The following is a 144,179-nucleotide window of genomic DNA, read 5'->3' as shown; positions in this document are numbered from 1 at the left end:
GAGGTTAAGCATGTTAGCACAGAGGGTATGTGTGCACGCACGTCTTCTTCCTAAACCGCTTCTTCGGAACTCCCTGGGAGGCTGTTAAGCTTTCCTGATGTACTCAGGTGCTGAATCCATGGGTTTTTTTTGGTTTTTGGTTTTTTTCCCCTTTTACCTTTAGCATATTCTGGGAAATAACTAACTTTTTGCTTATTGCAAGAAGTATTAAAATGTTTACAGTTCTCACTTTCACTTCCTTCTCTTCCCCCATACATTTGCTCACAAGATGTATGAGCAGTTTAATCAGGATCATACTCATCTAGTTTATGTTACTATATTTCTAGCTTTGCATCTTTCTTTCAATTTTCTTCTTTTACGATGTCGTGCCAAAAATAAAAAAAAAAGAATAGTGTCTCTCACTTCCAATGAATCATATCGTCTTTCATCTAGCTAACTAAGACCATGAAATCCGCAGGAGAGAAAAGAGCAAGCTTCAAGCTAATCACAGTTGCACTGAGAAAACAGAAGCCAGTGGAAGCACATCGAATCTTCACAGCAGCCTCCAGCTGGCCCAGGTGCTCCTCCTTCCCCCATGGCTACAGCTCAACTGTCCACGCTCCTGAACCCTCCTCTTGGGCCCGTCTTTTCTACTCGGGGGCAACTCCCCAGGCTCTTCGTTCTCCTGTCCTTTGATTACACACAGTTTTCCCTCCTATATTTAAAAAAAAAGAAAAGAAGAATCTCTGTTGACCCTACTCCAGGTTCTACTTCATTTCTGTGCTCCCTTTACCGAAAAACACAAAAGAATGACTGATACTCTGTCTCTCCCTTCCTCCTATTTGCTCTTAAATCTGATTCAGTTGAGCTTTTGTCCTCACTGCTACACCAAAACTCCTCTTGCAAATGTCACCGATGAGCCCCCTGTTTAATTGGACTATCAGTAGCGTTTGGCACAGTTTCTCATTCCCTCCTAGAAACTATTCACTTGACTTTTGGATACCACATTCTGCTGGCTTCCCCCCTCCGCCTTATCAGTGTTCTTAGCTGGACCCTTTTCATCTTGCTGACCTCTTGCTTTGAGTGCCCAGGGCTCCAACCCTTTGTGATCTTGTCCCCTCTCAGGACTTTAAATACTGTTATGATAATCACGGCTTTTATTTTCTGTACGCTGATGTTTTGACATCTAGGGCCTCGCTGACCTTGGAGGGTCTGCTGCTCTCAGGGCTAGCCAATTCCTGGAGATAGTAAACAACTCGCCTGCCCGTGAGCTTGCCTTTCAATACAAACCAACCAATCCAGAGCTACTATCCACCTACCCTCATCATCCCAGGGCCAGGTGTATCAGACCTATAGATACAGCTCCTTTGCTCACAGCCTGCTGAAATTATTCTAACTAGCTGGTCCTACCTTACCCGGCTTACTCTGTCTTATCCATTCCTTTCCACGAAAATCATAATAAAGGTTCTTGCCTGCAGTTTCCCTGTCTCTCTGCACCTCCATCTCCGCTTGGTGCTTCCCCGTGTGGCACTGTGTGCTGTGTCTCCTGCTTCTAGAGAACTGTGAGGATAAACTACTTCTTCCTTCATGATAGTCATTTCCATGTCTGCATGTCTTACCATACCTGATTTTTTTAAAGATTTTATTTATTTGAGAGAGAGAGAAAGTGAGATAGCGAGAGAGAGAGAAAGAGAGAGCACGAGCTGGGGGAGGGGCAGAAGGAGAGGGAGAAGCCGACTCCCCGCTGAGCAGTAAGCGTGACCCAGGGGCTCAATCCCAGGACCCGGGATCATGACCTGAGCCAAAGGCAGATGCTTAACCGATTGAGCCACCCAGGTGCCCCTTACCATACCTGATTTAAATAACTCCTGGGCACCTTTAAAATATTTATAATCACACACATCACGTACTCCTTTCTCTTATCTCTTATGTCAAGTCCCACAGCAAATTCTCTTGGCTGTACCTTCAAATGCTATCCAGAACCTATCCTTCTTTTAAAACAAAACTCACTGCTGCCTACACCCATCTTCAGCTCATGAAAACATACCTAGAACATAGTCATGCTCAATAAATATGTATTGAGTGACTGCCACAGTTTATATTCTACTTATTTTATGGTCTGATTAATTGATAAATTAATGCACATCCTACATTATTACAAGTAGGATAATATAACGCTTTATTTCAATTTTCTTAGACATGAGGAAAGATTAAATTTTATTGTCCCAATGTAAGCTGAGCCCCTGAGATGAGATTGCTTCAAGTCCAATTCCGTTCTCTGTAGAAGTTTGAACCCCTTCCGAAAGTTTCCATGAATCCTCAAGGATCTTGATTCTCATGATCACCTCTGACTCCAGCTTCCATGGACACAGGCAAGTCTTGCCATCCTGTATGTACCCTCTTTGACTCTACGACATGGAAGTTGACAACAGACTCATTTTTCACTTTCACAAATTATTTTGAGTATAGCACAACTTGCTGAATAATTATGTTTCATAGAGGAGGGAATTATATTTCAGAAACATAAACGGTTTCAAATGGAACACCCAAATCATTGTTCGCTCAACACTGGGGATGTTTTAATGGCCACTTCACTCCATATGGTCCTCAGCATCGTGCACCTTTTCTCTCCCCACTTCCTTTCTCCCCTTCCTTCTAGACTGCTAGTCCACCTCCCTTTAAAATCCTTCTCATTCTTTTCAGGAACAGAAAAAAAAAATGGACCTTCTGTGTTACATGATCTTCCACCTAAGATGGTAGTTGTGGGTTTCTTTGTTTTTATTATGAATTACTTTTTATTTTAAAAAATTTCAAACATATAAAAATATAAAGACTAGGGCAATGGACATCCATAGATCTCAACATCCAGATCTAATAATTGTCAATATTTTGTCATACTCGCTTCATCTGTATTTTGCTGAACCATTTTAAAGCAATTTACAGATATTATGGCATTTGGCACCTTTCGCAGCATTTTCAAAAAATGACATTCTGCTACATAACCACAATGCATTTTCCACATCTAACCTATGAACGCTGTTCCTGAATATCATTTAATGCCCCGTTCATTTTCAAATATTTCCACTGGCTCCCAAACACTTGTGCTTTGAAATCACCATTTTATTTATTTACTTATTTGGCCAGCGAAACCTGTATTTAAAACAGCATTCCATTGTAACGAAATATTTTAATATGGTTGCTTTTTCCTAACGCTTGTCTTTGTACAAAGTGGAGACAAATACCAATAGCCAAACGCTCTTTATTAAATTACCTGTTGGAGTAAACCCATACCATTAAAGTGGGGTCTCTATTTTACACAGCTGTTTAATGGCATAAGATGTATGAACTCATTTGTTAAATTGGGATCTGTAAACAAAAACAAATGGGAAGAAGAGCAACAGAGACAATGAGTAATGGAAACAGTTTCCAGGCTGCAAAAGCCGGGGCTTTAGGAGGAATTATAGGCAGCCCTGAGGAAAGGCTTTCTGGGGTCCCTGTGGCTGTTGCCTAGCAACAAGCCCATTACACAGGGGCACACTGGAGTCCAGTTAACAGGGCTCAGGGGGGAGCACATGGGTAAGAGGACCAAATTTCTTCTTTTATACTATGTTAATAACTCAGGTCTCCGCAGTCTCTGACAGTGGTTGAGTGTCTGAAGAAATCACCCCCGTGTGATGCTTTACCCACATTAAATCCCTAAAGGAAGAAAACGACTGTAGCTTAATTTATGGTGCACATGTCATGACTTATTTGGCCATCTATCCATCTGATAAGAGTTAAATATACCATATGAAAAAGAAAATCATCCAAACTCGAATTAGTTTTGATTTACGGGATAAGGCTCTAAGACCCATCCAAATTCACTCCTAATAGCAAATGAAGTCTGTGTCACAGATTTCACTGCTATTATTATTCTTTTTTTCTTTTAAAATTGCTTTTAAGTAAATTACTGCATTTTTCAGGTTTGCCCTCTTCCTTCCCCTAGGGTGTTTATCTGACCCAAGAGGATAGCTTCTCTGTCATCTGTTTTTGTCTAAAATTTGTCAGGGGAAAAAAAATATTTGCTTCGATAGTACAGTGTTTTAATAAGGTAATTATGCTGATGATCATTAATAACAATACCATCCTTTAAAAAAAATGTTCAAAATGCTTTTCTGGTGCTGCTTCTAACATTTGTTTGAGCTACGTTATGCATTAAAACCAAAGTCAGGACAGGAATCCCAGTCTCCTGATACCTGGTCTCGCTTTCCACTGCTTACCCTGTATTTTTCACTTTCGTGTGTGTTTTAAAGTTTTTAAATTATGCAAAATACACATAAAGTTTATCATCTTAGCCATTTTTAACTGTGCAATTCAGTAGTGTTAAGTGCATCCACATCCTTGTAAAACTAATCTCTAGAACTTTTTTCACCTTCCCAAACTGAAACTCTATACCCATTAAATAACAGCTCCCAATTCCCCTTTGCCTTTGGCCCTTGGCATAGAGACTTTCTGTCTCTATGAATTTGACTTCCCTAGGTACCTCATATAAGTGGAATTATAAAGTATTTGTCTTTTTGTGACTGGCTTATTTCACTTGGTATAATGTCCTCCAGGTTCATTCATGTTGTAGCACATGTTAGAATTTCCTTCCTTTTTAAAGCTGAATAATATTCCATCTTATGTATAGACCATATCTTGTTTATCCATTCACCAGCCAATGGACACGTGGGTCACCTCCACTTTTTCAGTATTGTGAATAATACTATGAACATTGGTATATACAAAAATATCTCTTCAAAAGTGCTTTCAATGATTTGGGGTATATACTCAGAACTGGAATCTTTGGATCATGTGAATAGTCTATGTTTAATTTTTTGAAGAACTGCCAGGACTGTTTTCCATCATGACTATACCGTTTTACATTCCCATCTGCGGTGCATAAGCATTTCAGTTTCTCCACATTCTCCCCAAAACTTGTATTTTCTGCCTTTTTAAAATAGTAGTCATCCTAATGTGTGTGAGGGGGCATCTCATTGTGGTTTGGGTTTGCATTTCCCTAATTGCTAGTAATGTCAAGCATCTTTTCACATACTTATTGACCATTTGTGTATCTTCTTTGGAGAAATGTCTGTTCAAGTTCCTTGTCCATTTTTTAAATCAAGTTGTCTGGGTTTTTGCTGTTGCTGTTGGTTGTAGGAGTTCTTTATATATTCTGTATCTTAGTCTCTTCTCAGATGTACGATTTGCAAATATTTCCTCCCTTTCTATGGGTTGCCTTTTCACTCTGTTGATTATTTCCTTTGATGCATGAAGTTTTTAATTTAGATATAGTTCAAAGTATTACATTTTACTTTTGTTGACTGTGCTTTTGGTGTCATATCCAAGAAATCATTGTGAAATCCAATATTATGAAGATTTTCTCCTACATTTTCTTCTAAGAGTTTTATAATCTTAGCTCTCAAATTAAGTCTTTGGTCCATTTTGAGTTAATTTATGTACATGATATAAGGTAAGGGATCAACTTCATTCTTTTACATGTGACTATCCATCTTTCCCAATAATAGTTCTTGAAAAGACTGTCCTTTCCTCACTGAATGATGCCTTCCTCAAAAATCATTTGACCATATAGGAAAAGGTTTATTTTTGGGCTATTTTTTCCACTGGACTGTCTGTCTCTAGGCCAGTACCACACTGTTTTGATCACTGTGGCTTTGTAGTAAGTTTTAAAATCAGAAAATGTGAGGCCCCCAACTTCGTTCTTTTTCAAAATTGTTTTGTCTATTCAGAGTCCCTTAAAATTCACATGAGTTTTAGGATGGATTTTTTAATTTCTGAAAAAAAATCATTGGGGTTTTGATAGGGATTGCATTTTTTTTTCAAGTGTTTGGAGGTTGCAGAAACTCATTTGTCTAGTAGTATGCTCTGAAATCTCAAAGTTCTGCAGATGATAAAAGTAAGACTTAGAACCTATTTAAAGGCAATGGCTATCTTGGCCATATTTTCATTTTTTTGGAAAATAATTCTTGATGTTCAGGAGACTCTAACCTTCCATAATAACAGCAAACTCTTATATAAGGCTTACTTATTCTCTAGGCACTGTTCTAAATGCTTTACATGCATTAAATAATTTGATCCTCACACAACAGTCCTGTGGGATAGATACCACTGTTAACTTCATTTATAGAAGATGAAACCAAGGCACCAAGAGTTTAAATACTTTGCTCAAAATCGTAGAGCTAGGAAAGGACAGAGGTGGGAACCCAGGCAACCTAACTCCCAAGTCTTCACTCTTAGCAACTACACCATCCTGTGATTTCACATTGTTCGTTTGTTCGTTCATTCATTCATTCATTTCATCCAACACACCTGGTCATGAGGCCCTAGAAAGTCAGTGGTGAGCAAGGTAAACACTGTCCCTGCCCTCACAGGCTTGTTCTTATGACTGATGCACGTAGTAGCTAAATGCTAATGGCTGCTGATGTCCTACATCACCCTGGTTATACCAAGTTATCATAAACCTCCAGGTAAGTCACTGCCAAATTGTCAAGGACTAGGCTTTTCATTAGAGAGATAGGTCTCAGTACTCATTCATTGATTCACTCATTTATTGGGTACACTTATTATTTGCCAAATGCTGGTTCAAACTGTGTTGAGGGAAAAGGGATGTACAAGAATGCACTCAGGTGCTAAGGACTGGCTTTTATCAAAAAGGCACTCAGGGTGTTTAGGGAGCATAGAGAATACTCCAGCTGGTGGGTTAAGGAGGAAGGCTGCTGTCAGGAAAGGCCCCTCATCCTCCTCTGCTTGTCCGTGTGCAGAGGAATATCCATACAATTGGTGTATCACTTTTCCTTTTTCCATAGGATCCATAGAATAACGCACAGGAACACTTTTACTCAAAGTCCCTCTCAGGTGTGGCTCTCCCCTTCACGGACCACTCAGCTGCTAAATCTTCTAAATCCTTTGTACTGCCCATCCCACATAACTTGGGATCACCATTCACAAGCATGACTAACCAAAGAGCCACGTGACTCTAAATTTCATTTAATCAGTTGTTGTAATATAGAAATTAGAAGTCGTGAAAGACCACCTCAGGCTGTGGCAGGGCTGTCAGCGCCCTCCCCATATCTACTGCCCTCACAACTTTGTGGGGTGGGGTTTCCAGCAGCCAGCACCTACATTTCTTTGCCTGAAGGCATTCAGTGGCCTCCAGAGTGAACTTCGTACACCTAGAGAAAGAGCCAAAGTGCCATGGGATCCATAATATCCTGAGAGCAGCTCCTATATCCTATTGGATTCAGGGGACATCCAGAAGTGCATTTTTTACACCGGTTCCTGCATTCCCTCAGCAAAATGGAGTCCAAGGCACCCACGGTGGGGACTACTTTGCCCTTTGTCAGCCACCTTTCCTTTCTGTCTTGCTTACTGTCCTATAGGTGCTTCCTGGGTACTATCCCAAAGAAGCTTATTGGACTTGAATCTTTGTCTTGGAGATTATTTCTAGGGTGCCCAAACTAAAGGCACATGAGAATTCCTCTCATAGAGGCTTGACAGGGTCTTTGTACTGTTCCCATTGGGCCCTTCACATCCACATGTGCATCACAAACACAGCTGTTCTGTGAAAGATCTTTGTGCAGAAAGCATCATGTCCTTCCTAGAGCAGTGACCAAGAATCTCAAACATGTGTAGATATGCCTTTCAGAAGCCTTCATTCTCAATTACTCCCACCACTACTTGGCCTTCCCATTTATTTGTTACTTCATTTCAGTCCAGATGCATTGTTTTCAGAGTCCGGTGTGTGTTGGTCATGAAGGAGCCCAGCAGATTTGCTTTTAGTGCTTCTGATCCTCAGGTTGTAACAGCTTGGGGCAGGGGGGCAGGGATTTTATCACAGTTGAAATCTCTCCTTGAAGTTACTTTCCCCGACGTGCCAGCAATCGGCAGATGCATTTCTCCTATATGTCTCCATATCTTCTACGATGGGGAAAAATTCTGCTGGGTTTAGAGAGACACCATAACATTCCAGCACACTGGCTATATATATATTAGCCAGAACATCATCAGTCTGGAGAAGAGCTGAGATGTACTGTGCTAGTAAATCAAGAAAGAATGCAAATATCTGCAGATAGGAATGATTGAAAGGTGGCAGGGGGAGGTAAAGTTTACAGAGAGTAAGAGGGAAATTGACAAAGGTGGGGGGCAGGGAAGGAGAGAGACAAGCAAGGAATAGGAACAACAACAAAATCCAAACATGTTTTTTTGTCTGCTTTGCGGCTCTGCATTTGACCTCCGTGCTTGGAAAACAAAGAGAAAGAGGAAAAAACATTGATGATCCAACAGCCTCCAACGCTGCAGTGGACAGCACCCCAAGGCTCCTTCCGGGGCTTCTGAATCGTTCTTACAGAACTTCAAGTGTTCCGATAATTGCTGCCCTAACAGCTTTGCTCTGATTTTTGTTTCTCATCACATTCCACACACACTGACAGTGTCAAAATCAGAGTCTGTTTTAGACTCTGGGCTTCTTAAGTGGCTGCTTGGAGTTTTCTTAGAAAATGGGAGGTGGACAAGACCAGCATTGGGGCTCTATCTTACAATTGCATTATTTTACATATTTTGCTACCCTTTCTTTCTTTCCTTTTTTCCCCCAGGGCTGGAAAATGACAGAATGAGTTTTATCTCCCTACCTTTTGAATACTATTTAACCAAAAAGTGAATAGCAGCAAAGCAAAAATGCTTTCCTGTTTTCAAATTGGCATGCATCCTACCATCCAGGGAAGTCAATTTCATCAGCCTGATGGGAAAACACCGCGTCCTTTTTAAATGGAATCGTCCTCTCGGAAACCAAAGTTCCACAGAAGCAAATCACCAGCTGTGCTGGGGCTGGTGCCGGATTAAAGATGAGGATCGCATCTTGTGTTTCTGCCACCCCCCTCATCATTTCTAAGCCACAGACACACAGAAGCCGCCTGATCTGCTTCTCCTCTGAGTCTCTTCAGGGGTGGGAGACTAATGGCCAGGAACACAAAGAACACACAGCCCCCGCACATCTGGAAAAGGAGCATCCAGCCCAGGGCCTAGAACAAACTCTGCTCTGCGGAAATCACCCCAAGAGATTCAGTGTCCACAAGGAGCAGATGGGAGCCCTGCCTCTCCGAGATCTGGCTCCGAAGGCCCCTCCCCTCACAGCGGGAGCAACAGCAGGGGGCGAGCCCCCCTGGCTCCCTCTGAAGCAGGGAAGGCAGGAAAGGCCGGTTGACTTTGCTTCTGTTCCAGTCTGAGGTTTTGGCTCCAAGTCACTCAGAAGGGAGGGAAGCCGCCTCCGTGGTGGGGGGGACATGGTTCTATTCGTATCTCTACTGCTGGTGCGGCTGCTTTTGTCACTCACAGGCACGCCCGTCCCCATCTGTGAAATGGGGCGGGGGTGCTGACCTCGGATGATGATCCAGGTTTAACTGATATATGCAGAGCTTTGAAATCTAGAACAAAAGGTGTACTGGGAACATAAAACATGTTCTTATTTCTCCCCCACTGCTGCTGGCACTCTGTTCTTCCTCACCATAGACTCCTCCAGGATTTTGTTCAGAAACTGTTGCTGCTCCGCAGACAATGCCTTCCCCACCGAGTCTCTGGCTTCCCATGTCCTGCGATGGGTGGCCATCCTTATGGCTTGGGGACAGCGCGTGAGTGGATCTGATGTTTTGGCTCATGACTTAAATGAAAACTTTAAAACACATGCAACAACAGTGATTTCCCATAAACACGGGAAAACTTGCTGCTTTCAAATGAATGCAAAAGACCTCTTTCATTTTCTGTTTGAACTCAATGTTTGTGCGCTGGTCCTTTCACCTTTCCGCGAGGAACCCACAGCCCCAGGGGCAGGAGGCCGTGTGCTGGGAACTCAGTGGTGCTGGGAGTTTAGGAGGATGGAAGGTTGCTAGTTATTCAGGATCCCAGAGCTCCAGGACTGACGGAAGGAAGGGAGTCTCTTTACTGTTACCTCTCATACATTGCCTCCATAAATATCTTTCTATTATTATTTCTGCTGTTTTTAGATTTAGTTTATGGATGTGGTTAATGCTGTATCTGAATGTGAAGGGAATTACTACCCTTGTTAAGATTCTGACCACTTGGGGAGAATTGCTTAGGCTTCTCTTCCCTCTGCAATGAACACATCTGGTGGATGGCAAGGGACTTATTTTTCCCTTGGACTCCCGGAGCGTGCTTGGTCGGAGTGAGCTTTAAGCACCAAAGAGAGCATTCCCTCAAACATTTAACACACTTTAATGCTGGCTGAGGAAGCTAATCATCCCAGTCTGCAGTTATGGGGGAAAGTATGGGGAGCCCTACTGGAGCTGATTCATCCTGTAAAAACAAGGAAAGAGCGGCTAAGACAAAATTGAGAGGGATCCTGCCCTGTGTGGGTCCCCTACTGCCAGAACATGTCAGCACGGAGTGCTAGCAGTGTCCCTGTCCTGTCCCCGAGAGGCAGTTCTCTGCTTCAAATGGTGACGAGTTGTAGGGTTAACAGCTATACTCATGGTGGGGCTCTCCATCAGCCAGGTGTGGGGATGAGAAACTAGATCCCCGAGAGAGGCTGGTCCATCCTCTGGACCCTGGGAGTCCCTTTGAAGAGTGGTTTGGAGGGAAGAGGTACTCACCCAGCAATCCCAGTGGCCTTGATAACATTTCACTGAGCCACGAGCACAGAGCCAAGACGCATGTGCATGTGTGTGTGTGTGCATGTGTGTGAGATTTCTCAGCAGAACCCTTTCCTGCACTTCAGAGCCATATATCCGATGGCTCATCTGTACTTGGATGTCCATAAGCACCTATAGCAAAACATCCTTGAAACCCATCCCATATCGTTTCCCTGCAAGCCTGTTCTTTCTTTTCCTTATTTGAGAAAGCCATCTGCTCATCTGCCTGCTGCCCAAACCAGAAAGCTGCTATTTGCCTTAGCCTTTCAGCCCCCAGTCCATATCCATTAAATCGCCAAGTCACTGTGGTTCTGACTTATAAACATCCTGTCTGATCACTCTCTGGTTCTCCATTCGACTGCCACCACCATGTCATAGGCTCCATCCTTTGCTAACCCGGATCGCTCCGTCTTGTGTCTCACATCCATTCTCCCAGAGCAATAGAGTGACATTGGATCTCTACCACTTTCAAACAAGGGTCAGGCTGTGGATGTGACTTAGAAGACCCTTGGTGGTCTGATCACTCTCATTAACGCGTGGAGCTCCAAACACCTAGCTGTACTGAATCACTCGCAGTTCCTCAAACCACCCTTGTCCCTTATTGGGCATCGGCAAATACTAATTTTCCTGCCTAGGACCATCTTCCCCGCTCTACACCTAATTCGAATTCACCCTTCAATTTGTAGCTTAGATGCCACTTCTTTCGAGAAGCTCTTTCTGCTCAAAGATTGTGCAGAATACCTTTCCAGGATATGGCTGGTACAATGCTTACACAGCATTCCCGAACCAGAGGCAAAATCAATCAAAGGGTTATAGATAGACAGAGGGACCTCCTACAATGAGAACTTTCCCTATAGGCCTCGCACAGCTGACCGCCCCCACCCCCATTCTGAAAGGACCTGAGAAGCCATTGTTCACAAGCTAGCACCTCCCATCTCACACCACATAACAGCAAAGTCATCTTGTGCTGTGCTCTACTGGCCTATTGACCCGCGAATCCCCGTATGAGGTGATGAGCTTCTGGAGAGAAGCGGACACTACATTTTGTCCAATTTTTCATTCTCAGCATAGAGTACGGTTTCAAGCACCTAGCAGCATTTAGATATTTGTTCTATAAAAACACGCAAGAATCTTTTTGAACCCAGTTCCATCATTTTCAACTGTATTATGCTTTCCTTTCCTCCCTTTTTCCTATTTTACTTGAAACTCTATATTTTGCCACTCAAGCCAGTACATCTACATAGACCCACAGCTTTATACCCTCTGCAAACCTTGGTTCATCTTACTCAAATAAAAAACAGAAAAGAGGAGCTAGGGCAGCAGCAGCAATGGTGATAGGCACCACTTAGGATGCACCTGCTGTATGCCAGGTGCTGTCCTAAGCTTACATTTGCTATTTCACTTATTTCTCGCCACACTTCTATGGAGGAGGTACTGTTAATGTCCGCATTCCAAAGATAAGGTAACCAAGGTATAGGAGAGGGAAGTTTCTTCAATATTATAAAGTGGCAGAGCCAGCATGCAACCCCGGGGAAGACTGACTCTAAAGTCCAGCCTTTGAATCAATATGCTAGAGTTGAAATGGAGTTAAAATATGATACTGTGAATGCTTTCTCCTGGGAATTTTCTCCAGTGTGAATGAAATAGTTCCACCGGATTTATATTGTTATAATGCGTAGGAGGGGGCGCCTGGGTGGCTCAGTCATTAAGCGTCTGCCTTCGGCTCAGGTCATGATCCCAGGGTCCTGGGATCGAGCCCCGCATCGGGCTCCCTGCTCCGCGGGAAGCCTGCTTCTCCCTCTCCCACTCTCCCTGCTTGTGTTCCCTCTCTCGCTGTGTCTCTCTCTGTCAAATAAATAAATAAAATCTTTAAAAAAAAAAAAATAATAATGCGTAGGAGGGACTGGATTTCAGGGATCCCTTCCTTTCAGGGAAATGATCACTTTCCTCTGAGGATCAGGAATGAAAAGGCCAGTTGTGTCTTCCCAAGAAAGGCTTCCTGGGTCCTCTCAGGATTGGGGGTCAGCTGTGGCAGAAGGGTTTTTAAGAGAAGTCCTCCCTTTTGTAGGAGGCCCCTCCCTGTTTTTAGTCAAAACCCCTTTTAATGGACTTTACCACTATTCAGGGGTGCTGTGCATTGTGAGCATTGACTATGGAGTGTGAAGATTAGAAGTGAGAACTTTACTTCTGTTTACCACCAAACGTGTTGGCCGAGAAAGTCATTGGCTCGAAATGTTATGCGTAAGTTGGGGCCTGAGATGGCGGCACCCAGAGGAAAACTGCCTGAAATCCTCAGGGACCAGAGCTGCAGAGAGGGTGGGTGCAGTGACCCCAGGGGAAGCTGGAGAAGACATAACAGAGGGTCCCATTGCCGACATTGCAGCTAGACCCATCTGAGTATAGAAAGGCTTTGAGAGGATGGTGTCACTCCATGCATGGCTTCCCCCAAGGCGTGGACTGCTCCTACTCCCTGCCCACCTTGTTAAGAGCCAAAAGCCTTGCTCAGAGATGTCCTGCCTCCTCCGACAATTCCTTCCTTCGCTAATGCCAAGCCTCCTAGTCAAAAATCTGCTGCTTCTCTCTCTTACTCCTCTTCCTGCCTTTCTTCCATTCTCAGAGACTAAGGTGTGAGATAAGGGAGAAGCAATAAGGCTTCTAAAGAAGCCACCGTCTTCTGCCTGCCCTCAAGGTTCAGACTATCTGCTCCCAAGGTAGCCACTCTGACTGTGGTGAAAGAGAGATTAAAAGCCTTGATTAGAGCTTCAGAATTTTAACCAGTGGGCCAGGCTCAAATAGAAATATGAGGCTGATCTCTGGTGCTTTAATGCCAAAGTACTGGACCAACATTTGTACCAGGGCAAGATGGCTTCCAGATGAGGCATCTGGCATTTGAGCTCACAGGAGCATATGTGTTTACTATGTCTAGATAAGTCAACACTTTCACAGAGCCCCTACCTTGAGCCCAGAACTGGACCGAGTCAACTCTGAGTGTCTGGTGGCAGCCATGCATGTATTTGCTTTTAGCCTCGTGACAGCACAACAGCAGAATGGAAGAGAAGGCAGTCGTGTTGAGAAGAGGGAGTTCTGAAGATTTCTCCCAGTGTGTACACTCTTCCAGCTCACTGGGAAAGTTGCTTCCTTCACTTCCTTCACATTCATTGTGAGTCTTACTTCCGCCCCTGCCATAGATTCGCCAGGTGAGGCTAGCAGAACAATGCAAATGGGCAACATGGAAACCTAGAAAGGAGAGGTCAAAAGTAGGCAGCCCCTGGACATATGGCTGGCAGAGATTTACTCATTATTTTTTTAAGTGGCAACACACATAGTGCTTATTGTTGCCTGGTCCCTGATCAACATTAAATATACACCCATGTTTGTCCATAACAGCCCTATGAGGTCTTATTATTAGCCCCATTTGATGGATATAGAAATGGAACCACAGAGAGGTTAAGTAAGCTATCCAAGGTTATGCCAATGTGGATTTTATTCGGCTAACAACATGGGCCAAATTCACTTGCCAACATTTATAAATTTGGAAATTTCCACCAAAATCCAGATTTGTGGGGTTTCTTTAAAAACTGGAAGATCTGATAACCCTGGGCCCTATGGTAAGCAAAACCAAGCTGTAAAATGGAAACATTTATTAGTGAGCGTGCGAAAAACCCCATATCTGTTTTTGCAAATTCGGCAAACTTCTCACTCTTCTCTCAGCAAGCACTCTGAGACAAAAATGACACAGTGTTCTAACAGCAGATTCAACTCTCCTTCTAGTAAGATTAGGCAAGATTATAATTCAGTCAATTATGAGCCAAAGAATCAAATGGAGCTGCAGCCCGAAGGTATTTCTCCCGAATTGCTGGGCTACTGGGCTTGTAAGATTCTCAAATCCCATTCATGCAAGGATGGAAGAGCATGCATGAAATTTACTCATTACATCTATAAGAAATTATTTCTAATGATCAGGGTAACTATATAACTTCCTGTCTAAACTAGGACTCTTACAAGTGTGAAAGTGGTCGTCTATTTCTCAGTTTATTGCAACTTGTCTTCAAATCCATCCTTCACTGCCTGCTCTGCTATAATATAGGTGAACCTTGTGAATGTTTCTCCTTAGCCAGCTGGAACGTGGTGCTGCTTTGTCAATATGGAACCCAGGAGGGACGCTGGGGGAGGAAGGTGCACTCCTCTCCAGGACTTTTCCCATGGAGTTTCTCCAGAAGCCGAGGCTGGTGGCACATGGCGGCCAGCAATGCCCAGTGGCCAGCAACTTCCCCCAAGCAGCCCCGCGAGCAGCTTTGCAGCTGAGTGCCACCAGGGAGTTACCTCTTTGTGCATAACTTCCCTAAGTGCTGAGGCAAAGCACCTCCTCATGGACAGCTTCCCCCAGCACTTTAGAAGGCAGATTTTCAGCAAGTTCCCCTGATGTGGCACTACAGTGATTGATTTCTCAGACATCCAGGAAACCATAGGCACATCCACTCCTCCAAGGAGGCCTAGAAACGAAGCCTGGGAGGAGAGGGGCTGTCTCTCACCTGGGTGCTCTATTCCAGGCTTAGGGGCAGGGCTGCATCTTAGATCTGCAATTTTGTATTTCTTTGGAATTTTCCTTAACTTGCATCAATTTCCCATTGTTCCGGTCTCCTGTGACTAGTTGTTTATATTAAGCTTTCCCTGTACAAATTACTGTGTGCTTGCTGTTCTGATGGGACCCTGACTGATAAACAGTTGGAACGTAGAATGTCTCAGGAGATGGACTTGCAAGGATGGGATTTGGGGATTGGTTCGGTGGCACCCTTTGGTTTGAGCACACTGCTGAGCTCATTAGCAATGGGAGATGGGATGCTAGTAAGCCATGGTACAACGCCTTCACAATTAGTCAAGCTATTACCTGTGGTGGATTATGATGAAGTGCCAATTAAGCATGTGCCTTGGGAGCCCAAGTGGCTGCTACACTTGACCTTTATGGTAATAGTGATGCCTGTAAGGTCTATGGTGTGGGATGGATGGATCCTTCGGAGTGCACTTGAGCACAGAAAGAAAGAAAATGACAAGCTCAGGGCCTTTGGCTCTCAGCTCAAGTCATGGTCCATGAGACAGGAGCTTCTATGAGAGCCCTGTAAGAATCTTATTTCTCGTTGTCATAGGGCTCACGTTGCTAAAAATCGAACACAAAATTTAATTGCATTGGCTGCTGAATTACAACAGTTATATTCACAGTCTCATCAAGTTTCTCATGTGAAAGCCAGAGCATTGAATGAGGGAAACATACACTCCCGAAACTGAGAATGGGAACATCTGGTGGGAAAGATCATCACATGAAACTGGCATCCAAGTCTTACCAGTACAAGTGGGGCTTGCTCTACAGGTTCCAGGGACACTAGACTTGTTTGCTTAAAAACCCTGTGATAACCTCACCCCAGTGGGGCAGATGCCCTGAAAAGTGATGCCTGTTCTCCTCAAGACCCTCCATAACTACTGCATGGTGCCGCTGGGCCCAAAACAAGGCTCCATCTCAGCATCCTGCAGGGGTACAGGCACCCATGATGCCCAGGGAGAAATAGGTTACATGCCAAGAGGATTGCAAGACTTTTCTAACAGGCGAACAAGTGTGGGGCTGCATTCCAAGTGTGGTAGTCTAGACAGGGAGGAATATACTAGCAGAAAGAAATAAGGGTTCTTTGCTATCGGTGCATTGACTGGTTTTTGGATTTCATGTGTCCGCTCCTGCCTTTGGAGGCGGCCGTAACAATGGACTTATTTGGTTAACTGAACTTGGGACTCAACAGCGGCCTACATTTCATGAAGCTGAGAGGCCAGAGGATCCCTGGCATAAGGTAGAGGAGGGAATCCAAGGATTTAGGGAACTGGATTTATCACGTCTGACCCACACAGGGGCCGACCCTCACAACTGTACCACAAGAAGGTGGGGAAGACAATCCCTTCACTGAGGCTTTGAGAAGTATAAGGGGGTGCCTGCACCTGCCGAAAGCTCTGGGGTTGCTCTCTTTTGCAGGACAGGTACGACCCTAGGGGATTTGGTCATGCAAATGGGCTCCCTGATTTCAGCGGTGCCCATAGGATCCTGAAGTGGCAGAGACCCAGATGGGCACATGCACTGTGTACGATTATGCCTGAACATCAGGTGTAAAGCAGTGACACCAGGAGGTAGAGTCACCCTGCTTAGGATTATTAATGAACCATGTAGTGCAGATTCAGATAACATGCCTGGAATGTAGACCTTTGATTAGGGTCTTTCAAATGGTAACTAACCACCCCTGGAGTATGAATTTCTAAATGTTAACTAACTGCACCTAAGGCATAGATTAAAATTAAATTGTATACACGTATGTATCACACAGAATGTGCTGAAGTATTCTGGAGTAAATTATAGGCAATATAATCAACACTCTTTCCCACATGATAATCATCAGCCTCAGCTGAGTGCTGGCCACTCTGGTAGGTGGGACATGTGGCTCTGCTTTTCCACAGTCCCTGCCACTCCCTAGAAGCTCCTCACAACAGTTACCTTTGCCATTTGCCATCATGTTTGCTCTGTCACTTCTCCTCTTAGATGTGGTAAAAGGAAAGTGGAATATTTATTGTACCACCTCTCTATCAAAAGAAGGAAAATGAAAACTAAAGCTGTATTTCAAGAAAAGTAGGCAAGAGTACAGTTATTATTTGTACAAAATATGTCAATGCAATTGATGTGCAGAGCAAAGTGAATTCATTCGGCAAGAATACAATTGAAGACACTGCGGTGGATGGTTTTTCCAAAGATGGCCACTGTGGCATCGTCTCCCTGGATGTTCTTCTGTAACGTGACCAGTCGGGGTTTACAGATGACAAAACCCAGGTGGAATGTCTTGCTGTGAGGCCACCCAGATTATCTACAGCCCAATTTGGCCCCAGACTCAGTTTTTCTGATCCCAGTACAATGCTCACAGAAAAGTAAAAGCAAGCCAAAAACAGGGGGTCCTAGAAGGTAGTTGTCTTTGTAGAGTGGTGCCTGGTTGGTGAATACGAGCTTGGAGAGAATTGGACATAAAGACAAGACGTTCAGATGCAAGAATACAGGGAATAAGAAACAAAGATATTTGCATCTGAGTTGATCTTAGTGATTTGCTTGACCCACAAAATGTGGAAGTAACATTCTGGGACTTTGAGTCCGGTCAACCCATGGAAATAGGAGAGATAATAATAAAAGATTGCTTTAAGTCTTTAAACCTGGGTGTGGTTTGTTATGCAGCAGTTGATAACCAAAATAGACTCCTTATGAAATAAGTTTATTTTCTACTTATTGTTCTATTTCTGCCTGGGACCGGATAGGCATGGGAGTTTGAGACCTCCCACTTCAGAGTTTTGTCATTGTCCAACGCTGATTTCACCTACCTATCTTAACTAGCATTATCCATCATGAATATTCATGATGCATAAACACATATTCAGCTGGCTTCTGTTGAGCAAATGTTTTTTCTTAGGGGAAGAAGAATAATCTCCTAATCATTCTCCACCTCACAGATAGGTTCCTGGGCCCTTCAGGTGCCCCTTCAGACAGGTACGCAATTTATATAGGAATAGTTAATCCATTTTTTACTTGAACAACTGGATTGGCTTCACATGTCCAACAGGCTTTTACAAAGAGTTTAAATGAAGTTGTTTCACCGTGTAGGTGGGATGGAACCGAGGCCTGTCCCTCAGGCGATAATCTCAAGTGACCCACTGTGAACCAGGATGCCATCCTCCTCCCAGCCCTCCCCCCGCTCTGACCTCTCTTGACTTTGTTGCTTACTCTCGGCGCTCTTGCATTTGACCTTCTTGTCTCCATCTCCAATGGACCCTTTCCAATCTGACAGGCAATTAGTCTCTATTCCCCTCCCTTCAACAAGTCGCCCACGCGGACCAGGCACCACCCTGGAAACAGCTTCCAAGAGCCCCTGTTCCTCAACTGTTCTGTGAGCACCGTGCTGTGAGTCCGATCTGGGCCCGGGACCAGGTTGTACCTGGATAAGCGTGGTGGCCTCGGACCCAGGCATTTCCCCTCCATCTCCTCATTGAAACGAAGGACTGCTGTCATTCCTGGACAGCTTCTAGTGCCATGTTCTTCCTCCCACATTTGTCTTCCTCCCACATTTGTCTTCCTCATCCCCCATTCTGGCCGGGCTCCCAGGCGCTGTGTTCCTCTCTCACACGCCTGCAGGCCACGTGAGCCCTTCCTAGACCAGCTGTTTTGCGGCTCTATTGGGATGAGGCTCGGCCACAAGTGTATTTTATCCCTCTCTTCTGAATATATTATTTTGCACTTTGACCTTAACTGTTTCAGAAACCCCACCGAATGACTGCAAAGATGAAACCCAGGCTGGTTGTAATTTTGGTATATCAGGAAAAGCAATTGCTTGCTTCATCTATCACTTAGCTCAGTTCCACACTAATCAGATCAGGATCACATAATAACATTTCTCATAAGGCGACAAAATAGTTGAGTTCAAATAACGCCTTTACCAAGCCTTGAATCTATTGTTCCAAACAATTAAACAGTATTCCTATCAGAGAAGGCCATCTTTTTCCTGCCCAGGGCCAGTGGGCCCTACTTTGGGAGAGACACACACAGACAGGAAGCCACTCCTCTTCCTTTTCCTCCACCTGGCCTCGCAGCCAGGACCTGGCTCCGGAAAAGGCCTCGGGGGCCCCAGCTGCTCAGTTGGTCCCGGGGGGCAGCCTGGAGCTGCGGTGTCGCTTGAGGTCTCGCTGCTGCACAGAATCCGGTCACTGAGAGGGGGCCCTCCCACCCGGGCGATTATCTCCTTCTTTTTCCTGAGACCCAGCCCTGCCAGCACAGCTCCCCAATGCTATCAGCATTCTGCTTCTTCCCCTGCAGATAGGCTTGGGAACAACTTCTGAATATAAAGCCTTTAAACAATGAACAGCGTTTGAGATAGAATTAGGGCTAAGTCCTGAGCAAACAGCTGGATGAAATATGTCTTTATCTGTGACTGTCTCTAATTTAAACAACCCATAAGATGTTTGTTCTAAATGCTGGCCATATCTGGCTCTGCCTGTCTTTCTGAATCCCTCCCCCCTACACACACACACACACACACACACACACACACACACACCAGCTGCTGGGAGAAAATGACATCCTTTCCTGCAAGTCGCAAGTCGATGACTTTTCCCTGATGTCAGGAGGCATTCCCCCTTGCATCGGCGCTGGGTCGGTTTTCTGGGGGCCGTTGCTACCAGGTATTTCCGGGGTGGCGTGGTGTGGGGGGTATGCTGCTTCACCCCAATTGTGAGAATCTGCGGCTTAGCTGCCTGTCTTTCCAGGCCTCTCCGATCTCAGTCCAGTTTTAATTGAATCCTTTGCAGAGCTGGCTGGGGAACAAACGACATGGAGAAAGTGGTCCGTGGGATATTTACATGTCACTAATGGGGCGGATGAGGGGCCAGGTGGAAAACCCTAGGAGGGGAAAGAGAGAGGAGGGCGTCCCAATGCACAGACAAGGGCTGGGAGCACAGCCCGGGGCAGGTGCCAACTTGGCCCTTGGGTGTCTGTCTGGAGTGAGCAGGAGGACCCCTGAGGAGGAGGACTGCTCTCTGAGGGCGTGAGATCCCATGGGCACCCCCTCCCCTGCTGACCTCACCTCTCCCTCCACACTGGGAGAGTCTCGGTGCGCTTTGCTGACCTTCCTGCTTCCTTGTGTCCTCGCATGAGGGGAGAAGGTGAGCCTGCATCTGTGTGTCCCTGTCATCCTCACAGCCTCGCTGAAGACTCCTGGATCAATGTATCACCACAAAGATGTTCTTGCAGGCCTTGTGCCCCTCCCTCCCTGGCCTCCACGGAAGCCACCCTGACACCTGCCCGAAGACTCCGCAGCAGGGACAAAATGAGAACGTGCCCATGAGCCCTGCACAGCCAGGGACAATACGATGGCCTCACAGGCCTCTGTTTCCACTGGAAGCAAGTGGACTTGTCTCCAAATCCCGTCTTCTTTAGGACTGGTGTGAAGAGTCCCACGGCCTCCTGGCAGCAGGGTGTCTGAGGCTTGCAAACTTCTCTGGGGGTGCTTCCCAGAGAGATAAAAGGACCCAGCTTTGCTCCAGCTTCCTCCCCACCCCTCCCCCAGATTCAGAACTATTTCAGGGACATGGAGTTTGACCGGTGGCCCAGAAGAAGTGCATAAATATAAGGGACCTAAGATGTCGGTGTTGGAAATACGCCTAGTGCCCTTTCATGCCGTTGACGTATGGGCTTTCCTGCCTGCCCGTCATGGTAATTCAGCTAAACTGGATGAGCAAGCCGCACAGGGCGGCTGTTTTGTAGGAAGAGGTGCTTGGCTCTATACAGACGGCTGTAATTATCAAGCTCCTGATCACAATATCATGGTGCGGCACGAATATTCAAGTTCCATTCAGAGAGCACCCTGAAAATCATCACATTGCTAATTATAAATGTGACTGCCAAGACCCCAGCTTCCTTCTATTCTTCTTACATCCTGCAGATGGCCAAACTTAGGAACTAATCACCAGATTCCCCTGGAATAGCAGCTGGTGGCTTGATAAGGCAGGGTTTGGGCTTTGGGCTTTGGCAGAATCTGTGAGAGACAGAGTCTCTATCACAGCATGGGTTCTGTCTCTCAATGGTCAGGACACCGTGAAAGCACATCCCTGTGCCTCAGCATGGAGCCCCACCCTGGAGCACTCCAGGTAGATAAACATGCCACCCTTCCTGACCCCTGGGCATCACTAGCTCTGCTGTGGTGTTATACCAAAGGACCTGGCCTCCTTCGAATATGTCTCCCCAGAGTTGGGAGGGTGGCAGAAAAGGTGTATCATTTTGCCAGGCAAGAGGCCAAATTATATATAGGTATGTAGACTTGGTCTAGAATAGTCTTTGTTAAAAGTAGAGCTTGGGATCACCTTTCAAGAAATAGAGCGATTGGCAACAGCTTAACCTCTCCCCTCCTCACTAGGTGTGGGGCATTGTCATTGTGCCTTCTGGCCTTGGGGCTCATAGGTATTAATGGTTCTGTTTCTTCATTATTATTTTTAATATGGCTGTAAATCTGGCTGGCTGTATGTGTCCAGTAGAGAATCAAAATGAGAAAACATATTATATTATTGGTCCAGGTGTCTGGGAGCAGTGGAAGGGATCAGGGGACTTGGAATCAAATATGTGCATTAGAGGCCATCAGCCCCTCCCTTGCTGTGTGACCTTGGGCAGGTCACTTCATCACTCTGGGCTCCCGCTCTTTCTTCCTGCAAAATGAAGAATGTACTAGGAGCTTTTTCAGTCATTGATATTTAATATTAAATCATTTAGGAGCTATTGGTTGTCCACTTGAGCCAGGCAACGTGCTGGTTGTTGAAGACAAAACAGCATTAAGCCATTGCCTGCAGTCTCTCCCTGCACATTGGGGTACAAGCCAGGCCACGAGTAAACATCCCGCAGTGTGGCAGATGAGGAGATTCCCACCAGCTCCCTGCTCTGGGGAGAATTTGCTGCCCAGTGGCAGACAGCCCCACATCCAAGGTCATGACCTTCCCGTGACTCAGCAAGGCCTGGGGATAAAGGCCCAAGGCAGGTCGACTCTGGGCCTTGTTTGCTGCAGAGCCCGCTGGCTGGGCTGAGGCTTTGTGGGGGCTGAATTTCACTGGACTTCTTGTCCCCAGTCCTGCTCTGCCCTTCCTTTCACAGATCCCTATCCAAAATCCACATCTTGTCCTCCAAACTCCATCTTAGCGTGTACATCCCGGAGACCCGACCGCAGTGCAGCAGCTGGAGAGGTTGTGTGGGGTCCTGGGGGCAGCTATGCAAGACGCAAGTTGGACCCTATTCTTTCTTCACTGTGGCCATGGACGGGGAAGGGCTGCATCTGAGCATTTCCAGTCTTAGTTGGGGTGCAAAGAGTTTGTTGGGTGATGTAAGGAGCTGGAGTAAGAAGTGGAGAGACAAAGGAAAGCCACACGGTGGCCACTGATGAGCTGCTTAACCCTGTGGGTAATGACTCGGTCTCCCAGGGATCCACTAGGGAACATACAGAATATGCTACAGAATTCTCCTTCTATTTCCTTCTTTCTACTCCCCGGCTCCCAAACTTGTTAGGTAAAGGCTGCTTCCCCCTTCCACCACCCTCCCCCCATTTCTGGGCTGCCTTGTTCTTTGGAGAAAGACCTGAGAATGGAGAAGTGGAAAGACACAGTGGGCAGTTGAAATGGCCCCACCAACAGCATCAAAAAGACCATCACCCACAGCAGCGGTTGAAAGGAGCGGGGGCTGAGCAGGGTGCCGTGTGGTCCGGTGGTCACCACGGCCTGTTAGCGCCTGCCCCGTCCTTGGGTTGCTGTCATTCCTGGCTGGGGGGCTAGCCTAATCTCCCCCAGGGGACCCGCAGACCAAAGACTGAGGCCAGGCTGGGCTGTGGAGAGGCTGCTCGGACACAGCGTGGGGAGGACAGTCGTGCCTGGTCCTGCCTGGCCTGACAGCCTGGCGCATGGTCCCAGGAGCACGGGCCGTGGCTCCGTGTTCAGGCTTGCGAGCCAAACCATGTGGCTTGGGTCCTCGCTTTGCCACTCAGGAGCTAACATACCATTTCCCTGCCTGTGGGATGTGGATAATCAGAGTGTCCACCGTAGAGGGTGGTTGTGAGGCTCGCATGACATCATGCTGGAAGGCACCTTGCCACCGGCCCCCCGCACGGAGACTGAGGTCGGTACTTGTTAACAGTCAGTGTGATGAGATCTTTCGCAGAGTGTCTTTTTTGCCGTGGAAGTCTGAACACTGCTCACTCAGCCGAGCACAGCTGTGGGTTGTGGCTCCATTGTCCTTGTAACAACCCCCAGCAAGGCCAGCAATGCAGACGTAAGAAGCAGCCTTAGAAGTATTTCCTTCTCTTCTAGTGTGTGAAAGGGCGAAAGGAGCATTGTTGTCGGAAAGAATAGACTGTGCCCTCCACACCTCGAGCTTCTCGGGCAAGGTCCATGGCTGACGTGGGGCCTCTCTGAGCTCACTTACATCTATAATTGCTTCAGGATAACTGTTTTAATGCTTGCCCCCAAATCACCCTTTATGCTCCATGAAACAAACTGCTTTAAAGTCATCTTTCAGCAGCTTTGTTTTGTGTTTACTAAATTACTTATTCTACAATAAACCCCATGAGAGGCATGCTTCATTATTCTTGAGTTGTGCCCTTGCAGACGTGTAATAATCGTGGATTCAGACCCTTCTGGATTGTTTCGAGGTTTCATTCGTCCTTTAATTCCCTCCCTCCCGCCACATCTTGTGTCACCCTCGTCACTGGCTCTCCCCCAGCCTGCAGCCCAGCCTGAGCTCCTGGGCTCAGTTTGTGGGAGGAAACCCTCCCTGGGCTTGGCAGCTTTCATCAGCTCTCTGAGGGATATAAAATAGGGACCACAGAAGCAAATAGTAGCACAAGGCAGTTACCACTGACTCTGACCTCAGGCTACAGTTCAAGGACAGATTGTGTCACCTGGGAAGGAACTTCATTGGTGTTAATAACACCCGTCCCATCATGTGAAGCACTTAATGCACTGTTGGATGAATACTGACCTAAAGACAAGTCCTGTTGAATCTGGTATATTGGAACTAACAACGGTTGTGAATGTGGACACATGTGGGTGAAATCCCCTATGGAGCATATCTAGCATGTCTTAGGTTCGAATTTCAAAACCCTAATTAAAGCTTTCAAATTTTCCTTCCTAACAAGTGTGCTCTCCCCAAGGGTATTTAAGGATAAATCTAGAACCTGATCAAATGCCTTTTAAAATACTGTCTAATATTATTATAATTGTTCATGACTGTGTCCAGGCACAACAAAGGGGAGAGAAAGAGAATGTGTGTATTGAATGGGAGTTGAGGGGGTGCTAGAGAGGCAAGGGCCCACAGCTTCTCTGCTGGCTGTGGCTCAGTTTGGATCATGGAAAGAACTTCCCTCAGGAGAAAGAACACTCTGGACAGTCCTCTGAGCACAGAATAGATGAACAGGAGTGCTCCTCAAAACCAAAGCAAAACAGGTAAGCAAACACCAAATTTGGAAGTACTAGTTGGTGAATATGCTCCATTTTGGAGGGGCTTGCTCAGAGTTGATATCCACTCTATCGAGTTCATTCATCATCGAGTAAAAGCCAGATGTTTGGAATATTGGTACTCTGTCAGGCCCTCAGCCTGTGATGGCAGCTGCATGCTCCCCATTTAATCATGGAGCCTCCCAGCCTACCTTCTCCACACTCAGGGTCCAGTGCCTTGACCCAGTTCTTACTTGGTGCATTATTTAGGGTAGGCGAGGTATACTGTGTAGGGCAGGTGCTTTTCAAGGACAACGATTTTCCCAGTTTCTCCTTAAATGATGACCCAGGGATTGGGTTCCTGTCACTGTCCACTCCATCCTGATGGGACTCGCACATGTGAGTAAGAGAAGGAAGCAAGGAAGATCATTCATGGGAAGCTTTTTGACTAGCTGAGAAGGCAAGGATACCATTCTGCCCACATTCCATCAGCCAGAACTTGGTCACACACTCCCAACCCCACTGCGAGTCAGGCCAGGAAATGCCAGGACTCAATGCCTGAGTGCGAGGACAAGGGCACGGTACTGGTGAGCGCCCAGCCAGCCTCTGACACCCTGGACATGACTTCAGGCCATCCCTCCCCCGAAGAGTTAGCTAATGCTCCACTCTGCCATGATCTCAGGTCGTTCGCAAGCATGAATTTATGTTCAGAAGAGGTAAGTGAAGTGTTCAAGTTCACAGAATTAATTTAAAAGGTAGAACTTCCTCGTTTTTCAACACTCAATTGTACCAGTCAGGACACACAAGTAATGTGACGGTAACAACTTTCAAGTCTTAGTGGCTTGGGACAAAGGGTCTATTTCTCACTCCGGATCCCGTGGGGATCTGGAAAACGAGCCAGGGCATCACCCTTCTTACAGTGGTTCTCATTTCAGCCTATTTTGATCTTTTACTTCCTTCTTCTCATCATCAGCATTCCTTCACAATGATGGCTGCGCAGGAAGAAAATGTGGGAAATTGCACACTGAATCCTGCGTGCCTGCACTCGTGAGTGTCCCACACCACTTCTCCCATTCTGTGTGGCCATAGCTCATTCAAGGAGGCAGGAAGTGGGATCTTCCCAAATGTCCAGGAAGGAAGGAGAACAGAAAACCTCAGTGAGCACTAATAGCCTTGTCCATCCCTATAGGTCCTGAGGAAAGAGACTCAGGAAAGCTCACTGGGCCCGAGTTCAAATGGTCACTCATGCTGCTCTTATTTCTATCATTATTTCTTCAGAATGTAGAAACTTGAGTGTCTTGGGCCCTAAGATACCTGGTGCTTTTGATCCACCCAGTATCTTCTTTCTATTCTAGGCCCTCTTTATTCTGTTCTATTCTAGACCCTCTTTATTTCAACCTCTAGTGGCTCTGGTGGGATTGTCTGTCATGCGTCCTTGCATTCGCAAGGTAGGGTAGGTTTCTTCTTCAGTCAGGGGTAGGTTTCAGTTTCTTTAGGATTATGGCCTGAAAGGAAAGGGCTTGAGCTGACAAGAGCCACTTTCTCAATTCCTCTCTGTGGCAGGGAAGAATGAGGACCACAGGCAACGGGAAACAAAACTAAGTTAGACAGATTCACACACACGCATACACAGACGCACACACACAGTCAGTGTGGAGGGCGTGCTCTGATGACATAGTTGGGACCCTGGATCCAACCACATCTGATACCACAGACCCAGTAGAGCTCCAGCCCATAGTGGTTTCCCTTGGGCTGGTTTGAGGTAAATTTTCTTCACTTACAAACCAACCAACAAACAAACCCTCTTAATGTGCTCAGATATATAAAACTTTTCAAATAGTCTTCTGGAGAACTTAATCTCTGGCACCTGGCAGGAGGAGCAAGCAGGTGTACTGGTGTAACTATGAGAGAGAAGCTGAGCATTGATCCAGACGAAGAGAGACATGAAGGAAATGGACACATGTCTGGATTTTTGGCTAAGAGCTGGGATAGGATTAGGAGCAGGAGGACCAGACGCCATGGTTCTCCAGAAAGGCTGAAGCCATTTAGGGAGAGGAGGCTGATGGGGTTCACTCTGAAGTCTCAAGTCTGAGCAGTGATATACACCTTCAGAAACTTGGCATTGGAACAATGATTTTCTATGTCATCTCTGGCATGAAGCATAACATAGGATATTTCTAACAAAACCGAGTCTAAACAGCACATTATCCTTCCTTCAGATTTTACTATAATCTTTCTAGTTAAAGTTTAAGAAACAAAAGAGGTCCTTTCTGAAGATAGGTGTTAGGATGCAAGCATACTCAGCTTCCAGACCCTCTGGATGCTTGGGTGGAGAGGTAGTCGGGTCTTACCTGTATGTGAACAGAACTCCGAAGAGAACAAGCCAGGGAGAAAGGAAATGAGAAAATGAACGGATCTTTAGTATTTATTCTGCTTTAGGTGCCTGCTTTGTGCATATGTAATATTTTTTATCCTGTAAGATCCCGAAAGGAAGTCTACTTTTTAAATGAGGAAATGCAGTCTGAGAGAGGGTAAGTAACTTACTACTGTCCTAGAGCTAGCATGCTGCAAAGTGTGATAGGAGCAGGCTCTCTCTGATTCCAACACCCTTGCACTTTTCAGGGAACAATGATTCCCCCGGCAAAGACCCCACCACCACCGCTCCGACCCCTGCTCTTGCTTGCAGAAGCCCAAAGTTCTGTGGCAGAAACTAAAACATGAAATAAAGCCTTTCATTTGTGATAAAAAGTAAAGCTCCTTTAGATTTTGAATGAGAGAAAGAGTCCAAAAATCAGAAAGTCTTGTGTTCCCAGTGAGAGACTTCATACATTTCATAACTTTGTGTCTGGTGGGAGCAAGTCAGGAGATCAAGGGCCAGATGCCAGTGTTGTTGGAGTAGGAGTAAAGTATGAATCAGCCTGGGAACTGGCAGGTAAACACGCAGCTGTATACAAACCAGGGAACAGTGATAAGACTTTGGGCTTCCAGAAAAAACAGTTTCCATTTCACTTCTACCTCTGTGATAGAGAATGAGGAGGACATAATAGCAGATAAAGCAAAAGGGTAATATAATAGCACAAAACCCACAGGCACAGAACAATATTTTGAAAACCTAACATGGGAGAAGGTGTTTCCTCTCTTGAAATGCTCTGGAATCATCGGGGTGGAAATGGGTGGTGGGCACTGAACATCTACTGGCTTTATAAAGGAAAATTAATGTGGGAGATAAGTTTCAAGGACAGCAAGTTGAGCGGGAAGTCAGGTACAATGGAATACTATACAACAGTGAAAATAATGAACTGGAGCTACAAGTAGCCACATGGATAAATCTCAAAAACATAATGTTGTATATAAAGGTTACACATTGTATTATATTGTTTACATAAACCTAAAAAAATAAGCAAACCAGTTAGTTCTATATACTGTTTAAAGTTACGTGCATAAGTATAGTCAAGCATGGGATCAATAAATACCAAATCCAGGATTGCAGTTAACTCTGGGTGGGAGGAGGGGACAGGATATTTGGGATGAAGAACAAGACATGGAATTCCCACTGTGTTTGTGATATTCATTGCTTAAGCTGAACAGGGACAAATTGATATTTGCTGAATTGGTCTCTGCATGTTTTTGGTGTGTGGAATATTCCCTAACAAATAAGACAAAGGTGGATGACAAGGATTAATTTAGCATAGGAAAGTATAGGGCAAGGGGTCCATGGGCTGGGGAAGGACTCTAAGATTCCCTTAGAGTGATCTGTCTAAAGTGTGGGGTCCTGCTGTATTATATATTTGGCTAATAGTTACAGTGTAAATATCACATTTGGAACTTGTTTTTGCTGATGAATCAAACACTTCACATGTCTTAACCTCTCACTTGATGCAAATATAATGCCAGTCACACAGTAGAAAAATCTCTTGTGGCTAATTCATTATGGGAAACTGATCTGTTTTCTTTTCTAGTCTTTTTATCTTGGCCAAATTATAAATATTTTAAATACAAAAGAGGAGGAAGAACAATGCCATATGCAGTCCTTTGGGGGAGATAGCTAATTCAACAATAGAAGACAGCGTTCAGGATGAACAGAGTATTGCGTTCAGTTGTAGCCAGGTTCCATCCTTGCAAACTGACAAAAGTAGAAACTTGTGTTATTATAACATAAGAAAACAAAACTCCTTTTATTTATATCTATGATTTTATGTATGTCTATATCATATCTATGATATAATTTATATCTATTGATTAAAATATCTTAATAGTCTTTACGATACAAAGAGCTTTTATAAATCCAAAAGAAGACAAATACCCCCCAAAAAGGACAAGGAATATAAGAGAATTTACAAAAAGAAACAGATGACCAAAGACATCTTAAAATGTTAAATTTCATTAGAGATATGCAATGTAAAAACATTGAGGCTTCATTTCCATTTTCCACCCATTAAATTGCAGAAGACTATAAAAATTGAAAAGACCACTTTTTTTATCATGAGGTTCAGTGGCAAGCTGTAGTATATTGTTTTCCATGGGACAAACACAGGTTCCATATGGAGAGGGAAAAAGGTCTGAATTGTCTTTGCAGTATGACATGAAGTGTACTGAAAAATCCTATAAAATTTCTTCAAATTAGCTCAACATAGACAATTAAATTTCTTCTCCTGCTCAATCTTTAGATAAGATGCTCAAGGGTTTTATTAAAATACAGCTTATTATCTGGGTGTGGCAAGCCCCTAGCTATTACCAACTATTTGATCCATGCTAAAATTAATTTATCAGATTAGCTGCTAATGAGCCACCAACAAACTCTTTTTCTTTTAAATGTTTATAGTTTTGAGCAGAAAATATAGCTGCAATACCAGACCACCTGATATATATACAACAAACAATGGCAAACATGTAATGTATGTATATATTTATATATACACACACACACATTTATATAGTACAACATTGTAGAAATTATTAATTTTAGGTCCCTCCCAATAGTAAATACTCCTTTAATCTTAGGAATGAAATGAAACTTATGATAAAGTTAATTTGGCACATTCAGTGAGATACATGGTTATTTTTGTACCATGTAGTAATTAGTTACAAGTGGTGGGAAGTCCATAAAAAAAAAACAAAAAAAAAATGAAACAAAAATTTAATCTTCTTCTTTCTTACCTTATTAGTTTCAAATATCTATAATCAGTATCAAATTAACATTTTTAAAGCAATTAATGAAAGAATATTTGACCTTCCTGCATATACATAATGTCATTGATTCTTATTAAGAAACAAAAGTTTTCAATGAGACCTCCTAACTCTACCAATTCCCCAGCTTTTGACAAAGGCCTGGAAGCAGGTATTCAACATTACCAGGTGTCTTAGTATGGAGGAGCTTGATGCAAAAGTAATCTTGGCTTACAACATTATGGATTGCAGACTCAGGGGTGGGAAGAAAGATCTAATTAAGGGTTGGTGGCAGAGAGGAAGAGAAGGACCACAGGGAGAAAAGAGGCTGAATCCTACAAAATAATGTATTTTGAAAGATATGAAAGATGGGAATGGACAAATCAGGAAAGGGAAGAAGATGGATCCCTAGAAATATCTTCCCGTTAATACTGACTCCGCACTGAAAGCCATCCTAGAAAACCTACAACATGTTTATATGGAAGTCTGAGCTTAGATGTCACTTGGTACCAGGGCAAGCCAAAGCCTGGTCCTGTTGCCCCTTCAATGCTCCTATTCCTATCATCTCCTCATGGGCCAGCTTTCCTTTAGTTTCAGGCAAAGCCAGATGTTGAGGATTAAATATTTAAATAAATGGAAGAATATACACTCTATGAGAATGATGCAGAATTAAACTCCAATTCACTCATGTAACATGTCTCGTTGGAGGGGAGGACAGGATCTAGATTAGCAGGGTAGGTGGTCAAGAGGACAGAGCAAGTTCCCGCAGAATCACCCACATTCCACTTCAAACACAAAGCTATAATAAATAAAATAATTTTAAGTGCACATCTGCTTCCTTTTGTAAAGACTCAATAAAAACAAAGAACTCAGTACTCAAGAAACAGAATAATCATCTACTGAACCAGAAATAAAGTGGGAACACAGAATAATTAGCAGGGACCAAGTCTCAGGCCTGTTGGAAACCAGGAGCAGAGATAGGCAGAGGTAACCAGGAGTTCTCCTCCAAAGAGAGAAAGGGGTTCCCCATGCACAAACAGGCAAGAATGCTCTGGGGCTCCCTGCAGAAATGAGTTATAGCTACTAACTAGAACTGTGGTAGAAACTAGCTTCTTGCTTGGGTGGAAGAAAATAAACATAAACAGCTCTGCAATATGAAACTGGTGGCAAAGGGATTAGGTTTGCATGTATGGGCTCAAGCTCTCAGCCTAAGTCTTGATTCTAATGAAGGACTGGGCAGTGCTGGGAAGTGGCAACCTCAAGGTTGGCCATGAGGAGATGGGATGGAAGAGAAGAACTCACACTCAATGTTTCAAAACAGATGAGGAAAATGAAAGTCATAAAAGATAGCCAAAAAACTCAACAACTGGAGAATTCATTCCTGAAGAAATGAAAATAATAGAGAAATCTGAGAGAATTTAAAATTAGTATGGTAGTATCTTCAAAGAGGATATAAAAAGGAGAAAATTTTATTTTAAAAAATACCAAAGCTGGTAGATATTAATCCTTAATAAGTGAATATGAAAAAGCACCAATTAGGAGCCAGGAAGTGAAACACACAGTAATTGAAATGAAAAAGAAAAACCTGGGGTGCCTGGGTGGTTCAGTTGGGTGAGTGGCTGACTCTTGGTTTTGGCTCAGGTCATGATATCAGGGTTGTGAGATGAAGCCCCAAGTTGGGCTCCATGCTCAGTAGGGAGTCTGTTTGAGATTCTCTCCCTCTCCCCCTACCCCTCTCCCTGCTCATGCGCACTCTCTCTCTCTTTCTCTCTCTCTCAAAAAAAGAAAAGAAAAACTCAACAGGCTATCAAATCTTTATAAGACACAGCCAAAGAGAAGATGTAATACAATGAATTAAATATTGAGTAATCCACCCAGAAAACAACACAAAGACATTAAGAGATGAAAGGAAAATGAAAAACACTGAGACTTGTGAGCAAAAGAGGCCCCCCATGCACTGATCAGTAATTCCAGAAGTAGGGGAGAAAGGAGTGGTGAGGGGCAATCCTCAGAGCTAATGCCTGAGAATTCTCTGAATAAAGAAGTATACAAGTCTTCTGGATAAAAAGAACACAGAGTACTACATAAGGAAACAGATAATCAAAATATAACTGCAGATCATCAAGAAAAAGGGAAATTATTAAAAGATACCAGAGAGGGGGAGAAAACCAAAACCCACAAAGGGATAACAGCTAGATTGAGAGCATACTTTTTCCATCAGAAATAGTAGGGACCAGAAGACAATGGAGTAACATCATCCACAGGCTGAAGGAAGACACGGTCAACCCAGAATTCCACACACAACTAAATTATCACTCAAGAACAAAGGCAAAATAATTCCTAAGCTACAGACAAAGGATGTGCATCTTCAAAAAGGTAAATAAATCTAGAAGGAAGCTGTGAGAGGCACACAGCATTGGTCACTAATAGTGCAACAAAGACCAAACTCTCATATTGACAATGCCAATATCCCAAGAAAATGCTCGACAGGTGACATGGCCCACTGGGATGATATTAAACATCAGAGATGTGGTAAATGAAAGTAAAACCAATTCACAGTTAAGCAAACTTCATTACTGTGTGAGGAAGGAAGGGGGGGCAGGAAGGGGTGAAGACAAGGAAAACAGGGGACAGAGAGGGAGGAGTTCATCCTGCTAGATTTCTCAGAAAGCAGAGAAATGAGATGGGGCTCCTGAAGAGATGTGATTGGAAATGTGGGCAGAAGGGAGGTGAGTTCTGTCACCTTTACCTCCTTCCCTGGGGTATGTGGGGTGTGGGGGCCAGGGGACCCACGGAGAGTTTCTAAACATGTGGGAATCCATGCTGTCTGAGGCCTGAGAGATTTAGTCTAAGAAATATTGCCGTGCTGTGAAATTAATTGCTTTCAGGAAAGAAAGCCTCTGGTGATTTTACCGTGTTTGACGAGGAGAGAAGGGGAGCAAGAGGAGGGCTCCATAGGAAGGGCAGCCTGGGGCATAGGTGGGACCCACACCTCCAGGGGACCCAGGCTGGGAGTGGAGCAGAGATTTCCCAGAGCAAGAGGATGGCGCTGAAGTCAAGGCTCCTGTTCAGAATCAAGCCAGCCTGCATTCGAGGGCACCCTTCAGGCTAGGTGAGAAGTGCAAATGCAGCTCTCTGCCCCAACCCCACCTCTGTTAGGAGCTCTAGAAGCCAAGGGAGGCAGCTGCTGTGCTTTGAATGGGGCTTTGGGGCGATACATGCTAAAGAGGATTTTTAACAACTTTGCTCAAATGTTATGAATGAAATCCCTTCTTGGTCCTCTTTGAAAATTAATTAAGGTGTTAAAATTGCTTTTAACTGCTTCTTTGGCTGTGTGACCAGAGTTTCTTTGGAATGCAGTGCTGCACTGAGAACGTGAAGATCCCACTTTATTCAGGTTATGCACATAAAACATAACTCTTCCTCCGGTGGAGAAATAAAACAGCTGATCTTCCTGCCTCTCAGTTTTGGCCTGCCCAGGCGCCTCGGCTAAAAGCTACCATCCTAGGACCCTTGGGCTTGGAGGGCCAGATGCGGGCCAACCCTGACCAGAGAGCTTTCTCAGTGCCTCACAATGTCCCATATTCTAGACTTTCTCCTCAGCAGAGCCTGCACCCAGCATTTTCTCTGTGGGGATCACATTCCTCAGTGGCCGAGAGTGCAGCATGAGGGAGAGTTAGATCGGAGGGCTGTCTTTACCTGTCACACGGTAATAAAAGTCAGTCCCCACAAGAGGAAGGCTTGAGGCTACATTTCTAATGCACAGAATCATGCCTAAATATTTGTTAAGTGAAACCACATGGATGGGGGATATGCCTTGACATCCCAGCTTTAGCATAGGCTCTTGTATAAATACCTCCCAGAACATGCATCATAGAAACGAAACAAAAGTTGGGGTTGACAACTTAAATATTGCATAGGGTTCAAACAAGCCAGGAAAAAAATGGTTTTGAGAAATAGGTTCCTGAGTATATATATATATATATTTTTCCCTGACTGCATTTTAGGTGGAGGAGAAAAGGAATCCATGCTGTTTCTTGTCTGAGAGATTTAGTCTAAGAAATATTGTTGTGCTGTGAAATTAATTCCTATCAGAAAAGAAAGCCTCCAGTGATTTAAAATTATATTGCATATATCTATGTAGTATATTACATACAGTACATTAAAAAAGTTAAAGTAAATTAAAAGCCCTAAAACAATCCACGTATTATTTCAAGATCCCAGTGGCATATTAATTATGCCTTCTGCTCTATTCATTTTGTCTCTTTTGTAAATAGAGGTAGTCTCAGAATTAAACCACTTGATTAATAAGGGCCTTTGCATAGAAACAGCCATTAATTCTCTGTTCCCTGACATTGTTACAGGGCTGTGGCCACCACAGGTCCTGGCTACTGCTCACCCTACCAACACCCCAGAGCTGTTGCTTGAGGAGCCCCCAAGGCTGCCTTCCAATTTCCACTTCTCCTCTTTTATGCCTTAAGCCGCCCTAGCCCTCAGGTCTTTGGAATACCCTGAGTAGCATTCCAACTGTGTTGATTCCAGCTGTGATGAATTAGGCTTTCGAGGCTAGCCTGCGAATCTGCCTACCACTAAGAACATGTGGATCAATTGTGAGTCCGTACAGCATAAGTATTAAGACTATTAGGAGTCAAGAGGAGTCAAGACCACCTGTGTTAGTCTCCAGGCTCTGACATTTGTTAAGGGTGGAAACTTGAACCATTCAACTTCTCTTTGCCTCAGCTTTCTCATCAGTAAAATGAGAACAATAATTGTAACCAACCTTATAGGTACTATTATGGGCTGAATTTTGTCCCCTCAAAATTCATATGTGGAAGTCCTAACTCCCAGTACCTCAGAATGTGACTATATTTGGACATAGGGCCTTTAATGGGGTAGCTGATCCTATGACCCAGCAATTGCACTTCTGGGTATTTACCCCAAAGACATAGATGTAGTGAAAAGAAGGGCCATATGCACCCCAATGTTCATAGCAGCAATGTCTGCAATAGCCAAACTGTGGGAAGAGCCGAGATGCCCTTCAACAGATGAATGGATAAAGAAGATGTGGTCCATATATACAATGGAATCTTACTCAGCCATCAGAAAGGATGAATACCCAACTTTTACATCAACATGGATGGGACTGGAGGAGATTATGCTAAGTGAAATAAGTCAAGCAGAGAAAGTCAATTATCATATGGTTTCACTTATTTGTGGAACATAAGGAATAGCATGGAGGACATTAGGAGAAGGAAGGGAAAAATGGGGGGGGGGTGCGGAATTGGAGGGAGAGATGAACCATGAGAGACTATGGACTCTGAGAGATAAACAGAGTTTTTTTGGGGGGGGGGATTGGTTAGCCCGGTGATGGGTATTAAGGAGGGCACGTACTGCATGGAGCACGGGGTGATATACTAAAACAATGGATCGTGGATCACCACATCAAAAACTAATGATGTATTGTATGGTGACTAACATAACATAATAAAATTTAAAAAATAATAATAAATAAATAATGGGGTAGCTGAGTAAAACGAGGTCTTATGGGTGGACCTAATTCCAAAGGACGGGTGTCCTTATAAGAAGAGGAAATTAGGATAGAGACACACACAGAGGGAAGTCCATGTGAAGACACAGGGAACAGACGGCCATCTGCAAGCCAAGGAGAGAAGCCTCAGAAGACATGGACCCTGCCGACACCTTAATCTTGGACTTCTAGCCTCAGAAAGGTGCAAAAATGAATGTCTGTTGTGTAAGCCGCCAGGCATGTGGTACTTTGTTATGCAGCCCTAGCAAATGAAGGCAGGTACTTTAGAAGATTCTGTGAGACAACACATGAGTCAAATGCTTAGAAAGGTGCCTACAATAGTAGACATGTGATAAATGTCAGCTCTCATTATTACATAGGCAAATATGTCACTAATTCTAAATAACTTTGTAAAGAATTAAGATTTAGATCACAACCTGTTCATACTGTAGGTACATTATATTAGAATTACCTTGAAAATTGTCTTCTTTATGTTAAACATTCATCTGTTCATTCATTCTTAAAGTAAACATTATCACTGCTCACTTTGAGCCAGGAACTACGTTTGGTGCTAGGAGTACGAGATGGGTAGGACACAGTTTGTAAGCCTTCCTTGAAGAGCTTGTGATATGTAGAAAGGGTCCAACATGGCGCTTGGCACCATTAGAATGACACAGTGCTGGCTGGAGCCCCGTAGGTTTGCACATAGCAATAAAGGAGGACAATTGTGTGTCTGCAAGACAGGCAAAAGAGGGGCTCTCTGGACCTGTGGAAAAGTAGCCCAGCTGTTATAACGATGTGGGCTTTCTGGGGAAACTGCAGTCACCAGGTGCCAACCCACAACATCCAGAGAAAGATGGCTCTGTCTGAGTAAAACTTGCAGGCTGGGCTGAAGGTTAAAGGTTGCACACAAGGGCCAGCTCCGCTGGCGCAGTCCTAGACAGGGCACCAGCATCTGGCAGGTGTGTAATCTAGTGGGGGGAAAGATGCTGATGCCAACCCCTCTACCCTGCCACACTCTCTGGCAGAGAAAGACTGGAATAGTCACTTAGGTGGTCCTTAGGGAGGCTGCTTACGTAGCCAGGTCAGATTTCTTTAAAATTATAATGTCATTAGTGAGTTTCATAATGTCTTTATTTTCTCAAACCACCTGATTCAGGTATAACTCATATATAATAAAGTGCACATATTTAAAGTGTAATATTTGATGTTTTGACATATGTATCCATCAGTGAAACAGGTGCCATGATAAAGATAGTGAACATATCCCTCATCTCCAAAAGTCTCCCTGGGCCTCAGTGAGCCTGCCTCCCCCACCACCACCTGCATGAAACCACTGACCTGCTTTCTGTCACTATAAATTAGTTGGCATTTCCTATAATTTTATATGAATAGAATCAAACAGTATGTGCTTTTTCATCTGTTTCTTTTGATTCAACATAATTATTTTGAGATTCGCCCATGTTGTTAGTGTATATCACTAGTTCCTTCCTTTTTTGTTGCTGAGTAGTATTCCTTTGTAGGAATATGCGGCAGTTTTCACCTGTTGATGGACACATGGGGTCGTTCCCTGGATTGGGCTTTTGCGAATAAAGCTATGATGAACATTTGTGTACAGCTCTTTGGATGGATATATGCTCTCTTTTCTCTTGGGTAAATACCTAGGCATGGAATGGCTAGATCTTTATGCCAGGTGTATAGATACATTTTTAAGAAACTGAAACTGTTTTCCAAAGTGCAGAGTGCTTGTATCATTTTACATTCTTACCAACAGTGAATGAGATTTCTAGTTTCTCCATATCCTCCTCCGTATGTCCAATCTCTTCTCATTTTTGTCATTAAATAGTCATACAGTGGCATATCCTTGTAGTCCTCATTTGCATTGCTCTAATGACTAATGATAAAATGTTCCCTCAGATCTTTTGCTAATTTTTTTATGGGTTGTTGGTTTTCTTCTTAGTGCTTGGAGGGTTTCTTATATATTCTGGATTCAAGTCTTTTATCAGACATATGCTTTGCAAATATTTCCTCTCTGTCTGTGGCTTTTCATTCTCTAAATCGTGTCATTTGAAGAGCAGACTTCAACTGTAATGAAGTCTAATTAGTCAATTTGTTCTTTTATGGCTCATGCTTTAGGTGTCATACCTGGGAAATATTTGCCTTACTCAAGTTTATAGTTTTACCCCCTCTCTTCTAGAATTTCTATAGCTTTAGGTTTTACATTTAGATATGTAATCTATTTTGAATTAATGTCAATTAGGTCCAGTTGATTCATGATTGTATTCAAGTCTTTTATTTTCTTACTGATTTTTTATTTAATTGTTCTATCAATTACTGAAAGAGGGACACTGAAATCTTTGACTATAATCATGGATTTGTTTATCCTTCCCTGTACATCTATCAGTTGTGCTTTGTGTACTTTGAAGCTCTATTATTAGGTGCATATTGAAGACTATAGGTCTTATTGATGAATTGATCCCTTTATCATTATGAAATGACCTTCTTTATTCCTGGTAATATTCTCTGTTCTGAAATCTACTTAGTCTGAAATTAATATAGGTATTACGACTTTCTTTTGATTAATGTTAGCATGGAATATATTTTTTCTTTCATTTAATTTTAATCCATGTCTTTGTATTTAATTTGTGTTCTTTGTAAGCAGAAAATATAGTTGTGCCTTGGTTTTTAATCCAATCTGGCATTTCTGGCCTTTTAATTGAGGCATTTAGACCATTAATGTTTACTGTGAATATGGATGGTCTATATCCATCATCTTGCTGTTTATTTTCTATTTGTCTCTCCTTTCTTCTATTTGTCTTTTCTTTTTTTCCCTTTTTCTTCCTCTTATGCCTTCTTTTGGGTTAAACTATGTAAAAATAAAACTATTTTTAGTATTCTATTTTATCTTCTTTGTTGACTTATTAGCCCTAACTCCTTGTTTTGTTACTTTAGGGCTTATAGTATATATCATTAACCTATCCTAGTTGACCTTGAGGTGACATTGCACTACTTCACATTTTGTCTTAGCCCATTTGGGTTTCTACAACAGAATTCCATATAGACTGGGGAGAGGGTGAGGCTGAAGCAACAAACGTTTGTTTCTCACAATTCTGGAGCCTGGGAAGTCCACAATCAAGATGCCGGCATAGTCAGTGTCTAGTGAAGACACTCTTCCTGATTTGCAAATGGCCTTCTTCTTGCTGTGTTCCCGCATGGTGGAAAGGAAGGCGAGAGAGAACAAGCTTGCCTGTCTGTTCTTATATGACCACAAATCTCATTAAAGAGGACAAACCCACAGGGCCTAATTATTTCCCAAAGGCCCTATTTCCTAATATCATCACACTGGGGCTTAGGGTTTCAACATATGAATTTCAGGGAGACACAAATGTTCAGTGCATAATACATGTATTATAAGAGCCATAAAGAGTATATTCCATTTATCCCTGCCTGCCTTTGTGCTATTGTTGTCATATATTTTACTTTTACATGTTACAAAACCCACAATACATTGTTATTATGTTTGCTTAAACAATTATCTTTTAGGGCGCCTGGGTGGCTCAGTCGTTAAGCGTCTGCCTTCGGCTCAGGTCATGGTCTCAGGGTCCTGGGATCGAGCTCCGCATCCGGCTCCCTGCTCAGCAGGAAGCCTGCTTCTCCCTTTCTCGCTCCCCCTGCTTGTGTTCCCTCTCTCACTGTGTCTCTCTCTGTCAAATAAATAAATGAAATCTTAAAAAAAAAAAAAAAGATTATAAAAAAAAAAAAAACAATTATCTTTTAAACATATTTAAATAATAAGAAAAAATGACCACATATTTCATCATTAGTTACCATTTCTGGTGCTCCTCATTCCTTTGAGTAGATCCAGATTTCCATCTGGCATTATTTTCCTTCTGTCTGAAGGACTTCCTTAATTCTTATAGTCTGGGTCCCCTAGGGTAATGAATATTTTCAGCTTTTGTGTATCTAAAAATTTCTTTATTTTGCCTTCATTTTTGAAAGATATTTTCACTACATATAGAATTTAAGTTGACTTTTTTCTTTAAAGACGTTTCTCCACTGTCTCCTCTCTTACACTGTCACTGACAAGAAATCTGCTGTCATCCTTAAATATGCACCTCTGTACACACCTCCTATCTCTCCTGCTGACTTTTAAATTTTCCTTGTCACTGGTTTTGAGCAATTCTAGTTTGATTTGCCTTGATGTAGTTTTATTCATTTTACTGTGTTTGGAGTTCATTGAACTTCTTAGGACTCTAAATTTATCACGTTTATCAAGTTTGGGAAATTGTTAGCCATTATTTCTTTAAATACTTTTCCCCCTTATCCCCTTTGGTGACTCTAATGCTGTGTATATTAAGGTGCCTGAAGTTGTCTCACAGCTCACTAATGTTCTTTTCAATTTTTAAAAAATACTTGTTTCTGTGTTTGTGTGGATAGGTTCTATTGCTATGTCTTCAAGGTCATTAATCTTTTCTCCTATAGTAGCTAAACTGCCATTAATTCCATTCAATGTGCTTTCATCACAGACAGTTTAGTTTTCATCTCCAGAAGTTGGACTCAGGCATTTTTTTAAGTAAACTCTACCCCCAATGTGGGGCTGGAATTCACCACAAGAGATCAAGAGTCACATGCTCCACTGACTGAGCCAGCCAGGTACCCTGGGTTCGGTCTTTTTTTTTCTTCTTCTAATCTTGTAGATATCTACTTAACTTTTCAACATATGAAATACATTTATAGTCACTGATTGCCCTTGTCTGCTAATTCTCGCATTTGCATCACTTCTCAGTCAGTTTTGATTGAGCAATTATTCTCTTCATTATGAATCATCTTTTCCTGCTTTTTTGCACTGCAATTTCTTTATTGGATGACAGAAATTGTCAATTTTGCCCTTTTCGGTACTACATAGTTTTGCATTCCTATAAGTATTTTCATGAGCTTTGATCTGGGATGTAATTAAGTTACTTGGAAACAGTTTCTTACTTTCAGTCTTGCATTTAAGATTTGTTATGTGGGACAAGAGCAAGGTCAATTATCATCCACTACTGAGGCAATAGTCTTCTGAAGGCTTCACCCAGTGTTCTGTGAATAATGAGGTTTTCCAGTCTGACTGGTGGGAATAGACACTATTCCGAGCTCTGAGTGTCAAATTCTATTCCTTCTTATCCTTTAAGATGAGAAAAGATGGCTCTTTCCCCATCCTTGTTTTCTTCACCTACACCCTGATGAATACTCCGATGAATATTCAAGGAGAACCTTCTGCAGATCTCTGGAGTTTTCTCTCCATGCAGCTGTCTACTCTCTGTCTGTCCTACAAACTCTAGCCATCTCCTTCTTCTAAATTCTCAACTTATCTCCTCAACTTGGTAAATCTGCTCCTCCCGGACTCTCTCCTTTCTGTGCTTGCCTTGGAAACTCTCTCAAGGAGGTGAACTCAGATGGTTGCAGGGCTCACATCATTTGCTTCCCATCTCTCAGCAATCACATCCTTCATGACTGATGTCCAGTGTCTTCAAAGCCAGTGCAGCATATATTTCATTCACAAACAAGTGTGATGTCTAGTTCCAGAAGTTATACTTCATCATTTCCATAATACCCTGCTGGTGAGAAAGTTACCGTCTCCAACATGTGTGTGCATGTGTGAAGTGGGGGAGAGGAGAGACCACAGGGCATGAATGATCCTGAAGTCAAGGATCACTAGAGGCTGGTCACGACCCACAAGAAGTGAGTGAATACACTAACTTGGGGAGTAGGAAAATTAGACTGGATGGACAGGATAGATGATAGCACTTCAGAAAAAGTTTTGACAGAAATAATTCCTTCCTACTTTGTATTCTATAAACACCTCTATCTCAATTGAGCTTTCACCACACTGTTTCACTATTATTTAAGTGCTAGTCTCTTCTACTAATCTGAAAATTTCTTTAAAGCAGAAACTATATCTTATTCATCTTGGGTCCCCCAAGCTCTTTGTATCATGCCTGGGTTGTAGCAGGAGCTCAAGCATGGTCTCTTGAGTGGAATCAAACTGATTGGGCTGGAACAATAAATTTGCCAATGTCTAGGGTGCCTATGTGGCTCAGCCGGTTAAGTGTCTGTGCTCGGCTCAGGTCATGATGTCAAGCCCCGCGTCGGGCTCCCCGCTCAGTGGGGAGTCTGCCTCTCCCTCCCCCTCTGCCCCTCCCCCTGCTTGTGTTCTCTTTCTGTCAAATAAATAAATAAATAAAACCTTTAAAAAAATAAATTTACCAATATCTATTACATGGCTCTAAATGTTAGGTATGCTAAGCTGGAAAGTGTGGCATATTGAAAATGATGCTTTAGGAACGCTGATTAGAACAGAGGGGTTATAGACAGAGGTCAAGAAGTTCTATTCCAAGGTTAATGTGGCAATTCAGGCATAAAATGGTAAGACTTGAAATAGATGGAAGTGAGAAGTAGCAATAAAGTAGAAGACTTGAATCCCAGGGCCATATGAAGAAAATAAACGATAGGACTTACTGACAATTGGGTTTGAAGGGAAGAAAGAGCTAAGATGAGTCTAGGGTTTCAAGCAAGGACATGCAAAAATTGTGATGTCACCAACAAATTAAGAAAGCACTCAGACTGGATGCATCACTTCTCTTCCAAAATTATTCTTCTTCCTTTATTCCCTAAGACACCTAAACTAGAAGTTTTAGAATTGTTCTTGACTTTTCCCTCTTCCTTACCTATGAATCAAGACACAGCTTGGCTTCTCCAGGAAACAGACTCAGATGGAGGTTAGTGTGTAGGATGCTTATTAGGGTGTGCTCCTGGGATAAGCCTTGTGGAAGGGAGGTGCAGCAGGAGTAGACAGAAGGAGAACCTTGAATCATTCCACAGGAAGCAGTGGAGCTAGACCAGCCCTCAGAGTGGCCCCAAATTGGACCAAGTGGGCCATGCCTTTATGCCCTCACTGCACGCAGTCATTGGACTACACCAGGATGGGAAGCAGCCTCAGATGAGAAGCTCCATGCAAGCCCCGCCATCCCCAAAGGATTAGCAGTTGAAGACCATCTGCTCATAGCATTCCTAATAACTGAGGTAAAAGGGCCTTCATTTGGGTGGCACAACACAGTGTCCATCCACGTCACTACCGCTCCCGAGTCTCCATCCTCAGCCTCACGAGTTAGTTATTTGAAGTTCTCATTACCTTTTTTTTTAAGATTTTATTTATTTATTTGACAAAGAGAGAGCACAAGTAGGTGGAGCAGCAGGCGGGGTGGGGGGGGGAGGGGGAGAAGCAGACTCATCCCTGAGCAAAGCCTGATGTAGGGCTTGATCCCAGGACCCTGGGATCATGACCTGAGCTGAAGGCAGATGCTTAACTGACTGAGCCACCCAGGTGCCTCTGAAGTTCTCATTACTTTTTTTCCTGAATTGCTACAGCCAGGTCCTAGTTTCTCTTTTTCCTTACTATCTTCAACTCTCTCCAGTCCATTTCCACACTGCTGCTATGATGATCTTTCTAAACACAGACATAAATCAAGCCAACCTTCATCATAAAACCATTCAAGGGCTTCTCATCACTTGTGGGATCCAGTGTGGATCTCCACCCAAGCTGTACTTTGGTCCCAAAAAACTCCTCAGAGTTGGTGCTGGGCTTTAAATGGCTTCAGATTCTTTCTCTGCCAGATGCCTTCCCTCTCTGACCTGATTTTCTTTGGTTAGCTAACTCCTCCTAACCTGTTCTTCCAAACTCATCCCCTCTGTGGAAACTCCATGACTCTGCTAGCCTAGGTTAAGTGACATTTCAATATGTTAGTACAATGCCCACTATTTGCCTCTTTGTAGCATTTATTGCACAATGCTCCAAATGTCTGTTACCAGAGACTCATCCCATTGAGAGCACACACAGTTCTCTCTTTTTAACCCAGCACCTAGCACATGACCCCCTCCCATGAGAGGGGGCTCTTAAACGTTTGGACAGTAAATTAATCAAATAAAAGTTTAAAAAATACACTTACTCAATTTTATTCTCCTGGTTACCAAGCATCCTTCTTTGGACATCTGGAACAGAGTTTTTCAAAGGCAGGAATCAGTCTATCAAATGAGGCTTATTTTATGGGTCAGCTCCAAATTTCCAGTAAAAAAAAAAAAAATTGCCATCTATGAAGTTTAGTCAAGGAGCTACTCTGGCTCATCACTAAAGATCTTCTCTGTAGATGCTGATGGAGGTACTGCAGGGAGGGGACTGCTGACTGATCTGAGCCCCCTCTCCAACTTTCCCTGGGCCCTCTCCTTCCCATTTCCATGGAGAAAACCCAGGAGCAGAAGTAGGAGAGGAGTGTATGTTCCTCTCCCTCCCCAGGAAGCTTCCAAGCTATATGGATGTCTTCTGCCATTGGTTTCTGTGTTCCAGACTTCTAAGCTAGATGAGAAGACAGGATGCCATGTGAAGAATCCCTCCTGTTCCCCACCCCAGGCCAGTGTGGCCCAGACTCCACCCTCTCACTTTTCCTTCCCTGAGGTAAAGGAGAATCCAGGCTCGGGGATTTGGTCCAAGATGGTGGAAGAGGAGGAGACCTAAATTTCATCTTGTCCCAGAAATTCAGCTAGCTAGTTATCAAACCATTCTGAACACCTACGACCTCAAGAGGAGATGGAAGAAAAGAATAGCTGCAACTCCACAAATAGAAAAGCGACCACTTTCTGGAAGGTAGGACGTGTGGAGAAGTGAATCCGAGGTGATATTCGGGAAGATAGACGGCCGGGGGGCGGGAGGGGGGAAGCCTCAATTGGCTGCTACCAGCAAGTGATAGAGCCACAGAGCACAAAATCAGAACTTTTAGAAGTCTGCTCTGCTGAGGGACGTCGCTCCAGTGGCTAAGCGGGGGGTGGAACACTTGCGGGGACAGTGTGGTCTCGGGACCCTTGGGGTCACAGGAAGACTGGGGGTGCCTGAGTGCGGCAGAGCTCCCAGGTATCGGAGCGGGAAAGCCGGCTGCAGAGATGGAGCCGAGGCGCGGGCTCTCAGCTTGGGGTTGCCATAAACCGTGATCCGCAGCACAGTCGGGCCACTGCTCCTCCAGCAGGGACCCAACAAGCGGCAGATCCGGGGAGACTCACCTTCCTCCCCCGGAAGGAGCGGCGGGGAGCTCACCGCAGGGATCTGCTGGGTTTGGAGACTCCACACGGGGTCAGGTGCCAGAGATAGAAACGCTGGGTCACAGGCCGGGTGAGCACGGAGTGCGGCCAGAGACTGGGGAGACGGGAGTGACTGAAGGCTTTTCTCTGGGGTTGCACTGAGGAGTGGGGCCCCGAGTTCTTGGCTCCTCCGGGGCGGAGATTGGGAGGCCGCCATTTTCACTCTTGGCCTCCAAAGCTGTATGGAAAGCTTGCAGGGAACAAAAGCTCTGGAGAGCAAACCCGAGCAGATAACTTAGCCCCGACCGGCAAGGGCGGGGCAATTCCGCCTCCCACAAAGACAGTTGAAAACCATGGCAACAGGCCCCTCCCCCAGAAGATCAGGAGAACAGCCAGCCAAGACCAAGTTTACAGATCAATGAGAAGGGCAGAACTCCAGCACTAGGAGAATACAGCACATAGAATTCATGGCTTTTTTCCCCATGATTCTTTAGTCTTTCAAAGTTAATTTTTTTAATTTTCTTTTTTTTCTAGTTTTTCTTTTTGAATTTTTCTTCTTTCCTTATTCAACCAACTTATCAATTCCTTTTTTAAAATCTTTTTTAATTTTCATTTTTACAGTCATATTCTACCCCTTTAATGTATTTAACCTTATTTGTGTGTGTGTGTATAAATATATATATATAAATTTTTTTATAAATATATATATATATATAAATTTTTCTTTCTTTAAAGTTTTGGGATGCAGTTTCTTGTAACACACCAAAATATACCCTAAATCTAGTGTATGGCTTTGTTCTATTCCCCGCCTGATCATATCCTCTCCTTTTTTTTTTTTTTAATTTTTTTTCTTTCTTTTTTCAACCAACTTCTTATCAATTCCTTTTTATTTATTTATTTTTTAAAGATTTTATTTATTTATTTGACAGAGAGAGACACAGCAAGAGAGGGAACACAAGCAGGGGGAGTAGGAGAGGGAGAAGCAGGCATCCTGAGGAGCAGGGAGCCCAATGTGGGGCTCCATCCCAGGACTCTGGGATCATGACCTGAGCCGAAGGCAGACCCTTAACCGACTGAGCCACCCAGGCGCCCCTTATTAATTCCTCTTTAAAAATATTTTTTAATTTTCATTGTTACAGTCATATTCCATCCTTCATTGTAATTACCCTTATATTTGTATATATATATATAAGTTTTTCGTTCTTTAAAATTTGGGAAGCAGTTTCTTCTAATAGACCAAAATACACCCAAAATCTAGTGTGTGGCTCTGTTCTATTCACCAGCCTAATCGTATTCTTTTTTTTTTTTTCTGCACCCGCTCCCCCTCCCCCCCAGATTTGGGTCTCTTCTGATTTGTTTAGTGTATATTTTTCTGGGGTCGTTGTTACCCTTTTAGTATTTTGTTCTCTTGTTCATCTATTCTTCTCTGGACAAAATGACAAAATGGAAAAACTCACCTCAGAAAAAAAGAACAAGAGGCAGTATCAACTGCCAGGGACCTAATCAATAGGGACATTAGTAAGATGTCAGAACTAGAGTTCAGAATGACGATTATAAAGATACTAGCTGGGCTTGATGAAAGCATGGAAGATACTAGAGAATCCCTTTCTGGAGAAATAAAAGAACTAAAATCTAACCAAGTCAAAATTAAAAAGGCTATTAATGAGGTGCAATCAAAAATGGAGGCTCTAACTGCTCGGATAAATGAGCCAGAAGAGAGAATTAGTGATACAGTAGACCAAATGATGGAGAATAAAGAAGCTGAGAAAAAGAGATAAACAATTACTGCATCACAAGGGCAGGATTCGAGAGATAAGTGATACCATAAGACAAAACAACAGTAGAATAATTGGGATCCCAGAAGAAGAAGAAAGAAAGAGAGGGGCAGAAGGTATATTGGAGCAAATTATAGCACAGAACTTCCCTAATTTGGGGAAAGAAACAGGCATCAAAATCCAGGAGGCAGAGAGAACCCCCCTCAAAATCAATAAAAATAGGTCAACACCCCGACATCTAATAGTAAACCTTACAAGTCTCAGAGACAAAGAGAAAATCCTGAAAGCAACTCAGGACAAGAGGTCTGTAACCTATAATGGTAGAACCATTAGACTGACAGCAGACCTAGCCACAGAGACCTGGCAGGCCAGAAAGGTCTAGTATGATATATTCAGAGCACTTAATGAGAAAAATATGCAGCCAAGAATTCTATATCCAGCTAGGCTGTCATTGGAAATAGAAGGAGAGATAAAAAGCTTCCAGGACAAACAAAAACTAAAGGAATTTGCAAACACGAAACCAGCCCTACAAGAAATATTGAAAGGGGTCCTCTAAGCAAAGAGAGAGCCTAAAAGCAACATAGACCAGAAAGGAACACAGACAATACACAGCAACAGTCACCTTACAGGCAATACAAGGGCACTAAATTCCTATCTTTCAATAGTTACCCTGAATGTAAATGGGCTAAGTGCCCCAATCAAAAGACACAGGGTATCAGATTGGATAAAAAAACAAGACCCATCGATATGCTGTCTGCAAGAGACTCATTTTAGACCCAAAGACACCTCCAGATTGAAAGTGAGGGGGTGAAAACCATTTACCATGCTAATGGACACCAAAAGAAAGCTGGGGTGGCAATCCTTATATCAGACAAATTAGATTTTAAACCAAATACTATAATAAGAGATGAGGAAGGACACTATATCCTACTTAAAGGGTCTACCCAACAAGAAGATCTAACAATTATTTATGCCCCTAACATGGGAGCAGCCAATTATATAAGCCAATTAATAACAAAATCAAAGAAACATTGATACAATAATAGTAGGGGACTTTAACACCCCCCTCACTGAAATGGACAGATCATCTAAGAAAAGATCAACAAGGAAATAGGGCTTTAAATGATACACTGGACCAGATTGACTTCATAGATATATTTAGAACATTCCATACCAAAGAATGTGTTTTATTCTCTAGTGCACATGGGACATTCTCCAGAATAGATCACATCCTGGGTCACAAATCAGGTCTCAACTGGTACCAAAATATTTTCAGACCACAGTGCTTTGAAACTCAAACTCAATCACAAGAGGAAAGTTGGAAAGAATGTGAATACATGGAGGCTAAAGAGCATCCTACTAAAGAACGAATGGGTCAACCAGGAAATTAAAGAAGAATTAAAAAATTCATGGAAACAAATGAAAATGAAAACACAACTATTCAAAATCTTTGGGATGCAGTAAAGCGGTCCTAAGAGGAAAGTATATAGCAATACAAGCCTTTCTCAAGAAACAAGAAAGGTCTCAAGTACACAACCTAACCCTACACCTAAAGGAGCTGGAGAAAGAACAGCAAATAAAACCTAAACCCAGAAGGAGAAGAGATATAATAAAGATCAGAGCAGAAATCAATGAAATAGAAACCAAAAGAACAGTAGAACAGATCAATGAAACTAGGAGCTTGTTCTTTGAAAGAATTAACAAGATTGATAAACCCCTGGCCAGACTTATCAAAAAGAAAAGAGAAAGGACCCAAATGAACAAAATCATGAATGAAAGAGGAGAGATCACAACCAACACCAAAGAAATACAAACAATTATAAGAACATATTATGAGCAACTATATGCCAACAAATTAGACACTCTGGAAGAAATGGATGCATTCCTAGAGACATACGAACTACCAAAACTGAACCAGGAAGAAATAGACAACCTGAACAGACCCATAACCACTAAGGAAATTGAAGCAGTAATCAAAAATCTCCCAAGAAACAAGAGCCCAGGGCCAGATGGCTTCCCAGGGGAATTCTTCCAAACATTTAAAGAAGAATTAATACCTATTCTTCTGAAACTGTTCCAAAAAATAGAAATGGAAGGAAAACTTCCAAACTCATTTTATGAGGCCACCATTACCTTGATCCCCAAACCAAACAAAGACCCCATCAAAAAGGAGAATTACAGGCCAATATCCCTGATGAACATAGATGCAAAAATTCTCACGAAAATACTAGCCAATAGGATCCAACAGTACATTAAAAGGATTATTCACCACAACCAAGTGGGGATTTATTCCTGGGCTGCAACGTTGGTTCAACATCTGCAAATCAATTAATGTGATACAATACATTAATAAAAGAAAGAACAAGAACCATATGATCCTCTCAATAGATGCAGAAAAAGCATTTGACAAAGTACAGCATCCTTTCTTGATTAAAACTCTTCACACTGTAGGGATAGAGGGTACATACCTCAATATCATAAAAGCCATCTATGAAAAATCCACAGTGAATATCATTCTCAATGGGCAAAAACTGAGAGCTTTCCCCCTAAGGTCAGGAGCACAGCAGGGATGTCCACTATCACCACTGCTAATCAACATAGTAGTAGAAGTCCTAGCCACAGCAATCAGACAACAAAAAGAAAAGACATCCGAATCAACACAGTAGTCAAACGCTCACTCTTTGCAGATGATATGATACTTTATGTGGAAAACCCAAAAGACTCCACCCCAAAACTGCTAGAACTCACACAGGAATTCAGTAAAGTGGCAGGATATAAAATGAATGCACAGATATCAGTTGTATTTCTATACATCAACAACAAGACAGACGAAAGAGAAATTAAGGAGTCAATCCCATTTACAATTGCACCCAAAACCATAAGATACCTAGGAATAAATCTAACCAAAGAGGCAAAGAATCTGTACTCAGAAAACTACAGAATACTCATGAAAGAAATTGAGGAAGACACAAAGAAATGGAAAAACGTTCCACGGTCATGGAATGGAAGAACAAATATTATTAAAATGTCTATGTTACCTAGAGCAATCTACACAGTTAATGCAATCCCTATCAAAATACCATCAACTTTTTCAAAGAAATGGAACAAATAATCCTAAAATTTGTATGGAACCAGAAAAGACCCTGAATAGCCAGAGGAATGTTCAAAAAGAAACACAAAGCTGGTGGTATCACAGTTCCGGACTTCAAGCTCTATTACAAAGCTGTCATCATCAAGACAGTATGGTACTGGCACAAAAACAGACACATAGATCAATGGAACAGAATAGAGAGCCCAGAAATGGACCCTCAACTCTATGGTCAACTAATCTTCGGCAAAGCAGGAAAGAATGTCCAGTGGAAAAAAGACAGTCTCTTCAACAAATGGTGTTGGCAAAATCGGCAGCCACATGCAGAGGAATGAAACTGGACCATTTCCTTACAGCACACACAAAAATAGACTCAAAATGGATGAAAGACCTAAATGTGAGACAGGAATCCATCAAAATCCTTGAGGAGAACACAGGCAGCAACCTCTTCAAACTCAGCCGCAGCAACTTCTTCCTAGACACATCACCAAAGGCAAGGGAAGCAAGGCAAAAATGAACTGTTGGGGGACTTCATCAAGATAAAAAGCTTTTGCACAGCAAAGGAAACAGTCAACAAAACCAAAAGACAACCGACAGAATGGGAGAAGATATTTGCAAATGACATATCAGATAAAGGGCTAGTATCCAAAATCTATAAAGAACTTATCAAACTCAACACCCAAAGAACAAAGAATCCAATCAAGAAATGGGCAGAAGACATGAACAGACATTTTTCCAAAGAAGACATCCAAATGGCCAACAGACACATGAAAAAGTGCTCAACATCACTTGGCATCAGGGTAATACAAATCAAAACCTCAATGAGATACCACCTTATACCAGTCAGAATGGCTATAATTAACAAGTCAGGACATGACAGATGTTGACAAGGATGCAGAGAAAGGGAACCCTCCTACACTCTTGGTGGGAATGCAAGCTGGTGCATCCACACTGGAGAACAGTATGGAAGTTCCCCAAAAAGTTGAAAATAGAGCTACCCTACGACCCAGCAATTGCATTACTGGGTATCTACCCCAGAGATACAAATGTAGTGATCTGAAGGGTCACGTGCACCCCAATGTTTATAGCAGCAATGTCCATAATAGCCAAACTATGGAAAGAGCCTAGATGTCCATCAACTGTTGAATGGATAAAGAAGATGTGGTATATAGATATAATGGAATATTATGCAGCCATCAAAAAATGAAATCTTGCCATTTGCAACTATATGGTTGGAACTAGAGGGTATTATGCTAAGCGAAATAAGTCAATCAGAGAAAGATAATTACCATATGATCTCACTGATCTGTGGAATTTGAGAAACAAGGCAGAGGATCATGGGGGAAGAGAGGAAAAAATGAAACAGGATGAAACCAGAGAGGGAGACAAACTGTAAGAGACTCTTAATCTCAGGAAGCAAACTGAGGTTTGCTGGAGCGGAGGTGGGTGGGAGGGATGGTGTGGCTGTGTGATGGACATTGGGGAGGGTATGTGCTATCATGAACTCTGTGAATTGTGTAAAACTGATGAATCACAGACCTGTACCCCTGAAATAAATAATACGTTATATGTTAATAAAAAAAAGAGAGAGAATCCATGTTCCTCCAGGCCACTCTCATCATTCGCATTCAGTGCCCACCTCAGCTACATGACACTGAGCTCTAGCTGAGACTGACACCATCGAATGGAGAGAATCCTGCTCTGGTGGAACCTTCTGGTTTTCCTGAGACCTATGTGTTGGTGCTTAGAGACATTTGTATGGATGACAATGATCTTTTGATAAATTCTCACACCTTGTTGATTACTTCTCAAAGGACCCTTAAACAGAACTCCATTTTGCTTCAGACACTATTGGCTTTTTGGACATCATGAAAACATCTGGGAAACTTTAATTTATTTTACAAGGCCATCCCTGTCCTGGGAGGTTTTCATGTTGAATTCTATTAACAGCTTCTGTCTTTTGTTAAGATGCATATATTAACAATTAAAAGCCATTTAAAATAATTGATTCAATTCACTAAAGCCAACAAATTAATTAACTGATGCATAATTAATCAGAGCGGCAAGGCGTTCCTTCTTAAGGGACCAGATAGGAAAACCATGATTTGTATGTTCATGAACAGAGTAGATACAGTCAACTGTGCTCTTGAACCAGATCCTGATATGACCAGGGTCATCATTTAAGAGCTGAAGGCTGTTCAGCCCACAGAAGATGCACGTGGCTTCCACTGTTCTGCTCAACATGAAGTGATAGTCTATACTTGGGCTGGGTCTTATGATAGACACAGCACGATTAGACATCAGATCGGGGCATGGTAGAGGGTGGTTCTTGGGAAGCATCTTGGTCCATTGCTCACCACATACCAATATAGTCATCTACAGTGTGAGGAAGGTGTCTGTCTGCAAACTGTTTCTGGTCCATGAGGAGATGAGTCCAGAAATTGAGAGTAAGCATTTAGAAACATTCATAGGAATTTCAAAGAGTAACTTTATGTCCGCTCAATCTAATATTTTAAATTTGGAGCTTATATTTTTACGTCCTTTTTCATTTAATTGTTCTAGTAATTCATTTTTATTATATTTAAAATAAGTATCAGTATGCAATAGATTATAAATTGTAAAAAGCAAAACCAAACCTAACTGTGGTCCTTTCCACATGTATTTCCAGAAGCACTGCCTTGGATCATTCCAGAAATTCTTAAGCCCAAATCTTGCCAAATACTGTCTGGCCTGAACATGTTTTCAGGGAGATAAGATGAGCTCTAATATCCCTTTGCAACTGAGTTGGAAAACAGGATTTGAGTGCCTTGCGTTTGTCTCTAGAGGTACCCCTGTGCTCTGCAGAGTCAGTGCTATCTGGAGAGCAAGGTGAACAAAGACGTATCAAAGCCATGTATGCTGTAATAATATAGCTGCACTGACACTTACTTTAAGCATGTGCCTATTGAGAGGGTCATGAGTTAACTGTGAAAAATAATATTGTACAATCACCAGCCACAGCTGGGCATTAGCATATACCACAATGAATTAATGGCCCCAACTCCCATAACAAAAGTGGCAGGGACGGCAGACCTCTATCTCTGCATTACTTTTAGCTAGTAAACAACAAAAAAGAAACCTAAGAGGCATCCTCTGGGATAGTGGGATGTTGATGAACAGGTTAGATAGAAGGGAGGAAGAGAGGTAGTTAACCTTATGCAGACTTTACTAATAAAAATAGAGCAAGTACCACCACTTACTTGAAATGCAATGGAGACTGGCTGAACCTGACTCAGTTGTCCTTGGGTTGTAGAAATTAGAACACCTTCTAGCAAGTACACCTGAAGCCTTTTTTGTGCTAACGTGGCTATAAAAGCTTTTGTAGTTTCTTGGATGGGATTCCAGGTGGGCCTGTCTTGGCGATTTATAGGTTACTGTATATATGCACATGTAGACCACGTGGGATGATTCTTCACAAATGCATGCATCACTTTCCATTCCTTGAACCCCTACCACGTACAGGAGCCCTGACTTGGGAATGAAGAGGCCTTGAGGTTCAGTTTTTATGCATGAGTGGTCTTTGAATTATGATCTCAAGATTTTGAAAAGTGAAATTGCTATTCTGAAAAAGTTGCTTATTGCAAAACAGCTACCATTACCTTATTAGAATAAAAGAGAAAATTCCTCACCTGAGATTGTACATGAGATCCATTTAATCATATAAATGGGGACAAATCTAATGTATCAAACCAGGAATAGTATACTTCCAAAAACTAATGAGCCACTGAGTTATGAGTTACCTGATACTTTCGGCATCACCCAAATAGCTGTGGACAATATCAGTAGTAGAGAAAATCAGATAGATCTGGGTTAAAATCCTAACTTCTCTACTTTCTAGCTATATAATCTTGGACACTTTACTTGACCTCTCTGAGCTTTGGGTTCCAGACCCACAGAATGGAGATATTAGCACCTACCCTGAAAGGCTAATTCCTATAGAACACTTCTTAGACACTAGTCCCTGTGCTAAGTATTTACACATATTTTTTCACTTACTCTCACAGCAAATATTTAAAGTTACAGACTATGATAACTTGATACCCGAGTACAAACACTCAACCACTATAGACTTAGAGACAAGGTATGTAACAGACTGAGGAGAGTGCCTGGCACATATTAGGTACTTAAGAGATGGACTCATTAGCCTATTATGATTGCTGCCACTGCTTGGGGAGACAAAAGCAACATGGGGAGTGAAAATGAACACTTGCTTTTGCTCTGCATTCTCCACTGTGCTGAAAGGATCCAAGCTGCCCTACTCTAGAAGGGCTGAGAGGCGGCCCAGGCTCCAGGTTTCTCGGGCCCCAGCCCTAGCCCTGAGTGCACAGTAAGGAAAGTGGGTCAACCTTCAGGGCAAGCCTTAGGCAGAGAATAATTTTAGGGATAAGTGGAGGGCTCCATGACCTCCCAAATATCTCCCCTAAGTCCTGAACATTGCCTAGAACTCATTTCAGGGGACTTACGCCAGGCATTCCACTGGGATAACAAGAAAGCTCAACTATGCATAATTCCCAGGAGAGGCTACACAAAAGTGTGAATAAATTTCAGGCAAACAGTATAAAACGATATTAGGTCTTAATAGCTGTGACAGAAGAGACTTTCAAATGTAGAAAAACAGTGGTCACCTGGAATAGGTTAGAAGAAGATGTTGAGAGAAAAGCAAGGCTGGCAACAAAGTGAGGAGTGTCTCAGTTTTACAACTGGGTCTTCCTGCTTATATTCAGCTATGTGCAGAGATGACACAGTATAAGCAAAAGGAAGAGGCTTCTGGAAGAAGTGTGCCTGCACCTCAGTGAGGGGACCGTGCTTGCCACAGGCCTGGGTGTGCATGGTCAGCAACTTCCCCTCCACCCCATCCTCTTCAGCTCCTCACTGCAAATGGTGTCATGGTTATTAAAATTAGGTTACCTGGGTTCATATCCCAACTCCTCTCTTAGCAGCTTCCTGACTTTGGGTATTTAATCTCTTCCAACAGGGAGCTCTCAGAGGTGTGTGAGGATGAAGTGAGCCACTGAGCTAAAGCACTCTGCTCTGTGCCCAGCCTAGGGCAAACAACACCCCGACTCATGTCTGTGACCCCAAGGAAGTGACCCGCCAGCCAGTTGGGCAGGTGCCAGGCGGCCCCCGTCTTCTCAGACCAGCTGTGCTATTGGCAGCTCTGCATGGGAGACAGGTATTCATTGACAGAGGTGACACAGTTTACAAATGTTCTCTTTCTGCTTCACATTGATACAAAGCAGTGACTCATCCCTTTTACCTGAATCCTGCTTTGAAAGATACAAACCATCTAGGGCAGGAGATAGGGGTTCCAACTGTCACACATTCTCTGTGACCCTGGGGGCCTAACCTCCCCTCTTGGTGCCATCCGGTTTTCCTCTGAGGGAAAAGGGAGGGGCTAGATGAGAAAACCTTTCAGAGCTTCAGCAGTAATTCCCTGGATGTGGTCGGGGCTGCCAAGCAAAGCCGTATTATAGTTCCTGAGCCTCAGTTTGCCTAGCTGCAAATCAAACTGTCACTGCCTCAGGACAATTTACTTTATATAAATATCAATGAGCTTCATATTCCCTTTCTAGTTTTCTCAAAGCATTTCACATGCCATGCTCCCTTAGCCCCACCCTCCCAAGGTAAAAAAGGGATGAGACCTTTAACTAGTTTTTCTGGGCACTGCAGTCCGCTGGAACTATCCGATGACAAAACCAGTAAGGAAATTCAGTACATATACTTTTAGATGCAGGCAATAAAAAATATTCAAAAAGGCCCATGGAAGTATCACTAAGTCAGCAACTATCTGTTGAGCATCTACCAAGTGTGAAGTTCCTTGGATAAACTGAACTCACATCCTTGTTCTGAAGGAATTTACAATATATGATGGGGAGATAAATGCATGAAGAATCTAAATAAACATAATTCAGGTTTGGAAGGGAGGGGTGCCTGGGTGGCTCAGTCGGTGAAGCGTCTGCCTTCGGCTCAGGTCATGATCCCAGAGTCCTGGGATCGAGTCCCCACATCGGGCTCCTTGCTCAGAGGGGAGCCTACTTCTCCCTCTCCCTCTGCCCGCCACTCCCCCTGCTTTGCTCTCTCTCTCTCTGACAAATAAATAAATAAAAATCTTAAAAAAAATAGTTTGGAAGGGTTAAGTGCCACAAAAAGAGGTATAAATTAAGTATCCTGTGAGTTCCAAGAAGAGAAAGTGGATAGGAAATCAGGTACCTTTACATGCTAAATGCTTGTAGGAACGCTTTGTGGAGGAGTTAGGGGAGATGAGTTCTGAGAGTGGGTAGGACATGGATCCAGGAAGGGGAGGGAGAGGAACATTCCAGAGCAAAGGCATGGAGGGGGAAGGGGAAGTTCAGGATGGGTCTGTGGACAGTGGTGGTGCCATTTGATTGGCCTGGTTCTGAGCAATGAGGTTTTAAGTGTGGGCTGAGATCTCAGAAAGCCTTGAAGTCTAAGCGAAATAACCTGTACCCTGTTCTTGAAGATATTAGAAAACATTGAAAGTTTTGCAGCAGGGAAAGATACATAGGATAAATTGGAAGGGGATAGGCAGGGGAGAGGGAGCCCTCTGAGGAGAATAGTGTACTTATCCAAATTAGAGAGTGAGGTCATCTGCATTAGGCCCTAATAGTGAAGGGGAGAGAAGAGGTTTAAAGACAGAAGAACCACACAACTCTCCAGTTTCCCAGGGACTGCTGTGGCTTAAGCCTGTTGCTCTGGTGTAATAACAACTCTCTTCACAATGTACCAGTTTAGACAATAAATGGTGTGATTACCCTTGTTAAAGGTTATGTTGAGTGCCTAGAAGGGTAGACAGAGAAGAACAAAAAGATTTTGGAAAAAAATGAGTCTGGTTGTGGACATAAGTTTAAGGTAGTGTTAGGGCTTCTAAGTGGAAAAGATAGCAGTAATGATAATGGCCAACATGTCTTGAGTGCTTACTTCACACCAAGTATTAGCTCATGTATTCTTCACAATAAACCTATGAGGTAGGCAGTATTATTATCCTCATTTTATCTAGTGGAACTGGGCAGAGGGAATCATATGATTCAGTAAACAGCTGAAAATTCAGGCCTTGACCTCAAGAGAGAATTCAGAATATACAAAAGCATCTGGGAATTATCCACCAAGAAGAGGTGGTGGACACCAAGAGGTTCAGATGGGTTGCCAAAATAGAGAGTGAAGCAGGATCAGGAACAAAAGTGGAAATAGCAAGAGGAAGAGGAGATCGGGAAAACCAAAAGAGAGCATTCAGTTAGAGAAGTAGAGAAACCAAAATGACGGCATCATGAAAACTAGGGCAAGAGAAAAGAATGACCAGCTTAGGAGTGCAGAATGCTTTCAGGGGGACTGGCAAAGAATGTGGGATTGGCCACCTCTGACCCAACAGTATGCACATAAATTTCCCCATTGTCAAAAATATTTCACTTATACCACACTGTTTTGCAACTACATAAGGACAGATGCCAAACTCCTCCTGATGTCTGGGAGGTGAGGAGACTGCTTCCTAGCCTCATGCTCTTGGGGGTGGGAGGTCCATTTGGAGGCCACTGTGGGCTCTGGAAGGTGGGATGGCTGAAACAAGGCGTGAGAAAGACCATGTGTGCTCACGAGTCATTTCCACCTGGAGCTATGATGAAACCAGCCTTTTTAAAAGAAAAGTGTTCAGACAAGTCCCTCAGAATCTAAGCGTTATGAAGAAGTAAATGAGAAAGAGCTGTAAGATTTATCTACCTTTGGCTATTGAAAGCAACTCTCTAACCTCCAAGGATAGACCTTCACCAATCCGTAAGCCTAACTAGGCCTGACTGTCACTGAACTGGACAGACAAGATATTTGTTGTGCGTGACAGGCGGGGTTGAAGTGAATTCTTCATGTGTCTCTTATATTGTGTGCCTACTGGTATTTTGAGCATTTGTTTTGTGTACTATTGAAAGTAGGATGCAATTAGCCACGAACTTGTTGGTTGCTTCATTGTTAGATATAAGAAGTTACCATACTGAAACTGCTAGCACATCAAACTCTGGATTAGGAAGAATTTATTTTCTCTCTCTTTCTGAATTTCTATCCTTTCTCCATCTGCACTACCTACCTCCCTGAGGATTTCAGTCATTTTATGATGAACCTATCTTTTGATTCGGAAGAGAAATTAAGGGCTTCCAAGCCTCAGCAGTATTGACATCTTGGGACAGATAATTCTTTGTCACAGAGGTCTTCCCTGGGCACTGACTCATGTTCAGCAGCCTCCCTGGTCTCTTCCCACTGAAAACCAGTAGGAAGCAATCCCTTTCCCCAGGTTGTGACAATCAAAAAATATCTCCAGACATCACCAGTTGTTGCCAGGAGCAAAGTCTCCCATGTTTGAGAACCACTGTGATAAGCTCATTCATACTAAGATATGAGTGACTAAATCTGTTCTTTCTTCAAAGAGTATTTCCACTTTGTGTTGAACAATGGAGAAGCAAAGCAGGCAGGTAGAGGGTTGATTTCTCTACTTTTTCGTAACCCAATTAAGCTTCCCAATGGCAGAAATACAATCCATGTAATGAAGAGATGTGGTCATCCTCAGGATTGGATTCAGTCAGTTCAGTTCAGCGTGACTCACTCAGTCTGGGAGCATTTGCACAGGACTATGAGGTCTGCTAGGAGCGAGCAGTGGTAGATACTGGGACTTGCCGTGTCACGCACGCATCCTCCCTGGTTCTCTGATGGGGTCACCTCTGCAGGCATCCACTGGAGTTCTACCATCCCCTAGAACAGTCTGTCTCCACCCTGCCTCTTTCTTGTCCCAACCCATAGGCCCCTGTAAGGACATAGGAAACTTGCAAAAGCTCTCCCTGGCTTTTCTGAGACTGAGACATCCTGTTTAGGCCTGAACCCACCTGGCCATGTTCCTGATCTCCTGCTGCCAATGCGTGTGCTGTGACTTCCCTTCATCACTGAGTCCTTGTGCCCAGGTAGGCTTCTACTCCTTTTCACCTCCCTCCATGGCTAGAGGGGGAAGCAGCCAGTGGTCGCCTCTCTTGCTTTCCTTCTTCCCAGACTTGAAGGAGAGACATGGAAAGAGAAGTCTCTTGAACTTAAAATCCAAGAATTTACTGCCTTTGTTTGATTCTGCAAGGCAACTTCCTCCTAAGACAGTGATGAATCATTGCTAGCTGCCTGGGCTAGAGGAAGGCCCTTGGGACTTAATAGAGAAATTGACTGGAAAGAGAACACATGGCTTAATATCTTCCCCTCCCCTCCTTTCTTGGCACTCCTCCATCTACAGGTACCACAGCTCTGAATGTACACATGAAGCAGCTTTTTCCAGTCACTTCCTTCGGAAACAAAATGACATTGCATAGGGCAATTTAATTTATCTAATTCCACCAGGCTCTCTGATGGGTAACTACGGGCCAGAGGTACAGAACCTTAAAAAACCCATTTCTCATCATCTGTCATCAAAACTACATTAAAAAATACACATTTTAAAGCAACATCTTCTCAACATCTCTATAGACCTAAGGAGTACAATGGGAAATCTGGAAAGGTGTCAATATGAAGACAAATATTGCTGAATGTGTGCAAATGACCTATAGAAAATAATAATACCCTTTATGCTGGGGATGCATAAGACACAGTGAAAAATAGCATCGCCTTCCCACATCTACGGTTAAGAATAAATAGCATCAAGCATTTGCCCAGCACGAAAGAGTATCATGTGGTCTTGTAATTACCAAGATAACAATCTCAACATATTCTTTCTTTAAGAATCACCCCCTATTCACTCTCAGGGATGCAATGGCTTCTGATTTCCCTGAGGGAAGAGAGGCAGAGGGAATGGAACTTGCACGCACCCCATTCCCCTGCACCTGCACCCAGGCTCCCTATCTCCCTGCTGGCATTCCAGTCAAGGCCAACTACTCCACTTCTCACCACCCCCCATCCTCTCCCTTCTAAGAATTCCCTTGTGCAATTAATTACGATCCTCCGGGCTCTTTCCTGTCCTCTCAAAGCCTGCCTTTCCACTCTTTTTTCCTCATCAGGAAAGTAAATATACTTTCCCCCCTTTAATATCAAAGAAAAGTAACTCAAAAGCTCTCTCTGGACTGTGCTTTCCCTCCATCCCGCCCCCAATTTCTCTCCTTCCCATTACAGCAAACTCCACTGAGCTGTCCACGCTCACCTCCCCCATTCTTCCACTAACTCACTCCAGTCACTCCACCCATCTACAGAAACTGTTCCCATCAAAGGCGCCCATAACCCACAGTTGTGAACTTCAAAGTCAGTGCTCACTGTTCAAGGTTATGGCCCACTTTCCCTTCTTGACCCACTTGGAATCCACAGCTCTTCTTTTTCTCCCATTCCTTCTCAGTCTCCTTTGTAAATATTTCTTCTTCTCTTCTACCACTGCACGTTCCAGGGTCTTTGGATGCAACCCTTTGTCTATCCATACTCACTCCCTGGGAGCACCTAACCAGTTGCATGACTTTAAATGCATCTATATGCTGGTGACACCCCAAATTTATATCTCCAGCCTGGATCCCTCTCTGGGACCTCAGACTTACATGGACATCAACCTACTTGAAATCTCTACCTACAGACATCTAAAATGAATTGTGTCCAACACACAGCTCCTGATCTGCCCCCACCCCGCAAGCCCCCTCTTTAAGCCTGCTTCTCCCAGTCCTCTTCACTACAGTAAATGGGAATTCTAGCCTTCTGGTTGATCAGATCAAAACCAAGGAGTAGTTCTTGACTCTTTCTTTCAGAGATCTGTGATGGACATGTGGTCCATCAGCAATTTCTGACAGTTTTCACCTTCAAAATATGTCCAGAATCTAAACACTTCTGTTTCTCCACTGCTGCCATCCTAATCAACCCACCATACTATTATTGATACTGTTCCACCAATATCCACTCAACACGTGGGTTCCTGTTCAAACCTGTGTTAGACCAGCGGTTCTCACACATTTGGTTGCAAAACACTTTATGTCCTTAGCAGTAATCAAGGACCACAAAAAGCTTTTGCTATGTGCATTATATCTATTGGTATTTATTGTTGTATAAATTAAAGCTGAAAGCTTAAAAATAAATTAAATAATTAAATAATTAATTCCTTTAAAAATAATAATAAACCCATTGCATGTTAATGTAAGTAAAATAATTTTACAAAAAACAACTCTTTCCAAAGTGAGAAAAGTAACAGTGTACATTTGAAAAGTTTATTTTGCAAATCTCATTAATATCTATCTTAATAGAATATAGATATAAATGGATTCTCCTATCTGCTCCTATTTTCTTTTTTTTTTTTTTTTTTAAAGATTTTATTTATTTATTTGACAGAGAGAGACAGCAAGAGAAGGAACACAAGCAGGGGGAGTAGGAGAGGGAGAAGCAGGCTTCCCGCTGAGCAGGGAGCCCGATGCGGGGCTCGATCCCAGGACTCTGGGATCATGACCTGAGCTGAAGGCAGATGCTTAACGACTGAGCCACCCAGGCGCGCCTCTGCTCCTATTTTCACTCTGTTATGTCATGTAGCCTCCAGAAAAGTCCACTGTATACTCATGAGAAGATCAGAAAGAAAAGGGCAAATTATCTCTTGCATTACTATGAAAATGTTTTGAATTCATGATGGTCCCTGGAAAGGTCTCAGAGACTCCCAGTAGCCCCCATACCAAACTTTGAAAAGTGCTGAGTGAGACCATATCATGCCTGTGCTTGGAACATGGCAGTGCCTTCCAGACACAGGGAGAACAACAGGCGGGCTGGAGGAAAAGCACAGTCCAGAGAGAGCTTTTGAGTTACTTTTCTTTGATATTAAAGGAGGGAAAGTATATCTACTTTCCTGATTAAAAGACCCACCCACCATTACCTGTCTGGCTTTAGCCCCCTCACTGTCTCTGTTCCTGCCATACAGGTTTCCTTTCCATTCCTGAAATATTCTGGGCATGGTCCTGCCTCAGAACCTTTGTACTTTCTGTTTGCTAATTCCAGAATATTCTTCCTCCTGATATTTTGGTGGCTTGCTCCTTCATCTCCTTTGGGATTTTACTCAAATGTCACCTTTTTGGTGAGGTCTTACCTGGCTACCTCTCTAAAATTGCAACACTGGAGTGCCTGGGTGGCTCAGTTGGTTAAGTGTCTGACTTTGGCTCAGGTCATGATCTCAGGGTCCTGGGATCGAGCCCCATGTCTTAGGGCTCTGTGCTCAGCAGGAAGTCTGCTTCTCCCTCTCCCCTTGCCCCTCCCCCTGCTTGTGCTCTCTGTCTCAAATAAATAAATAAAATCTTTTTAAAAAAATAAAATAAAATTGCAACACTGTCTCCTTTTACTTTCTCACTGCTCCTTTGTTACTCCCTATCTCCTCCCTTCCACTTTATTTTTTCCTTAGCATTCATCTCCATCTGACTTATTACTTATTTTACAATTGATTTTTATTTACTTTCCTCCACCCCTAAATACATTCTATGTGTTTTAAAACATCTATGATTTTAAAAACATCTAAATGAAGGATAAATTAAATAAAAGATGTGACATCTTATCTCTGCCTCCCCACGAGAACACAGGCAGGGACTTTGGTTCTTCTGTTCATTGCTGTCTTCTTAGCAACTAGGACAGTTGCCTTCAGTTCACTCAGTGAATGAACTGAATACACAAACAAATGAATGAAGAACCCTGGGGAGTCTGGGTGGCTCAGTCAGTTGAGCGTCTGACTCTTGATTTCGGCTCAGGTCGTGATCTCAGAGTTGTGGGGCTGAGCCCCGTATTGGGCTCCATGCTCAGCAGGGAGTCTGTTTCTCTCTCTCTCCCCCTCCTTATGCCTCTCCACCCCTGCTTTCTCTCTCTCTCTCAAATAAATAAATAAATCTTAAAAAAAAAATAAATGAAGAACCCTGTGATGCAGGCATTATTATGTCCATGTTCCAGTTGAGGAAGCAGAAACTTAGTGAGAGAAAGACTTTCTCTCAGTCTTGGAGTTAGTGAATAATGAGTCTTGAACACAAGTCTGCTGACTGAAGCCTGTGCTTTCAACCACACAACCCAAAATGCATACATAGGTGTGAATACTCTATTGCACAATCAAGCTCAGGCCAACTTGGAGATGGAGCATTTTCTGTTCTAGGTGTGCCTTCCTTACTGGACCACCCTGGGGGATGGCGGAATCCAGTGCCCTCATTCCACAGGTCAGGACACCAGGTCCAAAGATGTGACATGACTTGCCAAGAGTCACAGGCCCCGGAGCAGGAATTAAGACCTGTGTGGTGTTCCACTAGGGAAATGCAAGTCATGGGTGACTCAATTTAACCAACTACAGTTTGGTTAGACCATCTGTGTTTGAGCAATTCATAGTGAACGTCCCTACTTGGCTTGGATTAACGATGTCACAGTCACACTGTCTGGCATGGCTTTGCTATACAGACACATAATATTTTCATGGCTTGGTGACAAGTCAGGACACATATTAGTGCTGCAGAGCCACCGTCTTCATGGTCAAAGCTCAGCTGCTGGGCTCAGGTGCCCAGAGTCTCTGCTTGACCTGCTTTACTAAGTGAAAATGATTGACACTGACCACACACTTTTGTGTCCATGCCAGGCACTGTGCTTGGTTTTTTTTACCCACATTCACAATCTCATTCACTTCCCAGTAATTCCCACTAGCTCACTTCTGAGCTAGTATTATTATAATTCCAACTCTTGGGCTCAGAAGGCTAAATAACTTGATTAAATTCAGAAAACCAGTGAGTGAGGAAGCCAAGAGCAGAAAGTACATGTTTCTGATTCCGCAGTTCATGCAGGTGCACAACACACCTGCTGCTTTAACTTCATAGGAAAAGCAAGGGGGGGCAGGCTCAGCTTTCCCCCATCCAGCACCCCTCAGAGAGGTGGGCAAGAGAGAGGAGAGGAAGGAAGGAGGTCTTATTTGGTAGTCTTTCCTTATACATCTCTTCAAAAGAACTAGAGTCAGATTTGTTTTAAGAACTCCAGGAAAAAAAGAGAAAGGGGTGTGTGTGTGTGTGTGTGTGTGTGTGTGTGTGTGTTGGGAGAAAGGAGATGAGTTGAACAAGATTGGCAAAGTGTTGATAATTTTGAAGCTAGGTAGTGTAGATATGGGGTTTCATTATACTATTCTCCTTATTTTGTGCATGTTTGAAATTTCCCATAACAAAAATGAATAAAAGATTCAGCTGAAAGAGTGCTCATCCTTTTATTGTTCATGATTGCAAAATATGGGAAACATTCTAAGTATCAAACAATGCAGGGTATGTTAAATAAATGATATTACATCCAATCTATACATTCACAATGATGTAAATATAATTCATTGATGTGGAAAATATCCACAGTGTGCTAAATAAGAAATAAAAATCAATTTCCAGAAAAAAGATGTATATTACAATTTCATTTTGACTTTTTAAGTGTGTATTTATATTTTAATGCTTGTGTTTCTATCTACATTGGAAATACTCTTTGAAGACTTAACTTCATATATTTAAGTAATATATAAGCTTTCAAAATAAAGATGTATCATCGTTCTAACTGGTGGAAGGTGGTATCTCAATGTGGTTTTGTTTTGAATTTCCCTGATGGCTAATGATGATGAACATTTTTTCATGTGTCTGTTAGCCATTGTGTGGAAATTCCTCAAAAATTAAAAATAGAGCTACCCTATGACCCAGCAATTACACTACTGGGTATTTGCCCCAAAGACACAGATGTAGTGAAAAGAAGGGCCATATGCACCCCAATGTTCATAGCAGCAATGTCTGCAATAGCCAAACTATGGAAAGAGCCGAGATGCCCTTCAACAGATGAATGGATAAAGAAGATGTGGTCCATATATACAATGGAATATTACTCAGCCATCAGAAAGGATGAATACCCAACTTTTACATCCACATGGATGGGACTGGAGGAGATTATGCTAAGTGAAATAAGTCAAGCAGAGAAAGTCAATTATCATATGGTTTCACTTATTTGTGGAACATAAGGAATAGCATGGAGGACATTAGGAGAAGGAAGGGAAAAATGAAGGGGCTGGAAATCGGAGGGGGAGATGAACCATGAGAGACTATGAACTCCAAGAAACAAACTGAGGGTTTTAGAGGGGAGGGGGGTGGGGGGATGTGTTAGTCCGGTGATGGGTATTAAGGAGAGCACGTACTGCATGGAGCACTGGGTGTTATATGCAATGAATCATGGAACACTACATCAAAAACTAATGATGTATGGTGACTAACATGACATAATAAAATAAAATAAAATGAAAAAGATGTATCATCATTGCAATTAAAATTTTTACATTTTTAAAAGAAGATCATAAAACAACATGTATAATATGATCATATTTTTATTAAAAAAAAAAGGAAAAAGGAAGGACTCAGAACTAGAAACCAGATGTAGAATGAAGATTATATCTCAAGCTTACAGGACCAGAGCTGAACAGCTGGAGGGAATGTTTGGGAGGAAAACCTTGGAGCAGATACATTGCTGGTCACACAGACCACGACTCTCAAGACTGAGAAGGAGTCTTTAGTGCCCAAAGCAATACAGGGCTCAGCTAATATTTACTAAATTTGAAAGCTCCTCTCTGCTCTGCTCGAGGAAAGTGCATTCCTTGAACAGAGGGGTAGTATTGAGCACATTATTTCTTAGATTGGAAAGTTGTGATGAAAGAAAGTCTCCTTTGAAGAGAGAAAGGCAGCAATGAGCAGAACAGTGGAGGAAGTCACTCCGGAGAGAACCACAGACATCTGTCTAGTGACAGCTCTGCTGAGTGTTGTGGAACAAGGTACAGCACCTTCCAGGGGTGAGGATGTGGGCACTGCCAATGCACTTTTACTGGAAGGAAAAGCCAGAGGATAAAATAAACAAGTGCATTAGAATGCTTTGGGCACTCAAGGGGGTTGTAATTGTAGACATAATCGTGGTAGCAGATTCATGTTGTCCGGCTAACCGGAAAATCTGTAATTCAGACCATGAAGTAGGCAGCTGGGTTTGTTGCTTTAGGTAACATAAATCTGAGGTCAGAAATCTTAGCCTGGATGTGCGACAGTGCAAGGCTCTCATCCGTATCCTTTTGCCATCAAGTACAAAGATAAGCTAATATGTCAATGCAATACTAATGGGACTCCGTGGATTCTATTATTCAAGTGCTCCAATCAGTTATGGGTTTTAACTTAGTCTTCCCAACATAAATATCCTTTAATACCAATTAAGACCACTGTTCATCATCGTGATGGCTTTATCGTGGTATGTGGAGGTTTTTGCTGCTGAAATTTTAAGAGGGAGGGAGACAGGGCATTCGGGACCAAGTAGAATATTTGCCAGCCCCTTGACCTACACTGGCATCAGTGAATACAGATCATGTCCATGCAGTAGGTTTTCCATATTCAAGGCTCCTTGAGCTCAGGGGAAGAGAGGCATTCACTGGGACAAATATTTTCCGATAACCCATTTTGAATGAGAAACCCTGCTAGGCTCTGGACTTTTATTTGCTACACTGAATAAATAAATGAATTGAAAGCATATCATCTGCCACGGTTCTCAAAGTTAAAATAACGTCAGTAAATGTCTAAATGCTAAAGAAATGCTGATTGGTATTAAACATTACAACCTGTGATTGAGGATTGAATTGCATTTAAAACAGAAAAAACAATTCTACAGTCATTTTCACATTGTTCCTACTGCCACATTCCTTTGCCTTCTCCCTCATAGAAACATGTACAGTGGGGGGGGGGGACGGGGGTGCTTTTCTGTTCCTCTTTGTCGAGCAACGGCATAATCTTGCTATCCGAACACTCATCATAATCAATAAATATTATCTGAAGAATAAAATGTCCTTAAGCACTTTTAATTGCATTCAGTGATAAAAACTTCCCTAAAAATTTCCCCCAATATTTATTTATTTATTTATTTTTAAAAGATTTTATTTATTTGACAGAGTGAGAGACAGCGTGAGAGGGAACACAAACAAGGGGAGTGAGTGAGGGAGAAGCAGACTCCCTGCTGAGCAGGGAGCCCAATGCGGGGCTCAATCCCAGGACCCTGGGATCATGACCTGAGCTGAAGGCAGACGCTAAATGACTGAGCCACCCAGGCACCCCCTCCCCCAATATTTCACGGGTGGTTTTTAATCTTTTAGGGGGTATGTTCTGTGCAATTTCAAAGGGTTCTCAGAATCCCTGATGCTCACACAGGGACCCCCGGTTAAAGTAAATATAACCAAGTATTGCAGGTCCATCCATCCCTCCACCTACCCACCCACCTGTTCATCTATGAGATTCATGTTTACCCACCTTAGGAAGAAAAAATTGCCAAGACTGGGAAGAACCATTGGCAAATCACAACTGACATATGTATTTAGGTATTTATAAATACTCATTCAGAAGTCATACAATTCAGATGCTGAATATAAATATTCAGATCCACACTTCCCAAACATTTGTGTTATACCCACCTCCATAATAAATTTTAAGCATCCTCAATAGATACACATATATCCGATATATTTACATGTACCATTATGCTAAACTACTATGAACAATATAAAATATACATGTTTAAAAGCTGACTTTAAATTAAATCTAGAATCCTGATCTTTTCTTCCCTCCCCCAGTGATCATGCCATCTATGTTAGGTGTACCCATGCCCCCATGGAGGCGGTGGGTTCGCTGTAAGTTTGTGTTGCCTGCTTGCAGGAGTGGCGGATCCCCGCTTCCATACTTGAGCAGCTAGAAGAAATAAACATGGGCAACTCCATTTCCTCATGGAATCTTATTGAGGAAATGATGCTTCCCTTGTCCTTTTGTATAAGCTGACAGTGTTTCTCTGAGACAAATGGGCATGTTCAAACTTTTTGTGTGTTCCTAAATTTAGTTTTACAGTACTGCAAGCATCACAAGCTATAGGACAGTATCCCCATATTCCTGGGGCTCTGGGGCTGATCTGGAGGCAGACACAAAGGCTGAGTGCTGTGTACCCTGAGGGCACATTTGTATGTGCTGCAGGCCTGCCACCTCTATCCTTCCCCTGGATCACTGGTAAGATCCAAGGCCACAGCCTTGATAGGCAGCCAATGAGCCTCTATGAACTGTAGCTTCTTGGTAAATTTCAGTTAAATCCCAAATTGAACTTCCACACCAGCACTCCTATGTCACATATCCACTGAGCTACGTTCCTACAATTCTTCTATCCATTCACCTATTTTCACCATGATGATCAACAGCACGCCTCTTTCCATAGTGGAGAGCAGCAACTCTATGCCACGATATCCATCAAAAATGAGAAACAGAGACCACCGGTGACTTTTATTAAAGCAGAGCAGTGCGGGAGCGCTTTGTAATCTCCAGGGAGAAAAGGATACTGTGACTCATTTTATCTCGCCTCACCTAGCACAGCACCTGGCATGTAATGGGATTTCCGCAAACACGGAATGAAGGCATACTAGACATTAGTAGGTCTCCAGGATGCAAATTAGTATAGAAGTGAAAAATTAGGTTGGGGACATCTAGAGATAGCGATAGAGCTTGGAATGCTATACAGCTGAATGAAGACCTGGAAATGATGGTAAATTTTTGAAGCAAAAGTGGGAAATGATCAAAGTTGTTTTTGAGAAAGAAAATAATAGTAATATCATCACCTACCTCTACTGGGCGTTAACTATGGCCCAAGCACTGCCTAATTGCTTCATCTTGAGTAGTTCAATCCATCTTCACAGCAACCTCGTTAACGTTCACTGTCGTTACTTTATAGATGGGGAACCTACACACAGAAAGGACCAGTAACTCAGACACCAATAAAGAGCACGGTGCTCTTCCGTACCAGCCTCCAGACCCTGCCGGTCACACCAACTTTCCTATCCGGGGCAGATGAAGTCAGGTAGGACTTACAGGTTGGGGAAAACACAAGCAAACAGATGAGGGAGAGCCATGGGCTCTTAAGCCACCCTAAAGGTGGGGAACAGAGAATGCTTGCAGGGAGTGGTAAGAAAACCACAAAAGACACAAAGAATTCCTCCTTGTGCCCAAGTCCATTTTAGCTGTGTGCTTAAGCAGACTTTGTGCAGATTTTCCTGGATTCTCTGCACATTGTGGGGAAGTCAGGATGGCGCAGACACACAGTGGTTGCCCCTCCACTCGGCATGCGTGCCCAGGAAACCCGCAAACGTGGCGGGTTGCATTTCCTTGGAATGCTTCAGCCACAGGACAACAAGCGGGTCTTCTTCTGAAGGGTCTTTTGAATACAAATTGATTTGATTGTATCTAAATATGTTTTATCCAATCTGACCTTAGCAAAGCTCAATGGTAGAAATATTTGCAGGTGTTAAATGACAGAGTGAACAGTCTATTTAGAGAGCAAGCAAACCATTCCTTCTCTAGGGAAATTTGGTTCTCCTTCAGTTTTTCTGGAGTGGACCGACATGATTTTTGTAGCTGCTAATGGATTGATTTAGAGCCACCTTTGGATGCCAGTTTAAATACCAGTACTGAGGTTTTGTTTTTTGTTTTTTTTTTTGTTTTAGGTTTTTTTGTTTGTTGAGAAGATGAAAGTAACCTAAATCTGTTTGTTGCCTTTTCAAGGGCTCTTAGGTCTGAAACCCAGCTTTTTTCTATTTTACTGCCTCACTTTGTGTTCCCATCGTATGATACAGATGTGATCATTTCAGACGGCTTAGCCCCATCTTTCTTCCTCTGGTGAAAGTGCTCAGCATACAGAGGAATGATCAAGAGGGGCCTGCATCCCATTCATCGCGTTTTCAAGCCCAAAGAAGCCCTAACACACACTGCTTAGAGAAAAGCTTTGCAGGAACTTTTAAGGAACCCCGTGTATCTGGCCTCCTGTAATCCATGCCATCTGAGCTCCTGGGTGCTGGCAGAATTCTTCCTTCCTTTAGTTCCCTAAATTCCCTCCACCCCCTATACCTCTGTTCCTTTTATCCCCCAGTTTTCCAGGATGGTATAATTTTCCTGCAGAGCCGGTATGATTTGATGGGACAGAGGGAGGGGCTAAGAATTGACCCGGGAGAGTCAGAAGGCCATGGTGTTGAGAGCAGGGTTTGTGGGCAAACACTGGGTCCCAGTCCAGCTCTGACCCACATCAGAGTAGAGCCTTGGCAAGTACTTCATCTCTCTGAGCTTTAGCGTCTTCATCTGCAAAATGGACAAAATAATTACAGTTCTGTGTACTAGTTGGGTTCCCTTCTGTTGCAAGTGACATAGACTCTGCTCAGGTTGGCTTAAACAGAAGTGGGGGCATCAGCTCATATGCTGTAAGGCAAAGATGTAGCTGAAGACACATGAACCAGGGCTTGAATCTCTGGCCTTTCTGCTCCCCCTTCACGTCGTCTCATTCTCTCCCACTGGGCCTTGCACACTGGCAGGGCCAAGGCACGGAGAGCTCACATCCTATCGGCTCTGGGCCTGAGAGGCAGAACAGAGGGGTCCTGCCAGCACCATTCCCAAGTTCCCAGAGAGAGGTTCTCATCAGGCTGGCTTGACCCCCAAGCCTACCCCTGAACCAAGCTGGGGCATAATTTGATGATCCCAAACTCTGCCAGGGTGCCCCAATCAGGGTCAGGGGCTGCGGGAAGAAGGTGTGCTGGGCTGGCAGAGATGGTAGCCACCATATCACCTTACCAGTGAGGTAGAATGACATGTAGAGAAAGGACCCAGGCACGTTATCTGGAACAGTGTAATCAACCAGGGTAGGTCATGGTTGTTAAAGGGGCAGGTGCAGGCGGCGAGGCACCACTGCTGGGGAGCCCTGGGAGGCAGGGGCGAGGGTTTGCAGTTGGTGGGAGTAGGCCAGGAGGGTGTGGCCCTCAATGGCTTGGGCAGGCTATGGAGGTGTGATTGGGGCTTTACAGGACTGCCTGGAAATCCTACCGACCCACTGCCACACATGCACACTCACGTACACTCACATGCTGGCTCACACACGTTCACATACACGTGTACACGCAGGCACACACACTCGCACACCCATGCCCACACTCATACACTCACACCGGCACACACTCACGCGCCCTTCCCAGCATGCACTGCCCTGCACTGGGTTGCTGGGACAGGGGATGGTCCCCTGGGAGTTGATAGCCTCCTCTAGAGGCAGCGCCCTCTAAAGGGGGATCCAGGGGACTTTCCTGACCACATGATTTACACTAGTGGAGCCCAATTCAGGGAAATCAAGAGGAGGTGCTGGGGCACCCGGGGCTAGCAACGGCGGAGCAGAGTGCCAGCCTCAGGCCTGAAGCGCACGGGAGGGAGTGGGCCCCAGCCTGCAGAGAGACTGGTGGCTGCACGAGGGGGCTGGCTGATAGGAACTCGACCTTTGTTAAAAGAACCAAAGAGGGGTGCCTGGGTGGCTCAGTTGGTTGAGCATCAACCATTGATTTCGGCTGGGGTCCTGATCTCACATGTCATGGGGTTGAGCCCCATGTGGGCTGCGAGTTAGCTGGGAGTCTACTGGAGATTCTCTCCCTCTGCCCTTCCCCCCACTCACGCACTCTTTTTCTCTCAAATAAATAAATAAATCTTAAAAAAGAAAAAACAACAACAACAACAAGGAAATCAAGCCCCCTTGATCTCACTTTCCTCTCACCCTCCAATCTCCTGCCACTGCCACCCACTGGCCCAAACGCACAGCCCCCAGAGCTCAGAGCAGGTGGGGAAGGCAGAGGAGGGGCAAAAAGCCCCACCAAACACACAGGGAGTGCTTCAAGGAACAGAAGCATCTCCTGACAGTCCCCGAGATCAGATGGGCCTTCTGATGCCACTACAAGCTAGTTCTCAGGACCTCAGATACACAGCTAGCTCAGGAGCCTGTTCACCCCCACCACCCTGGAACTGGGGTCAGGGGTCAGGGCTTGTCCTAATTCCACCCACCCAGGAGGCAGCCCGGGGGCCCTGGCAGTGGCCAAGGTTTAGAGGCTTGAGACCAACTGTGCTGGAATCCTCCTCTGCTGTGTGACTTTGGGTAAGCCAACTAACTTCAGGAGCTCATTTTCTTCTCCATGAAATGGGAATAATCCTACCTCCTGGGATTATTATAGGGGATTAGATAACAAGTACGGCTCCCAGGACAGTGCTGGTAGGTGTTCAATGTATAGTGATTATCATTAGATTTAAAGGGAAGAGTTGCTTGCCTAGTAAAAATATAACTGGGTACAAGGTCCAAGGGCATCTGGGTTCTAGGGTCCCAGATGGACCAGGTTTGGCCACTTGCCAGTAGTAAATTGGAGGCAGAGAGACCGGTAGTGGTGGAACAAGAAAGGAATTTATTTCAGTGAGGCCAGCATCAGGAAGACAGCAGACTAGTGTCCCAAAGGTCATCTCCAAACAGCTGAAAATACTTCCAGGTTTGTATAAGGAAAACATGGCACACAGGTGGGTGGGTGCACATGTCAGTGGTCAGTCATTGTTTGGGGTCAACCACACGGGGTCTTGCTGGCATCAGGGCAGTCCTTGTTGCTGGAGGGGTAGTTTTGTTCCCCTTCACGATGCTTTGCTGAAGGGTCTTTTGCCTGAGTAGGAAGATAGGCTGGGACAAGGAACTTAATCAGTTAGAAAGTAGAGTCAGGTCAAAATGGAGGTATAAGGCAACAACTGGGTCCTCTTTCAAACACATGTTGGACATTTTTATGACTTCAAGGATGCAGGGAAACCTTCCTCTGTGGCCTAATGCACGTCAGCTTGCACTTCCCATTTTGACTGGAGAGGCAGTACTTTATCAGAAGTGCCTGAAACTAACCAGACCAACAGCTCCTTGGTGAGTTACAGGTAGACACCAGCAGGAGTTGTCCCATAAAGGGAACTGTATCTACAGCAGACATCACAGGGAATACCTTTCCAAGCTGAGACTCCCTGAGCAGGAGTGAGTGGGCTTCTGCTGTGGAGGGTTGGAAAGGGGAGTTCTGTCATCATGGGTAAAGGCTGGGGTAAGGTCCTGCAAGCATCCTAAGAAAATATGCCTATCCAGGTGTCCTATGTTATGTAAATAAAGCTGGTGCTCTTCCTTGGGTGGAGATTTTAACACTATAATGAGGCAGAGGTAACTGTCAAGCAAGCCTCAGGGGCTCTGGGCCTGTTCCAGGAGCAGGGATAAACTGGATGGGGTCTTGGGCTTCTTATCTCAGGTAAGGAATGCAGGGCTTTGCTTGTTCATGGGCGGGAACCACATCAGTTGACCTTGAGGCCAGGCTTCTGAAGAACCAGCTAGTGGATTTGTTAGAAGGGTCTGAAAAGACACAGTAGTTGATTAGGGGGAAACAGTTCTCTGAAAAACAAACTTTAAACTTTCAGCTAGTTTTAACCTCATTAACCCTTTGGGGCACGGTTTTGAAACTATCCCGCTAACTTTATTTGCTCCTATTTCCACCAGGTGTACAAAATTCTTTGGTGCTTTTGTGTCCAGCATGCATAGAGTAATGTAAATATTTGTACCCCCACAGAGAATCACGTGATCATAGATTTGAGAGCCGAATGGAATGCTAGAGACTGTTTTATCAGTTTCCCAGTTTGCAAAGCCGAAACAGGCTGATAGAGGTTGAAGGCGGAGGTAGACAGTGCGGGGCGATACCTGTTCTCTCCTGCCCTCCAGGCTCACAGCCGCCCCTGCCAGACCTCTTCTTGGCCACAGCTCCTCTGGAATGTTCCCTCAGGGTACAGGGGCTCCACTCCTAACTAACCATCAGAATCACCTAGGAACCTTGACCTGTGAAGATTTGGATTCTCTAGATCCAGGGTCCAGCCTGGGAAGCTGGATTTCAGACGATGTTCCAGGTGTTTCTGATGCTCAACCAGGTATATAAACCACCATAGTATGCACATTTAGGACGTGGAAGGATGATGTCCACATAGGGTAATGGGATGGATACCCAGATCCTTACTGATTCAAAGCAGATTGGCTGGCTTCTCAGATGGCTATTATGTTTTAGCATCTTTTCCTGGTCCAAACTGAGGGCATTTTGGTACCTGCTTCATTTTCACATCACTTTCCGGCATTCTTTGGTTTGACTGTCAGCCTTTTCTAGGAGGATGTCCTGGGCCAGTTGTCTACCAAGAACAATTGTGGCTTCATGACTTTGGCATAAACTAGAGGTTGTTACTCTGCATTATGGCTTTAGGCTATTGCTACAGGTAAGCCGGTTTGCTGTCATTCTTTAACTCAGTACTTCTGCCCTCTTTGGAGAAGTTGCAAGATTTTCTCCTTTTCCAACTTGTGTTAAACCCACTTCTTTCTTGTACCTAACAGGGAAATAGCCTGCAGCATATCGACCCTAGCCCCCACCTCCTCCTGCCCTCCAGGCTGTTGTTCTTCTGTTCCATCCTGGGGAATGAGTGTTGAGTGTCCTTTTTTTTTTTTTTTTTAATGCAAATCAGATTCTACCACTCCCCTGCATAAGCCCTGGGGTAGCTTCTCCTGCAATTTCCTAAAATATCTGCCCTCTAAATTCTCCTCCCCTCCCTGCCCCCTCAGCAGTTTGGATTTCTTCCCGCTTCTTGAACTTGCCAACTGTTCTTTTGCCTAGAGCATCAATTCTCCAACATTGGTTCTCCAGGGGATTATTCCAGACCGTTCTTGGTAATTGTGTTCCCCTTGTCAGGGATTGGCTCAGATGGACAGGCCTAAACCAAATTGAACTAATGAGAAGGGAGGGGAATTCAGCAGAGGGGCATCTGGGAAGAAGGTCCTCGCTTCGAAGAGAGAGCCGGGAGAGAAGGTGGGTGTGGGTAAGGCTTCTGGCAGCCGTTTTTACAGTCCTATAGGATGGCAGGCTAGGGATTAAATCAGTGCTGAAAATGGCCAAGTGGAGAGAGAAAGGATCTCATCATATTGCTAAACTGCTGAATAACCAACCCCAGTGGTGGGCATTTCTTTAGACTGGCTGTTATGGGAGAGGATAAATTTCCTTATTACTGAGGGCAATTATTTTTCCGAGTAGAGATGTTTGCTTATAACCAAAATCATCCTAAATGTTCGATGCCATTCTCTCTGCCTTGGATCTTCCCATTGCCTGTATATTATCATGATTCTGATTCCCTTTTTCAGACAGACCATCCCCAACTGTCTTATTTAAAAACGGCAGCTCCTACTCCACACGGGAATTGCTGTGACTTCTCTTTATGCCCTTCATAAGGGACACCTATTACCATCTTAAAGAATGTTATTTGTTGTTTACTTAGTGTCTGTCTCCCCCACTAGAAGTAAACTCTGTAAGGGTAGACACTGTCTCCTGTTCACCACCATGCCGCACCCACTAGAACAGTGCTTGGCACACAGTACGTGCTCAGTAAATATCTGGTCGGTCTTTTCCAAACACTCTTCTGTGAGCAGAGCTTTCTGCCTGGTGCTCCCCGTGGGCCAGGACAAGAAGGAATACAGCAAGCATGGGAGGTGTTTCCTTCCTATTCTAGAGAGTATTCAGGAAGTTGATTGGATTTTTAATAAATATCTGTTGAAAAAATAAAAATCCAGAGCAGTGGGCTATAAAATGTCATCATTGTATATATTAATTAGTGTTTCTCAACCTTGAAATGCATGCTTCCTTTAATAAACATAGAAATCTCCCAGCAGGAGACGCGTCTCACACACACACACACACACACACGCAACATACACGCACTAAGGATGGGGGGGTCCTTCCTGGGAACCCCTGAACCTCAAGAAGAGTCACCTGAGATTCATTTTTAGTTGTTTGCATTACAAATCTAATAGAGATGCCCTTCTCTCTTTCCCTTTCCTGCTTCAGATAACGTAGTGTGGTTGAGAATCGCTGGTTTTCAAGCTAGCCAAGGTTTGGGGGCACATTAGGAACAAGTGTTCCTAGCTTTGCAGAGAACTTGGCCATTAAGTGCCAGAATGACAGTGACTGTGTATGGATCCCTTATGACAGGTCAGGCACTGTGCTTGGCTCTTTAGCTTCTTGATCTGATTTCATTCTCACACGCAATCAAATGAGGTAGGTAACAACAATATTCTAGATGCAGATATCAGGCTTAGACAGATGCTAACTAACTCAGCCAAAACCAGGCCTGCACCAGTCCTGAACCTGCCCTGTGAGCCATTTCTCTGTTGCTCAAGTGTCTTATCAGAGTGCAGGTGGCCTCTGTGTCCCCCGGCCAGAGCAGAAGCATTCTCTGGAGGGGAAGGAGTGACAAGTTGTCTGCTGTGTATCTCACCCCTGATACGCAGCTCGTCTCGGAAGATGGCTGTAGGCGGCTGGCCTCACGACCTCGCAGTGGAAGGTCTCCAGGGAGCCATGCAACAGGCCCGCTTGGAGAGTGACAGCAGTGTAGTTGAGATAAGAAATAATGCAATTCTCCAGGCAGAGCTGCAGTCTTCCAGCCCATATAAATGATTCCTTTAGTAATTTTGCCAAGGATTATGTGTTATGTGTGCTTGGGGAACCAACACAGCCTGAGAATCCGTCAATATTTGTAGAGCAGGGTGCGTGCAATCAGTCAAGCATTCCAAAAAAAAAAAAAAAGTAGTCAATGATTTTAACAGCAAGTCGTTTTGAGTATGAAAAGATTCAACTATAGTTTTCGCTCCAAGCCCCGCCACCTTCCAAGATTCACCCTGAGCAATTTCTTAGAGAATTAAAATGAAATGTTTCTGGAGTAACAAATCATCCAGTCTTATGGCTTGGAGCTTTATCACTTTCCAGCTAATGAGTCTGAAGAGAGATTTCAGAAGATTCTCGAGACTGCCATAGAGACCCTGCAGAAAGAACACAGGGAGCTGCTGTCAGAACATAATTGTTTGGGTTACAAGTTAGCCTCTTCGGACTGCCCTAGGAACAGCAAGGAGAAGGCTGACAGGGAGGGGGACATTTGGGGAAGGGGCAGTCCAGTCCAAGCAGGGCACGAGGGCTGAGGTCTCTAGGGCAGAGCTCAGTGAGGAGGGGCTGGCATTCACTAACCAGGGGCTAGCTGGTAACTCACTAATCTCTCCCTGGGTTATGCATCAAGATCTGGCTGGGTTTATGTAATGGCTGTCTTAGCATGGGGCCATTCATCATTTTGTGAAGAACCAAAAGTGGATATCTATCCTGGAAGTGGCATTTTCTTTGGAAAAGAGGGTATGATGATTTATTACCAGGTTACTGTATTTTGGAGCCTGTATTTTTGTATTTGCAGTCCTACAGGAAACATTACTGATAGAGCCTTACCAGTTTCTGGAAAGTGTCCATTAATGCCTTTGCTACCGGAATTATCTTTGAAGGGGAAAAAAGAGAAGTGTAAGTGAGGGCTAAGAACAGAGCCACATGACATCATCAGGGACCAAGATGAGGTTATTACAAACCTACCAAGTTTTGAAAGGAGGCACAAGAGGGCTTTGATCTTTGACTGAAAGTCTGAGGCATCCCTGAGAAGGTCACCCACTGTGAGCCCTGCTGGGAGTGGGTTCCGGCTTCCAAGGCTTCTCAGTGACCTGTGCCTCTTCTCCATCCTGGGTCTTGTCATACCTGTCACAACTCACATCAGAAATCAATACTCAGGTCCAAATTCCTATCCTCCCATGGGGCCCAGGCCTTCACGCCCTAAACATTCAATCTCCTGGGCACCATTGACCCTTCCTCCTGATTCCTTCCTTCTCCAGCTTGGACCCCATGGCTCTTTCATCAAGTCCCACCATCTGCTTTCCCTATTGGACCAGCTGAGATTGCCCTTAGTTGTATGTAATAGAATCTGACATCAGTGGCTTAATTAGAGGTTTCACTTTTTTCCTCCACAGAAGAAATCCACAGGGCTGATATGGATATGAACAGTGCTCCTGACAGACTCTTTCCTCCTCCTCATTCAGTCATGGTGAACATGTGGCTTTTGTCCTCTTGCTTGTTACCTCATGGTCACAACATGGCTACTCTACTTCTAGCATGGTGTCTGCATCCCAGGGAGGAAAAGGGAGAGCCATAGGGCAAAGGGCAGGTGCAAGTTGGGTGTGCCCACAAACAAACAAAATTGTAAAAAGCCCTTTCTTAAAAGGACGACTCAGGGATTTCAGCCAATCTCACTGGCCAGTTACAGACTGCCCCCCCCCCCCCCGCCCCCGGATACGAGGGAGGCTGATACATGTACGTGCTTTCACTAGTCACTTCGCCTCTCTAAACAGAGCAGGGCTCTCTAAGTAAAGAGAGTGAGGAGTGGATCTGGGCTGGTCAACCAGCTGTCTCTGCGCCCCTGCACCCTCAGACTACTCCAGAGGGGGGCCGCTGCACACACATGGTCTCCTGCTCAGCATCTCCCTCTCTGTCCTCAGAGGCTGTCCCATACCTCAGCACTCTCCTCAAGGCCTCCACTCAACCCCACCTCCCTTGTTGATGCTCTTCTGACAGGGAAATGCCAACCTTCAGGCAAGTCCCCACATGTGTAAATACACGGACAACTTTCTTTTATTAAAATCTCTGCATATGAGCTCTCCTCACCACCCCCTCCATCTGCACTTTTATATCCCACCTCCTTGTCCATGTGGTCCCACTAAGCTCTTCAATTTCTTCCTCTCTCCTGGCTGTCTTCCCATGACCTCTCAACATGATAGTATTTTCTGTATCTTGCAGTGAGGCCCACATGAGTTAATATGTGTGAAGCACTTAGAATAGTGACTGACCATAGAAATAGCTCTACAAGGCTTAGCTGTTATGATTATTCTAAAAAAAAGAAACGAAGAAGCAAAATGATACAAATATCCTCCTTTGTTCTCTTTCTCTCTGTGTGTATATGTATGTGTATATATATATATGGAGATATATGTGAAAAAAATACACACACACACACACACACACTTGTGGAACCCAGGCACTTGAATATTCTAGAAATACCAGCTTCAGCATGTCCTAAACTGAGATCACCTTCCTCCTCGGGCTTGTTCACTGTCTCAGTAAATGGGACCAACACCCAGTTACTCAAACTGGAACCCAGAGGCCATCCTTAGTTCTCTGCTCCTACTTTGCCCCAAGCCTAGAAATCATGAAGTCAGTCAAGTAAACCTCCTAAATATTTTGGAGTTTGCTCCTTCCTCTTCATGCTATGTTCACAGCCTAGGTGAATCCAGCAGCAGCCTGGTTGATCTGCCTTGGCTTGGAGCATAGTCCCCTCGAAGCTCTCCTCCAAGCACCACCTGTGCACCACATAGAATTCAGGCCTGCTCATAGCACTCTGCATAGCAGTGCTGACGGCTCACAGGAGCAGGGCTAATGAACATTCCTCCTTGATGGCAGTTAAGCAAAATTTAAGTAAAAATTTTCTTTTTAAATGTGGACTTTTTTTAAATGCAAAAAATAGAAGTAGAATGCATTTCTCTCATGAAGTTATTTTTTTTAAAAAAAATAAGATTTTATTTATTTGAGAGAGAGAGAGAACATGAGCGGGGTTAGGGGCAGAGGGAGAGGGAGAAGCAGACTCCCTGCTGAGCAGAGAGCCCGACTCGGGGCTTGATCCCAGGACCCTGGGATCATGACCTGAGCTGAAGACAGACACTTAACTGACTGAGCCACCCAGGCACCCCACTCCCATGAGGTTCTAAAGGGCTGAATCTAGTTCTAGAATACAAGCCTGGTCTGTTTGGCATAAGTGATGGAGTGTTAGGCAGCAGTGCTGTGGCCACTACCCCCATCTCTGTCCTCTCCCACCACCTGCCACAGCTGGCTCTCCCTTCATCTGGATGGTCATAATAATAGGCATTCCTTCCCCTCTGGAAGAGCTACAGAGTTCAGAGCAGGAACTCAAGGTATTTCTAAGTCTTTGTTAAGTTAGAAATCATCCTTGTAGGGATGAGGAGAGAGCCTTGTCTTTAAGTGGGAACATTTTGTCAAAGAGCTTAAAGCTTTTTGATCCCAAGTCATTTTTTTTTTAAGTCTGCATTAGGTCAGAAAGGGGCTGGGATCATCATGCTATCTGACAGGAGAGGAAGCTGTAATACCAGATGGGAAGGTTAGTAGTAGCTTGCTCACAGTGGTGGATCAGACAGATTTGAGCCAGATTTGATCCCCACACAATGTTCTCTTCACAGCTTACACTTCTCAGGTAAAGTGCAGTTTGTCATAAATCTGCTCATCTGGACTGTTGCTTGGTGCTGGAGGGTGAAGGGCAGAGACTGGGGTAGTCATGCTATCAAATTAAGATTTTCAGGACTAATGTAAAGAAAATAAAAGGAGGGGTGAAGGTATAATATAAAAGTCAGCTTCTTCTAGCTCTCATGCACTGTCTGATGACTCCTTATCTTTCTGTTTGTGATCTTATTGCTTCCATCATTATATCTAATACAACATCTTTATGTTTGCCCAGAGAAAGCATACTCTGCTTTCAGGCAGAAATGGCATTTTGAGGCAAGGGGTGAAGATCAAACTCCTCTCAGGGGTCAGCCTAAGGCTGTGGGGCCCAGGTCTACATAGTGCTCCCTTGCTCCTAGGGAAGAGAAAATGGGCAAGTGTCAGGTTATAATGTACAGAGCCCAAGGACTGAGGAGTGGTCGGGCAACTGGGGATATATAGCTACTAAAAGGAATTATTATTCTGAAACTGCAGCTTTTGCTATTATGATCTAAAATCCTAAATTTTAAAAACCAGAGGTAAATAATCTGGATAGAAAGCCACTTGTATTTTGGTCATTGCCTGGATTCTCATTCTCATCTCCCCAAAGCTTTCCCACAGAAGCCTTCTGTTTCCAACCACACCAAACTACTCTTCATGGACCATACTCACTTATACTACTATCCCTATTTTCTGGAAAACTCTTCATTGCTTTCTCTACATGCTTGACTTCTACTTACATTGCAAGATTGTTTCCCAGGGCAGTAGAATAAGGACTTCTACAAATCCACTCCTCCCAAAGAGCATTGAGAACACTAGCAATAACTGCCAAACTCAGCTTTATCAGAATTCTGGAAATTAACTAGAGGCTTACAACAGCCTGAAGAGAGTTTATTCAAGAAAGTTAAATCTCAGTAAGAATACAAAGATCTATAGCATTTTCACTTGCCTTCATCCTATCCTCCTCTCACAACTATGAGAGCTGCACCTGAGCAGCCACTGGAGAAGGCAGATCAGATTTGGAGTTCCCTCAAAGCCCCATCCTTAGAGAATTGTTACTATTTGACCTATTTGGCCAGTCACTGGAAAACTCCATTCTCACTGCTTGACTTTATTTCACATGACTCAGAATTTCCTATGTATGAACAGCAATATCTTTAGGTAAATTGCTGAAAACAATTAACAGCAATTGTGTAACCTGGCAGCTTCCTGTAGCAGTGTTAGCAGTTGGGGCTAACAAGAAGCTGACAAAAAAAAAACTTAAAAAGAAGAACTGAGTATGGGAGATCTGTGGTGGGCTTTGAAAAGTTCCAGCAAATTCTGGGGAATATAAAAGACAATGCACATGTGCAGAGCTATGTGACTGCTCATAAAATGTAGAAAGTTTTAAACTCTCACCTCTGGCTCACCTTGAGGCTCCACACAATCAGGAAGTAAAGGCTAAGGCACAGTTGTAAACACTGGATTTTGAAGGAATGCCTCAACATGTACACAGAGTCCCTCAGTAAAAACTGAGGAAACATATTGGTTCAAGGTGTTCAAGAAAATCTCCATCCAGGGGGCACCTGGGAGGCTTAGTTGGTTGAACCTCCAATTCTTGATTTTGGCTCAGGTCATGATCTCATGAGTCATGAGATCGAGCCCTTGGGTTGGGCTCCACACTCAACAGGGAGTCTGCTTGGGATTCTCTCTCTCCCTCTCCCTCTTTCCCTCCCTCCACTCACACACACACTCTCACACACTCTCTCTCTCTAAAATAAGTCTTAAAAAAAAAAAAAATCTCTATCCAATCATTAGCTAAACACTAAGCTAACCAGCAAAGAATTCAGTGGCCACACACAATAAGGAATACAAACATAATAGAATTAATCCAGGAAAGTCACTAGTCAAACAAATGGCAGCAGCAGCAGAAACAACAACACCTGGAAAAAGGAGAGGGATCTGATTTCCAGAGTTGCCACATCATACTATTTTAAATGTCTACTTTTCAACAACACAAATGAGACAAGCAGAAAAATAAAAAGGTATGGCCCTTATAAAGGAGAAAAAAGCAGCCAATACAAACTTTACCTGGGGAAATCCAGACAACAGGCTTACTAGAAAAATACTTCAAATCAGCTGTTATAAATAGTCTCAAAAAACTAAAGGAAATTATGTTTAAAGAATTAAAGAAATTTATGAAATTGATACCTCACCAAATACAGAATAACAATAAAGAGAAAAAATTATAAAAAGAACTAAATAGAAATTCTGGGGTTAGGGATGCCTGGGTGGCTCAGTCAGTTAAGTGTCTGCCTTTGGCTTTGGTCATGATCCCAGGGTCCTGGGATCGAGTCCTTGCTCAGTGGGGAGCCTGCTTCTCCCTCTGCCTGCCACTCCCCCTGCTTGTGTGTGCTCTCTCTCTCTCTCTCTCTCACACACACACACACACAAATCTAAAAAAAAAAAGAAAAGAGAAGAAATTCCAGGGTTAAAAGGTAAAATAATTGAAATGAAAAACTCACTATTGCATTCAATAGTAGAGTTGAACTGGCAGGAGAAAGAATCAGTGAACTTGAAGACAGGTCAATTGAGATTATCCAATCTGAGAAACAGAAAGAAAAAAGAATGAAGACAAATGAACAGCCTCAGAGACCTGTCAGACACCATCAAGTGTACCAACATATGCATAATGGAAGTCCCAAAAGGATAGGAGAGAAAAGGGACAGAAAGAATATTTGAAGAAATAATGACTGAAAACATCCCAAATTTGATGAAAAACATCAAGCTACACATTCAAGAATTTTAATGAATTCTGAGTAGAAAAATACAAAGAGATCCACAACTGGTCATATCACAGTCAAACTGTCAAAACCCAGGCATGATATCAATATGCATATCAGCACTATTCACAGTAACCGAAAGGTGGAAACAACCCAAATGTTCATTGATGAATGAATGGATAAATAAGATGTATATATAAAAATGGAAAATTTTTTAGCTTTAAAAGGAATGAAATTCTGACACATGCTATGGCATGGGTAAGCCCTGAGAACATTATGCTAAGTGAAATAAGCCAGACAAAGAAATGACAAATACCACTTACACGAGGTACCTACAATAGTCAACTTTATAGAGACAGAAAGTAGAATGGAGGCTTCTAGGGGCTGGGGAGATGGGGAAGTTGGGAATTATTGTTTAATAGGTACAAAGTTTCAGTTCAGGAAAATGAAAAGTTCTGGAAATGTATGGTGGTGATGGTTGCACAATGTGAATGTACTTAACACCATAGAACTATACATTTAAACTGTATGTTATGTATATTGTACTACAGTTGTAAAAAAAAAAAAAAAAAGAATCTTGAATGCAGCAAGAAATGATTCATCACAAACAAGGGTTTTTTGAAAGTTTAAAAGCTGACTTCTCTTGAGAAACCATGGAGCCCAAAAGTCAGTGAGATGATATACTCAGGTATTGAAAAGAAAAAAAAAAATTCTTGTTAACCAAGAATTCTAGATCCAGTATAACTATCATTTAAAAAACAAGTGAGAAATTAAGACATTCCCAGAAAACAAAAACAGAACACTTGTCTCTAGTTGACCTGTTCTGCAAGAAATTCTAAAGGAATTCTTTAAGCTGAAATAAAAGAACACTAGAGAGAAAATCAAATCTATAAAAAAGAAACAAAAATCATTGGTAAACATAAAAATATAGTTAAATATAAAAGACAGTATAAATGTATTTTTGTTTGTAACTCTTTCTTCTCCTAGCTGATGTAAAAGAAAACTACTTAAAGCAATAATTATAAAATTGAATTGGTTTATAAGGTATAAAGATGTAATTTGATGACAATAATAATAAAAGTAGGAGGGAAAGGCATGGAGCTATATTGGAGCAAATTTTGTATACTATTGAAATTAAGTTGGTATTAGTCTGAGCTGTGCTGTCTTAAGATGTTAATTTAATCCTTAGTGCAACCACTAATAAAATAATTCAAAAGTAGATAGTAAAATAAACAGCAAGGGAATCAAAATGATATACTAGAAAATATCTATTTAACACAAAAGAAGGCAGTAATGGAAGATTAAAAAGACAAAAAATACACAGAAACCAAATAGTAAAATGACATATAATCTTATTTTATAATAATTACATTAAATGTAAATGGTAGAGACACTCCAATCAAATAGCAAAGATTGGCAAAATGGAAATTAAAAAACCTTATCCAACTATATGCCGTCTACAAGAGACATACTTTAAATAAAAATCACAAATGGTGATTTTTGGAAGTAAAAGGTTGGAAAAATATACCATCAGAGAGTACCCAAAAGAGAGCTGGAGTGGAGCTACTATCAGGCAAAGTAGACTTTAAGACAAAAATGGTGACATAGAGAAAAAGGAAGACACTTTATAATAAAAAAGTCAATTCATCAGGAAGGTAGAACAAGTATACCTAAATAAATAGAAAGACACCCTACATTTATGACTTGGAAGGCTTAATTTTGAGAAGATGGTAATACTCCCCCAATGTCCTAAGCTACAAGCCATTCCAATCAAAATTCCAACTGCCTTTCTGCAGAAATCAATAAGCTGATCCTAAAATTCATATGGAAGTGCAAGGAACCCAGAATTACCAAAACAGTCTCTCCAGGTCCTGCTTCCTGCCCTCCATGCAAACCTTCTTGCTCTGAGATTGTCTTGCTCCCCTTGGTCAGGGATCGCCATACCACACACCCTTCAGCCTTCTGGGCATTCTGTCTCTGCTGATCTGTCACCTGGGGCCTCTGGTCTGGTTTCATGTCTGGCTGCTGCTTGTTGCACATCCTGTTTTTCTTGGAAGGAGTCACCCTTGCTTCCTCAGCCAGCCCAGACCCCCAAATCCCAAACCTGAGTCTAGGGGGGGCAGCAATGGGGTTGGAGGAGGCAAAAGATGCAGCTATAAGAATCCTAATGACTCACTTGGGGGAGGGACCTCAGGGGGATAAGAATGTAAGAATGCTTGCCATGTACCTGGCATGATGTTAGGCTTGTTCTATGGATTTCTCATTCTTATAACAACCCTATAATGTGGGAGCGATTATATTACTGTTTCTTAAGATGAGAAAATCGAGTCTGAGAAAGGTTAAGTGACTAGTGACTCAACTAGTAGGTACAGAGCTGGGAGATACAGACCAAGGGCCACTCACGAAGGGAAGCATCTTCTCAGAGGCCGGCAACAGAGGGTCCCTGTCTTGACCTGAGAAGTGGAGGTGAGGGTGCCTGGGTGGCTCAGTCGTTAAGCGTCTGCCTTCGGCTCAGGTCATGATCCCAGGTTCCTGGGTTCGAGCCCCACATCGGGCTCCCTGCTCAGCAGGAAGCCTGCTTCTCCCTCTCCCACTCCCCCTGCTTGTGTTCCCTCTCTCGCTGTGTCTCTCTCTGTCAAATAAATAAATAAAATCTTTAAAAAAAAAAAAAAAAAGAAGTGGGGGTGTACGTGAAGGATGTATGTAAACAGGGATAGCACAACGCTTATTTCTGCATCTCCATTAGTTTGGATTTCGAGTCCCAGGCTTTCCAGCCTCAAGCTCCGGATTTGCCAGGGGCAGACAGAAAGCAGAATTGGAGTGGGTGTGGCACCAAAGGCGCATTTTGTTTCACTGTGATTAGCGCAGAAAAGAATAGCCTGTTTGAAAACTCAAAGTTCTTGCCCCTCCAGAAAGACTGAGCTTTGGAATTCAAAACAACAGGTTGAATTAAATGTCTTAGAGCCAAAATGGAGAAAATAATCAGCTTATAATACAATATATATCAAGGCACCTGCAATCTAAAAAGGAAGGGGAAAACCCCACAGATAGAATTGACCCTACATTATTCCCTGTGTGATTCTGATAGATGTGTATTGTCTGAAATGAATTATTTGGGGTATGTTTTGTCTTTTTGCCTTTTTTGTGGGGAGAGAGAGAGCGAGAGAGAGATGAACCATAGTCATATACGTGTCAAAGCTGCTTTGGGATGATGGGAGTCAGGGGCTCATTTTCCTTGTGCTCTTGTATTTATCTCCCCAAAGCCTACATGGGTGATGCAGCAGGGGCTGGGGAGATCTGTAATGCTTAAGTGATTTCTTTATAATCTTTCCCAAAGCACGTATCACTGTTCATGATATCAAAGTAAAAGCATGTAATCCATTCTTTATTGATATTTATATTAAAGGCACCACAATTGGGGAACTAATGTGGAAGGGATACCTAACTTGATGATTAAATGATACAGATTTCACAGTGGAGAATTTATTTCTAGATTCTAATTAGGACCCAAATGAGCTGTGTGGATTCTTGTTAACTCACATGGATTATCTTGTACATTGTAATATTAATAAAACTCTATTTTCACATCATTTCCAAAGGAGTCAGGGAGCCCAGGCTGGCAAGCAGAGAGAATGGCTTTCTCCTGTGAGCCCCAGGGGCCTGAGGACAGACCTGAGCCTGGGGACACAGTTCAGGAATGGCAGGCACCAGAGATGCCCACAGGATGCTGGGACCAGGCATCATGGGGCAGCTGGACAGGCAAGCTGAAACTCCCTTCCAGCTCCATGATGGTTCTTGAGGACGTTGTTCTGTGACCCTCCTCCCAAGACCACTCCCTGCTCCATGAGACAGGGGAGAGACAGGACTTGCTCTTTCTGCCTACGGAGAGGATCCTCTTTTGGCACTGCACATATGCAATCATCAGAATTGCTATTTACTTAGGTAATCCTCTGCCCCGCCACAGAGTTTCTGGCTTACTGATCACACACTTTTACTTAAGCCCTTACCATACATTTCCTGTGCCAAAACAAACCAGTGCCTCCGCTAACTGAGCGAGTAGATTTGACTAATTCACCGGAGTCATTAGCACTAAGCAGTCTCAGCTCCTCTCAGCAGGACATAAGTCTTCACTTCACCCAGGGAAAAAAGAAGAGAGAAGTACTTATTGTTGACTCGCTAGGCCCTGTGCCACTTGTACATATGTCTTCTCATTTAATTCTTCTGAAATCCCACCAGATGGGCATTGCTGCCCCCACTTAACAGATGAAGAAACTGAGCCCAGAGAGGTGAAGCAATGGGCCCATGATCCCACAGCTCTCATTCAGAGCTGATTCAGAGAACTGACATCCATTCCATATAGGCCTTCAGCAAGGTGATGTGGCTATCTGTAGCTGGCACCTCCTCCCATCTGTCCTGAGAAAAACAGCTCCCCAAGTCCTGAAGTGGGGACCACTCGTGCTGTGCTGGAGGAAAGCTCCAGCCCAAAGCACCAATCATGGGGCCCCAGGAACTGGGAAGCTGGCAAGGCCTGTAATGTGGACCTTCCCTGTCCCCCTGCCACACACCCTCTTCTCTTTGTCCACTGCATCCAGATGGGAATAAACAATTGAGAAAACAAATATGTTTCCTGAAGTTTCCTTCCTCTCTTGTCCCGGCCGACTGTGCATTGTTCTTCTCTGCGGAGGACAGGTTTCATATAAATAAGGGATTCAGTGTGACTCCTTTCACCAATGTTAAAATTCCATTTAAAAGTAAATTGACTTCCTGAAATGTATGTATTGGCAGCAGTGGCCACCACAGCTGGGATTACATTTTACATTTAACATAGTGCTGTTTGCCTTGACAGATTCCATATTTTTTCATACATAAATCAATAGAGTGATGTGTGAAGAGCTCGAATCTATCTTTCATCGTTCCCCACCCCCTCCAAACCTGCATTCTGAAACCCATAAAGAAGTAACTTTCTAGCAGGTGTCATTTAGTTGGAGACTATTATTTATAGCATTTGACTGTAACACCATCCTCTGTGAACTCAAACAGGAAATGCTACCAGGGAGAGCCAGGAATTTGCTTCTGGAAGGAAGCATCCTAATGGTGTTTTTTAAATCATATTTCTGTGTGTGTGTGTGCATGTGTGTGTGTGTATGTTTGTGCGCGTGCTCCTGTATGTGCATGTGTATTGTAAGACCATCATGTGTAGTTTTTTTCCTGACCCTCTGCCCTGACTTAGGTGGATGTGGGTAGGCAAGGAGTGGCCAGCCAAGGCAAGAAGCATCAGGCTGGAAAGGCTGGGAGAAGCAGGGGATGAGCAATGATGGGAAATGGGCGGGTGGGTGGGAGTCAGAGTACCTGTGATGGGAAATGAGGGCATAGGTGGAAGCTCAGAGAAGGTATGAATCTGCCCTTTCCTTGTCCAGCAGCACCTTTGGAGACTGGCACTTAGCTTTGGAAAGGAATAAAAACCACTTAGACATCGAGCCTCCATGAAGCTCCTTCACTCAGCACTTGAGGAGGGCAGTGCTGATCAGACACTCCCAATTCCAGGCTGGAGATCTGGCTTATTTTCTAGTGGGCGGAGCTTGGGGATATCCAGAAGCTTGTGCAGAAAAATGTAAGTCTTGCTGGCTTCATTTTTTTTTTTTAATGTAGCAAGAAAATAAAATTTTGCTAGAATCTTTTTTTTAAAGACTAATGACCCATAATTTGTTGTTTCCATAGGAGGACACAATTTGTAGCCTTTTTTTCTAGAATTGGTTGATCGATTTAAAACAAAAAGTAAGTCAGGAATTCTCTGGGACCTCTTACTATTTAACATTTTAGACAAAGCAGAGATGCTGAGTCACAATAGTGGTGGATGAGGGCTGTAAGGGAAAGGGAAGGCACAAAGGGTAGGGAGGAAGCATTTCGAACTAGGAGCTGACCCAGTTGTCCATATTTGCATGGCCCAAAGGACAAAGCCAAGTACAGAGCTGTTGTAGTTAGTCTGCTATTTCAGGAGGTCTTCGCTATTCCTCTCCCCAACTTGCTTCTGAAGAGTTTTCTATTTTCTTTTAACCTGAAATATTCTGATTGTTTACATATATGAAAATTCACAGAATATTTTACCCTAGTCTTTGTAGTGCCTAGATTTTTAAATCATCCATTCTTTTCAATAAATGATATTCATTAAAAAGAGAATCCTATGTGCTTTAACTTTTATTCCTTTGCCAGTCCATATATTCTGATTTTGGTGTCAGAAATGAGAGTCACTCCTGGGACTCTCTAGGGGAGAGTTGTCTCTGTGCCCTTGACTCTACTGTCAAGAAGGAAACCTGCTGGCCCAATGAATAAGCCCACTTTTTCAGGTGGGTTGAGCTTGAAGATAGGAATAAGCTTTTACTAGGAAATGGGAACCCTCTGTTCCAGTTCTTATCTGTCAGAAATGTATGTATTTGCCCTTTCTTTTGGAAGCAGTATGATCTGAAATTTAGGGTTAAGCTAGAGAGAAAAGTGGCTCCGTAGATCTCAGTCCTGGACACATGAGTGTTTGCCAGGATCCAGCCCAGCCCCACTGGAGTTCTGCACTGGGATTTGGGCCATAGCCCTAGGCAACACAAATATTCCTCAGCCCTCAATTTGCTAATCATTGTCCTTGATCCTCAGAGACTCAGGAGGGAGCTGTGATCAAGGGCAAGGGTTTTCCATCTGATAGCTTCCCATCTGACCATATAACAGCTCCACCAAGAGGTCCCATGATATCAATGATTGGAGCATAAAGAGAATTCAGTCAGCCAGGATGCATGGCTAAGAACTGAATCAGAAGAACCCCATTTAGATTCTCTGGCCAGAAGATTGCAGACAGAAGCTTGTTGGAGGCAGAGAAAACTAAATCAGTCTACTAACTGGTCCTTTGTCCATCCAATTGCATTCCCTGATGGAGGTTGGGGGAGTGGGTAAGCAGCCAGTTGGCTCCAAGGAGATCTCTGATGAGTTTCTGCGTCAGAGTGCTATATTCCCCTGCTGGTGGGGCACAGGACCCCCACCACCACCGTCCAGATCCTGCCCGTAGCACAAGGCCCAGGTCAAGTCCAAAGTCTTCACTTTGGTGCCAGGCCCTACAGATCCTTCCAGAGCCATTTGGAACACAACCTACTTGTTCTGATTCTAAAGTTTTTTTGTTACTCTGGATGATTTATCAGCTAATTTCAAACATCTTAAGGGCTTTCACCATATTTTATATTTCTCTGTACCCTCCACAGAACCTAGCACAGTGACTTGTATACAGCACGTGCCCAGATGCTATTAATGGATTTTTGTATGGATGGTCTAAAGGGCCCAGGAATGGGAAAACCTTGGACTTTTGATAAAAAAAGGGAAAACGACTTCCTCAAATCTTCATCTGCAAGGCTACCCCTGAATTGAAATGAGAGTTTTCCTTTGACACCTTCTTGGCATGCTATGACTCTTACCTACTTATTATAAACGGCAGTTAGTTACAAAATAATCTAATTTTGGAAAGGATGTGCATACTGTATTCCATCAATTCATTTTTAATAGTGATGGCTCTTGTAATTGGCAGTATTTTTTCCTTTTATATAAAATAATAGTGCTTCTTATAATTGATGATGACTTAAAGCTAATAGAATACGGTGTATTTGTGTCTATCATTTGCCATGTGTCTATCCAGTAATTCATCTATAACTCCATGCAGTGGCCTTTACTTGATGAATGAATGTGGACGGAGTCCATAACTTACATCAAACGTGACATTCCCCTACCTTGCTGCCACTGTCATGCATGTTCTTAGGTATCCCCTTAGAGCTTTTAGGGTGTGAGTGGACCAAGAACTGGGGGAGGGAAAGGTTACATAAATAGAAGACACAATAAGGCATGTGTATGCAGAGGAAGACACTCAGTCATGCTGGTCTGCTTGTCAACTCTACTTCCATTTTATCCTCCCTTTACTATTTCTTTATGCTTATAAGGCCTGAAATTTCACCAATCTGTGATTAACTGGAAAATTGGGGGTAGAAATAAAAACACGAATATCTGAGTTATTGTCTTATCAGTCTTAGTGTGCCTTCATCTCTGTAGCTCCTTCTTTATTTATTTATTATTTTTTTATTATGTTATGTTAGTCATATGCAGTACTTCATTAGTTTTTGATGTAGTGTTCCATGATTCATTGTTTGCATATAACACCCAGTGCTCCATGCAGTACGTGCCCTCCTTAATACCCCTCACCAGGCTAACCGATCCCCCTCCCCCCCTCCCCTCTGAAACCCTCAGTTTGTTTCCCAGAGTCCATAGTCTCTCATGGTTCGTCTCCCCCTCTGACTTCTCCCCCTTCATTTTTCCCTTCCTTCTCTTAATCTGTAGCTCCTTCTTGCAAGTCAACTGGGAAGAGCAACACCTATGTGGGGGATTGTAGGAGAGAGGAATGCATGGTGTGAAGAACTTGGGGGAATCAGATGGCTTATTCTGCACTAGTCTAAAAAACACAGGTTTTGATGTGGCCTTAGTGAAAGCCTGGGTGTGCTGGATAGAAGGATACAGGGAGGAGGAAGTTGGAGGTTTAGAAGCTGGCCTTCTGCAGAAAATGGAGAGAACATACTGCCTACTCTTGCTTCATTCTCTAGCACATGTGTGGTGAATAAGGGTGCTGTGCTCAGCTGTCCAGACTCCAGCCTCCCTTCCTTTTCCTTTTTTATTGAGGTATTGGCCCTTCTGTCTTTCAGCCTGGGAGTTTCAGGGACACCTTACTCCACCCCACCCTCTGAGTGGCTGAAGTCAATGAACACATCTCATCCCAGAGGAAGTATCTAAAAATGGACATATGACCCAACTGGGAGCAATGAGATGTGTGTGTCTGAGAAAGAATCTTCCACTTGCTTTGGACAGGAAGCTGTAAGGCTGTGATATCCCATCTGTTTTAGGGCTATATAGATTTTTGTAGGTTGACCTGGAAACCTCACCAACATATATATCATTTTTATAATAAGAATTTTTTTTTCATCTTGGGAGAAATAGCTGACTTCCAACAAGCTTTTAGAAACCAACCTGTTCATCAATTCTAGAGTAATACTGGCAATTTGTAAATAATAAGTCATTGATACATACCAAAGAAGTAAAGAATCTTTTCTATAATATTTCAAAAATTTGAGAGTGACATTGTATCCTGAAGTGATATATTAGATTAAAAGGGAATATGACACCCTGATATATAAAAATGCAAGACACTGAAGTAATTTATGAAGTGCTAGCAGCTAGCTTCATGTTAAATCTCACTGTGTGGGCACTAAATTACTTTGGACACTGTGGTGAGATGTTTCAGTACATCATATTATGAAAGCACCAGGTTCAAGGTCCAATAGTCAGAAGTGGCCTCAAGCCCAGCTCTGGGTCTGCCCAGTGTCTGTAGAGAGTGGGTCTATTTCAGCCCAGTCTGGTCCAAGGAGGGGGCCCCAAGACATCCAAAGATTGAGACCCATTTGGATCCAGGGCAGTCCTAAAGGACCGATGGGTAGTCTTCACACTCACATAATAAATAAATAAATAAAATAATGATGGCAGCCAATGATTTTAGAGAATTTTCCAGTTTGCAAGATGCTTTTAAAAGCACATTTCAGTTGTGCTCTGTGGAGGTGGCATTCCTGTTCTAGGGAAGCAAACAGGTAAGGGTCTCACAACAGAACTGGGACTCCAACAGCTTTTCTGACTCTCAAAGATAAAACTCGAGTTTATTAACTAATCCAAATGTTTCCAGTACATTTTGCCTTGAGCTTTACAAGAAAACTAGGACCACTAGGGTGAGTTCCCTTGTTTCCCATCCTCTACATTTTAAGGATCTCTGGAATCATCTGTGCTCTCTCCATTTTCTCTTGTCTAAACTAAAGGGGAAAGATAACCCCTGCAGATCTAGAGTTAATTCGTTTGCTTGTGTTAACCCCTCTGCTCTGCCTCCCTAGATCATCTTTGGCTTCTTTGTCTCCCTCCTCTTTCCCCTCTATCTCCAAATGTGCTGAACTCTGCTCTATACAAAAATTAAAAACTTTTATCTGAGATCACTATCCTTATCCTTTCTCTCTTCCTTTCCTTTCATCCCTTATCTTTTAGAAGAAACAATCTCTCCCAAGCATCCTTCTTCCTTCTGCACATACCCAACTTCTCATCAAGAGTTGTTAGTTTTGGGCATCTGGGTGGCTCAGTCATTAAGCGTCGGCCTTTGGTTCAGTTCATGATCCCAGGGTCCTGGGATCGAGCCCCACGTCAGGCTCCCTGCTCAACAGGAAGCCTGCTTCTCCTTCTCCCACTCCTCCTGCTTGTGTTCTCTCTCTCACTGTCTCTCTCTCTGTCAAATAAATAAATAAAATCTTTAAAGAGTTGTTAGTTTTACTTTCCTTATGGTTCTAGATTTATTTCTCCTTCCCCATGCCCAAGGAAGCCATCCTAATTCCAGCCCCTATGCCTATGTTACGAGCTGAATTGTGCCCCCCCATTCATATGGTAAAGTCCTAACTCCCAATCATGAATAATGTGACTATATTGGGGGATAGGGCCTCTTAAAAGGGTAATTCAGTTAAAGTGAAGTCATTAGGGGGGCCTTAACCCAGTACGACTCTTCCATATAAGAAGAAATTAGGACACGGACACACAGAAGGAAGACCACACGGGGACAGAGGGAGAAGATGACCATCTACAAGCCAAGGACAAAGGCTTCATAAGAAACCAACCCTGATGACACCATGATCTCAGATTTCTAGTCTCCAAAACTGAGAGAAAATAAGTATCTGTTGTTTAAGCCCACCAGTCTGTGGTAATTTGTTACGGCAGTCCTAGCAAAGTAATACAACCCCCAAGTTCTAATCAGCTCATTAATCACTCCCCATGCACCCAGATTCTTCCCTTCCAATGACAATGTACTTCTATATGACAATGAATAATTTTCCTAAATCACTGCATTGACTACAGCACTTCCCTTCTCAAAAAATTCCAGTGGCCCCCTTCTACCTGTAGAGTAAGTCTGAAAATCATCCTAACATTTAGGCTCCCACAATTTTACCATCTCCCTTTCTAGCTCTGTCTTCCTTAACTTCCCACCTGAATTTTCTCCTTCTTTATACTCAGTTGTTTGTCATACCCCACCATGCTTTTTCCTGTGCGTACCCCTCCCCTGCTGCTCCTTCATATCTCCATTAAGAGAATACCCGTTTCGAGGCCAAGGCCAGTTGGGCCCTCCAAAGTCATTCCTTAATTTCATTTTCTTCTAAATTCCAGAGGAAAATGGTTTCTATTCTATTTATACGATACAGAACCCATCTCACCTAATCTTATAATTATACATACACTGGACACAACCTCACTCCTCAACCAGACTACTCTCCTGGAGGACAAGGATTAGTGTTTCATGGTTTTTTTTTTTTTTCTTTTTTGTATTCTTTATACCTCTTGCCAGAATGTTTTATACATAGTAAGTGATCAGTAACTATTAGTAATAAATTAACAAGTCAGAGCACAGGTTATAGTGAGTATCTGTTGTTTCTCATTCCTAGGTAACAGAAGTAATATTTTGAGGGGTAGAGAAATGTGGGATGTAGCTCAATGTTCTACAATGAACCTTATTTATTTTTACTTACTTATTGTCTTGGTTTTTATTTCTCTATATCTTGTGTCTTACCTATAGATTGTTTTTTTTTTTTTTTTTTTAATCTGGCTATGAAGAAGCATTGGTATAGAATACTGCTCTACTTCACTTGGGTTCTCAATTATTTCTGTAATGTATTCATTGTATTATTTGTAGTAAGCAGTTTCTGTATAACTTCCATGATTGAGTGGATTCATTTCATGAAGATTAAAAATGGATAGCAAACCATTTTTATTATTATATATGTTATTTTCTTTTTAGAGTTGAAAGATATTTATTTTTTATTGTTATGTTAATGACCATACATTACATCATTAGTTTTAGATGTAGTGTTCCATGATTCATTGTTTGTGCATAACACCCAGTGCTCCATGCAGACCGTGCCCTCCTTAATACCCATCACCAGGCTAACCCATCCTCCCATCCCCCTCCCCTCTAGAACCCTCAGTTTGTTTTTCAGAGTCCATCGTCTCTCATGGTTCGTCTCCCCCTCCGATTTCCCCCCCTTCATTATTCCCCTCCTGCTATCTTCTTTTTTTTTTTTAACATATATTGCATTATTTGTTAGAGGTACAGATCTGAGATTCAACAGTCTTGCACAATTCACAGTGCTTACCAGAGCATATACCCTCCCCAGTGTCTACCACCCAGTCACCTCATCCCTCCCACCCAACCCCACTCCAGCAACCCTCAGTTTGTTTCCTGAGATTAAGAATTCCTCATATCAGTGAGGTCATATGATACATGTCTTTCTCTGTTTGACTTATTTCGCTCAGCATAATACCCTCCAGTTCCATCCACGTCGTTGCAAATGGCAAGATCTCATTCCTTTTGATGGCTGCATAATATTCCATTGTATATATATACCACTTCTTCTTTATCCGTTCATCTGTTGATGGACATCTTGGCTCTTTCCACAGTTTGGCTATTGTGGCATTGCTGCTATAAACATCGGGGCGCACGTACCCCTTCGGGTCCCTACATTTGTATCTTTGGGGTAAATACCCAGTAGTGCAATTGCTGGATTGTATGGTAGCTCTATTTTCAACTTTTTGAGGAACCTCCATACTGTTTTCCAGAGTGGCTGCACCAGCTTGCATTCCCACCAACAGTGTAGGAGGGTTCCCCTTTCTCCGCATCCCTGCCAACACCTGTCGTTTCCTGACTTGTTCATTTTAGCCATTCTGACTGGTGTGAGGTGGTATCTCATTGAGGTTTTGATTTGGATTTCCCTGATGCCGAGCGATGTTGAGCACTTTTTCATGTGTCTGTTGGCCATTTGGATGTCTTCTTTGGAAAAATGTCTGTTCATGTCTTCTGCCCATTTCTTGATTGGATTCTTTGTTCTTTGGGTGTTGAGTTTGATAAGTTCTTTATAGATTTTGGATACTAGCCCTTTATCTGATATGTCATTTGCAAATATCTTCTCCCATTCTGTCGGTTGTCTTTTGGTTTTGTTGACTGTTTCCTTTGCTGTGCAAAAGCTTTTTATCTTGATGAAGTCCCCCAACAGTTCATTTTTGCCTTGCTTCCCTTGCCTTTGGTGATGTGTCTAGGAAGAAGTTGCTGCGGCTGAGTTTGAAGAGGTTGCTGCCTGTGTTCTCCTCAAGGATTTTGATGGATTCCTGTCTCACATTTAGGTCTTTCATCCATTTTGAGTCTATTTTTGTGTGTGCTGTAAGGAAATGGTCCAGTTTCATTCCTCTGCATGTGGCTGCCGATTTTGCCAACACCATTTGTTGAAGAGACTGTCTTTTTTCCACTGGACATTCTTTCCTGCTTTGCCGAAGATTAGTTGACCATAGAGTTGAGGGTCCATTTCTGGGCTCTCTATTCTGTTCCATTGATCTATGTGTCTGTTTTTGTGCCAGTACCATACTGTCTTGATGATGACAGCTTTGTAATAGAGCTTGAAGTCCGGAACTGTGATACCACCAGCTTTGTGTTTCTTTTTGAACATTCCTCTGGCTATTCAGGGTCTTTTCTGGTTCCATACAAATTTTAGGATTATTTGTTCCATTTCTTTGAAAAAGTTGATGGTATTTTGATAGGGATTGCATTAACTGTGTAGATTGCTCTAGGTAACATAGACATTTTAATAATATTTGTTCTTCCATTCCATGACCGTGGAACGTTTTTCCATTTCTTTGTGTCTTCCTCAATTTCTTTCATGAGTATTCTGTAGTTTTCTGAGTACAGATTCTTTGCCTCTTTGGTTAGATTTATTCCTAGGTATCTTATGGTTTTGGGTGCAATTGTAAATGGGATTGACTCCTTAATTTCTCTTTCGTCTGTCTTGTTGTTGATGTATAGAAATACAACTGATATCTGTGCATTCATTTTATATCCTGCCACTTTACTGAATTCCTGTGTGAGTTCTAGCAGTTTTGGGGTGGAGTCTTTTGGGTTTTCCACATAAAGTATCATATCATCTGCAAAGAGTGAGCGTTTGACTACTGTGTTGATTCGGATGTCTTTTCTTTTTGTTGTCTGATTGCTGTGGCTAGGACTTCTACTACTATGTTGATTAGCAGTGGTGATAGTGGACATCCCTGCTGTGCTCCTGACCTTAGGGGGAAAGCTCTCAGTTTTTGCCCATTGAGAATGATATTCACTGTGGATTTTTCATAGATGGCTTTTATGATATTGAGGTATGTACCCTCTATCCCTACAGTGTGAAGAGTTTTAATCAAGAAAGGATGCTGTACTTTGTCAAATGCTTTTTCTGCATCTATTGAGAGGATCATATGGTTCTTGTTCTTTCTTTTATTAATGTATTGTATCACATTAATTGATTTGCAGATGTTGAACCAACGTTGCAGCCCAGGAATAAATCCCCACTTGGTTGTGGTGAATAATCCTTTTAATGTACTGTTGGATCCTATTGGCTAGTATTTTCGTGAGAATTTTTGCATCTATGTTCATCAGGGATATTGGCCTGTAATTCTCCTTTTTGATGGGGTCTTTGTTTGGTTTGGGGATCAAGGTAATGGTGGCCTCATAAAATGAGTTTGGAAGTTTTCCTTCCATTTCTATTTTTTGGAACAGTTTCAGAAGAATAGGTATTAATTCTTCTTTAAATGTTTGGAAGAATTCCCCTGGGAAGCCATCTGGCCCTGGGCTCTTGTTTCTTGGGAGATTTTTGATTACTGCTTCAATTTCCTTAGTGGTTATGGGTCTGTTCAGGTTGTCTATTTCTTCCTGGTTCAGTTTTGGTAGTTCGTATGTCTCTAGGAATGCATCCATTTCTTCCAGAGTGTCTAATTTGTTGGCATATAGTTGCTCATAATATGTTCTTATAATTGTTTGTATTTCTTTGGTGTTGGTTGTGATCTCTCCTCTTTCATTCATGATTTTGTTCATTTGGGTCCTTTCTCTTTTCTTTTTGATAAGTCTGGCCAGGGGTTTATCAATCTTGTTAATTCTTTCAAAGAACCAGCTCCTAGTTTCGTTGATCTGTTCTACTGTTCTTTTAGTTTCTATTTCATTGATTTCTGCTCTGATCTTTATTATTTCTCTTCTCCTGCTGGGTTTAGGCTTTATTTGCTGTTCTTTCTCCAGCTCCTTTAGGTGTAGGGTTAGGTTGTGTACTTGAGACCTTTCTTGTTTCTTGAGAAAGGCTTGTATTGCTATATACTTTCCTCTTAAGACTGCCTTTGCTGCATCCCAAAGATTTTGAACAGTTGTGTTTTCATTTTCATTGGTTTCCATGAATTTTTTAAATTCTTCTTTAATTTCCTGGTTGACCCATTCATTCTTCAGTAGGATGCTCTTTAGCCTCCATGTATTTGAGTTCTTTCTGACTTTCCTCTTGTGATTGAGTTCTAGTTTCAAAGCATTGTGGTCTGAAAAGAGGCAGTGAATGATCCCAATCTTTTGGTACCAGTTGAGACCTGCTTTATGACCTAGGATGTGATCGATTTTGGAGAATGTTCCATGGGCACTAGAGAAGAATGTATATTCCATTGCTCTGGGATGGTATGTTCTGAATATGTCTGTGAAGTCCATTTGGTCCAGTGTGTCATTTAAAGTCTTTATTTCCTTGTTGATCTTTTGCTTAGATGATCTGTCCATTTCAGTGAGGGGGGTGTTAAAGTCCCCCACTATTGTTGTATTGTTGTCGATGTGTTTCTTTGCTTTTGTTATTAATTGGCTTATATAACTGGCTGCTCCCATATTAGGGGCATAGATATTTACAATTGTTAGATATTCTTGTTGGATAGACCCTTTAAGTAGGATATAGTGTCCTTCCTCACATCTTATTACAGTCTTTGGTTTAAAATCTAATTTGTCTGATAGAAGGATTGCCACCCCAGCTTTCTTTTGGTGTCCATTAGCATGGTAAATAGTTTTCCACGCCTTCACTTTCAATCTGGGGGTGTCTTTGGGTCTAAAATGAGTCTCTTGCAGACAGCATATCGATGGGTCTTGTTTTTTTATCCAATCTGATAGCCTGTGTCTTTTGATTGGGGCATTTAGCCCATTTACATTCAGGGTAACTATTGAAAGATAGGAATTTAGTGCCATTGTATTGCCTGTAAGGTGACTGTTACTGTATATTGTCTGTGTTCCTTTCTGGTCTATGTTGCTTTTAGGCTCTCTCTTTGCTTAGAGGACCCCTTTCAAGATTTCTTGTAGGACTGGTTTCGTGTTTGCAAATTCCTTTAGTTTTTGTTTGTCCTAAAAGCTTTTTATTTCTCCTTCTATTTTCAATGACAGCCTAGCTGGATATAGTATTCTTGGCTGGCATATTTTTCTCATTTAGTGCTCTGAATATATCCTGCCAGTCCTTTCTGGCCTGTCAGGTCTCTGTGGATAGGTCTGTTGCCAATCTAATGTTTCTACCATTGCAGGTTACATATCTCTTCTCCTGAGCTGCTTTCAGGATTTTTCTCTTTGTCTCTGAGACTCGTAAGTTTTACTATTAGATGTTGGGGTGTTGAGCTATTTTTATTGATTTTGAGAGGGGTTCTCTGTGTTTCCTGGATTTTGATGCCTGTTTCCTTCCCCAAATTAGGGAAGTTCTCTGCTATATTTGCTCCAGTATACCTTCTGCCCCTCTCTCTCTTTCTTCTTCTTCTGGGATCCCAATTATTCTAATGTTGTTTTGTCTTATGGTATCGCTTATCTCTCGAATTCTGCCCTCGTGATCCAGTAGTTGTTTATCTCTCTTTTTCTCAGCTTCTTTATTTTCCATCATTTGGTCTTCTATATCACTGATTCTCTCTTCTGCCTCATTTATCCTAGCAGTTAGTGCCCCCATATTTGATTGCACCTCATTAATAGCCTTTTTGATTTCGACTTGGTTAGATTTTAGTTCTTTTATTTCTCCAGAGAGGGTTTCTCTAATAACTTCCATGCTTTTTTCAAGCCCAGCTAGTATCTTTAAAGTGATGATTCTGAACTCTAGATCTGACATCGTACTAATGTCCATATTGAGTAGGTCCCTGGCAGTTGGTACTACCACTTGTTCTTTTTGTTGAGGTGATTTTTTCCGTCTTGTCATTTTGTCCAGAGGAGAATAGATTAATGAGAGAACAAAATGCTAACAGGGTAACAACGTCCCCAGAAAATATACTCTAAACAAATCAGAAAAGACCTGAAGCAGGGGGAAAAGAAAGGGAAAAAGAGAAAAAAGAAAAAGAAAAAAAAAAGAAAAAGAGAAAGAGAAAAACAAACAAAAACAGAACAAAACAAAAAAAAGCAGTATCTGATCAAATATGATCAGGCTGGTACATAGATCAGTGCCACACAGTAGATTTTGGGTGTATTTTGGTCTGTTAGAAGAAAGTGCCTCCCAAAATTTTAAAGAAAGAAAAACGTATATATGTACAAAAATAAGGTTTGATATGATGAAGGGAGGGAATATGACTGTAAAGATGAAAATTATAAAAAATTTTATAAAAGGAATTGATAAGAAGTTGTTTGAAAAAAGAAAGAAGAGGATTTTAAAAAAATGTGATCAGGCAGGGGAGTAGAAAAAAACCATACTCTAAAGATTTAGGGTGTACTTTGATCTGTTGGAAGAAACTATCTCAAAATTTTAAAGAGAGAACAACTTATATATATATATATGCCAAAAATACGGGCAACTACTATGAAGGGATAGAATATGACTCTAAAAATGAAAAATAAAAATGTTTTTTAAAAAAGGGATTGATAAGATGTTGGTTGAAAAAGGGAAAAAAAAAAAGACAGTTAAAAAAAAATTAACTTTGAAAGACTAAAAAATCATGGTAAAAAAGCCATGGACTCTATGTGCAGTATTCACCTAGCGCTGGAGTTCTGCCGTTCTCATTGATGTGTAAACTTGGTCTTGGCTGGCTGTTCTCGCTGATCTTTTGGGGGAGGTGCCTGTTGCCATGGTTCCCAAATGTCTTTGCCGGAGGTGGAATTGCCCCGCCCTTGCCCGGTCTGGGCTGTAATCTGCTCGAGTTTGCACTCAGGAGCTTTTGTTCCCTGCAAGCTTTCTGTACAGCTTTGGACGCTGAGAGTGAAAATGGCGGCCTCCCAATATCCGCCCCGGAGGAGCCAAGAACTCGAGGCCCCACTCCTCAGTGCGCCCCCAGAGAAAAGCAGTAAGTCACTCCCATCTCCCCGGTCTCCGGCCGCACTCCGTGCTCACCCGGCCTGTGACCGCGCGTTTCTATCTCTGGCACCCGACCCCGTGTGGAGTCTCTAAGCCCAGCAGATCCCTGCGGTGCGCTCCCGCACCGCTCCTCCCGGGGGAGGGAGGGGAGTCTCCCCGGATCTGCCGCTTGTTGGGTCCCTGCTGGAGGAGCAGTGGCCCAACTGTGCTCCGGATCACAGTTTATGGCAACCCCGAGCTAAGAGCCCGTGCCTCGGCTCCGTCTCTCCAGCCGGCTTCCCTGCTCCGGTACCTGGGAGCTCTGCCGCACTCAGGCACCCCCGGTCTTTCTGTGACCCCGAGGGTCCTGAGACCACACTGTCCTGCGAGAGTTCCACCCCCCGCTTAGCCACTGGAGTGACGTCCCTCAGCGGACCCGACTTCTAAAAGTTCCGATTTTGCGCTCTGCGGCTCTATCACTTGCCAGAAGCGGCCAACGGAGGCCCCTCCCCCGCCGTCTATCCTCCCGAATATCGCCTCGGATTCACTTCTCCGCACGTCCTACCTTCCAGAAAGTGGTCGCTTTTCTGTTCAGAGAGTTGTTGCTATTCTTTTCTTCGATCTCCTGTTGAGTTTGTAGGTGTTCAGAATGGTTTGATCCCTATCCAGCTGAATTCCTGAGAGGAGACGAAATCCAGGTCTCCTACTCCTCCGCCATCTTGCTCCTATTATATATGTTATTAAAGAAAGTATGCTATTGCTTTGGAACTTTTGATTCAGAGAGAATTTCCTTTTGTTTACTGTATTGCTGAATAATTCCTCCGTTACCTACCCTGACTCCTCTCCAGAATAGCTATGGCTTTGGCAGTGCTTGCTGGCTAGACAAATATATCACTGCGATTGGAAAAATATCATAAGAGGGACAGTTCCAGGTTTGAAAATAGGGCAATTAGCTCTCAGCATGAAAAGGTGTGTCAGATGTTCCTGAAACTGAGTGACAGATAATGTTGGCTTCAATCAGGCATAATACCAAGGACTGAAATGGCCATGTAGGATGCCTCCCTGTGTGTTTCTGTCAAAGAGGATGGCTTCTGACTCTTCCACTACTTGCCCAGACACAGTTTGCCAGTAGATAATTGTGCAGAGGTGTGTATATATACATATATATATACACATACATATATGGGGTCAAATATTTATTCTCCTCATCGTTTCCTTTATTAGTGGGAGGAATTCTGCTGCACAAATGATACGTTAACATTTGAGAAAAATCACCATAGTAGACACTTGATGTGGGCATCAACAGCAGCCTCTTTCTTTGGAGAACTGCTTTGCCTCAGTCGTGTTTCTGGTGGGGCTACCAATGGTGGTTCCTCATAGCCTGCCTGGAGAATCACAGCACCAGCCCCGAGCCCAGTGATTGGTAACAGCAGTGAGTGTGTCCCCCACACCAGGCCAGTGAGAGAGTTTCCCTGGGAATCCTAACACTGTCACAGGACAGAGATGTTCCTTTCCTCCGGGGTTGCTACGCTGACCTGACGTAAGCTTTCCATCCATTCCATCTTCCCAGGCCCAGGAGTGAACAATCCTCTTCTCATTCATGTGTGTGTTAGGCCGAAGAGGGTGGTAGTTGTGGGTGTGGAAACGGGACACTGCCTCACAGGGAGATTGCCTGTTTGCCTTCCCTGAGCAGGAATTGTTTTGGATATGCCAGGGAAAACTGGAAAGGGTCAGAAATGGCCACAGAGTGTCCTGAGTCAGCCTCTAGGGAGCTGGGCAGCCAGGTAGGATGGCCATGGTGGTTGTGTGTGGCTCTCCAGCACATAGTATCTGTCCAAGCCTATTTCAGCTTAGTCAAGGAAGTGAGACAAGACACTCAGAAAAATAAGGAACCATTTGAAGCACCTGCATCAGCCCACCCACATCCATTGCGTGCTCATTGGTGCTGTAGGGCTATGGAGAGGGGCAGAAAGGTGGGGCTTGTAGAGTCACCGAGGTTCTTGGTGGCTGTGGTCCTTGATCAGGGGCTTGGAAGCCTGGGTAGAGATTATAGTTAAATAACTCTTTAAGTGCTAGGATAAAATTATTCTCTTCACTTTTTAGACTTCTAAATTTTGGGGAAATGTTTGATCCCCGATTTTCTTGAAGGTTTTAGGTTTTTCTTTTTTGTCTTACTTGACTTGTCCCAAGGATGACTCAGGCCATACCAAAAGTGCCGGGCAGACTCCACATTAACTCTGGTCTTCACCAAACTGATATACCTAGCTCTCACGGCTGTAGAGAAAAGTGTGTCTCTTAACAACGTGGTCAAATGGGGCATGCTATGACTTGTTCTAATTACCTCACAGTATTATCCTGACCAACCAATAAGATAACCTGGTGATAACACTTAAAAAAAGCAGACAGTAGGTATGATCAATCAATACCTCTCAGCTCTGACACCAAATCTATTACCAAAATGAATGGACCTGGTCCAGCAAATAAACCTGATTAAAGATTTGGTCTGCATGGTTCAGCATAGTTCTTGCTCCAGAGATGCCATAACCAGGTAGATTAGGTGGCCTCCATCCAAACTGTTATTCTGGTGAACAATGCTAACAGATCCTTTTACTTTTCAGCATTCACAAGGGAAGAACTTGTTCAAGAAATGGTGAATCAGAAATAACAAGAAAGCACCCATTTAACCATCTGCAATTTATAAAATTATCTTATATTTATAAATTCATACAATGATGCATATTTAAGACAGATTAAAGCCTTTTTAAAAAAGGATAAAGAGTGGGAAGTAGAGAAAAGAGAAAAAGTCCATTTGTGACAAGTACCGTTCAAAACAATTTAAAGTTTCAGGGACTAAATTCTTTTCCTACAGATCAAGAGCCCCTGGGAAGACGGAATGGATGTAGCCATCTCAATCCATCCCATGTGAGTACTAACACCTTGAGTGAGATAGTGAACAGCTTTTAAAGAGATGAATCTTCATTCCAGGGGTGAATATTAAATTTCACATTTCATAAAGGACTTGAGTCAGATCTACTGCATAAAAAGTGACTCTCAGTTAATGTCATCTGCAGGCAAGAAGCAGCCTCTGCTTGTTTCTGACTTGTATTGCCTGGCTCACACCAGCAGAAAAAGGTACTCATTTCTTCCTCATTGTCACCTCAGCCATATATTAAAGATATCATAAGGATATTTTATTTCTGTACCAGGATCAAGAGGTTTCTGAATTTCTTAAATTTGTCTGAACCTAAATTTTATTATCAAGAAATATAGAAAATATAATCTCTTGAGCCTCTTGAAACTTGTCTAGCTGGTAAACATGGTGAGATAAGACTAATGTGTCGGAGAAAATGACTTCATGGTAGAACATGCCTAATGATGGACTGGTGCTCCCCCCACACCTCTGAACCAGTATGTGTTTGCTCAGGAAAGCAGAGACGGCTCTAGTAGGGCAAGCAGGAAGGATCGGATAGAGGGAAGTAGGTGCTTATAAAACCAGTGGAATCCAAAGTTGAGAAAGTCCAGGGACCACCATGACTGTCAGGCTTGCTGCCAGAGAGTTAAGAGCTGATGTTGCCCTAAGTCAAGTACCTTCGGACAACTGCTTCAGGTCTCATAGATGATCCTTCATAGATCTGAGGCAAAAACGATGTCAGGGCTAAAAGCTGCTAGTAACGCATGTTGTGCAAAACCAGAACCATGACTTCCAAAGAAGAAATGAAATGGCTCCTCTCACCCTTCCACTTTCCAAATACCAAGTGAGTTCATCCTACTGGTGGAATTTAAAGTATATGGAGAGGCTCTTGGGTGGCACAGTTGGTTTTGGCTCAGGTTGTGAGCTCAGAGTCCTGGGAGGGAGCCCACCAGGCTCCAAGTTCCACACGAAGTTGGCTTGGGATTCTCTCTCCCTCTCCCTCTGCCCCTCCCCCCCACTCTCTCTCTCAAATAAATAAACAAATCTTTAAAGAGACACCTGGGTGGCTCAGTAGGTTGAATATCTGACTCTTGATTTCGGCTCAGGTCATGATCTCAGGGTTGTGGGATCGAGCCCCACATTGGGCTCTGTGCTGGGCATGGAGTCTGCTTGGGATTCTCTCTCTCCTTCTGCCCCTTCCCCTTCCCCCACTCTCGCTCGATAGATGATAGATAGATAGATAGATAGATAGATAGATAGATAGATAGATAGATAAAGTTTATGGAGAACACTCCTAGCAAGGGAGAAAGTAGGAAATGTAGTTTCCAAGCTTCTGGCCTGTGAAATATGAGAAAGAACACAGGAGGAGACATATTGCCAATACTTAATACCCAGCCCAACCTCCATCTTAAGTATTTCTAGTTTGATATCTTTCCTTCACCAACCACCCACCTTCCTAACTTCCAGCCACCCCACAGTTCTGATTGGTGCTAGCCCACTGAAGCTTATTGTCCTAAATAAATGCATTTCCTAGGTGAAAAGCAGTGACCAAGTGGTCTTCAAAATAATTCTCCATTCACTTCTATTTTCTCTCCTTTAGACCCAAACCTCCCTAGTCTCTTCCACCTCTACTTTTCTTGATTTAAAAAAAGAAAAAATTGCATAAGTCAACATTCTAACAAAGAATGCCAATGTGTGTCAAATTTATTGGATCTGACAACAGAGACGTTACCATCATAACGAAAGCTGTTGAAAGTCTAGTAGCTATGTCTAGTTTTAAAGTGCATTAATTCAATTCAGCATTTCCATTTCCATTTAACAAAAGACCCACGATGACATTTTGACACACTTTTCCTACTCTTATATCTGATTTTCATGAAAAGCGAAACCATGCTAAGAAACAGGAGGATGTACCCGTGGGGTGGGGTGGAGGGAAAAGACAGCTTGAGGAAATTTTACTTGATTATCCAAGCGAAAAAGAGTTACGCTACTTTTTGTGAAATTTTATGTCATATTGGAGCAATAAAAAGAAATGGGTCAACTGACCACATTCTCCCCTCTAGGCTGAAGCCACAGGATAGAGAACCAATACCTCAGTCCCATGGCGCTTTCGTTCTGCTCACACCTGATGAGCCCCTGGGGTGGGGGAATGAAGTCCTGTGAGTGTGCCAGCCAATCAGCTGTTGTCTCTACACCCTGCCCAGTGGGACAGGGACTGGAACTGCAAGTCCCCCCACCCCCCACTCCCAACCAGGCTCTGCCAGTGGGCGGCACTTGAGGGAGCCAACAAAGAGGGACTGGAGCATCCTGTCTGCCTCCCCTTCCTCTGAGTGTTTTCTAGCTACCCTTCATCCCAGGTGGCAAGTCTCTGTTGCAGTGGCAGAATCCAGTTTTCAGTTCTTTTTTTTTTTTTTAAAGATTTTATTTATTTATTTGAGAGGGAGGGCATGTGAGAGCACAAGCAGGGGGAGAGGCAGAGGGAGAGGGAGAAGCAGACTCTCCGCTGAGCCCAACGTGGGCTCCATCCCAGGACAAGCCTGTCACCCCAACTCCACCCAGGCTTCTGGGAAACTTTTCTGGCTCCCTCCTCTGGGCATCCTTGCCTCAGACAGGGACACCAGCTGTCTCTGCTCCGAGTGTAAACATGCCCCCGGCCAAGGAGGTGTCTGCACGAGGCCACTTGGAGCGATTAGCAGGGACAAGCAGCTTTGCATGTGCACGCAGCATTTCTGTCGTCTGCCAGACCTGCACTTTCAACTCCCAAACTCTGGTAAATCTCAAACATCATTCTCTGCTCTAGGAAAGAACGTAGCCAGGGGAAATGTCGGGTTGACTATTACCCAATTGAAGTAACACAGTAGGAAGCAAATAAACCTGACTAAAGAAAATGGAGTACATTTCTGGCTTGGCAGACAAAAAAATATATAAAAAATTTTTAAATGCACCTGAAATTTTCCCTTGCTTAGGAGCTGGAATCCTAAATCGAGAACGCCACCTGCTGTCCATTGTCAGACCTGAACGCGGTGGGTATGATGATGCCCAAAGTGGTACAACTGTGGACAAACATCCTCTGTTAATGTTGTGTAAAGGCATATATGTATGACTGCCCAAGTCAGAGTTCCCACGGAGTTTTTGGCCCTGCTCAGAACAGGTGAACTTACCATGCATCCAGAGTGATGCCAGAGGAGGTGTATTGTTGAGCATACAGGTCTTGGAAAAAGTGCCTCTTTTTTTTTTTTTTTTTTTAATTTTATTATGTTATGTTAGTCACCATACAATACATCATTAGTTTTTGATGTGGTGATCCACGATCCATTGTTCTCGTATAACACCCAGTGCTCCATGCAGTACGTGCCCTCCTTAATACCCATCACCGGGCTAACCAATACCCCCTCCCCCCTCCCCTCTAAAACCCTGTTTGTTTCTCAGAGTCCATAATCTCTCATGGTTCATCTCTCCCTCCAATTCCCCCCGCCCATTTTTCCCTTCCTTCTCCTAATGTCCTCCATGTTATTCCTTATGTTCCACAAATAAGTGAAACCATATGATAATTGACTTTCTCTGCTTGACTTATTTCACTTAGCATAATCTCCTCCAGTCCCATCCATGTTGATGTAAAAGTTGGGTATTCATCTTTTCTGATGGCTGAGTAAGATTCCATTGTATATATGGACCACATCTTCTTTATCCATTCATCTGTTGAAGGGCATCTCGGCTCTTTCCATAGTTTGGCTATTGCGGACATTGCTGCTATGAACATTGGGGTGCATATGGCCCTTCTTTTCACTACATCTGTGTCTTTGGGGTAAATACCCAGGAGTGCAAATGCTGGGTCATAGGGTAGCTCTATTTTTAAATTTTTGAGGAACCTCCACACTGTTTTCCAAAGTGACTGTACCAACTTGCATTCCCACCAACAGTGTAAGAGGGTTCCCCTTTCTCCACAACCTCTCCAACATTTGTTGTTTCTTTCCCTGTCCATTTTGGCCATTCTAACTAGTGTAAGGTGGTATCTCAGTGTGGTTTTGATTTGGATTTCCCTGATGGCTAATGATGATGAACAATTTTTCATGTATCTGTTAGCCATTTGTATGTCTTCTTCAGAGAAGTGTCTTTTCATATCTTTGGCCCACTTTTTGACTTGATTATTTGTTTTTTGGGTGTTGAGTTTGAGAAGTTCTTTATAGATCTTGGATACCAGCCCTTTATCTGTAGTGTCATTTGCAAATATCTTCTCCCATTCTGTGGGTTGCCTCTTCTTTGTTTTGTTGACTGTTTCCTTTGCTGTGCAGAAACTTTATCTTGATGACATCCCAAAAGTTCATTTTTGCTTTTGTTTCACTAGCTTTTGGAGATGTATCTTGAAAGAAGTTGCTGTGGCCGATGTCAAAGAGGTTACTGCCTATGTTCTCTTCTAGGATTTTGATGGATTCCCTGTCTCACATTGAGGTCTTTCATCCACTTTGAGTTTATCTTGGTGAATGGTGTTAGAGAATGGTCGAGTTTCATTCTTCTGCATGTGGCTGTCCAATTTTCCCAGCACCATTTGTTGAAGAGACTGTCTTTTTCCATTGCATGTTTTTTCCTGCTTTGTCAAAGATTATTTGACCGTAAAGTTGAGGGTCCATATCTGGGTTCTCTATTCTGTTCCATTGGTCTATATGTCTGTTTTTGTGCCAGTACCATGCTGTCTTGGTGATCACAGCTTTGTAATATAGCTTGAAATCGGGCAACGTGATGCCCCCCAGCTTTGTTTTTCTTTTTCAACATTTCCTTGGCGATTTGGGGTCTTTTCTGATTCCATGCAAATTTTAGGATTGTTTGTTCCAGCACTTTGAAAAATGTCATTGGAATTTTGATCGGGATGGCATTGAAGGTATAGATTGCTCTGGGTAGCATAGACATTTTAACAATGTTTATTCTTCCGATCCATGAGCATGGAATATTTTTCCATCTTTTTGTGTCTTCTTCAATTTCTTTCATGAGTGTTTTGTAGTTCCTAGAGTATAGATCCTTGACCTCTTTGGTTAGGTTTATTCCGAGGTATCTTATGGTTTTTGGTGCTATTGTAAATGGAATCATTTCTCCAATTTCTCTTTCTACAGTTGCGTTGTTAGTGTGTAAGAAAGCAACTGATTTCTGTGCATTGATTTTGTATCCTGCTACATTACTGAATTGCTGGATGAGTTCTAGTAATTTGGGGGTGGAGTCTTTTGGGTTTTCCACATAAAGTATCATGTCGTCTGCGAAAAGAGAGAGTTTGACTTCTTCTTTGCCAATTTGAATACCTTTTCTTTCTTTTTGTTGTCTGATTGCTGTTGCTAGGACTTCTAGGACTATGTTGAACAACAGTGGCGAGAGCGGGCATCCTTGCCGTGTTCCTGATCTTAAGGGAAAGGCTCTCAGCTTTTCCCCATTGAGGATGATATTCACTGTGGGTTTTTCATAGATGGATTTTATGAACTTGAGGAATGTTCCCTCTATCCCTATACTCTGGAGAGTTTTAATCAGGAAAGGATGTTGTATTTTGTCGAATGCTTTTTCTGCATCAATTGAGAGGACCATATGGTTCTTCTCCCTCCTCTTATTAATGTGTTCTATCACATTGATTGATTTGTGAATGTTGAACCACCCTTGCATCCCGGGGATAAATCCCACTTGGTCGTGGTGGATGATTCTTTTAATGTATTGTTGGATCCTATTAGCTAGGATTTTGTTGAGGATTTTGGAATCCATATTCATCAGGGATATCAGTCTGAAATTCTCCTTTTTGATGGGGTCTTTGCCTCGTTTGGGAATTAAGGTAATGCTGGCCTCATAGAATGAGTTTGGAAGTTTTCTTTCTGTTTCTATTTTTTGAAACAGCTTCAGTAGAATAGGTATTATTTCTTCTTTGAATGTTTGGTAGAATTCCCCAGGGAATCCATCAGGCCCTGGACTCTTGTTTTTGGGGAGGTTTTTGATCACTGCTTCAATCTCGTTACTGGTTATTGGCCTATTCAGGTTGTCAATTTCTTCCTGTTTCGGTCTTGGCAGCTTATAGGTTTCCAGGAAGGCCTCCATTTCATCCAGATTGCTCAGTTTATTAGCATATAGTTGTTGATAATAATTTCTAATAATTGTTTCTATTTCCTTGGTGTTAGTTGTGATCTCTCCCCTTTCATTCATAATTTTATTAATTTGGGTCCTTTCTCCTTTCTTTTGGATAAGTCTGGCCAGTGGTTTATCGATCTTATTAATTCTTTCAAAGAACCAACTTCTAGTTTCGTTGGTCTGATCTACTGTGTTTCTGGTTTCTAATTCATTGATTTCTGCTCTAATTTTAATTATTTCTCTTCTAATGCATGGCTTAGGCGTCGTTTGTTGCTTTTTCTCTAGTTCTTTAAGGTGTAGAGTTAGTTGGTGAATTCGGGATTTTTCTATTTTTTTGAGTGAGGCTTGGATGGCTATGTATTTCCCCCTTAGGACCGCCTTTGCAGTATCCCATAGGTTTTGGACCGATGTGTTTTCGTTCTCATTGATTTCCATGAATTGTTTAAGATCTTCTTTGATTTCTTGCTTGACCCAAACATTCTTGAGCGGAGTGGTCTTTAGCTTCCAAGTGTTTGAATTTCTGCCAAATTTTTTCTTGTGATTGAGTTCCAGTTTTAGAGCATTGTGGTCTGAGAATATGCAGGGAATAATCTCAATCTTTTGGTATCGGTTGAGACCTGATTTGTGACCCAGTATATGGTCTATTCTGGAGAAAGCTCCATGTGCATTCGAGAAGAATGAGTATTCTGTTGTTTTAGGGTGGAATGTTCTGTAAATATCTATGAGGTCCATCTGGTCCAATGTATCATTCAAAGCTCTTGTTTCCTTGTTGATATTTTGCTTAGATGATCTGTCCATTGCTGAGAGTGGAGTATTGAGGTCTCCTACAATTAACGTATTGTTATCAATATGACTCTTTATTTTGGTTAACAGTTGGCTTATGTAGATGGCTGCTCCCATGTTGGGGGCATAGATATTTACAATTGTTAGATCTTCTTGTTGGATAGACCCTTTAAGAATGATATAGTGTCCTTCTGTGTCTCTTATTACAGACTTTAGTTTAAAATCTAATTTGTCTGATATAAGAATTGCCACCCCAGCTTTCTTTTGAGGTCCACTGGCATGGAAGATGGATCTCCATCCCTTCACTTTCAGTCTGGACGTATCTTTAGGTTCAAAATGAGTCTCTTGTAGACAGCGTATGGATGGGTCCTGTCTTTTTATCCAATCTGCAACCCTGTGCCGTTTTATGGGAGCATTTAGGCCATTCACATTGAGAGTGATTATTGAAAGATATGAATTAATTGTCATCATGTTGCCTGTGAAGACGTTGTTTTTATAGATTGTCCCTGTAAATTTCTGTTGTAGATCACTCTTGGGGTCTTTCTCCTTTTATAGAACCCCCCTTAATATTTCTTGCAGGGCCGGCTTAGTGGTCACATATTCTTTCAGTTTCTGCCGGTCGTGGAAGCTCTCATCTCTCCGTCCATTCTAAATGAAAGCCTTGCCGGATAAAGTATTCTTGGCTGCATGTTCTTCTCGTTTAGTACCCTGAATATGTCTTGCCAGGCCTTTCTGGCTTGCCAGGTCTCTGTGGATAGGTCTGACGTTATTCTGATGTTCTTCCCTCTGTACGTAAGGAATCTCTTCCCCCTAACTGCCCTTAAGATGGTTTCCTTGGTTCTAAGATTTGCAAGTTTTACTATTACATGCCGGGGTGTTGGCCTGTTTTCCCTGATCTTAGGAGGGGTGCTCTCTGCCTCTAGGACTCTAATGTTTGTTTCATTCCCCAGATTAGGGAAGTTCTCAGCTACTATTTGCTCAAATACATCTTCTAGTCCTCTCTCTCTCTCCACTCCCTCCGGGATTCCAATTATTCTGACATTGGAACGCTTCATGGTGTCACTTATTTCTCTGATTCTATTTTCATGGATTCTGAGTTGTTTTTCCCTGGCCTCCTCTTTTCCCTTTTTATCTATTATATTGTCTTCCAGGTCGCTTATTCTCTCTTCTGTCTCAGTTACCCTAGCTGTTAGATTATCTAGATTGGATTGGATCTCATTGATAGCATTTTTAAGTTCTGCCAATTCACCTTTTATTTCTGCCCTTAGAGACTCTATGTTGTCATTAATTGATTTCTCCATTCTAGCCATTGTCTTCATAATTGCTAGCCTGAATTCCATCTCTGACATCTTGGTTATATCTGCATCCATTTGTAAATCTGCAGCATAAGTCATAATCTCTGAGTCTTTTCTATTTTGGGGGCTCCTCCTCCTAGTCATTCTGTTGATGGATGTTTGAGGGAATGTATAGAGTCCAAATTATTGACCAGAACCCAAGCAAGATGCACCTGTTTTCTTGGGCCCTTAGGGTTGCTGGCCTCTTGTTTTCCCAGCCTGTTTTCTGGGGGGAGGGGCGTGCCGCACTGTTACTCAGGCAACCCTGTTCGGGCGGAGTTGCCCTGCCCCCCTGTGGCGGGGGATGGGCTCAGCGGGAATCAGTCTTTGGGGCTTTTGTTCTCTGGTGCCTTTCCCTGGCGGCTTTCCGCATCTCTTCCATGAGTCAGAGCAGAAGAGACCGTTTCCAACTCACTGCCTCAGAGCAGAGAGACCGCAGTCTGTTCTTCAGTGAGCTCTCCAGGCCACACTGTCTCCGTTTCTGTCCGTGCTGCTATAAACTGCAGCGTCCTGGGTTGTGCGCCCCTCCGCAGTGCTCCCAGTCCTGCCTCCCGGTCGGAGCACGTCTCTGCCCTTTGTGCTTCTAAAACCACCAGCCGCTCCCAGTTCACATGTGCGCGACCCCACCGCTCCGGGTTTCCGTCCTGGGGGCTGCAGTTCGCAGGCGCGACCCCGCCGCTCCGGGTTTCCGTCCCAGGGGCTGCCCTAAAGTCCTTCCCCAACTGCTACTGGTCTGCGAGTCTGTGCCCCGTCCCCAGTAGGTGATGCTGTCGCTCACCGTGGGTGTAGAATCCCCATGGCCAGGCTCCCTCCCGCTGCCGTTTATCCTCCAATATCTGCCCGCGGAATCCAAAAAGTGCCTCTTAAAGTGTCAGAAGTATTCCACACTTTCCAGCAAAATCCTTGGCGGATGAAACTGAAACTGAAGAGTTAATGTATGGAAATAAGTAGTTATGGTTGTGCACTAGATAGAATAAGATTACAGGAAAGTTCTATGGAATTAATGAACCATAGGATGTTGGAACAAGGAAGGATCTTGGATTTTTACGAGAGCCATAGCAAGCCTTCAAAGTAGGTGAAGTGGTTGACAGCTTATAGATGCCATCTTAGGATATTGGAAAGGTGGTGCATATGAAAGATCTTTGCAAGTACATAGTGGTGATGATGCCGATAAATATTATTTGTTACCTCCCCTCCTTGGATGAGGGGAAAAGACCACGTTTCCCAGTTAGTTTCTGAAAACCCTTAACAAGAGACATAGCTCTTCTAGACAAAATGAAAGCTGAGGATTGAAATGCAAATACCCCAGAAAACAAGAAAACAGACTCCAAAGAACAAAGGGTTTTATATTGAGTTCTTTCCTGAAACACGTTTTGGAGGGCACATGGGTTTGAGGGGATGTGTCTAGCATGTGTGAACTAGAGATAAAAAACAAACAAAAAAGATTGGCAATGACAATCAAGTCAAGGGGGCAGAAGGAAAGGCAAAGGCCTGAGGTGGCATCAGACCAAGCTCATCTCACTGTGATGTGATCAGGACAGGTGATCTGAGATAGGCACAATCAGAAGGGGACATGCCTCCTCATTTTCCTGCCAGCTCAGCCCCACTGCACCATAGGCCAGGAACGTGCGAGGAGGGGGCCGTGGTAGCCCTGACCCTGCTTACAGAGTCAATGATGTATATAACCGCCAGCATAACTTGATACTGTGGTAAGAAGGTAGGTCTTCTGTTTTCTTTTTCACCTTTTTACTGCTTCATTTCTATTTCCTGTGGAACTGATTTCACAAATTCTCTGCTCTGGTCCACATGTATTCATGGCCTTTCTCTGCTGTCTACCATGTAATTCGTCATGACTACTCACGAGCACACAAGTGGCATCAAGTGATATTCAGAGAGAGACACCACAAGATCCTAAGGAGCTTCTGAATCATCAATGATGAGATTATGCTCAGTGAATTTTTTTTAAGGGTCAAATGTATTTTCCTATGATCCAGTGTCCTAACAGCAAACACCGACATTGCTAAATGTGACATTTGGTGACTCACCATTAACCAGGATTCCCCTTCATAGTGTTCGTATACATCATTTGCAATAGAAGCCAATAAAGTCAAATTAGTTTCTACACTGATAAAACATTTTCATTACTATGATAATTGGAGGCTTTCTGGGTGAGAGAAATATACCTTAAGGTAAATCTCAAAAAATGATTAAGGAATATCAAAGCATGTCAGTCATAATAGATATTTTCATGGCAGTGATAACACTGAGTTCGTGAAACTATTTGCAGAGCCTACAGCGCCGTCCACTTTGTCCTCAGACCATACGGGTTTTGGAAAGAGAAAAAAAGATGTGATCTTGTCTTCTCTGAATACTTAGCCAAAAATTGCCCCCTCTGCAACCCCTCCACCCCATGTTACTATCTATACCATTAACCTGGATTTATTTTTCTTCATAGCAGTTAATACTATCTGGAATAATATTTGGTGGATATACAGCAAAATAATGTAATGAACACACCGTGATTATGCCGGTCTTTCCTTGTTGGTTCTGTCTCTCTCCCAGGAGGAGGACGTAAGGTCCGTGAGGAAAAGACTCGGTCTCATTTGCTACTGAATCCTCAGTGACTAGTAGTGCAAAGTTAGTGTCCAATGATTATTTGTTGATCCAGGAATGCTGATCAAACAAATCTATGTCAGTATATGTTTTGGATTTTTTTTTATATATATACTGGCTTCTTTTTTCCATTTTAAGTAAATCCAGGTGTTTCTGGCTTATACAAAATGATGATTGTAATTTAGTAAGTGTTTTAATTGCTATGCATGATTTATTTATGAAAATGAAACATTTTAAGCCATATATGCCTTCCCAACTCATTCATTTTCTGCCAAATTACATGTCTCACATTATTGAACACATCCTTTGGACAAATGCCTTTTACCTTCTAGTCACTCCAGCCTTTCACATTAAAATACATAAGCTCCAGAAATATGATTAATTTGAAACAGGTCAGGTCCTGGACATATATGTTCATCATGTTCTGTGTATTGAGTAAATACTGTATGCTAATGGAGTGTCAGCACCTTGTAGATGTCTCATCTTAACTATACAAAAACTCTAAAAATAAATATAATCCCCATTTTGCAGATTAAAAAAAAAAAACAGATCAGTTTAGTAATAAGCCTAAGGTTTTTGTTTTTTGTTTTTTGTCTTTTTTTTTTATTCATTTGAGAGAGAAAGAGAGCAGAGGGGGAAGGGGCAGAGGGAGAGGGAGAGAGAGAATCCTAAGCAGACTCCCCACTGAGCATGGAGCCCGATGTGGGGATCGATCCCATGACCCTGAGATCATGACCTGAGCCAAAATCATGAGTCGGACGCTTAACCGACTGAGCACCCCAAACCTAAGGTTTAACATCTAATAAAATGCTAAGTCCTGGGTCAAACACGCTGAGTCACTGTTTTGCGGATGAAAGATTTGTCCGTGTCCACACACATAGTAAGCACTAGGGCTGAGCTTCAAGTGCACATCTGTGATCCCGAAGCTCGTGCTCTTGACCCCCATGCTGCACTTCCTTTTTTTCCTGCCAGTCCCACCTCGGTCCCAGTTTTTATGGGTGAATTTCTTTTCTCCTGGTTCTGGGAGAGCGTCTCAGGTGTATCCCGCTCACTACTGACTGTTTCCAAGGTGCCATGTCTGCTCTTGACTGTATCCAGGTGGACTAATCCAGCATTGAATTCTTAGTTCTCTGTACTAGTAATACTTCCTTCTTTCATCGTCTTCCTTTCCTTCACATTCTGTCTTGGTTCCATAGCGGTTCATCTCCCTTTGACATTTTGTTCTTGTTTTAAAAAGACAACATGGTTTTTCATCCTAGGAAGGTTGATAACTTTTCCTTCTTTCTTTTTTTTTTTTAACCTACAAATCTTATTTTATTTTTTTATTATTTAAATTCAGTTAGCCAACATATGGTACATCACTAGTTTCAGATGTAGTATTTAATAATTTTTTGTGAAAATGTTTTAGTGGTTTAGAAAAACATTGCTTCCAGTGAAATTTTAGTATGAGGTTCACTTCCTTTGGTCTGTAAGATTTTTTTCAGACAACCCCCTCCCCCCTTTTCCTGTTTCTGTGTCTAAGAACACAGAGCTCCTGCCAGCACAGGAGGACAAGCATGCCTCGTGCCCCTGTCCCCTCTTTGTCCTGAAAGAGCAAGGGACACGCATATTCTTCTCAGTCCCCAGTGTCCATGGAGCTCACATCTGCTATCTGTTTCCTAGCCTCACTGCCTGGCATTTCTGACCTTTTGTAAAATGCGAGGACCTAAAAAGTAACAGTCCTCGGGATATGTAGCCACCAGGGCTCTTCTGGACTCTGTTAGCCCTAATTGTGCTGAAACTGTGCTTTATCTGTGCTCTATCTCTCTCCAGAACGTAGCGTGCTCCTTTAGATGCCCCAGAATTTTCTAACCGGATCTAATAATGGAAGTACTTCTTTGGGGAGGAAGAAGACATTTTGATTGTGTCAAAAAGGACCATCAGAAAGTCAGAGCATTATACTTCCTGTTTGTTGCAGAGGCAGAGTGTCTGAACCAGGAGGGAAGCCAGGGAAACGGGATGCCTACTCCCCCCTGGCAGCAGGATGACTCATTCCTGGGAACCCCCCTGGGATGGGCCAGCTACTGCCTTCTCCACTGAGTCACATTAGTGCTATGGTTTGTGGAAAGTCTTTCCAAACTCTGGCAAGAAGGGGTTGTGAATATTTTTTTTCTTATAAAGTGATAATAATTATTTTAAGGTGAGTTTAGGGGGATGGAATCAGGCCTGCTGGACAGATGACCTTTTACAATTAGAAACCCTGGCATTTCCCTCCCCGCAGTATAAAAATTACAGCACCACCGACTAACTCCGAGAACATTGTAAGTTTTACGTATCTAAGCAACAAACAAACGAAAGGGAATGAATGATAATGATGGGATAAAGTGCTCACTGCCCCATAAGAATATTTCATCCCGGCCTATCTGTGGTTGGGGCACCTCTTTGGAGAGCAGGTCCAAGGGGAATTTGATGCTGTGCCTCCCTGGGTCCTGATCCCTCGTGGGAGTTCAGGGTGACGCTGAGAGCACAGAATTCCTGGTTAGTGAGAAGACACCCCCTCCCCACCCCCACCATCATCATCACCAGCAACCACATCAAATGCTGTCCCAGACACCCACACCATGAGCCCATGGAAAGACCAGCCCTGGGGGCCCTGGGGCCTGGCACCCTCAGTCCTCTAGGGCTCTAGGGTTAGCACCTGCCTGCCACAGCTTGAAGATTCCTTTTATCTCCTCACATAATTGGGGTTATTTGAAATTTCTGGGTTGTAGGTGAGAAGGGAGATTAAATGAAGTTAGCAAAAAGCACTCACACTATTTGTAATTTGAATTAAACACACTATTTCAACAATGACAGTGAAACAAAATCTTTCAACTGCTGAGGGGTGCCTGGGTGGCACAGTCGGTTAAGCGTCTGACACTTGATTTCTGCTCAGGTCATGATCTCAGGATCCTGAGATTGAGCCCCTCATTGGGCTCCACAGTCAGTGGGGAGTCTGCTTAAGATTCTCTCTCCCTCTCCCTCTGTCCCTCCCCCCTGTGCTCTCACTCTCCAAAATAAATAAATAGATCTTAAAAAAAAAAAAATTCTCTCTCTCCCTCTGCCCCTCCACTCCACTCACCCGTGCTCTCGCTCTCTAAAGAAAAAAAAAAATCTTTTTTTGCTGAGAGGATCAGTCATGACAATGAACTGCTACTCAGAAATTTGAGTTTTATCACCAGCTCTTAGCTGGATCCTTAAAGGCAAATAACGTGGCCTATCCGGTGGGCCTTAGCTTCTGCCTGTGCGATGCTTCTGTCCTGGGCTGGGGTCAGGATCGCTGCGGCCCAGACGCCTGCCCCTGTGGGAGAGCACGGGGGCATGGGGGAGGGTGGAGAGGACCTTCAGCTCAGCAATTTCAGGTCTGTCTGTGGGTGTGAGATGGTCTCTCCCAAGTCAGCCACAAACCCTTCTGAGGAGCTGATTTGAAACCCCAGATGGTGGCCAACATCTCTTTCACTGTGCACTGTGCCCTTGGGACCTGGATTCTGGATATGTCAGGCTCCACCCATTACTGGAAGGAAAGACAGCGACTTTGGGAGCAAGAAATCCTGGGTTAAAACTCTTAGCCCTGGCATTTCCTCGCAGCCAAATTGTGACAGCCCAGTGAAGAAATAGATGTACAGCCCCGAAGAGCCTTGCACAGACTAGAAATGCCAGCTTTGTAGCTTGTCCTCTCCGCTTGGCTTTTGGCATAAGAACTAGGCCAACAAGTCCAGCCAAACGGCCATGTATTCCCTCCTTACCCCAGAAATCTTCTGGCAGAAGAAAACCTATCAAACAACACCTCCTGATCCTTTACTTGCCTCAATGTCTTTGCTGACCTGGGAGGCTTGGGAGATAATGGGATATAACTGTGCCTTCAGGAGATCGCCATCCCAGAGAGCTTGGGGAACAGGCCTCTGCTGGCCTTCAGGGATGACTCTGTTAATAAAGTACTCTGGGGGGCGTCCCAGGATTCTGGATCTGGTAACAGTTCTTTCTGATTGGCCCTTGGAGCAAACCAAGGATGCCCCATCCCTTCCCTGCCCCTCACTTCACTTCCACAGACCAGCTGCCAGGGAGAAGAGCCCAGTGGGTCCTGTATCTTTGGGAGACATGGTCCTCTCAAAAAGTCAAGGCTCCATCCTTCTCAGTCCAGAGATGAAGAATATTTACTGACCTTTTTCTCTGCTAGTTACTGGCAGTATGTCACTATTTAGAGATATATCAAACTTCTCATTTTTCCTATTAGAATGTTCCTTAATTGTTTTCTATTGGTGAGATGTGGTCAAGAAGAAATCAAATACTGGAGGAGATATAAAGGGAAAACCACTAAAAAGACAGAGAATAAGGTCACTGGGGACTGGGGGTTCAGAAACAGAGCAGGGTGTCCTGCTACAGGAAAGAACCAATGGTGAGGGAAAGTGAGAGATTAGGAGAAATTGTAGCATAAGAAACGGGAAAACACAGCCCTTCACTGGGCAGTTGAATCACGGATAAATTGTGCATCAGAAATAAAAATGTTCTGGAATTCTGTGTATAATGTATCAGAATTGTCCTAAGATATATGTTACCAAAGAACCTTCTTTATTTTGTCTGGTGAGTCCAGTGATCTTGAAATAAACCAACAGACAAACAAATAAGCAAGTGTCCAAGGGAACAAAGGCATACATATGGGCTCATTTTACAGCCTTCCTAATTCCTGCATGCCTCAAGGGTCCCAGAAGCCACGAGGCAGCTGATGGTTCGTCATTATCTGCCATTCCAGAAGAACATCTTAACAGCTGTTTTAGCCACTTCTGCAAAGTAAGGGAATATGGTTCTTGCCAGCTCCTTGTCTAAATAAAACATTTCAGTGATGCAGCCAGTAAAACTGGTAGCCTTTGACTTCTGGAGGCTGGGACAAAACCTGCTTTGCTTGCAAATAACAGAGCTGATTATTGTGCAGCCTCTGATGGATATTTGGCCACTGCCCCAAACTGTATAGTTGGCATCCTCTACTTCGATCAGCCAGAAATACTACAGATGAAGCACTGGAAGCACCCCAAGGGAGGTGTATGCTATCTGGGTCTGGCTAATTAGATAATTTTCATAACCTAAACGAATTGACCAATAACCCAAAAATTCACCCCAGGCTTGAAAGAATTCATCAGTGTATTGTTTGTGCCAAGAGCCATGTCTCTGGCCTCTCATTCGGTTTTCAGCTTTCCTTTGCAAGTGGAAGCCATCAGTGGTGAGTTCAGAATGGAGTCGGGGAGGGACGGGCAGAGGAATCCCAGAGTGATGGGCAGGTGGCAAGAGCAGCACCTGTCCTGGTCACATGCAGTAATCTGGCCCTCGGTGAGTTCACAATTGTACTGTGGAAAGACTTATCAGCCAGCAAAGGGGGCCGCTGGGACATAGTGACAATTCAATTGTCTTTGTCTCCCTTAGAGGTACTGTTTAATTAACAAATGAAAATAATCCAGAAATGGATACCAACTACTTAATACATAAATTAGTAACAGTGCCATGAGTTTATCTAGGCAATTTGATCTTGAAATAAGAACTCTATTTTATGTGAGCCTGGGAATTTTAAATAAAAGCTTCTTTTTCTCTTTTTCTTTCTCTTTTTTTCTTTTATGCCATTAAATAGAAATCTGAAAGTTGACAAAGCCTCCGCATATCCCAGTTTCGTGAACAAGCAAACCAGTCACCAGGCTGGAGAATGCCTATTATATGTCTTCTCTGCTCAAAGCAGATACCAAGTTACAGGGAGGGGGATAAGCAGAGGTACTTCTACCAGCCTTCCCAACCTGAGAAGGGAGCATGCAAGAAGCATGTGCAAATTCAGTTCACGAGGGAGAGAGCAAGAGAAGAATTTTCTAGGTGTCCTTAAGCTCACTATTTGTTAATTAAAAGAAATGATGCCACATTGAGGAATAAATCCCACCACCCTGAGAGGACCAGGAAAACAGACGTCCCTTCTCTGACTCTAGGGGATCCCATGACTTAGAGAAGCCTTTCAGCATGTTCACCATTCAGCCGGCTTTAGATTAACAAATGCAAACATTCTAACATAACTGGAGGGATTATTACATCGTGTTAAATATTTCATTTGTCTGACATCACCCTACTGACTCACTGCTATAATTTATTAAATCTGCCTCCTGGTAAAACTATTTGTTTTTCGAGGCAGGGCTCGACTTTCAATGTCTTCTCCTGCCATACTTGCAAGCGCTTCTCTTCCCTTTTGCTTCCATCAAGGTTCTTATTTCCCATGGATCCTAGCTACATGTGTGGAGCAGATAGACAGGTTGAGAAGTCAATGGGAAGGGGCAAAGAAGGGGGTGAAGGTACATCAGAGCTGGTATGGGTGGACATTTGGTCTCTGTTGGACAGAGTCAGGGCTCAGGCAATAAGTATGGAACTAAGGGGCTGCCCATAGATCTAGATGCTTGGGGCTGCAGCAGGCAGAGAATGGACAACTTTTATCCTTGGAGCTGTTGGGACATCCCAGTCAAAAGTCATCAACAAGGTTGGTCCCGAGAAAGCTTCTTGATAGGACAGCAATGCACCTTTTACCTTTGTCCTCCAAGATCATTCATTCTACACCTGAGTACTTTGCCCATTCATTTGATGACTGTTTGTACAATACCTACTATATGCTAGCTACTCTAGAAGCTATAATGATCAAGGAATGGTCCCAGACTCATGGACTTACACAGCCAGGTGAAATCTCTGCCTTGTACCAGGTTCATTAGAGAGATCATTTTCAATCCTTCCAGCAACCCTGCAATGATAGATATTATCATCACTATGTTATGGATGAGATGTTAAATCCCCCTTGTGAGCTCGCCGTTAGGAAGCCACTGGCCTAGCATTTGGACTCAGATCTTTGTGACACCAGAGCCTGTGCTTTGTGTCATGGAAGGAGCTCCTACTCACCTGAAGTAAAGTGTAGTGACTGTTATCCTTCACTTGGCTCCACAGAGTCAAAGGACAGTATATATTCGCCTAGGACTTCTTGTTGAAGGAATTTAAAAATGACACCATCTTTTGTGCTCATCGAGTCTCAGCAAGGTGTTCAGGCTTCCTTGGCCTTGCTCACATCTATGTCCTTGCGTTCTTCTGGTGGAATCCAATTCCACGGTGTTCTGTACCCCTTGCACCTCCACCCGTCAGGAAATGGGGTTCATGTGCACTCTTGGAGGCCCTTTTCCAGACTTCAATAAAGAGGAAAGCATGGTTGTAGAGCAAATTATTTCAGATCAATTGCAGATTTTTGTCGTTTTCAGTTTTTTTAGTAACTTGGATAAAAAGCCCCCATCTCACACCGGGAGTGCAGATGGGCATGTTCAGGCCTTTGCATGGGGCATGAGGTGGGTGCAACTCTATCTGTGTCTCAGAGACAGGCCTGCAGAGGTCTGAGCTCATGTGAAACTTCTGTGACTGTCACTGCATTATTATACTGAAGCATTTTTATTTGTAAAGTACAAATGATCCTTTCAATTTCATCGTACAACCTTCTGTTAAATGGAGCTCAAACACAGCCTGCAGCAGCTTGTACAAGATGACCGTGCTACTTCTGCGTGGCCGTGGTCCTCTGTAGCTGGGCGCCTTAGCTCCCCTCCCTCAGTGGCACTGTTTCTTCCATTACCACTCCCTCATGGTTTCCTGAGTGGCTTCTTTTGATTAGATCCACCAGGATAGATTATGCAGAGCAATGTAGTATATCTTACGAGATGTTAACTGATCCACTGTGACCTCAGAATAGACAGGAAGAGAAATAATGCTGTCCTGTGACTTACATCTCAAAAAAGACTGATCATCTTCGAAATAAACAAATCCATTTAAAACAAAGTGTTCTCAATTATTTAAAAATAGGAGAGCATACCAAAAGCTGGACAAAAGTAGATTTAACAAACATGAACAGTGGCCACTTCTAGATGGTGAGGGGAAATATCAAGTTTCTCACTGATACTTTCCCATCTCATTTTGTGTCTGTAATAAGCAGGTAAAATCAGAACAAACACAATAAACATTGTGATAAGTCATATTTATGAAATTTTACCAAAAACATTTGCATTTAAAATGTATGTTATACCCATATGAAGTCACTTGAGAGCTAAGCTGTAAGTTGACATTTCCATAAAGTCTCAATTCCAGGCTTTTGTCACAAGTATCCATGACAAAGCCTGAGTGACGATCCTACATAAATCAAATAAAAATTCTGGGTATCATATTTTTAAAAAATTGTTTTTAGATGCAGCAGTGACCTGGGAGTGGGAATTCAGAGAGGGAAAGGAATCACTGAGGCAGGCATTTCAAACCAAAGTATCTGCCAAACCTAGAGGAACCTGAGCTTCAATTTCCATAGTTTTTAGGGGAGGAGGAAAAGGAGACAAAGTGAGAAGTCTGCCCACTGCCCTGCAAAAAATGTCAACTCCAACTAAATGGCTGACCTTCAGGAAAGGTGAACTGGGAGTAAACCCATATTCCTCTGCAAGGGGATAGCTATAGGGATAACCTGTCCTAAAGATTTGGGCAGAGTAGCGAAAAAATATGTCCACCTTGGATTCATAACAACATGCCAGGTCTCCAGCAGGTGTGCAGCCCAAATCTGCACAGTATGAGTAAAGCTCTAATCATGTACATGAGCAGAAAGCCACCCCAGGCAGGTAAGGCACGCAAGAACCAGCAAAAGCAAATGCAGATCCTTTCTGGAGGAATCTCTTCCCTATCTTCAACCTAGATTTCTTTTTTTTTTTTTTTTTTTTAGATTTTATTTATTTATTTGACAGAGAGACACAGTGAGAGAGGAACACAAGCAGGGGGAGTGGAAGAGGGAGAAGCAGGCTTCCCGCGGAGCAGGGAGCCCGATGCGGGGCTCGATCCCAGGACGCTGGGATCATGACCTGAGCCGAAGGCAGGCGCTTAACGACTGAGCCACCCAGGCGCCCCTTCAACCTAGATTTCAAAGGATCCTCCGGTCCCTTCAGATGAAGCTCCACAGTCAAAAATCATAACGATGATCATTCCTGTTGCCTTTGGCATAAAGTTAGCAGAACTGAAATAAGACATTAGATATTAAAGTGATCAGATGATGGATAAAAAATAAGTATGTTTAATATGTTAAATGACATGGAAAGGAAAAGGATCAAAAATAGTAACAAGGAAAAGATTAGAAAGAAAGACCTCGTAGAGTGGACTAAGAACCAAGTGGAATATCTAGAAATTAAAATATAACAATTGAAATTAAAAATTCAGTGATTGTTGCTTAGGTAATCAAGACTTAGCTGAAGAGAAATTAATGAAGTAGGAGACATATATATCTGAAGAAATTTTCTAGAATTCAGCCTAGTGAGAAAAAAGTGATGAAAAATATGAAAAATAGGGTAAGATCTGTGATAGAGTGAGAAAAATTTAACAAACTCTGAATTGGAGTTTCAGAAAGAGTGGCTAGAATAGAGAGAGACAATCTCAGCACTGCTGAGATATTTCCCAGAACTGAGGAAAACAAAGAAGCTAGTGAATCCCAACCAAGCCTGGTAGATAAAAACACTAAGACACATCATAATGAAAGTGAAGAACAACAGATACAAGGAAAAAATTTTCATGAAATCAGCCACAGATAAAAGATGAATTGCCTTTAAAAAAAATAGCAATTAGACTGACAGTCGACTTTTCAAAACAAAATAAAACAAAGCAATGGAAGCCAAAATTACAGTGGGGAAAAAAGACTCCAATGTGCTAAAAGAAAATAACAATCAGCCTAGAGTTATATACCTGGCAAAAACTGTCATTCAGTAATAAGGATAAAGTAAAGATATTTTTAGATAAGTAAAAAATAATAGTATTTTCCAATAATGACTAACATACTCTAACCAAAGGCAATTTGAAAGGATGTACATTAGTTAAAGAGGAAATGTAATTGCCAGGTGGGAGATCTAAGCTGGACAATAGAAAGATTAAAAAAGGGGTGGGGGCTAAAATGGGGCAACACTAAAAGTAGACTGTAGTAAACAATAATAAAAATGTCTTACATGATTTATTTTAAAAAGAGAGAAAACTAAAATACACAATGTGAAAAGCAGTGCATAATAAACATGGACAGAGGTAATCAGAATTATTTTAAAGACCTTGTATCAGACAGTAGAGATATAGATTAACTATAGACTTTGATAAGTATTAATTAGGAAAATATATTGCATAATTTCCCAACTAGTAGAGGGGAAAGTGAAATGAGGGGGAAAATTAAATTAAAAGAAAGCAATAAAGGAAAGAAGAAATTTGTAGATGGCAGGACAGGTAGAAGCACCCCCTCAGAGATGTTGTGGGTTCAGTTCCAGACCACTGCAATAAAGGGAGTATTGTAATAAAGTGAAACAAATGAATTTCTTGATTTCCCAGTGCATATAAAAGTTATTTTATACTATACTGTGGTTATTAAGTGTGCAATAACATTATGTCTAAAAAAACGATGTACATACCTTAATTAAAAAATACTTTATTACCAAAAAATGCTAACCATCATCTGGACTTGCAGTGAATTTTACTCTTTTTGGTGTTGGAGGGTCTTGCCTTGATGCTGTGGCTGCTGACTGAGCAGGGTGTTGGCTTGCTGATGGTTGGAGGGGCCATGGCAATGTCTTAAAATAAGACAACAATAAACTCCATCATATCGATTTGCTCTTTTTCTCCTGAACAATTTCTCTGTAGCCTGCAATGCTGTTTGATGGCATTTTTCTCAGAGTAGAACTTCTTTCAGAACTGGAGTTGATCTTCTCAAACCCTGCTGCTGCTTTACCAACTACGTTTATGGAATATTCTAAAACCTTTGTTGTCATTTCAACCATCTTCACGGCATCTTCAGCAGGAGTAGAAACCATCTCAAGAAACCACTTTCTTTGCTCATCCATAAGAAGCAACTCCTCATCTGTGAAAGTGTTATCATGAGATTGCAGCAACTCGGTCACATCTTCAGGCTTCACTTTTAATTCTGGTTCTCTTGCTATTTCCCCCACATCTGCAGTGACTTCCTCCATTGATGTCTGGAACCCCTCAAAGTCATCCATGAGAGTGGGAAACAACTTCCAAACTCTTGGCAATGTTGATATTTTGACCTCTTCCCATGAATCACAAATGTCCTTAATGACATCTAGAATGGTGAACCCTTTCCGTAAGGTTTTCCATTGTCTTTTCCCAGATCCATCAGAGGAATGAGTCCATTGCAGTTATAGCCTTAGAGAATGTATTTCTTGAATAACAAGACTTGAAAGCCAAAATGCAGGCAGGAAAACAACATTCATCTCGAATATCTCCATCAGAGCTCTTGGGTGACCAGGTGCATTGTCAGTGAACAGTCATATTTTTAAAGGAATCTTTTTTTTTTTCCTGAACAGCAGGTCTCAACAGTGGGCTTAAAATATTCAGTAAACCGGGCACCTGGGTGGCTCAGATGGTTAAGTGTCTGCCTTCGGCTGAGGTCATGATACCAGGGTCCTGGGATCGAGTCCTGCATTGGGGTCCCTGCTCCTTAGGAGCCTGCTTCTCTCTCTCTCTCTCTCTCTCTCTGTCTCTCATGAATAAATAAATAAAATCTTTAAAAAAATAAAATAAAATAAAGTAAAATATTCAGTAAACCATCTTGTAAACAGATGTGCTGTCATCCAGACTCTGTTGTTCCCTTTACAGAGCACAGGCAGAATCGATTTAGCATAATTCTTCAGGGCCCTAAGATTTTCAGAACGCTAAATGAGCACTGGCTTCAGCTTTAAGTCACCAGCTGCATTAATCCCTAACAAGAGAGCCAGCCTGCCCTTTGGAGCTTTGAAGCCTGGCATTGATTTCTCCTAACTATGAAAGTCCTAGATATAATTTTTTCAGTAGAAGGCTGTTTCTTCTACATTGAAAGTCTGTTGTTCAGTGTAGCCACCTTCATGGATTATCTAGGCTAGATCTTCTGGATCACTGGATGCAGCTTCTCCATCAGTACTTGCTGCTTCACCTTGCACTTTGATGTTATAGAGACAGCTCTTTCCCTTAAACCTCATGAGCCACCTTCTGCTAGCTTCAAACTTTTCTCCTGCAGCTTCCTCATCTCTCTCAGCCTTCCCAGAATTGAAGAGAGTCAGGGCCTGGCTCTGGATTAGGCTTTGTTTGGCTCAAGGGAATGCTGTGGCTGGTTTGATTTTCTATCCAGACCGCTGAAACTTTCTCTGTATCAGCAATAAGGCTGTTTTGCTTTCTTATCATTCATGTGTTCACTGGAGTAGCATTTTGTTTTCAATTTCCTTTAAGAACTTTTCCTTTGCATTCACAACATGGCTAACTGGCCCAAGAGGCCTAGCTTTCAGCCTATCTCAGTTTTTGACATGCCTTCCTCACTAAGTTTAATCATTTCTAGCTTTTGACTTACAATGAGAGACTTTTCCTTTCATTTGAACACTTGGAGCTCATTTTATGGTTATTAATTGGCCTCATTTCAATATTGTTGTGTCCCAAGGAATAGGGGGGCCTGAGGAGAGGGAGGGAGACAGAGAATCAGCTGGTCAGTGGAGCAGTCAGAACACACACAACGTTTATCGATGAAGTTCGCCATCTTATAAGTGTGTGGTTCATGGTGCCCCACGACAAGTTACAAGAGTAACACCAAAAATCACTGATCACAGATCACCGTAACAAATATAATAAAAACGAAAACGTTTGAAATATTGTGAGAATCTCCAAAATGTGACACAGAGACACAAAGTGAGAGCAAAAGCTGTTGGAAAAAATAGCACGGATAGACTTTCTTGACAAAGGGTTGCCACAAACCTTCAATTTGTGGGGAAAAAAATGCAATATCTGTGAAGCTCAATAAAAGGAAGCACAATAAAAGAAGTGTAGGACCAAATAGGTAGTAGAAAAAGATAATCTCAATTCCACATAAAATTTAGAGCATCCGTTCTAGAGCACTGTGGTTATTAACCTTAGATCACCACAGGCAGGAAAACAGCATTCATTGCCTTGAATGTGCAATTGCCTTAAAAAAACAGCAATTAGACTGACAGCTGACTTTTCAAAACAAAATAAAACAAAGCAATGGAAGCCAAAATTACAGTGGGAAAAAAAGACTCCAACGTGCTAAAAGAAAATAACAATCAGCCTAGAGTTATATACCTGGGAAAAAATGACATTCAGTAATAAGGACAAAACAAAGGTATTTTTAGAGAAATAAAAACTAATAGCATTTTCCAATGATGACTAACATACTCTAACCAAGATGTGCAAGTAAATGGAAAAATCCGAAGTTGATTAGCTTCTTTCCTCAAGCACTGCTGGATAGTTGATAGATGGAATGTCTCTCTCTTTGGGACAGATTAATCTTCACAACCACCCTACCAAGAGAATTCTACTGAAGCAAAGATCACATCCTGTGAATGCATTCGCAACATTGTGGAGATCTGGTGTTCACCAAGGAGCAAACCTCAATGACACAATCCAGGGGTCTATGTTGCAACTGCTCAACTCCACTGTTGTAATGTGAATGTAGCCAGAGACAATATAGAAAGGAACAAGTGTGCTGTGTCCCAATAAAACTTTATTTACACAAATAAGCAGTGAGTCAGATTTGATGCAGAGGCCATAATTTACTGACCCTGTTTTAGTTCAAAAGGAACAAGAGGAGATGTTTTACTTCATCTCACAAAATTAATTCCAGCTTTTAAATCGACTTGGCAAGTCCGTCCTGTAATATGGTTTCTGTCCAACCGATGCTGCTGACCACACGTAAGGACTTACTTTAGGCAGTAGTGGGGCTGTACCAGGTAATTCACACATTGCCCTGTGCGTTCACGATGCCACAACGTTACTGTCACCAAGAGAAGGCACAGAAGGATCTGGTCACTCCATTAGGTGCCATATTTACCACGTGTATCTCAAAGACTCATACCCACCACTGTGCTAAGACGACGCTGTGATGTCAGCCCTGGAGACTATGGACACCCCCGGGTGATGTCGCGGTACAGTAGAGGGATTAACCTTGTCTAAATATATGGGTTAATGTAGTGGAGGACAGGTGGCTCTACCTCATGACTCTTGAAATTAGAAGCACAGCAAGAGGCTAAGTGACACTAGTCCCCTTCAACCACTAACAAGGAATTCCAGAACAGCATTTCAAATGTGCAGTGTGTGGGGCTATATTATCCTAGACCTATGGGTACAGCTTAGAAAGAGGTAAGAGGGATCCCATGGAGCATCCGGGGATCAGAGAAGCCAGTGGCTTACTTGGACCTCAACAAAAAAGGCATCCAGTGGAGTGAAGTAAGAGGAACCTGAATGGAAAGCAGAGGCAGATAGGAACTGGAAGAGGCTGCAGTGGGCAGAGAAGTGAAGCCCTAACACATGGAGACCTTTAGGAAACATGAGGAGCACAAGCTCTGGGGGAAAGTGCCTTGGGCTTTAGGAGGCAGGAAGGGGCTGAGAGTTGGGGTGGGCTCATGGGATTCCCAGCAGGCCACGCCCTCCCCAGGTGCCCTGGCAGAGCCCTTGACCTCTTTCTTGTTCACTGTTGCTCTCTCCCAAAGAGGGGCAAACTGTGGAATAGCATGCCTAGATTTGCACCTCTCACAAGAATATCTCGGGCCATGGAAGTTCCCATGGGATGACACTAAACCGTGCCCTACATTTATTTTTTTTTTCTTTTGACTTAGAACACACAGTGCAAAAAGCATGCTCTCTGTCAGCAGCCAAAGCAACTCATCTGGGACGTGCAAGCGTCATCCATCACATTCGGCATTTTGATCCAGTGTTCCGTCTGAGGCTTGCAATGACAGAGCTGCCACCATATGTGAAATCTGCCTTCGCTCTGTTTACTGTTTCATTTCATCCTTGATTTGCTGTCACTTTTAGAGGTATTGAACGCATTATTGAAGGGCTTAGTTGATGTCTAAAACACTCCTTAAACTGTCTTCGATTTTCACAGCCAAATATTTTAAGAGTTGCTACAACTGAAGCCAGAGTGTAAAAATATTTGTATTCGTTTATCAGAAAAAGTCATCAGTAAAATACTTTCTACAATGTTTGAAGACCTGTTTGAATTGGAAATGATAGACTTAGTATATCGAGACAGATTGGCGTGTTTCGAGCTCTGGAGTCGGGGATGCAGTTAACCGCACTGTCCAGCGTGGAGTGTGGTCTGGAATCATGTCAGGGATGGCATTCAGCCCAGAGTCACCTGGAAGACGCCTGTGGGGAGAGAGGGAGACGAGAAGAGGACAGGCTGCCTGGACAACGACAGCATGCATCCCACGTGAGAATCTCCTTCCCAGCAAACTTCCTCGGTGTTTGCCCACAAGTGGGAATGTGCCCACAAGAGCCGTGGATGCTCTGGAGCCTGGAGTGGAAGTCACACGTCCGAATCACCCTGACTCCCAAGTGGTACCAGTGTGGGCATCAACCGCTAGAGCTCAAAGATCATCGCTGGGAGAAATGTGACCGGGGGGGATGCACTCCATACAGCTAACATGGGAAGGTTGTCCGTGGAGGATTTAACAGCTGGCCATGATGGCCCAAATGCTCGTGGCTGTCTCAGAAGAGCGCACTGGTTTTGTTACAGGCTGGGGCTGCTCTAACAGGGACAGCAGGCAAGAAGGGAAGAAGCAGAATGTCAAAGGAGGAGGACTTCCCAGAAGCAGGACCGAGACTGCCCTGCAGGCTCCTGGCTTGGCAGCTGGGGGAACAAGAACGGGTGGCGGTCAACCCACCTGCCCCAGCTCCTTAGAGACCCCTACGCCCCCCCCCCCCCCACCTCCTGGAGCACCTGTTCTGGAAGCTTATGAAATCCAGCCTGAGTCTGGTTTTCTCTGCTCCCCCCAGCCCTCCTTTCTCTTATTTTCTCCAGCTTCAACTTACACTGACTTCCAATTCTCCCCACAAGGGTCCCTGCCTCAATGGCCTTAAATGACGCCTCCTGACATTTCCCTGTGCTATCGTTCACTGAGCCACAGCCCAGGCTAGGTGAGGCATCAGCTTCCTCCAGGCTTGCTGGCCCTGAGGACATGACTGTGGGCACGCACTGCACCCAGCTTTCCTCATTTATGGAAAATAACCCATTAACAGGATTGTCGTAGAAATTATTTAGGAGAGATGCCTCACTACATAGTGACTCAATGTAGATCAGTTTCTAGCTGAGGATTCCCCGGTACCCATATTGGGGGAATTGGTAGTAATACCAAAAACTGTCATGGACACGCTAGAATATTAATGAACTCTTTCTTAAATACATACTCAGGTAACAAAATAAATGTAATCGTGAGTAAACTGCAGAGCTCCCTTGAATTCAGTCTTTTCTTATCAAGGTGTGAGTTAAGAACTCTTTTGTGTGCTAGTAAGGGGAGATATCCAAGCACAAAGAAAGGGGGTCCCCTGCCGGCACGATCCTGATGCTCTGTGGGCAGATCAGGGGCAACATAGCTGGGAGACAGCACAATACAACAGTTATGAGCAAGGAGAGTGGCGTCAGACCTGGAGTCAATGCCCCACCCCTTCGATGACTAGACTGATGAGCAATTTATGCTCCCCAAGTCTCGGTCCCCCAACCTGTAAAATGGGGTAATGAGAGTACCTACGTACTAGAGAGACATCTTGTCAGAATTAAATAGACCTGACTTGTGGCAAGTACTCCATAAACGTTACTTATGCTGTTATATTTAATCTTTATTATTTTTCACTCCATGTACCACCAAGAAATCTATGTAGCTAAACTGCAGCAACTGGATAATGTCCTCTGTCAAACAAACAGTAAAAGAGATGATACCGCCAATGGTGGCCATTCTGTCCCTAAGCTCATCATTTATTTATTTAACTCATGACTGTGAGTTTAATTATGCATGCACTGTTCACATTAAAGTTAACCTAAATAAGTGATAAGCATTTCGTATGTTTATTTTTTACTCCTCAAGTACAATAAGTTTTAATGTTTTATATGAAAAGGCACTTCTTAATCAGGGATGCACATATGTCCTTTGGTTGATTAACAAATTTCAACTAAGACACAATTTCTAAATTAATGATTTCTAATAATTAGGTGTGAATATATTCTGGACAATGTACTAAGTGCTTAAGGTGGGCCAGGAAGAAAGTTATAGGTGGGGTAATTCATCAGTGAAATAAGGCAGATCTGCTGCCCACTGTGCTGGGGTGAGAGATATTATATGCATCACGCATCAGTATGTGTATATGTGTAATTACATATACACATTATGTGTGCACACAATCACACATGCACTTGCATATCTTTTCGATTGTGGTGAGGACTATGAAGAACAAATGATGAAGGAAAAGGTCAGGGAAAGCTTTTTTGAGAAAGTATATGTGAACTAAAATCTGAAGGGTGAGCAGCTGGGCAAGACCATTCCCAGGGGAAGGAACAATATGTTTGAAAGCTCTAAGATAGGGCAGTGTTTGGCCCCTTCGAGAACTAAAGAAGGCCAGCATGGGTGCACATTTGTGAGAGAACAGAGGGATAGGCAATGAGTCTGAAGAAATAGCTGGAGGTAGAGTTTGCAGGACCTTGTAGATCATATTAAAGCGTTTGGATTTTATTGCAAATACATACTGAAGGACTTTAAGCAGCAGCCTACCATGATCTTGTTTACATTTTTAAATATCCCTCTTAGTGCTTGAGTGGAGGATGCATGAAAAGGGGGCCGAGAGAAGGAAAAAGGGAGATCAGAATGAGGCATGATGATGGCATGGACAGAAGGACAGCAGCAGAGACTGGGCGAAGGGTTTGGGGTGAACTCTCAGGACTGGGTGGTAGATTAGATAAGAGGATTAAGAGAGTCAGATGCTGGCAGATGGAGGCACCATTTACTGGGATGGAGAACAAGGCACGAGGATCATATTTAAGAGAAAAATATCAAGAAATCAATAGACTGGACTGTTTACATATGGGTGAGCCCCAGTTCCTGGACGTGTTTGAGCACAAATGTTTCTTAAAAAGATGTGTGGGGAAGAAGTTCAGATTAGATGAATTTTAAGTTTTGTTTGTTCTACATCTAGAGTTTGCAACTACTGGATAGATGTTAGCCTGGGAAGATTAAGACGAGAATATAGACGAAGCTTTGGCCATCCCTTGAACTATGGAATTGGGTACAATGTACAATTTTTATTGCCTTTGATATCAAATGAACTGACACTTCTCTGCATTATACGATATTGTTACATTATATGAAAATGTGAATTTTAAAGATTTGAAATAATGTGGTAACATTATTAAGAAAGCCTTACTTTTGTACAAAAGTCAAAATAATGTCAATCCTTTAAGTTAAAAAAATCAAGAACTGTGATTTCAAAGCTGACAAATCCTGTGAATTTTGAAGTGTGTTTATGTTGCTTTCCTATGGCTGGTAAACAGAAACACTGATCCTTCTTTTCTAGAATTAGTGATGAACTATGAAGTTTTGAATTAAGATAGAGAGGAAAGCATCTTCACCTGCAGTGAGACTTTCTATGTAGCAGAATTACAGGATTTTAGCTTAAGAGATGATCTTCCCTACACCCCACATAGATGTAGCTTTATACAATACTATGCATTCAGTAGAATTAGTGAACCATCTTTCCTTCCAAATATTTCACACGTATTCTCAAATGTATTCTTTTAAAAAGGGTCTTTCTTCTCTTCCCCTTTGTTTCTCATTTTTCCAGAGTATAGATTTAAAGTAGGTTGTTAGCAAGTTTGTAGACAGTGTTTAAAACTTGGTTATACGTGGGGAGAACAGCGAGTATCAAATCAGAAGTTATTCCTTACATTTCTATTCCCCGGAGGAGGAGGAACTGCGAGATGGAAAAAGGCCTGTCATCATCAAAACACATTGGAGAAAATAATTTCCCAGTGAGAAGATAAAATTCTGTGGGCTGTCTCTGCAGTTTGAGCTAGGAGGGTAGGATCTGTTCGAAAGACCTTGTATTAGCAAGATATAAATGACAATCAGATTATTTAACCAACGTGTGGGAAAAATCGCGAATCCATGCCAGGAGACCTTTTTCTTTGTTTTTCAAAATTGTTCAGCCACTTATTTTCTTTTAATATCCTGATGATACGCCTAATATCTTGTCAAAAGATTGTTTGAGGAGTAAGCATGTTTAAAAATTACATGGGGTGGGGGGTGCGCCTGGGTGGCTCAGTCAATTAAGCATCCGGCTCTTGATTTTGGCTCAGGTCATGATCTCAGGGTCGTGGGATTGAGCCCCACACCCTCTGCGCTGAGCATGGAGTCTGCTTGGGATTTTCTCTCTCTCTCTTTCTGCCCCTCCCCCACTTGTTCTCTCTCTTTCTCTCTCAAAAAAAAAAAATATGTGGAAGCTCCCTCTGGCTGCCCTGGATAGTGAGTTAGTGGGATGAGGGCTCCACCTTTTTTCCAGCAAAGGGATGGTACTCTAGATTGTCTTCTCTGGGACCAGTAAGGTCCATCCTTGTGGCAAATCCATGATGGCCAAGGATTTCTGGTGCTCTGTTGCTGGTTTTCTTAGACAACTCCTAGCATCGAAACCAGAGAGACAGGACCAAAGGGTCTGATTATTGTACTCAAGATTTCCCTATAAAAAGGGAGAATAATTAGGGAGGTGAGTTCTCTCCCAGAAAGACATACCTGCCACAGGTGGCCAGCATGGAGGCGGCATCTGAGGGCCTGTGGCTTCTCTTCTCTTGCTTTCCTCATGAAAATCTACTCTCTAACCCTTGCTTTGCGGGCATCCCCAAGACCGCCTTCAGGTTCAATGATTTGCTAGAAGGACTGACAAACTTCAGAAAATCTGTTATGCTCATGGTTATGGTTTATTAGAGCAGAGACACAAGTCGAAATCAGCAAAGATTAGGGAGCATAGGGCAGAACCCAGGAGAGACCGACCCAAGGTCCCCACTGTCCTCTCCGATTACAGTTGTGTGACAGTGCTGAATTCTCCCGGCAAAAATGTGTGACGCATCCAGAGTATCTGCAACCTGGGGAGCTCACCTGAGCCTTGGGGATTGGTTGATTTTTAGTGGCAGTTGTCCTGTAGGCACGGAGCTCCAGTGTGGCTGACTTAGCTCCTCTGTCTCTGGCCTCTCCAGAGGTCACAATGGCACTGTGTTGCCAAGGGCCACACCATAAATCACCCTGTGAGCATAGACTATCTGGTGTGGCCCAGGTATATATACAAAGACACTGGTCAGACAGGGTCCTCCAAGGGTTTAGAGGTTATTTCCCAGGAACTGGTCAAAGGCCAGGCTTTTCTTTAAAATGTGCAGAGTTTGACCACTCTAGCCCTGCTGAGTGGACACTTTACCGCACACATGCCAGGTGCCTTTGTCGAATTCATCCTTGGCCTTTGCACAATGGGTGACGACTGTGAAGCAACTGGTCTCACGGGGCATAAAACAATGCATCTGTTCATCTTGACCTATCAGACGCAGAGTGGGTCTCCTCCTTCAGCCATAGGAGAGAGTCCACTAAGATGCTCTTTGTAGTGGTGAATTAATAATAAGAGCCTGCCAAGTTCATTTACAAACCAAGTGATTAAACTCAATTTTCTAGAGCCAACATCCTACATGGTCAGATGAACAACAGAAGTTTTCTGTAACAAACATGTTATATACATTTCTGGGAGATTAAACAGATTTCTAGATTATTTACAATAGACATTTAAATCATGATAATAAGAAAATATAAAATATGAAAACATAAAGAAGACTTGTATCCTTCTTGGCTAGATTCTTTGTTTAGACTACTTCTGTGATTTCCAGAATGAAAACATTCCCTAACCTTGTCCTCTGTATCTTGGCCTGGGAGGATAAAACCAAAACTGCCCTTTTAATTCTCTAAGTACTGATGGCAACAAAATTATTCAAGAATTCTTATCGGGGGGGCGCCTGGGTGGCTCAGAGGGATAGCATCTGCCTCTGGCTCAGGGCATGATCCTGGGATAAACTCCCGCATTGGGCTCCTTGCTCAGTGGGGAGCCTGCTTCTCCCTCTCCAGCTCCCCCTGCCTGTGCTCTCTCTCTCTCTCTCTGTCAAATAAATAAATAAAATCTTAAAAAAAAAAAAATTCTTATCGAACACAACCATAACTTACCCTCTTATAAGGAAGTTTATTCAAAAACAAATTCAGGTTGTTAATTTCCAGTTTCCACTGTGTAGATATTATCCATTTGTGATTTTGACTAAAGCAGTGGAGGCAGAGAGAGGACCACTATGAAGAATCAGAGAAACTAAGGGGAGAGCTATTTTACAGCCTTATGTGGGTTCATTTGCAGAAGTCACTTTTGAAAACTTATACCAAAATTCAAGTTTGACTCATCTGCATATGTGGACAGAGAAGTGCTGTGGAGGAGGCATGAATTTTATCGTAAGAGTTCGATTCACACTTTGGAACACATAATGCTTTTTTTTAAAGAGGAAAGGTTTCCACTCTGAAGTGCCCAAATCATGTTATTGAACCAAATCCAATGAGCTTTTTGTTTTTAATGGAAAACAGATAATTACGAATCTTTTATCTTCCAGAAAAACAGGAGGGGTTTTGAATCAACCAATCAACAAAGCCAAGCAGGACTATCTCTTCTGAGCCTCCAATCCAATAAAAAGTTAGAGGTGGAATCCAGACAATTTGGAGGTCTGCAAACTTGCTTCAAAATTAATGATATTTTCTATGGTGCCGCAAGGAGATATTAAAACACTCATACTGATCTTGACCAAGCTCCTCAATGTTTATTTGCTTCTCTTGAGTAATCACAATGATTTTAAGCTCAGCTGTCTATTCACTGAGACATTCGATAAGGGGAAGACAAAGCAAAAAAACAAACAAAATACAATCAGAATTTTAAAACTGAAGGAAGCTTGAAGTGAGTTCACGTCAAAATAAGTTTAATTACCTCACTTCACAGAAAACTGAGGCCCGGAGAGGGTAAGTCATCTGTGTGTATGAGTTCACTTCCTTATTTGCTATTCATTCATTTAATACATTATCATTGCGTATCTTCTGTATCTTGGATGCAAAGGTAAGAGTCAGCAAAGAATTCAAAGTCTGATGGCAGAACCAGTCAGGAAAATCAGGAGCACCTAGGTCGTAGCTGAGTCTGGAATGCAAGGCCTTTCCCATTTTCCAGTGGGACACATTCTGCTAGCCCACATCTTCTCCAGTCTGCCATGTGATAGGAATCATGGGGAGTGCTTGTCAGACCTACCCATGCCAAGCCCTGCCCTGGACCTCCTGAATCTGAAGGTACACCAACCGGACCTGGGATTCTAGATGTTTAACAAGTGCCCAGATGAACCCCATCACAATGCACCAACAGGGTTTCCCTGTGCCAGCCAAGGTCAAGGATCTCTCACCTCTTACTGCCCTATCTCAGTGGGTAGCTTCCACCATTGGCTTAACAGTCCCACATCACACCGTTCAGGGAAGAGCCTACATCAACATTGCTCAGCATAGAGTCAGCGACACAATTACCGACTTGAGCTTTAAAAAAAAAAAACAAAAACCTAAAAATAAGAAGCCCAGGCCCCACTTAATCCAGCTGTATCAGAATCTCTGAAATTGAGGGTTTCTTTTTTCAAGTTCCACAGGGAATTCTGATGAGCAGTCAGTGTTGAAGACCACTGCCAGCCTGGGTCCTTTCAGAACCCTCCTTGCCTGTAATGAGGGGAGGGAGAGGCTCGGGAGTATCTCTGGAACCCCTGGTGCATGGTGCTGCTATTATCATGCTATGCCCTCTCTCCGGCCATGTGCACCCCCAACATCTTAGATTCAGGTAGGAAAAAAAAAATGCCACAAAGGTGTTACAAAGCAGACCGCTCTGGGATGGTGAGATTCACAAATTTTCCAAAAGACAAAGCAAAACAAAGCTCAATAACTGTCATGTCAGATTGTGTGTACCTCATACTATTGTAATCACATCACACTTCTGCCCCTCCTATAATCTCACCAGCATGCCTTTGTATTCACTTACGCATCTACTAAGGCAGTTTTCCTCCCATTTAGCTGTTTAGCCGAGCCTATCTTCTTGGCTCCGGATATGGGAGTCCCTGGAGGGTGGGGATCTTGTTCCTTTGTCATGTCCCCAACACCTGCATAGTCTTCGGACGAAGCGATGCAGTTAGTGCCGTGCAACTGACATATCTGGCTGTCAGTGCAGAGCTCTCCCTACCACCTGCAGCGTCTCTCCCCCTGTGCGTGCACAAGAGTGATCAGCGTGACATTCAGGAGACAGAAGAACACAGGCTTCTCTAAGTGGCATGTCCTGCCACACTGGCTTCTGGGGAACTCCAGAAACCAAAGAACATGGGTGATGATATAATGTTCCATTGGCAGCCACTAGTCTTGTAGCTTTCACAATGTATGTATCTCTCCAGAGCATCAGGAAATACTTTGGCACTTTGGGGATGGATGCCAGTTCATCTTTTATTTTCTGTCTTGTGCTGAAATAAGGAGTGAGTCAGAAGCAGCAGAAAATAAGCCCTCTCCTTGCAAGTAGATTCCTTTGACACTACTTTAAAAATCTGCATAGCAAGCTTCATGCTAATCGCTTTCAGTGATGTTTGCCTAATGACGCCCAAGCTCTTACAAATTCATTATGAGCCCTCTCTGCCTCCCTTTTATTACTATGCTGTCCTTTTCTCTTTAATTAGTAATGCTCTGGATTCAACGCATAACTTGACAGGTAACTTAAAAGGAACATTTGTAAAAAGTTCTTTTCTCCACAAGGTCAAGATTGTTCCTGTTATTGTTTATAGTAGCTTTCATGTTCTCTGAATTTTATTATGTTTCCTTAAAATATTTGAAGGTGTTGTATTTTGGTGTTCTTGGATGAATTATAATTATTGGGTACTGGTATTTAGTTGCACATTTCATCCAGGCTGGGTATTTTGTGTTTCTCAAGTATATCTCACACAGTACTGAAAATAATTCTTTGGTGGAGTAATAAGATAGAGCACACGTAGGTGCTTAAATGGTTATCTATGGAACAATTGAGTAGGACCTTCACTTTAGCTAAATCTAGCAGGTTGAATTTCTGCCTTTTTTGGTTTTTACACCATTTTCTGGACTCCTGTCTTTCATCATTTGTAACAGCACCTCAGTGACTCTGTCCAGACTCTCCCTAGCCCATCCGTATTACTGAAGAGAAGCACCCCAGGCCAGCTTCACGCACCCGGTAATCTCGGGATGCTGATACCTGCCTGTATCTTCCAGAGACCAAGCCCAGGGTCCTTTAATCTTCCTCTGTTTGTAATTAATGTATAGCTACCAAAATGCATATTCAGTACGTGCTTTGAGGCTTATGAAATAGAATCTTAAAAAGCAATAATCCATCACCATAAGAAAAAGGTTTCGTTTAGTGTGTCCCTGCAAATAATAACAGCATTCCCTCTTTCCCTTTCCAGCACCAGCATGACTCCATTGTGAGATACAGGTGCATGGCTCTGAAGTCACTCTATCTTAGGTAACTACAGACATGCAGTCTATTAACTAAAGCCCGAGAATGGAGCACAAGTCTTCTATTAACTATTTATTAAGTCAACAAGCTGACTTCATTTTTCTTTCTAATGTGCAGCAGTTTTATGCATTTAGCGGTATTATTCCTCGAACAGATGTGTCTTTTCAAAGTCATCTTACTTTCCCATGAACCTACGATTTTTTCTTAATTGTATGCTTCTAGTTTGCAACAGCTTCAGAAGGTGTTTCTGAACACACCACTGAGATTGCTCCGTACTGAGAGCCAAGTGACATGAAAACCACAATATCATCGGGAATGCGGGCCGCCAGCTCCCCACATCAAGCACCCAATTAGTGCGTATTCTTTGGCTAAATACACTCGGCAGCCAGCGCAGCCATCCTCAGCTCTCTGATTGCCAAAGCCTTAGAAATACCTGGGAGTTATTTGAATGTGGCAGTATTAGAACTACAAAAGAGAAGCAAAAAGCATTCAGTCAGTCAGCAAACTGCAGAGTTTGACAGCAAAGACACTGAAGTTTGTATCAAATTCCCTCCACGTTAGTGTTTTGAATAACTAAGCACGTTTACCTTTATTTTTCGCTCGGCACTTCCTTTTATCAACAAAAAGGAGCATTCACAAAGAATCAGTATCTAAAGCATATTGGGCAACTGCGGTTACCTTTATGACCCCTGCGCCAAGCATGAACAAGGCAGACGTGCCGCTGTGCTTTTGAAAGGCACCAGCGGCAGCATGGCAGCGGGCAACCAAATCGACACCAATTTTTTCCTATAAGAAGGTATAATCTGCTCTTGGGTCACCTTCAAAATACGGTCCCGTGCTTTCCCTGGAGTCGAGTTACTGTGGGAGCAAGTGACTGAAAAAGCAAGGAGAGGAAATAAAAGGACGGTTCGGTGGAAAAGCTCGGTGCTGCTCTCCTGGCCCACCTCTCTGCCCAGTGCAAGGTCGTGGAAATTCAGTGTGAGCCCAAGTGGTTCTTCAGCGGCACACAGCAACAGGCGTGATCCTGGCACAAGCCGGCGTTTGTCTGACAGCTGCATGTGCTCTAGCCAAAAAGCTGCAGTAAGCGATCTGCCCAGTCCTGCTCTGCGGAGGAAGGCTCACCCTATAATGTCCCACTGAGTCATGAGGTCAAGGAAGAATTCCACTGAAGTCTTTAAATAGCCTTGGCTCCAGCAAGCTAACGGGGGTGAGGCTACTGGAGTGTGTCTGTGTGTGCCTGGCAGGGACACGCACATCTCGGTACTGTAGGAGGGGGCGTTTAGAGGGGACTTCTTCAGCTGCCTCCCAGCGACGCTGGTAAGATCTGTTTGCAGTGGTTCAACAGAAGAGCTCATGCACGAACGTGCTAATGGAACTCTGGTATCTGATGCTAACAGCAGGAATTGGCTTCCCTCTTTCAGGGATGGGAAAATTGACTTGGGGGTCCATTGGGAAAATCACTTTTTCTATGGATAAGTTATGTGGACCCCTTTGAGCAGCTCCACGCTGAAGTTGCCTAAGCTCGGAACCTGAGAGGGTGCTACCCGCCGCCCCAGCGCTTTGCCACTCTTTCCCGAGTGGGGTGGGGGGTGGGGGATTGGGACAACATGGCTGGAGTGAACGGGGTGGGGGATGACTGGCTCACCCCAGTCGTGTCCTTCGGTCACTGTTCTTTGGTTACTGAGGCTTCGGGGCTCAATCTAGTCTACACTGTCCAGTGTGGCCTTTGCTTACATTTCCCTTCAGCAGGGATCACAACCTGCCATATATTGTAGAAACCCACGTGGGTCTGTCTCTTTCACCAGACCATGAGTTCCTTGGTAGAAGCAGCAGGGCGTTATTCGTCTTGAGCTCCTAGCCCAGTGTCCAGCCTACAGAAGAGAAAGGTCTAAGAAAGATAAGTTTAACTAAATTAAACTAAGGGTATTAAGAAATTAAGCAAGTCTTGATATCGTTTGCTATATTCTGTAGACAAATCAGCCCCCAAACCTGAGCAGTTGGCTCTCCATTGATCTGAAAGGACTGTACTTTCTTCACTGCCATCTTTTCTTTGGAATTTCTTTACCTCAAAATAAATGGTTATGTCTTAGGGGCTCTTGGCTCTTGGCTGCTGTGACAGCAGTAAGATCCAGTGACCCTGGTGGCAGGAATTCTATAATTGCTCATCCTAATGTCCATGTTCATCAAACAGCTGTGTACTCTTAGAATTAAAAGCAAAACAAACAGTATTTTTACGGAGCCTTTTGTCCAAAGAGCTTTTAAATGTCGCCAAACTCATTTTTAAAATGTCCACGTGTAAAAGCCAAGTGGCAGATATTACCCTCCTTTGAATGTGAAAAGGGTAATTACTTTCTTGTGTGTGACTTGCCTGTACCTTACCTCCTCCTTCCTGCCATTTGGCCATTTTCCCCCTCAATTATTAGCTCACCCCTGAAGGGCAAATCTAGTAAGAGAGGAGACGACAAAATAGAATCAGATGATTTAACTATCGGCTGGTGTCTCTAGAAAAGCTCAGGGATATGAGGGTGGGTGCCAGGGGATTGGGAAAGAAGGTTGAAACTGTGCATTAAAATTGGTTTGTATTTATTATCTGATAGCCCTCATGCTATTCCCGTCACTCACCAGCAGACGTAAACATGAGCAGCTGGAGGGTTACTGTACAATCATTTTAGAGACAGATTTGTTATGATTGTTTCCCCCAGAACTCGGGGGAGAAGCTCTGCCCAACCCGGTCATTGCCAGCAGAGCAGTCCTCCAGCCTGCTCTTTGGTCCCCAGTAACGCTTGATCGAGGCTGACGTAGAAGCATGTCTCGCTGCTGCTCCCTAACTGCAGGCTGCCAGTTCAAGGGCTGAAACCAGATGGTGTCAGTGTCCTGTACCATACTGGGCCCACAGCACATCCTTAGCAAGTATCTGACTTCTGAGTTCCCTTGAATCAGACCGGCTGCCTCCTATTCCAAGGGCTGAATCCCACTGCTCCTCGGCAGAGTCAGAACGGTTTCTCCTCGGAGAAAACCCAAGACCCATTTCCATTTATGTTTGGGATGAGATGAACATCACATCAGGGGGCTTCTCAGGCACATACAGAGGTAAAAGCAAACACCTCCATAGAATGGGTGTTCGATACCATTCAGCAAATACAAACGCAAGTGCTAACCAACAAGAACAGTAAGAGCAGAGAGCTGAGACTGGAGCAGTACCCAGCCGACAGGTGTCCATGAGTTGGCGACTGGCCATGCCTCCGGGGCCCAGTCAGTTGTGCTTTTTGTCCTTGAGGTAACTGAAGAGCATCTCGAGGCCCCCCTCTACCAGCTCCGGCAGAGGCTTGGATAATGGGTTATGGGAAATGTGGAGCCCTTTGTCCATGGGGTTCCAAGCAATCCGCCCCAGTCTCCACAGCAGGTAGAGCTCGTCCGGGAGGGTCTGGATGTCATTGTTGTTCAAGTTCAGCAGCTCCAGGCCGGTGAGCAGGCAGAGCGACCGCGGGAAGGAGTGGATGTTGTTGCTCTCTGCAATGAAGATCTGCAGGCTGACCAGGCACTGGATGCTCTCGGCGATGTTTTCCAGGCGATTGGAGCCCACGTGCAGGAAATCCAGCTCCTTCAGCGCAAACACACAGATGGGGATGTGAGCAAAGTAGTTGTTGCTGAGGTTCAGCTTCCGCAGTCTGGAGAGGTCAGCGAGGCTGGCAGGAAGCTGGGAGAGGCAGTTGTGGGACAAGCTCAGGACCTCCAAGCTTCTGCAAGCGCTCAGCTCAGCCGGCAGCTCCGTCAGGCAGTTCATGTTCACGAACAGGACCTTCAGGCTCTTGAGGAGGCTGATTTCTCGGGGCAGGCTCCGCAGGCGGTTCCCGCATAGGTTCAGGACCACCAGCCGACTCAGCTTCCCCACATCGGGCGGGAGAGCCCTGAGCTGGTTGTGAGATAGATTGAGCTTCTGGACCTCAGACAAGCCCCACAGAAAGTCGGGGATGTCCGTCATTCCCTTGGTGACCAGGCTGAAACTGACGTGGCGCATGCCCCGCTTCAGCAGAGCCCGGGGGTCCTTTCCCGAGAGCAGGCTGTCATCCCACGGGGAGAAGGGCTGCCTCCCGCGCAGGAGCACCATCCTCCTGGGGCCCTTGTCCCTGCAGTGAGCGCTTGACTGCTTGGCCCCCATCTTCCTTCCTTTTCACCCACTGGCCTCTGGGGAGGCTGGGAGGGTGTCCCTCAGCTGCTGAAAGCCGAGCTGTAGCCCGCAGGGAGCTCACGGAGAAGTCTCAGCGGGGCCTCGCAGAGGCCCGAGCCACCCCGCCGTGGTCCGGCCCCGAGGGCGGGTTTAGGTGGCTTCTCTCGGAGCAGCCAGGCTGTAATGGTATACTTGTCCCTGAGACTGCTGAACTGAACTGCTCGAGTCCCTCTGAATGCCACAAGACAGCTGTCACTGTCATTCGGCCCCTGTTTTATTGGCCCTGGTGTGTGCAAAGAGGTCACAGGGAGGCTGCATCTAACTTTCCCTTCTCAGCTTTTCTTGGGTATCGGAGCTGAGCAGGTGATAAGCCAGCCCATCTCCAAAAAGCAGCAAAGTGGAAAAATAAAGCCGACTGTACAAGTGCCAAACTGTGTGCGTGGCCGCGGGAACTCATCCGGACCCCTTCAGAGTGACTGTGAGCTTCAGGAACGCTAGTGGCAGAGTACGTTTCCAATGGCAGGGATGGTCAGATGATATGGTACACACCCGTTTCAAACTTTGTTGAGTTGCATGGTTGTGAAAAAGTCATGGGAGGAGCCTGGACACCTGCAATCCTCCGGGCCAAAGGTTTCCGCACGGTGCTTATCACAGGTGACTCAGTGAGGAGAGAGTGAAGGGGCCCAGACCCCCCACGCTCATTTCAACCAGAGACGCTCTTCGGTCATCTGTTTCACTCTGGGCTTCTGGGTGGAGTAAGACACGCTTTAAATGTTTTGAACAGCCACTTGAGTGGCTGTCTTAGTAAGGTTAGCACGGGGTGCCCACTGTCCTTGAAGAGCTCAACCGATCAATGTCTCTTCCCTCCCCTCCCTCTCTCCCTCCTTCAACACACTCTTTCTTGAATTAAAACAGTTAATTTATACTCTAGGTATGTAGAGTTAATTATTGGCATCATGGGCTGAAAACTGTCCCCCCAAATTTCAAATGTGGACGTCCTAACCCCACCCCACCCCCAACCGGTACCTCAGATATGACTGTATTTGGAGATAGGGCCATGTGAGGACACAGGGAAGAGACTGCCATCTGTGAGCCAAGGACAAAGGCCTCAGAAGCAACCAATCCTGCTGATACCTTGATCTGGGTCTTATAGCCTCCAGAAGGATGAGAAAATATACTTGTGCTGTTTAAGCCACTCACTCTGTGGGGCTTAGTTACAGCAGCCCTGGCAAATGGTGGAGGAGGAGGCGGACGCATTTGCATAGGTGAAAAATCCTAAAACTAGGTAGTGATTAAGGAGAGAAGAGATAGCAAGGGTGAGGATCCAGGTTCTGGAAAAGGGCTTGCGGTCTGGAGCGAAGGCTGGTTGGTCCGGAAGCGTGTGGCTTTTGCTGGCAGCCCTCGGCACAGCAATTGGGGGTCCTGGAGAGTGATGCTGGTCCTATGACCGTGCTCCCAGAGCTGTGACCACAAAGCCAGGAGCTGGAGCTGAG

At 43.3% G+C, this 144,179-nt stretch overlaps 1 protein-coding gene and 1 long non-coding RNA gene across 2 annotated transcripts; one reads left to right on the top strand and one right to left on the bottom strand.

The window, feature by feature from the left end:
- The first annotated feature begins 74,026 nt into the window (after positions 1 to 74,026).
- LOC118541280 (uncharacterized) lies at positions 74,027 to 135,784 on the top strand. The gene is made up of 4 exons (XR_004920034.2): positions 74,027 to 74,083; positions 103,216 to 103,268; positions 103,418 to 103,478; positions 135,589 to 135,784. It is a non-coding gene; the product is annotated as an uncharacterized LOC118541280 (long non-coding RNA).
- A 5,987-nt stretch (positions 135,785 to 141,771) lies between these two features.
- Positions 141,772 to 142,677, bottom strand: LRRC30 (leucine rich repeat containing 30). The gene has a single exon (XM_036100885.2). It carries the CDS (start codon positions 142,675 to 142,677, stop codon positions 141,772 to 141,774), a length of 906 nt encoding a protein of 301 aa, XP_035956778.1.
- Between the last annotated feature and the right edge of the window lie 1,502 nt (positions 142,678 to 144,179).

Source organism: Halichoerus grypus, chromosome 13 (assembly GCF_964656455.1).
Source record: "Halichoerus grypus chromosome 13, mHalGry1.hap1.1, whole genome shotgun sequence".
Lineage (NCBI taxonomy): Eukaryota > Metazoa > Chordata > Mammalia > Carnivora > Phocidae > Halichoerus > Halichoerus grypus.
Note: the sequence above shows the minus strand (reverse complement) of the source record. Positions and strands in the feature narration are given on the sequence as shown.

Bases quoted from the DNA above. Each gene is read 5' to 3' on its own strand.
- LRRC30 (XM_036100885.2), bottom strand. From the start codon at position 142,677: ATGGGGGCCAAGCAGTCAAGCGCTCACTGCAGGGACAAGGGCCCCAGG.